A 121,896-nucleotide genomic window follows, 5' to 3' on the forward strand; every position below is an offset into this window, starting at 1 on the left:
AAATTCTTGAGCTCTAAATTTTCATGCTTATGATGCAATAAACCCAGCGTCCGTACTTGGATATAATAACATTCCAAGTCCATTAAACTGAGATCTGATTTCAGTACTCACAAAATGGTGCTTACATCATTCTCACATCCACTTGTAGCTGTGAATTAGGAATATCTCCCTATGAATAAAAGTATATAAGTATGATGATATTCCTAATACCAAGGTTCAAAATATCGATACACTTGATATGCCGGTAGGGGTGTATTGGGTGAATCAGTACTGTTTTTTTTTTTATTTCTAAAACTGATTCAGGGGGGGCGGTTTGGGGCCCCTCCACCCCCTGAAACCGGTCAAACCCTCGATACATCCACTATAGGAGCATATCAGAGGGGTCCCGAAACAATACATATCGGCCAATATGGGCCAATACGTATCGATACTTTGAACCTTGTCCAATACACAATTGCAAGTGACTGTGAGAACATATGAACACAAGACTGAATGAGTTCCATTAAATGTACAAGGTGCCAATCAGCTAGTTCGTAAGGTCTCGTGGAGACTTGGGACCAAATCCCTTCTACACCTGAGTTGGGTGATGGGGTACCTCCGTTGTATGGGAGCTCCTCATAAAGTGTGCTTCACACTGACCTCACAGCCACACCCCACCTTGTATTGAGAACATCTCCCCATATATATATATCCACATCACCATACCTCTCCTTGCTTCAAACCTCCTTCCTAATTTTCTATTTTTTTGAATTTTTTATTTCTTTAGTTCCACATAATTACCCATTAAACCAATAAGTAAATCAGCATATTGCTTAACTATTTCTAACAACCAAAAAGAAAGAGGGATTTGTTTTTCTAATGTTTAGCCAAATAGCACCACTTTCCCCCACTTCCTCCTAAATTGTCTCTAATTCCTATTTTAACTCCTATCTATCTCTTAAATTATCTCTAATTTAGTAGAGAGATTCTCTCCTAAACTATCTCTAGTTATTATTTATTCTCTACCCCACATTTTATTTATATCTATCTAAACAAAGTTTCAATTAAAAAAATTCAGAACTATTTAAATGTTATAACGAAATTATAAACTAAATTTAAAATATTTATTCAAAACACAAAAAAATTAATAGATTTAATAATATTCATATTATTAATAATTCAATATTTTTACAAAATCCACTATGAAATTATGTAGTAACAATATAAATTATAATTTTATGAATTATTCAATTTAAATGTTATTTAAATAATAAAAATTTAACATTAAAAAATCAAACATTATTTAAATATTTCAATAACTAAAAATCTTAAATAAAAAACATTAAAAATAGATAAATAATATAACAAAATGTTTAATATTACATAATAACATTAAAATAAATAAAATTCAAATAATGAAAATTTTTTAATCTATATATATATATATATATATATATATATATAATTAAAATTGGTATGTCCACGTCACCATACCTCTCCTTTCTTCAAACCCCCCTTCCTAGAGATTCTCTACTAAATTATCTTTAATTCCTATTTATCCTCTACCCCACTTTTTATATATATTTATCTAAAGAAAGTTTCAATTAAAAAAATTCAAAACTAATTAAATGTCATAACGAAATTATATACTAAATTTAAAATTCTATTTAAAACACAATAAATTAATAGATTTGATAATATTCACATTATTAATAATTCAATATTTTTACAAAATCCATCATGAAATTATTTAGTAACAATATAAATTATAATTTTATGAACTATTCAATTTAAGTGTTATTCAAATAATAAAATTAAAAATTAAAAATAACACATTATTTAAATATTTCAATAACTAAAAATCTTAAACAACAAACATTAAAAATAGCTAAATAATATAACAAAATATTTAATATTATGTAAGAACAATAAAATAAATAAAATTCAAATAATGAAACATTTTAAATAGTTTACATATTATTTAAATATTTAAATAACAAAATATTTAACATGACAAATTTTTCAACAGTGGAAATAATAAATTCAAAAAAAAATCTTCAAAGTAGAAAAATAATTATAATAGAATTCATAACATTCATATTAATAATAATTTAATATTTTACAAAATTAATAACGAATTATGTAATAATAGTACAATTATAATTTTATGGATTATTAAATTCAATAAATAATTAATATTTTAAGAATTTAAATAACAATATTGTTTCAATAACTAAATAATATTGCAAATAAATAATTTCATTTATATCAATTAATAATTATAGAAAATAACAATCAAAAAAATTATATTTATTAGTAATAATTTTACAATAATAGTGTATATTCATTATATATTTATATATACTATAATTAATATTTATTTTATTTTCAATAATTATGTATTTTCTTTTTATAAATGTGCTTTCAATAATTATTTATAAATCTATTTTTTTTATTATTTAATAGAAATTTATCAATAATTATTGCAGATTAAACAACTATTATTTAACTTTTGAAATTTAATTTATCGTATTTTTTTATAAATTTAATTTTAGTAATTATATATTTTTTTATAATTTATGGATCAATACTTATTAGAGATTAAACTATTATTTGAGATTACACTATTTATTAACTAATTTAGTATATTTTTAGTATTTATTATATTTTTATAATTATTATTTTTTTATTACATATCTATTATATTTTCATTATAAAATTATTTCCAATGATTGTGTAAGTTTGCTATAAATTTTCAATAATTATTGGAGATTAAACTATTGTTATTTATTAGAGATTAGATTATAAATTTAGTTGAAATTATGAGTGTTCAATGATTGGTTCAAATTCAGTTGTAGGTTGTTTCACCAACCAAATTGATCTGGTCAATTCTGCAGTCTGTCACTCGAAACCAATTGACCATTAGTGAAAACCCACTAACTCGGGTTGTATCAATTTGAGTCTATTTTTGGTTTAGTTTGTTTGTTCAAAAGATTTAAACTTAAAAAATAACTTTAAATTACAATGATATTATTAAAAAATAAATTACAAAAATTAAATCTATGATATAAAATATTTTAGACTAAGAAATATGTGAAATTTTCTACTTTCCCATATTAAAAAATTAAATTTAAAATATAAAATATTAAAATATATTTATTAAACCAAAGCCGATCTAAAATACTAGAAAACCAACCAACTCGGGTTGAGTTTGATCAGATTGTTTATTAAAAAGTTAAAATATAAAAGATTTATATACTCTTATGTATTTCTATTCTTTAACTTTCTCTTAACAAAGCCCCTACATCGCACGGGTCCTCATCACCATGCCTCTCTTTGATCCATTATCCCCACCTTGCATTCTCTTTGACTTTCTCTCCTCTCCCCTTCCCACCACTCCCATTAAGCCATGTCACCCAACTACCTAAAAATATTCCTACAATCTCTCTCCTAAGGTATCTAATTTAAACCAATAGGAAAGTATCATGTTGCCCCACTCCCTAATCAATTCCTAAACTGCATCCCCCCTAATCTATATCCACTCTCCCTCATTTAAAATATTCATAATAATTAATAAATAGTTAAATATGGTTAATATTTAATCACATCCATATTCAATGAGTATTAAATATTGTTATTACCAAAAGTTAATAAATACAGTTAGTAAATTACCAAAAATTAAATATTCTTATTAGTACGACTAGTAAATTACCAAAAATTAATAAATATTGTTATTAATTAACTCATTAACAACAGTTTATAGAAATTGAAAACTCTTTAACTAATTTCTATAAAATTGAGAATTATATTTAACAATTATCAAAAAGTATAAAATTTTAGTTATTGTTATTATTATAATTAATAACCAAATACAAATGGGGGAACAAAATATTATAATATTAGAAAATGAAATTATTAATTAATTTATATTGAAAAATAAAAGATAAACTAGTGTAATTTTGTTAGTAAACTACCAAATAAAAATATATATTTAATAATAGTTAAAAATTTTTCAATAAATCCCTATAGTTACACAAATGCAATAAAATTTTCATAAAATAACATTTTTGAAAATAAAAGATATAAAGTATTTGAAAGTTTATTTAAAATGCATTAAATAATTATAAAAAAATTATTAGAATATTTTGGAAATTTTAAGAAAATTTATTACATTTGATAGATTATGGAAAACCATTGAAAAATTATGTAATTTTCATTGAAAATGATTGAAAATTATTAAAGATAAATGACTATGGGAAATGGAAAACTATAATTTGAACAAATAATCACACAAATTATTAAGATAAATAAGTATAATATTGGAAAAAGAAAATTATTGGTTAGTTTATAATAGAAATTATAAGATAAATTAGTATAATTCTGTAAATAACCATTTAAAATAAAATAAATTATTTAATAAATAAATAAATAAATTTGAATAAATTTTCAAAATTACACAAGTACAATAAATTTTCATAAAATTACTTTTTTGAATATTAAAGACAATTTAGTGTACTTTTAGAATTTTACCATGTGGTTGATACTCAATATATCATTTTGATCATTTCTATCATTAAATTGAATATTGGGTTGACGGGGATAGTGTTTTTAAAACTGGATCAAACCAGATGGTTAGAGTAGAAAAAATAGGAACAAGACACCGTTTCACCTCAAAACCACTTTTTGTCCAAAAACCGTTTATTTAGTTAGCAAACCGCTGACCTGGGCGGTCGAACCGTCAACCTTGACAATAGTTTTGGCCTTTTTTTCTTTTTTTTTTTATCAAAGGAGGTCATCCGTTCAAACCGATCAGTCAAACCGTTCGACCCCAGAACGGTTCCCTATCCGGTCTAACCGTGGGTGCCTTGCCTTGAGCTTGGCTTGGTGTGCGGCATGGCCTGGCCCAAGGCCCGACCCATGGACTAGCCCGACCCATGGCACAGCACGAGCCCGTGCGGGTTCGGGCCATGGGTCATGCCAAACCGACCCCCAAATTATCCTAGAGAAGGGAGGCACGGCCCGGGACACCTCGTGAGCCAGTACGACATGACTCGCACTTTGCGCGGGGCACATGTGGGTCGTGTTGTGCCGACCCAACACGACCTAATTTACACCTCTACTTGAACCTGCCCAGTACTGGGGACGGGGCAGGGAAATTCGAGGATTCTCCATCCTTGATGAGGAGTATGATGCCTTTCCCCTAAACATACCCTACATTGAGGAGTGGTTACCTTGCCCTAAACCCACATAACACTGGGGACAAGGTAGGGATGGAATAGAGTGTGTTGATTATGGGGCAAGGAAAGGGATGAGATGCCTTGCCCGAACCCACCCTATTGTCATTTCTATATACTTGTTAATTATTAGTAGAATTAATAAAAATATTAACTTTTATAATTATTTTTATTTGTTTAAAGTTAATCAAAATTTCATTTAAAAATAATAAAAAGAATAAAAATTATTAATAAAATTAAACTTATTAAAAATATTTATTTATATTTAATTAACAATAATCATTTTTTATTAATCAACATTAAATAAAAATAAAATTATTAAATAAAGCGCTCTCCCTGAAACAGATTCGGACTCCCGTTGATACCTCAGTATGCCCAGCTCACCACCACTTCTTCTTGGGTGTATGTATGAATACTATCCGGTGGGCTAGTTCATCTTCACGTGGAAATAACCGGTGGGCCAGTGGGGCCCGGTGTTGGATCAAAGCTATGCACCTTTAATAGGATTTGAACAACCAGTCAACCACTTGCCAGGTTCTGGTTTCTACTTCCAACGCGTTCGGACAAATCCCTACAGCGCGACCTCTCTGGACTCTGGCTCTTTCTTGAGTTCTAAATGGACCGTCCAGACCACAGGACAATTCCACCAATGTTTTTTCCCGAGTCCTGGCTACCGCCTACCGCAGTATCGCCAATCGGTTGGACATAATACCGCTGCTGCACGAGTGCATGCTACGGCAAGCGATAAATAGCATTGCAATTCATATAAAAAATAGAAAAGGATAAATTTCTTAAATTACCTTTACCATTTTATATGGTGTTTGAAGTGTGGCGCTTATGGAAATTGATTTTTAAGAAAAATGCTCATGTTTTTATCACTAGTTTTTTATAAAAAAATATTTCTGTTATGAATAATATTATAATGTTTGATAAGGTAATTTTCATCACTGTTTTTTATGTATGTATTAACAGGTAAATATCACGTAGAATATATATCAGTCAATCATTAAAAGAAATGGTTCACGGATGTTAATAAGGTCCTAATTTTTGAGACATACCCTATTTTTTAATAATTGATTGAAATATATATAGGTGTTTATTGAAGTGCATATGAATCCCATGTGGCATCGTTTTTCTGAAAAACGGCTACCATTCGAAACATCCTTAAGTTCTTTTAATAATTGTCAAAAACCTTTTTTCGTTAACGTCCGCTAAAGATAGATGAAAAGACTACTTTATCCATTACAGTTCTTCAAATTTTTAAAATAAAAGAGAAAAAGGGAGGAGAGAGATTATAGATCGAAAAAGGAAGGGAGTGTGTATCAAAGGTGCAACCATCGCTGGTGGACGGTAGAACAGCTTCTTCCCTCCATTATATTACTCTATATTTTCTCTCTCTTGTGCTTATTTGAAAACAGAGCAGACTGGTCTGATTTATATAGAGTGACAAGTGATGAGAGACAGTAGTGGTGTTTTTTGTTTTATTATTTATTTTTCCAATTATTGCAGACTATAGTGTTTCTCTTGAACTTCCCCTCTTCCCTCTCCCAATAATTATGTTCCCCGGTGCCGTAGGAGAACCGCCGGAACTGTAGAGATCGGATGCGTGGGCGAGGTCATCAAACTCGAACACCTTTTGACGACCGGTTCTTCCTCATTTGCAAAGGCCAGGAGTGACCTGTTCTTCCTCAACTCGAATTCCATGATGGGTGTAGTAGCAGGGTTCGACAACAGAGGTCGAAACCTGAGGGGATGGGTACACCGAGAAGCTGAGCTTGGATTTCTTGCCATAATCAACTAAGAGTAGATGACAGTGGATTCAAGATTCAAGAACACAGCAGGGGAATGTGCTTCGCCGGCCTATCTCGCCGAAAAACGTGTTGAAGGCATCATCTCCCCCCAACGGTATATTCGACTTTCTCGCGAAGAGATGGAGCGGCTTCAGATCTGTTTTCGGTTGTGTTGGCTGAAATGGACCATCAAAGGTTGTGATCAAGGTAATGCCCAAGTGATCTTTGCGTTGATCAGGTCGGAACAGCTCTTGGCTTCCGCGGCGAATTCAAAATAAAACCCACAACAAGAATGAAAAGAAAAGGTGATTAACAAAAATAACCTTTCTTCACTCTTTCATATCGTCCGAAAATCACATCCCTCCTTCTCTATAAAAGCTTCTGAGTGCGAGGTTGTTTCATGGGGTTACCCAAGTACCCACTCCATGCCCCCGAACAGTGTTTTTCTTCCTGACCCTGTGATCGAAATCCTGGCTATAAAAGTCTAATACCCTTTCGACCTTTTCCCTCTTCATTGCTTCATTGCTTTTCTGCCGTGTTCGTTACCAACATATTCTCGCCAGGAAAGCCACTATGTCCACTTTACGTGTCGATATAGTATGTTCCGACTCAACCATGGCCACCCGCGCGGCAACGGCACTGGCATGTATTTTCTGACTCAACCAGGATCTGATTTCACTACCCATCATTTTTTCCGAGATTACGGCATGTTTTTGTGCCATTTACGCATTTGTGCCCAGATTTAGTCCCCTTTAAATCGAAGGTTTTAGGCAGGACCACCTGAGTTACGGTTCTGTTTCTTCGAGAATAAGGTGGATTCCGGTGGCGGGGAGGAAGACAGATATAGAGATGGAGTGGATTTAGATAAGAGGGTATTTTAAGAATTTTAAAAAAATATATATTAATTATGTGGCATTAATGTGACGGAAAGAAGGGTATTCTAAGATAATTGTCAAAAAAATTCAAAATATTTAAAAATAATATATAAACAGTAAAGATAAAACTAGTTTATTAGCTAAACTATAAAGATAATTTTAAAAAATGTAAATTTTTTTAAACTATTCTTATAATTTAGTTAACTGTTTAAAAATTGACTAATACTATCCTATTATTTCTTATTTCTGTTCTGACAATCTACCCGTTAGTATTTAGTCAAAACCTGTACACACGTGATACCACGTCACATTTAAATTTTTTTAAAATCCAATATTACCCTCATCCTCTTCCTCTCGACCTAACACCCCCTTCCCTCCTCCGACCTCTCTCTTCCCTTTATCTTCCTCCGACCATCTCCGTCAACACAAAATCGGTTCACAAATCAACATTCTTATCAAGATCAACCCTCCATTGAGCTCCCGAGCTAACAAACTCTCCCCTCTCTCTCTCTTTCTCTTTCTCTCTTTTCACCTCCTTCGCCCAACGAAGCCACCATCGCCATCTAGGGTTTTTGAACTTCACTAACCAGAGTCTTAAGGGCCAAAGAGCCACGGTTCACCGTAGAACTGATAATAACGAAGACAGTCTTCCTGTGATTGTCATCACCATCCATTTCTAGGGTTTTCGCAGGGCTTCGTAGAGGATATTATTGTCAATTGAGTAGAAGGAAGAAGCCAAAGGGAACGCAGAACCCGAAGCGGGTCAAGACCAAGAAGACCAATTGCTAGGCAGCATTCTCTTGACCTTCCGATTTGCCTTCTTTAGCCAATTTCAGAAGGGGCGCCACTCCACCTTCATCGATTATGAGCTTATATCTATCGTTGTCGCGGACGAGCGATACGAGAGAGGTGGCCGCATCAGATCTATCATCAAGAGATCCCGTGTAGAGGGTAACGATCTGTTCCCATATAAGTAGAGGATGGGTTCGTTAGCAGCGATCGAAAGAAGGCCGAGATACTCGTCGTCACGGTCATCTGCGGAAGCAGAGATGTGGAGGAGCCAAGATACATCGTCAATGGAATTTTCGAGCTGAGAGGACATTTTCTTGAAGGCAGCAGCGGGAATAACGGTGAAGACGCACTTCATGAGCCCATTATGAGACGAGTGAGAGAGCAAGAGTTAGGGAGACGGAGAGCAGAAAAAGAGACGGATCTCTGGGTTTCGAATGGCTTCGAGGAACCAGAACAAACCCCCTCTACCCAACGCTACTTCTTGAAGTCCTTCTAATGTAAGGTTTTATTTGCCTCCCTCCGTGTAATTTTCCTTGTTCTCTCTCTCTCGTCCCCTGCCTCTTTGCATCAACGAACCGCCGCCGCAACTCTTAGCAGCGGTGGCATCTTTGGTTCTTACAAAATTTGGTTTTACTACACCTGGTCGAGCCGAAGTTCCGTTTGCTGGTTTGGACATCATTCTCCTATTCATACTCAATCGAACGGGCATGCATCACCGGCAGCTGCAGCGAGCAGATATCGGTGGCCATTGGCGGCCACCCAGCCATTGTGAGTAAATCCGCACATAAGGAATAAAAAAGTAACTTTGTCCTTTGAGTTAAAGGGTAAAACGGACATTTTAAACTTTTTGTTCATGTTTAACGATACCGATCATACTTAGACAATTGTAAAAACAATACGGATTGCGTCAGTCAATTTTCAAATAACAAAAGTATAGTTAATCAATCAACTAAACATAATTTAAAAAATTTATCTTTTAAAAATTTGTCCAACAGAAAAAGTTCAAATACCAACAGCACGAGGTGCCACTGCTTTCTCCATATGGTACAATCATAAGATTGCTTTCACATCAGATTACTATTTGATTTAAGCAAGTTTGGGAGTACTTATTTAAAATATAAGTGTTTATTCTAAAGCGGTGAAAACATACTTATTTCAAATAGAGAGAATATTAGATATTTTCGAAATGATGTGGTGAATTAAGATAGGCGAAAAATGAAATAAACTCTTACTTTCTGAATGGATTTCTCAAATAAACTTCGAGAAGTAAGTAAATATTCAGATTTATTTTTCAAATACCAATAAATGATTATTGATGTGGTCTCGACTCAAAATAAATGATTATTGGAATATATACGAATTTTTAAACATTCCCAAACTTGGCACCAGCATTTTAGGCATTTAGCCCACCGTTTTATCTTTTGTTTTGTAAGAAACAGGAGAAGCTGAAGGCGGCTGAACACAGGAAATTAGGAAAATCTCTCCCTCGCTCGCTCGCTCCCGCCTACATAAATACCACGACACTGGTTAATTTCTAGCAATTAACCGTTCAATTCCATAATACGAAATGGGTATTTCTTGGATCATACTCTTCTTTGGGATTATCTTCTTGGTTTGCAGCAGCTTCGCCGAGGTTGTAACCATCGATGTCCACGCGGCTAAGGATCTCCTCCGTTCTGGCCACCACCGCTATCTAGACGTCAGGTTGGTTGCTGGGAACGCCCTTTTCTCTTCTCGTCTTCCTTGACGAAGCTGTTCGATATTTCTACAGATTTTCTTTTTTTCTTTTCTGGTCTTTCTCCTTCTCTTTTTCAATGCTGAGGGTTTCGTTGTTCGTATTAACAGGACAACGGAAGAGTTCAACAATGCTCATGTGGATGTGGAGAATCCTTTGAACATTCCTTATATGTTATTCACCGCTGAAGGTACCTTCGTTTTGTTTTTCATGGTTAATTCTTTTTTTCCTGTTTTTCTTTGATTTTGTCTGAAAATGAATTTCATTTTATTTTGCTGATCCAAATGCAGGCAGAGTAAAAAACCCTCATTTTGTGGAGCAGGTTTTGGCAGCTTGCAGTAAGGATGATCATCTCGTTGTGGTAATCCCCTTTCTCTTTTATTGGTTTATATCTGGGATCAATTCCAAACTCTGTCTCATAATAATCCAGTGGAATCAATTCCAGACTCTGTCTCATAATAATCAAGTGTCTAATAAGCATCGGGGTCCAGTGATACTGAAGTTTAGCAAATTTTCCAGTTTGGAATTAGAAAAGATACATTGAAACAAGAAAGTTTAAACCACGAATTTGTTTTATAAAGCAAAGAGGAATGTAAAAAATTGTTAGACGAAATGGGAATTCCATTCTCATTTCTGCTGGAATGACATTTCCCAATTGAGGTAATGGTCATTCACTCCCCTTCCCTCTCATTTCAGCTTATTCCAATTCTGATTTCTATTTCTGAACCAAACACACTATAAAAATAGGCCATTGCGATCCAACTTCAAGGGACTGTGAATCAAACAGACCCATAGTTTATTATATAGTTTATTAATGGCATCATCCGGTTGAATCTGTGAAGGGATGTCTAAGTGGGGTGCGGTCACTTCATGCGTCAACTGAACTTATCAAAGCTGTAAGTTGATTATTTCTTTTCTTGTTGTTCTTGTGAACAAGTTTATTTTGTTTTTCCATACCAATGGGTGCATTTATTTACAATATTATAGAGATAGAAGAAATCATGTGCTCTGTCCAATGCAGGATTTCAAGCATGTCAGCAACATGGGAGGGGGTTATACTGCATGGGTTGAGAAGGGGTTTGCTGTGAAAAAACCCAAAGATGAGCTGTGACGATGGTATCAATAAGGTGATACTTTCATTTGTTCAGGCGGGTAGTCACAACTTAGAAGTCTTGTTGTTTTATGTACTAATCTACTGTTGGTGCAAACTCATTTGTATAGCGATAAATTCAACAAGAGAAGTTATTTAGCAAAATGCAGCTGCCATTTCTCAATTTTTCTTAGGTCCCTTTCGTAGTAAGTTACTTACCCTAGTAAATGCAATTACCTGGGTAAGTATTTCCTGGGAAACACTTATCCGTGTAAGTGTATTTACCATGTTCTTTTATTTTCCAGGTAAATAAGGCAATGATCATTTTAGCCATAAGAATACATTATTAGAAGGGGTAGTTTTTTTCGATCAAGTATTGACAACTTCCCCCCAAAGTGAGAAAGCTATTTACCCACATAAATATGAAAAAAGAAGATGAGATTCTTGGTCAATGGGAACCAAAATCCCATTGACCAACTTTCCCAAAAATGCCCCATTGGTTACAATTTATGCTTACAAGATGCCACTTATGAATTCCTAGAACCATGCCTTTCTAAAACCCCATCTGATTTTCTAACTGAACAGGCCTTCCTTGATATGATAGAATTCTTTAGACCTAAAGTATATGGACATTCTTTAACATTGGCCCACCAGTTCTTAATAGTTAAAATTGCTCAGTTAGATGGTGGCCTTGAGCTTTAGCTTAGATGTGAAAATTTACAAAAGAAGGAATTAGCTTCTTATACAGCTGATTCTTTCTCATCTTTTTCTTCTTCTTTTTTTAAATTTGGTAAGGATAAAGCTGCTTCTATGGTCACTGATAAAAAGAAAGAGAAAGCATCAAGAGAAGGAATTAGCTTCTTATACAGCTGATTCTTTCTCATCTTTTTCTTCTTTTTTTTTTTAAATTTGGTAAGGATAAAGCTGCTTCTATGGTCACTGATAAAAAGAAAGAGAAAGCATCAAGAGAAAAAGAGTGTTGGAGCCTGGATGTGCATTTGCGTACACAAAGATGGCAATGGCTATTGGTTGATGTGATCAAACAATTGAGCCCCCCATATAGAGGGAACCTTATAGTCTTTGTTTTTTTGCCTCTCTCTCTCTAAGGATAACATTGATGGAAACATAATTTGATTCTTTTAGAAACAACCTTTAACGCATGCATTTTTAAGGTCTGCCTATTTTAACCATAAATAATTAGTCTCAAATAACAATTGTATAATTTATATTGATAAATCCAAAACATTTTCAGATATAAAACAATGATGCCAAACACAATCTTAATTCTTGAAGGATGAGACAGGATTAACAAATCCATCACCATTGGCATTTTCTGTTTTCAATCCCAGGTGATGGGCCAGACAAGCCCAAACATAAATCAGTCTATTTATAAAAGAGTGAATTCCCCCTTTTTTTCTGGAATTTTCATTGGACGTTTTCTACCCTTTTTTTTCTTTAAGCACACAGTGGGTATAAAAAGAGCATATATGTCCTTTACTCTCACTTTGGAAATTGCCCACTCATAACTGTTCAGAAACTACCCACTTACAAGTTATAACCGTTTAGAAACTGATTATGAATTATAAATAGTTTTGTTTTAGAATTACTGCCACGTGCAAATGAATGTACACGTTTATTAGTAGTTATAAATAGCTGAATGACAACTATCTTTATTTGAAGATTTGAAATAGTGACCTTTTATCTTGGAATGAAATGGTGTCACAAAATTGTGGACTTAAATAAATGCATACCTTTACTCATATTAAAAAAACTAGCGAAAAGTAGAGACAAATCCAACTCCAACAACGATCACCAAGATAATGATTTAAACCGATGTCATTTTTCAAGTTGCCATTTTCTTGAGAAAACGATGTTGCATTGATATATAAAACGACATTTTTTTTGTTTGTGATCATTGCTACCATCTAGGCATTTTTCAATGCCACACACACCAATAAACCATTGCTAGCAATGGTATACAAATGAGATAACTCCAAAACTGCATTTTTCCTTATTTCCAAGATGTGGTTTAAAAAATATTTAAAAAAAAAACACCCAATCATGCAATGCTACACCTTATTGTTTTGGTTAGTATATTAGGTAGTATAAAAACAAAGGTTCATGTAGAACTTTTCAATGAATAACTTGATTGTGTAGGAGCAATTGATGGAATACACACTAGCAACATGTTCATTTGGTTTAAAATCTACTTATGCCTTGCCTAGATGGGAAAGTGTAGCATCAAATTCTTGTATGTTGAGGTCTGCTCTCACTAGAGAATACAAACTTGAGGTGCCTTAAGGTAGTAAACCAAATCAATTAGCTTTTACCATTTTTGTTATAGGCAATGTTGTTAAAAGAGTTTATCAATAGGTAAATTTTACCTTGTGGATGTAGGGTTCACATTGAAAGCTGGTTTCATTGCGCCATATAAAAACACCTGATATCATTTAAAAGAATGGGGTTCATGCCAACTTGAAACTGCTAAGGAGCTATTTAATCTTCGTCATTCTTCATTAAGAAATGTGATTGGATGAATATTTGAGAGTGTTAAAGTAGCGGTTTCCTATCCTTGTGCTTATGCAACATTATTCATTTGAAACACAAGTTAAGATTACACATGCTTGTTGTATCTTACACAACTACATGATGGGTGTGAATCCATATGACTTTATTATGAGGCAATACGATCAAAAAGCAGGAAATAGAGGATTATAAGAAGTTAATGAAGATGGTGTTGAACCCGAGGAAGAGGATGATAAGAGACAATTAAGAAGACCTTCACATCGTTTAAGTATGAATGAGGCAATGAGACAAGGAACTCGCTTAAGAGAAAAATACAAATAAAAATGTGGAGGATTACAAATTACAATGCTCTTGAAATAGGCGTTAATTTCATTTTCGTGATTTAAAAATGATATTATGTAAACAATGACAACTGTCACATTATCTTTGTTTACATTTGTTAGAAAATCATTTTTTTTGTCTATTATATTATGCTTATTACATGTTTATTATGTCTTAGATATGGAAAGACAGGAACCAAGAAGTCAGAAGCCTAACATGATTTGGACCCTAGAAATGGACAATTGTCTAATTGAGGCACTTGTCCAACAAGTACATATTGGGAACAAATTTGATAAGAGTTTCAAGGGCCCTGCTTATAAAGTTGAAAGTAAAGCAATTGGTTCTAAATTTGGGGTCGATTGTAGTATTGATCATATTAAGAATCGCTCGAAGACTATAAAAAAAATTGCCACATTAAAAGTTATTCTTAATCAAAGTGGCTTTAGTTGGAATGATCAAACATGTACAATAGATGTTGAACCTAAAGTTTGGAATTCTTATGTTAAGGTATGTGATTTTAACTAATGCTTGGATTATGTTTCTTTTGTTATTATTGTATAATGTGATGAACTGACTTCTTTTTTCATAGTCTCATCTGGAGGCAAGATAATATTGTAGGAAAAAAATTGATAACTACAATGATTTGGCATTTGTTTGTGGAAATGATTAAGTTACCAGGGGTGGAGCTTTTTCTACAAAGGAATTGAACCGACGTGAAGCAACTTCAACCTCTATAACTCATGGTAGGGGTGAGTATTCGGTTTTTTCGGTTCAAAACCAAACTGAAAAAACCAAAATTTCAAAAACCGATTTAGTTATAGAACAAACCGAATCGAAATCGAAATGCTTGAAAACCGAATAAATCGAACTGATTTTTTTTTGTTATTTCAGTTAAAATCGAAATATTTTGTTTTGTTATTTAATAAACACCTTTCGATAAATATAGTATTTGGGCAATTAAACGTGTCCTAGAAATCAAACAAAAAATGATTAAAATATAGTATCTGGAAAGATCTAAGTTTGGAATCTTTCTTTTTATCAAGTATCAACCATTTTGTATGCTTAAAATGGAATCCATCCTCCTATAGTCCTACAAAAAATTATTCATCTGCTCTTTTAAGCAATCCAAATTACACACTTGTCAACCTGGACCCTATCCCTAAGTCCCTGACCAAGTGACCAATGTTAAATAGTAACAGAAGAACCATTTCAAATTACTGGGGTGCCCCACCAATCTCAAAAAAAGTGAGAGAAGATAGATACTGTCATACCAGATAGAGATGGATCTACTATGATTTCTCTCTCTATATATATATATTAAAGACTAGAGAACGTCGATTAGGCTTGAAACACAAGCAATTGTTGCACGGTGGCATATACAAAAGAAGAGAATGGGAAAAGAATTAACATAAAAAGTGGGAGCAACTGAGAAAGGAAGTAGACCATTGGGGAGTGGGGACCAATCAACTCCACTATGGACTCTAGAGTCTATATTCTCTAATGGCAAGAGGAAAAGCATCTAATTTAACTTCTATAGACTATAGTACGTCTTTTAAGATGCATATGCATTATGAATGTTGTAAAAAGAAAGATCATAGAAAATGAGAAATTGACACGCTTCTTTTGTTTGGCAATCCAAAATGAAGAGGGTCCAATCCAACAAGCTTTTTTTTCTTTTTTTGAAACTATTAAAAGTAACACGAGAAGAATGCATTCACTCATTGTGAATGCAGATGCATAGAACGACACCCCAATCCCCATATGCATTGCCATAAAAAATTTTTCCTTGTGAATTGTAATGCATCATGGGGTGAGAGATACAATTTTTCCACTTCCTTTGGAGTCCATCCAGGGTATTAATGACTTCATTGACAACTTCCCAACAAAATACTTTCATACCTTCATACTTGCTGGCCATTATTCACTATGTTTCTCAATTTCTGATACTTTCATTGATTGCAACATATATGTACCATATGTGGGATAGTGTTTTTCATCTCCATGTGCCACATGTTATGGTCACACCAACCGGCAGCGCACTTCGGGTGCAGTCATAAGCAGCAACACGCACAGCTGGCCATACAGCAGTAGGCACCGCCTGGCAGCACGTAGCACGCACCGCACGGCAGCAGCATCGCACGACAGTAGCAATAGGGCGGGGCCCACATGATAGCTCATCAGGCCAAGCCCACACTTATCTTACCACATTAGCTCTGCCCACCAACTCACCGCCAGCTTACCTTATCCCTTATCCCTTATCTTATCTTATCCTTATCTTATTTTATCTTCTTAAGTAAGAGTTATGAGCTTTAGTTTGAGTAGAAAATTAGGAGTTTTAGTTGAATTGGATTACCCTAGCCTAGCCGAATCCAATAAGGAATTCCCTTCTGTAATCTCCTATTTAAGGAGCTACGAATTGAAGTAAAGCATTCAGTTTTTGCAGCTAAGAAAGAGAGATCCTACGTGCGGGCCCATAACATTTTGGTATCGGAGCCAAATGACACGGGCGATATGGAACAACTATCATTCAATGTCAACGAACTGGAACATAGGCTAGCAGAAATCAGCACGGAGGTTCGTGAAGTCAAGGAAGATGTCCGGGAGATGCGACGCCTACTGGAAGCATTCCTCTCCAACAAGGAAAGGAGTTCTGTGGGAATCGCCAACACAAACAGTCACCGTCCGAGCTTGGCAGAGGCATCCAGCGAACAACAGATCGCTGCCCCTACAGCCGCAGTTATTCCCAAGGATCAGCGCGCGGAGGATGAAACTGTAAAGTCTCCTCCTTTGGCCGGGGACAATGTCACGAACATTATATTGGTACCTGCAGAATGCGCTCCTTGGTCGAAGACAGGTGGCTTGGCGATGTTGCTGGGGCTTTACTGAAGGCCTTGGCTCGGTGTGGACATAGAGTTATGGTTGCGGACCATAGTATGGTAACTATGCAGAAATCCAAGAAACAGGAGTGCGTAAGAGATGTAAGGTGGATGGGCAGGATATGAAGGTAACTTTCTCTCAAGCTTATATTGATGGCATGGATTTTGTATTCATGGACAGCCCTATGTTTCGCAATATTGAGGAAAATATATATGGGGGAGATCGAGAGGATATTTTAAAACACATGGTTTTCTTCGGTAAGGCTGCTCTTGAGGTTCCCTTCTGTATGTATACCCGGTGCATTCCTGTGATCCACGACATAGCACATCGGGGCCGTGGTCCAGTACGTGATTTTTGTTGTGTGGATCTTCCACAAAATTACTTCAAACTATATGACCCAGGAGGTGGGGAACACTTCAATGTCCTTGCGGCTGGCCTAAGTGCAGCAGATCGTGTAGTCATGTAAGTCATGGTTACACCTGGGAACTGGAAACTAAAGAAGGGGGTTGGGGTCTGCATCAAATAATCCAGCTTTATGCACTGAGCTACGGGGCAGCCCCTGTTTTTGGTGGACTGAGAGATAGTGTGTAGCCGTTTGATCCATTGGCAGAGTTCCAAGCCCCGTATCCGAAATTCGAGCTTGAGGACAAGCTCGTTGTCCAGGAGAGGTGTAATGTTATGGTCACACCAACCGGCAGCGCACTGCGGCGCAGTCATAGGTAGCAGCACGCACAACAGTAGGCACCGCCTGGTAGCATCGCCCGACAGCGCGCAGCGTGCAGCGCTTGGCAGCACGCAGTATGCAACACACACCACACGGCAGCATGCACCGCCCGACAGCGCGCAACACTAGGCAGCAGCACCGCGAGGCGCGCGCACCGCACGACAACAGCAGTAGGGTGGGGCCCACATGACAACTCATCAGGACAGGCCCACACTTATCTTACCACATCAGCTCTACCTGCCAACTCACCGCCAGCTTACCTTATCCCTTATCCCTTATCTTATCTTATCTTATCTTATCTTCTTAAGTAAGAGTTATGAGCTTTAGTTTGAGTAGGAAATTAGGAGTTTTAGTTGAGTTGGATTACCCAAGCCTAGCCGAATCCAACAAGAAATTCCCTTCTGTAATCTCCTATTTAAGGAGCTACGAATTGAAGTAAAGCATTCAGTTTTCATAGTCAAGAAAGAGAGAGGAGAGTTCGGGTTGGACAAATCACCCATGCGATTGCCACCATAGGATTTGTACGCAAGAACAAGGGAAGACAGGAGTCTCTCCCGATGGACCGACCCGTGACGAGATTCTACGCGCGGGCCCATAACACCACACACTTTGCATACTATGCTTCATTAAGAAGTAAGGAGAGGAATAAAGACTGTATAAACTAATTTCACTACATCTAGCATTCTAATGTTTTGGTAACATGAAAAAAGAAGTATTTGTGGTAAGTTCAAGTGTTCAACAAAAAAAAGGTTAAGAGAGCTTAAAATAACAACATAATAGGTTTCCAAAACTTCAACCACTAGGTCCACTAGGTCCACTACAGCATTTCCAATTTTCCACAAAGACTTTGCCTCCCACTTGCTATATCTATTTGAAAGAAAAGCCACTTGTTAGAAAATTAAGGTGAGTAAATACAAAATAGTCCAACATACAATATAAGCATGGACATTAAAAACTTACCTAAGATGCCAAGAATAAGCATAGGAATGAATTTAATAATCAAATATCAACCACTATTCTTTGCTCCGATGCACTCTTTGGTAAATCCAAAAGGGAAGAAAAAAATGTATCAATTAATCATTTATGAAGATTAAACAAATATCAATTTATCATTAGAAATGACATATGAAACTTAAATAAAAAAAGAGTATTACCATTTTCAAATTTGTTAATCTCTTCTAAATCTTCTTCAACATTAATTGCATGTATCGATGACCAAATCCAATCTCGAGTACATATGAGTGCTTCTGCTATCTTAGGTGTCAAAGAGCTCCTAGATGCATCAAGCACTCGTCCTCCAGTGCTAAAAGTGAACTCATAAGCAACTTTAGAAATGAGAACTGTTAATACACCACGAGCCATCTGTGAAAGTATAGGGAATCTGGGACTGTTAACTTTCCACCATCTTAAAAATATCAAAGTCATCATTACCTTGTCCATGTTTAGTATCTTCATTCAAATATCTATCCAACTCTGATTTAGCATCTCCCCCTCTACTTACTGACTTGTACTTCTTAAATCGAGACATCGTCAATATCTTCTTTGCTTGTGATTGTTGGGGTTGCTCACTCTCTATTTCACTTGAAATTGAACATTTGACATTTTCAATAGTTTGTCCACTTCCACTTTGAGGTGCAAACATACTCTTATATTCATTATACAACTCATATAAGGCTTCCCTGACTCTTTTTGCAAATTCTTGACCCTTGGCACCTTGATAAGTTTCATTAAGTACAAACTCCACATACTCTAATTTGTGCCGAGGGTCTAATACAACTGCAATATAGATCAATTTATTCATCTTTTCAATGTTTCCCCAATACTTATCGTACTTTCCTTTCATCCTCTCTGCTATCTCCCTTAAATTTTTGTCCTCACTGTTTACCCATTCTTGCAAAAGGCACTTAACTGCATTAATTTCATGAACAAAGTTGTTTGATGTGACATACAAGGAGCCTAAAACCCGTACTATGAGGTCATAAAAATATTGTAAAAATAGCACTAGCCTCCTAACATTCTCTCAATCAAAACAAGTAGGAATCCCATCCTCCATCTCAAGTTCACTTCTAAAATGATAATCATGATCCTCAAACCTCTCAAAGACTCTTTCAAACTTTTGAGCTGCATCCAACATTAGGTATGTCGAATTCCATCTAGTACTAACATCTAAATACAACAAACTCTTACTTTGAATCTTTTCAACCTTAACAAATTCTTTAAATTTTTGTAACCTAGCCAAAGATTGCCTCACCTATCTCACAGCCTCTCGAGCACAACTAATAGATTTACCCATTTCTTTCAAGCCATCATTCACAACTAGATTTATAATGTGTGCAATGCACCTCATATGAAGCAATTTCCCATCTAGAATACAAGTTTCCCAATTAGAAATTTTCCTTTTCAGGTATGTAAAACATCATTGGAACTTGCATTGTCAACTGTAACAGTAAAGACTTTATCAATCCCCCACCCAATCAAACATTTTTCCACCGCTTTACCAATGGCCTCTCCTCTATGACTAGAAATTGGACAAAAGTTAAGAACATTTTTAATCAATTTCCAATCATTATCAATAAAGTGGGCCGTTAGACACATGTAGTTGATTTTTTGCAAAGAAGACAATGTGTTTGTAGTAAGACAAATCCTTTAGCATGATTTTTTTACGAATTTCTTTAACTCCAATTTCTCATCTAGGTACAATTGGTAATAATCTCTGGCAATAGTCCACCTAGATGGAATCCGAAACCTAGGACAAGAAAGTATCATAAACTTTTTAAAGCCCTCACCATCCACAAAGTTGAATGGAATCTCATCAACAATGAGCATCTCAGCTAAGCCCTTTCTAATGGCCTCTTGGCCAAACTTCCAACAACTAAGGGAACTCATCTTCTCAGTGTTTTCACCCTCCCCCTCTCTTGAGGTTGATTTCATATTTATCTATGATTGTTTTGCCTCTAAGTTATAGGGGTTTTTCTTACATATGTTCATGTGGTTCCTTAATGAGCCTGTCCCATTTCTCTTAGGGTCATAACAAAATTCTCTATCAAAGTAGTTGCACTTACCTTTAATTCATCATTATCTGAGATATATTTTGAAAAGTGGTCCCATACTTCTTATCTTGGCTTCATCGCTTTTCTTTTTCCTTTAGCAACTACATTCATCGAATCCATTCGGTCTCCAATTTGTTGTGACATCTAAAATCACAATTCATAAAGGATAAGATATATCATATATGTTAAAACTAACAAACAAATGGAATAAAATACTTGAACATCTACGATCATAATTCACTTAAGAAACAAAAAGAGAATCCAATTCCCAATCCCTATCAAGATAAAAACAACAATTTAAAAACGAAAACTATGCAGATTGCAGCCACAAAGTGGAAGAAATAAAAAATAATAATTTAAAATGTAATAAAAATGAGAAGTTTTTTTCACTCTCTTTGATATCTTTTATTTTATTTTCTTGTGAAAAGGTGTAGAATGTACTCAAAGTAGATGAAAGAAATAGAGAAATCCAAATTGGATTTCCAACTAGGCAGTCATGCATGGCTGCAAATAGATGGAATCATGGAATATTGAAATTGAATTCAAATGGGTATAATTCATTAATTCAGAGAAATCCGAATTGGATTTCTAACATATACATAACAAAACATGGATTCAAAATTTCAAATTCCATTTATTGTTTATGTATCCAAATTCATGTTTCTGAATTTTGATTCCATTAATTATTATTTGATTTAAAACTTAACAAATCTATATAAATCTACACAATTATTATTTGATTTAACTTAGATTATGGCTAGGTTGGTATTGGAATTCAGCTTAAACGAATCATGTTCAAATTTGAATAAGATTAAACTCCAATCCAAGTATCCAACCACTCATTTATTTGCTGGCAATGTACATGTACAACATAAATACAACAAACAGTAGCAGTGAAGGAAAACCTTGAAAAGAACAGTACAACAAACAATACAATTTGGAATCTAATTTGGCTTGATTTAAACCTCAATTACGTAATACTAATAGACCAGGTTGCTTCTTTCCTTTATTTTTCTTTGTGGTTTGAAAATTGGGTGGACCAATGCTCGACTAATTAATAAATAATAAGGTTGAGAAGTGATTTTATCCCAAACAACTATTATTTCATGGATTGTTTAGAAAGGTAGGAACAATCGAACAAATTTGTCTTTGAAAACATCTTGCTTGATCCATGAACTTCCATTATTCTATGCAATAGGTACTGACCGGAAGGAGATAAGGAAAAGTTATGCAATAGGTTGTGTCTTGGTTGTTTGTTTATTTTGGATAGTGTGGTCACTGTGGTGTAATAATGAGGAGTGAGGAAGATCCAAAGATGCACTGAAACTGATGCTGTGATGTAGAGCCTGGAGTGCAGACAAGGAAAAGTCAAGGGCCCATTGCAAAGTGAAGACAAGGACTGAAGGAACTCAGGAAGTGCATAACCGAGAGTCTTCATGTCTTCTCAGACTCTCAATCAGTCTGTGATTGTGTTCTATCAAAAACAGAGAAGAAGAAGAAGAAGAAGAAGAAGTCGAGACTTGAAGGAGGCTGGGACTGGGACTCTGGTCTCTCATCTCTGGACTTTTGGAGAAAAAAGAAGAAGAAGAAGAAGAAGAAGAAGTTAGTTTTGGAGTTACCTGGCACCCGCCGGAGAGCCGGTGAAAAAGAAGAACCGAACTGGTGAATGGTGATCTCTAATCTGGTCTTCTGTTCTGTGCCTGTGTGGTGTCTAGTGTCTAGTGTCTACTGTGGTCTCTACTAGACTGCTATGGAGTTTGGAGTCGAGTCTCTATAGTCTGTACTTTGTAAGCTGACTCTAGTGTTGTGGAAGGCAGAAGACGAAGAGTCAAAGGAAGTTTAGACTCTCAAGTCTTTCCTGTTTTAGCGTTTTGTTTTCCACTTTACCAGTCCACTACATTCGTAACTAATACAAAATCAATTATGATTGTTTAGAACTTTAGATTTTACTTTAGAAAGTAGAAACTTTTAAACTTCTAGTTTTAGTCTTAAGTCTTTTACGTTAAGCCTTAATAAGGAAATTTGGATATAGCCAATTAGCTAAATATATGATACGTCTCAAGTCTTGCTCTTGTCTTATAAGTATAAATAATATTAGTAATATATAATTATAAAATTAATTCGGTTAACTGATTTAGTAAACATGCTAATCGAAACCAACCGAACAACCGAATAAACCAAACCGATTCAATCGAAACCGAAATTTCGGTTCGGTTTTTCGATTTTAACCAAATTGTGCTCACCCCTAATTCATGGTACTGATAGTCAGGTTTCCACACCCTCAGATGACATTGATGATGAAATTGGAGACTCTTCACTACGAGCAGGAGCAATAGATCTATCATTGCCATCAAAAGGAAAAGGGAAAAGGAAATTGGAAATTAAAGAAAAACTTGGAGAGGTTGCAGAAAATTTGGTAAAACTTGCAAAGGCTGTTGAATGTGGATATGACTTGTTCGATAGAGATACTCTCTTCCGATATGTTATGAGCTTGGAGGGAATATCTACATCATTTTTGTTAAAGGCATTTAATTTTTAATCAGAGGGCCGGTTTCATGCCTTGACATTTTATGTGATTATGCCAGAATTGAGGAAGGATTGGTTGATCATGAAGTTAGGAGACCTGCTTTGATGTTAGCATTCCATAATTGATATGGGCCTATCAATTATGGAATTCTAACCCTTTACCTCCATCACCGTTTTGATGTTAACCTCTTTAGGTGATGGAGGGTTCCAATCTTTTACCTTATAATTTGACATGATAATTTTGGTAAACTTTTTTTAATGGTTTGAACTATGTTTTATGGGCATTTTATTTGATTGACTAGGCATGATAATTTTGATATACTTCTATATAATATATATTGATATGCATTTTCTTGTCCTTTTGGAATTGATATTAGTTGAATAAATGGCAACATATGAGCATATATTTCATGATTATTAATTTTTCATCTATTTTCCTTGTCTCACCAAACAAGGAAAAAATAATTTTCCTTACCTTTTCCATTGGTTAACCAAACAATGGATAGGGAAAATTTTTCTCTTCTCTTCCCTTCTTTTCCTTTCCCTTCCCTTCCTTTCCTTCAAACCAAACACAGCCTTAAAGAGTGCCTTGTGGCACCCCTTTGAGTGTAGGTAGAACCTCGTGCAAATTTGGTAGATCATAAGATTCCACTTTGTCAATCCAAATATGTGATTAATTAATTGAAAAACAACAACAATAACACTAATTCATTTGAAAAATCAAAACCCAGTACAAAAATTAAAAATCATCTTATTATCAAGCTCAAGACATGCAAAATCCATCTCCTCCATTTGTGACAACTAGCAACCAGAACTGTGACAAGGGGGTATCTGGTTTAATGGCCTTTTATACTTGTGTTTGAAGTATAAATGGTGTTTCAATTCAAAACACTTTTGGTTGAAACACCAATTATACTCAACATAGGACTCTACAGTCTTTTTTTCTTTTTTGGATAATAGTAACAAAGTCTGGTTATTTAGGGTCTTTTGAATTTATACAAAGAGTATAGGGTCCCTTGGACCATGATTTTACATTTTATCAAATCTATGTCTTTAAGGAATATTGAGACCTAAAATGAATTGTTTAGAGACTTTTAACATGGGTTGACTTGTCAGACCAACAAGTAAGGGTCCAACCCAAGCTCAAACCGGTCCAGCCTGCAATTTTACACAAGCTAGGCTTAGATTTTTGGTCCTCGGGTTAGGCCTGGGCCCAATAGATTGGGCATTTTAATTTTTCAGGTTGGGCTTGGGTCTATCCCTTAGGTAGTTCAAACTTGGCCCGATTATATACATGTATATATGCATATAGACACATACTTGTATACATACATACATATATATATATATATATATATATATATATATATATATAATTTTTTAATAAACAATACACATATACATATATATACATTGGATAGTTCAGGCCCAAGTCCAACCCAGTACATCAAATTTCAGTGTAGGCCAGGGATCAATTGGATAGTTTAGCTTGATCTTAGGCCCAGGCTGCACTTAGGCTTTAGACACAAATTTTAGGGTTAGGCCTGGGTTTAGTTAAAACCCATCCCAGCCTGCCCGATTTGCACTCCTACAAACAAGGATAGAGGTAAAGAATTGATACACCAAAGTTGTTGGAGATTAATTAAGGTGTGTAGTCAAGGTTAAGATAAAAAATTCTTACGTTCTTGGCATATCACTTGTAAGGAGGCATTTGACATATTCCACCATGACGATGTTCTCCAATTTTCATACCCCCCACCCCCCTCCCCAAAAATAAAAAATAAAAAATCGTAAAGATATCACTGCAATTTGGATAATATGAACAAATGGATTTATTGAAAATGATCATTGCTCTATTGGGTTCGGTTCTATACTTCTCCTAGTTCACTTGTCTTCAATTGTTTCATCCAAATCTCAACCATCAGAATAGCCTCTTATGATCATCACTCAACCTCAACCATTCAAATGATCTAACAAAATTGAATGTGGATTTAGTCCTCACACAGATCGGTCTTACAATCCTTCAGTTGTGGATTGGGAACAGCTTCCCATAAATGAAAATATACAAGTATGGAAATATTCTCAATACACAGCTATAAAGTATTGTGAATACTGTGTGACCACTAAATCCCAAGTCAACAAAATTCCATTACTACAAATATTATTATCATTCTTAGATTTATTTATTTACTTTTGTCTCCACCATTTGCAACCCTCCGTCACCTAATGAGGCTCCTCCACCTTCATCCTTGTCTTATTTTTCACCTTTCACTCTATATCACCCGTGAATGTTGAGATAAATGAATGGGGGAAGAAGGATGTAATTAAAAATGAACTCATTTAAAACATATGGGAGTAAAATAACTCCAATATGTGACAAAATGATTGAAAATTCAAGAACTGGAAAATCCCTTAGGCTGTGTTTGGTTGCAGTGAAATTTTATTTGCATTAGTACAAATGCATAGAAGTGCAAATGTAGGAAACATAAATTTTTGTTTAATTTTGTTTTGAATTTTACTTTATTCTGTTCTCTGTCTTAATTTACTTTATTTATACTGCAATTAAACAAAATAAGCTAAAATTTGAAAAAAAAAGTCAAAACATTCAAACCGTTGGAACCAAACACAGCCTCATCTAAAATATCTATTCTTGGGGTTAAAAGAGCTCGGGGCAAATATAAAAAGAGATGGGTTGAAGAATAATAAGAAATAATTTAAGACTTCATGATTCAATGTAGCTGACGCCATATTTGTTGGGATAGGGCTTTAGTGGCTACCCTTGGAATGTGCAAGTTACAATACAAGGGTAAAAATATGAAAAAGCATTTAAATCTAAAGCTTTTTCTACGTTTATTTTTATTGTTATCGTCCTTCTTTAAAATCCTTGGCTTTGTGAATACATTTAAAAATTAAAATATTTAAACAACTGTCATTAAAAACATTGACATTGCATTATAATTTTTTATTATTTAGGGCTTGGATATGAAGCCATGCAAGTATTGGTATAAAATAGTAATAGTGACATGGTTTATAGAGGAGGAAAATCAATGCTGCCGAGTGCTTTGACTAAGAATTTTTTATAAATATTGAGATTACAAATTCGAGGGCTATTCCACCAAATACAATTTCTATCAAAATAATTAGGTCCTTTTGGTTTACAGTTGGAATTGGAATGGTTCATTCCCATAGTTTATTTAATTCAGATATGAATGAGAATGGGAATTGGAATCAGTAGAAATAGGATTTCATTCCCAAGAGAGGGGCAGGGAATGTCATTCCAACAGGAATGAGAATAGAATTCCGATTTCAGTAATCCACCCAACCAAACAGTTGGAATTGGAATAACCTATTCTGATTTTGATTCCAAACTCCTAGGAATATATTTATACACAACTGTGTTGAAACATTTTTGGGCTTGGGCACACAAAATTTGATTTATCCAAAAGTTATACTTTCAAATCAAAATGGAAGGTTGTGATTGAGGGAGTCCGCAATATTATTTACATAGATAATATTAAAATGGATGATCATTGATTATCCTTTGCAAAAAAAATAAAGGTCTTTCCAAAATATTCTTAATTCAACCATTGCAATAATTAAACAAATAAATCACATGAGAAATCTTGCCTTTGAATATCAACTGATTGTTATTATTTTTATGATTGATTGGATATCGACTGTGGGGAGCTCATTTGAAGTTTTAAACTCATAAATATAAAGGAGAATGACAGTTTAACCTAGGGTTAGAATTTGTAGAATCAAAATACTATTAGAGTAGGTGTCAGCTCAAAATTGATGCCAATTCATAGGCAGGGGTTGATGCATATAACATAAATTGTTGATATTTTGAATATTTATAACTCTGCATTGAAAATAAAAAATCTGCATTAAACTTATCCTGTACTTTTTCATAAATATAAACTGATTGATTATCCCTTTTATCATTGAGATGAATATATACAAGGTTTTTCTGTATTATGATTTTATAGTATCATAGTCAAACCCTGTTAAACGTTATTGAAAGTTGAATTCTAAAGTGAGAAGTGAAATTATTTAAATAAACAGGGGTGCTAGTGTCACATATTTTCATATTTATAAAATATCCAAAATATCCCTTTATTTGTACGTAGCATGCAATCTTTTATTTATTTTTAAATACTCAAATTACCCTTTTAAAAAATGATTATTCTTTAAATAGACCTGCAAGAACAAAAGCTTATTGATCAATTAATAAAGGACCTTACCAAAAAAAATCAATTAATAAAGGAGAGAAGTTAGCAAAAACCCCGATACGTGCCAAAACAATGGGGGTAAATAGGTAATTGGGTCATTTTCTTTCGTCGTTAATCTGCTTAACATGTTAAAGACTGGGGGTTATTTGAAACTTTTTATAGTTCAGGTACTAAAGCGACATACCCGCTTAAATCAGGGGGTTTTTGAGTTTACCCAAAATATTAGATATACACACCTCAGGCAATGGAGAGGAAGAACAGAGGGTGAGAGACAGAGGAATCAAAAGAAGAGAAGCAGTAGGAGAGGAAAGGATAGGGAACCGATATTGAGAAAATGGTGAAGCAGATATTAAAATTTCTGCATTATTGTTTCTGTTTGTCTGTTAATAATTTGAGGATTTTTCGCCTGAGGGAACACAGAAATCAAACCCTAAATCTAATACAAAACGATGATCTTGTACAACCTTTTGTTTCGGACTCGTCATGGTATTTTAAAGGAGAGAGGATGTTTTTTCGAAAATTTGATCGAAAGGCATAAGATGTATCGATTTTACTAGCTTGTTTTTTCTTTTTTTGTTTCCATATGTTCTCAGGTGTTTTTTTCGTGCATCCCGAACTGGTTTTTGCTTCTTATTTTGGAAAGTTTGCTTCTTTTATGATTTAAGGTTTTGTTTAAACATTCATTTTTTGCTTTGTTCCTTGTTCATACGGTAGTGTCATTGTTGTTAGTGGAAGTTTGTAGTATTTTTGAGCTGAGTTCAGTTTATAACTTTCTGCTACCTGTATTGCAGGTCTCTCTTCCTCACTGCTGATATTTTTCTTTCAATGCAACTCTATTATATGCCGGTAATCTGTCTAAATTGAAAATTTCCTTACGATTGTTGAGTAGTTTTTTACTTTTTCATTTGTCTGTTTACTTAGGTTGTTTTTACTCTGAATTTCTGCTGAACTTCCTCTGCCTTTTTTTTTTTTTTTTAAATTTCCTTTTTTGTTCATCTATTTATTGTGGTCTCCAGCAGTTTTGGAAATACATATTCTATATATTGGAATGGCATCAATTAGAAACAACTAATCAGAAAATACGTTCATATACTTTTGCACCAGTAAGGCTTTGTGATATTAGCTAGGAAAGGAAAAGAATATTTTTTGGTCTATATTCTCCTTAAGGAAATTGTAGCATTGAGAGGGAAATTTTAAAGCAACTAAAAACCTTTTTGCACCCGCCTTCTCAACAATGATAAACAAGGTCAAGAAAAAAAGTATATATCCTTACTAATAAAAATATAGAGTATCTACTTGCCCATTGTTTGGAGTCTTAATGGTTAACTGGAGTTATGATGGACTTGGTGAATAAGGACTGAAGAATCCTTCTATATGCTTTTATGGAAGATAAACTTTTGCAGCAGATTGGTTAGAAAAAGACTTTATAATATCCATTTATAAAAAAAAAAGACTTTATAATATCCAACCCGTATAAGCATAATACATCTCATGTACATTAAGATAAAGATGATTGAGCTATTGAGACTTGAGAGACCAAAAATAAAGGTATCCTGGTTATGGGCACTTTGAGTTTCTAACTTCCTATTATGAACATTATCCAGAAACTTCCAAAATATTGTGGTTTTGGATAGGTCTTTTAGTGGCTCTTATTTGGTTGTTGATGTGTGAGTAGCAGACCATTTATTCAAGGTTCAAAGTTTCATCACATATCGGGGTGTATTGGCTGATGCCTATTGTATCAGTGGGTCAACGATATACCAAATATATCTTTTGGGGGCTTGATCTATTTCAGGGAGTAAGCAGGCCTAAGACCTACCCCTCTGGCCTATTTTTGAAAAAAAAAGATAAAAACATAAGAAGAGTGTGGTACAAAGTACTGATACACCCCTTCTGCTGTATTGGGGTGTATCAATACTTTGAACCTTGCATTTATTGTCAATTTTTCATCTAGGTTTTCTGAAAGCCAATTTTTGTATTAATGCTTGAAACACTACACTCATGAAATGCAGAACTGCCAATTTCAATTGATAGGCCTAAGCCTAACAGGATTATGTTACTGAATTGAGAATTTGGGTGATATAGCTAATTTTTGTGACATGTCATACAGTTAGTGCACCTTCAACTTGCCATCCTCATCAACCTTTTATTTATTTATTTATGCTTTGTTAGTAGGAAAGGGACAAGGTCACAAGGGTGGTAGGTTTGAGTCGGTTGACTATAAGGGTGTCTTGCATATGGTTATTTTGAACCCATTAGTGAGTGTCTCTACATTTTACTTGGTGCGATGGTAAAATGTTGGGCTGACAAGTATGATGACAAGGGTTCAAGTATGACTGTATGAGTGTGATGCCTTGATGAAAAAACTACTAGAGGTTAGGGAGTGTCTCAAATTCAAGATCCATGCTGCATTAGATCAATTTTTGGATGCAGAGAAATCTTAACATGAATGCTGTTCTAATCTCTAAGTTTTCAGTTGTCTTTGGATTGGTGATGATAATTGAGTTTCACAAGGCCCAGTTATTTAAAAGGGCGTGCCTAAGCACAATTTAGGGTATGTGCCTTGCCTAGGTCCTAGGTGCAGCACTTTCAAAAGGTGTGTGCCTGGTGCGCCTTGTGCTTCAGCCCAGACGCGCACACCTTTTGAAAATCAATGCATCTTTTCTGTTTTTTTTTTTTGTGCTTAACAGTTGGGACCAGAGCTGAGAGAACCCCATAGTTGCTAATGTTGCTCATTCATTCATCCTAATAAAAGATATATTTTTAAAAGACACATGAAGTTATAAAGCCTTTTTCTTACAGGGATTTAGAATTTAAGACTCTGATATGGACTTGTTTGGGCTTGCCTTGAGGGGCTTGGTACAAAGGCAGCTCATAGAATCAGGAATGCATAATGTTTAATATCACATTGTCTATTTGAAGTAATGCAATTAGGAAAAAAATAAAGAGATTAAATGCTTGAATATGTTTTATATGTTATGCTTGATCTTATTTTTAAATTTTCATTTTAAATATTTTTTACATCATGTATATTAATTTGAGATAATAGATTTTTTAAAACATTCATTTTAAAGTTTAAGTTTATATTTTTAATTAATAATGTGTTTAATATTTTTAATATTTGCATTTTTTTAATTTTTAGCTTTTTTTGTGCCTTGCTTCGAAAAGGCACATGCCTTGTCTTGTGCCTTGCACATCGGGTGCAAAATGGTCCTTGTGCTTATTAAAACACTGACAAGGCCCTGCATAGAGCAAAGTCACCGTGTAGCTATGATGCAGGAGCTGAAGAGTCAAAATTGGAATTTATGGAATTTTGTATTTTTGGACAGTAGGGGTATTTTTGTCATTTTGCAATTTTCTGTGGGGTCCAATAGTAGGGTTTGATTGTCTAGTTATAGTTTGTTTATGTTTAAAATTTCAGAGTGACATCTCTTAGGAAATTGGAGATGGGAGAGTTCGTGGAGATAGGCCATTGGAGAAAAACTTTGAAGATTGAAGCTAAGGAGCTCCTATTCGAGGAACAGAGATTAAAAGGTCAGCTGAGCTTGAAAATCAGGAAGCAAAGAAAGGGATGGTGCTGTTAAAAGGATTGGGGGTGATTGAAGGGTTCAAGGAGTTTGTGGAAGGTGCAAGTAACAAGGGCAAACAAAATAGCTGGAAAGAGTTTCTCTCAGAAACTGGAAGAAGATTTGTAGTAGATTGTGAGAGAAATTCTAAAGGCTTTTTCATATCTTTGACAGAATTTTTTGGCAAGGGTAGGAAGTAAATGGTATGTTTCCCAGAGGGAAGGAAAAGTCAGGGCTGGAAGGAAGTTCATGGGGTATTATGTGAACTGCTGCAATGGTTGGGTGCTAAAAGAGAAGGAAATTTAACAGAAAAAAGGATGATAAACAGTTCTACTAGCCAGGAGTGCAATAATAAGCAAGAGGCTCTTATAGTGACAGCTGGAGCAGGTAAACTCAGGATGGGAGCAAATCTAGAGAGAGAAGATTGGGAAAGTAAACTGATAGTTAAAGCATCAGCTTAGATTGTAGATTGGAGGAAAGTCGCAGATTTGTTAACAGCAAGCTTGAAGTTGAAGAGTACGTTTATCTTAACCCCCTTTGAAAAAGATAAGGCTCTGCTGGACTTGCTTTAGAGTAGAAGCTGAGGCTTTAAATATCCAAGCTGAACTTGGGAATTTCACAATATCAAGATGGTGTCCAGGGTCAAACTCCAAAGATTTCTTTGTTGAAGATGGGGTGCTGGTGCGAATCTTAGGCCTACCTTTTCACTTGTGGAAGCAAGAAACTGCTGAAGCCATTGCTCTGATGTGTGGAGGATCACTAGGAGGTGTTTTTTGGGAAGACCTCTACTCAACTTCCATTTTAATAAATGAAGTAAAACCTGAGGAGATGTTGAAGAAGGATCTAGAAGATGTGTTGCTAAGGGAAGAAACTTGTTGGAGACAAAAATCAAGGCATCAATGGATTAAGGAAGGAGATGGGAATACCAAATTTTTCCATGATTTGGCAAGTGGACATCGAAGGAGAAACTTTATAGCCAAACTGGAAGTAGAAGGGAAGGCAATTACAGACCAAGAGGAGATAACTAGAACCTTTGTAAACCATTTCAAAAATTTGTTTGGAAGACCTTTGGATGAAAGGCTACCTTTGGAAGGATTGGATTGGCCAAGGTTAGGCAATGAAAAAGCTTGCTGGTTGGGAAGAGGCTTTGAAGAAGAGAAGATTAAAAGGGCAGTGTTCTCAATGAATAGGTCTAAGGTGCCGGGCCTAGATGGTTTTACAATGGCTTTTTATCAAGATTGTTGGGAGATCCTAAAAGAAGATCTTTGCGAGGTGTTCAGAGAATTTTGCAGACAATCATGTAGTAAGTCCAGGAATAAATGCTACTTTTTTGGCCTTAGTCCCGAAGAAGGTTGATGCTATCCTCCCTAAGGATTTTAGACACATAAGCTTGGTGACCAGTATCTACAAAATTCCAAGGTTTAAAATGTTGATGTTGATGGAAATGTCGCTTACCAAAATATAGGACATATGTTGGAAATGTCAAGGGGAAATATTATAAAAATTAGAGACATTGTGGAAATATTATGAAACATGTGGAAATATGCAATGATATTTTGTAAAATGATAAAAAAGCATTAATACATATTTCTAGACTATTATCTTATTCCCAACCATTATATAAAGCTAAGAAACTAAGATTAATAACAAATTAGTAAATGACGATTTACTGATTTATTATGCATTTTGATGTTTTCACAAGGTTATCTGATATTTTCTTTTCTTATTTTTAATCCTGATTTATTATAAATTCTAATATATTTATTTCACACTAATAAATAGAAATACACTTATTCTGATTTTTTAAATATTAAAGTTATAATACATTATGTTTTATTATAAATTTAATAAACCGATTCTCCTTTTTGTAGTATTAAGATTATGATAAATTCTGATTTCTTATAAAACTTAATGAATTTATTGTGATTTTTAATACTAAATTTATAATAAATTATGATTTAGTATAAAGTTTAATAAATTTATTCTGATTTTTTATATTAAATTTAGAATATGATTTATTATAAAATTTAATAAAGTTTTCTGATTTTAATAAATATTTTAAAAATTCTAACTAGTTAATATTTTATTACTTGAAAAATATTTTATGTTTTATATTATAAAGTAATTAATTTATTCTTTCGTTTTTATTTTTTTGTTAATTATTTTTTATAAATATTTTATTTGAAATATTAAATAGAAATTGTTAATGGAATAATTTATATTAATATACTGTATTATATTAATATAATATACTAATATATTATATTATTAATGTACATTAGTCGACATCTTGTCGACATAATAGGAAAAACTGTCCTTTTTTTTGGTTATTTGGACCGATTTGGTTGACATTTCCGAAATATAGGAAATGTTGACTGAAATAATGTAATTTTTATATTACCACCCATTGTCATGTTGGTGAGCCTCGACATCGACACATGTCGGGCAACATTAGTGAATTGTCGTGACATTTAAACCATGCAAAATCCTAGCTAAGGTGTTGTCCCTAAGGATTAAAGAGGTCTTTCCTTCCCTAATCAGCAAATACCGAGGGGCTTTTGTGCAAGGGAGACAAATTATAGACCAAATCCTAATAGCTTATGAATGCCTGGGAGAAATGAGGAGATCCAATAAGAAGGGCTTTGTTTGCAAGCCTGATCTAGAAAAAGGCCTATGATTTGGTGGATTAGCAATTGCTCCTAAAAGTCTTGAGGCAGTGTGGGTTTGGAGAAAGGTGGTGTAAATGGATTTTTGGCTGTGTGAGCTCCAATTACTTCTCTATCTTGATTACTGGAGTGGTAAAGGATTTTTTCCCTGCTTGTAGGGGTCTAAGGCAAGGGGATCCTCTCTCACCATTCCTTTTCACCTTGTTAGCTGATGTGTTGAGTAGAATAATCTCAAAGGCTGATATGGAGAATTTAGTAAATGGTTGGAAAATAGGCAGGGCTAGAGTGTCAGTCACCCATCTTCAATTTGCAGATGACCTATTAGTTTTCAGTGAAGGAGGGAACCTTGAGCAGGTAAGGAATCTAAAGACGTTGGTGAAAAGGTTTGAAAGTATGTCCAACTTGAGAGTTAGCCTTGAAAAGAGTGTTGTGGCAGGGGTAAATTTGGATGATAGAGAGTTGGAGGCAATTGGAAGGTGTTTAGAGTGTTCTATAGCTTCTTGGCCTTTGACTTACCTAGGTCTTCCGTTAAGGGAAAACCCTAGGGAGAGTAGTTTCTGGTGTCCGGTCCTAGAGAAGTTTGAGAAGAGATTAGCCTCTTGGGAGAAAAATTATATTTCTTTTGGGGGTAGGATTACCCTGATTAGAGCCACCTTGGCTAACCTACCTACTTATTTTCTGTCAATCTTTAAGATTCCCTCTAGGGAAGCTAAGAAGCTAGAAAAGTTGATGAGGGACTTCCTTTGGAAACCGGGAGAAAGTAGGAAGGATCACCTGGTGAAGTGGAAGGTGGCATGCAGAAGTAAAGAAGAGGGAGGTCTAGGACTAGGGAACTTGTTGCAAAAGAATATGGCATTATTGGGGAAATGGCTATGGAGATGGCCATTAGAGAGAGAAAGATTGTGGTATGAGGTGATAGGAAGTATTCATGGCCACTCAGAGAATGGATGGGATGCTAGGGGTTTCTCCCGGGCAACTTTGGCAACACCTTGGAAAGCTATCCACATTGTTCTCCCTCAACTCAGCAATTTTCTCAGGTATGATGTGTGTACTGGTAATTTAGTTTTGTTTTGGGAAGATGCTTGGGTTGAAGAGGTTCCATTGAAGGACCTCTTTCCATCCTTATTCTCTATCTCTCTGTATAAGAAAGAGCTTGTTTCTTCTTTTTGTTCCTCTTTGGAATCTCCTTTAACTCCAGTCTGGGACTTTGGGTTCTGAAGAGGTCTATAAGGGATGAGGAAATTGCGAGTCTAATTGGCTTATTGAATTCTCTTGAAAAAGTGTGTTTGGATCCCATGGAACCAGATAAAAGGTTTTGGACTCTCGTGCCCTCAGGGAATTTTTCTTGTGCTTCTTTTTTCAAGGCCTTGTGTCATCCTCTATATTCTCTTAAGGAGGCTTTCTGTAAGCCTGCTCCCCCTAAGGTCTTGGCTTTCTGTTGGGATGTGTTTCATGGGAAAGTAAATTCCTTGGATAATCTACAAAGAGATTGGCTCTTCTTGATTTTTGGATGCAGGTGGAATAGGCCAGCAGATGTAAGCAAGCTTTTTGACCCTTCTACCTTTGTTTGGCGCCATCGAAGAGGAAGGATAATGTGGGGGGTTGCAAGAGCAGCTTTGCTTTGGACAATGTGGGAAGAAAGAAATGCCAAAATATTCCAAGAGAAGGTGCAAAGCCAATAAGATTTGAAGGAATGTATCCTATACAGGGCTATAGTGTGGTTAAAATCTTTGGATTTATTTCGGTAGTTCTCTTTTAATGACATGTGGAGGCATTGGGTAGAAGTGGGAAACAGTTCCTCTCTAAAGACAAAGATGCACATGAGCCTAGTACCCCCACCTAAACGTTTCATGAAGCTAAATTTTGATGGTAGTAATTTGGGCAATCCAGGTCTTTCTTGGATGGGAGGGGTTATTAGGAATGTAAGTGGTTCTGTAATTTTTTTGTTTTTTGGTCCTTTAGGTGAAGAGGACTCTATGAGGGCAGAACTATTAGCTGCACTACAAGGGGTACAATTTGTTGTACAACTGGAAGTGGAGTAGCTACTAATAGTAGAGGTGTAAACTAGGCCATGCCGGGCTGGCACGTCACGACTTGCAGGTGGCCCGCATGTGTCGTGCTGGTCCGCGGGCCATGCCGCCCTCCCCGATGAAAAATTTGGGGGTTGGCCTGGCACGGCCCAGGCCCATGTGGACCTGTGCCATGCTGTGGGCTTGGACCGGACCGGGCTGCATGTCGGGCCGTGTTGGGTTGGGCCGTAAGACGGGCCTTGGGCCTGGGCCGAACTGGACTAGACTGATTTTTTGACTTTTTTTGTTTTTTTTTAATGAAAATTTTGATTTCTTTTCTATGTAACAGTGTAAAGCTAAAATATTTAACTTTCCTTTGAGCTTTGGCCTTTGAGAACTATTTGAAAAATTAAGAAATGAGAAACCTGACACATAAATGAAAAAAAATACTTAACAAAATAAGAATCAAGAATGATGGAATAACAAATTGGAAGAAAAATAGGAATTTTATTTCTTTTAAATTTGAAAGATACAAATTACAAAGCATACAATGGTTGGATACTTGGATGAATAAAATATGAAAATGGAATAAATTAATAAAATATAAAAAATACAATATAGTTACAAATTGAAAATTGAAAATTACATTGTTAAAAAAATAGCAAATAAATTAAATAAAATTAAAACAAAATTTACAATAGTTTGAAAAAAAATTCTATACAGCTAGTCAACTATTGTTCATGAATCATGACTTTCATCATCTGTTTCAGGTGAAATATCTGGTGTATGTAGTATCATGCCCTCCTTTGTCTTGTAATCTATCTTCTGCATCTAGCCAATCTTTAAAGCAGATGCACATCTCTATACTTTCATCATTCATGCAACTTCTCTTGTCGTCCAACACCCTGGTACCTGCACCAAAACAAGACTCCGATGGAATTGTAGACACTAGAAGGGTTAGTAGATCACGTGCCATGGCGGCGAGAACTGGATAATTTTTTGAATGTTCACTCCACCAGGCTAAAATATCAAAGTTATTTGTTCCCTCACCTAAAATAGAAAAATTTGCTTGTAAATAAAAATTAAGTTCAATAAATGAACTTGTTGTAGAAGTAGCAGATTTCTGCCGTCTACTTATTAAATAAAACAATTTTTCTCTTCTACTACTGGGCTCAAGATCAGAAGTAGAAGATCTGAAGATGTTAGATGCTATACAAATTGTAAGATTATTTCCTACTGCTTCAGATAATCAGATTCATATATATAAATTGTACATTTCAAATAACAAATTATCAATTTCTTCTTTTTTACTTCCAATTTCAATATTCATATTTTCACAATATGTTTCAAGTAAAATATCTAAACCATCTTTCCTAATCCTAGGATCTAATGTTGTAGCTAAGCAATAAAGGGGAGAAATGTTCTCCCAATATTTTTTAAATTTATTTTCCATTATTTCAACAATTCATTTTAATTGTGGGTTATTTCTTCTTCATTCTCATGTGTGAGAAAATGTCTGCTCAAATGGCCAGTACCACCCTTGCTACAATAGCTAAAGTCTTTTTTACTTTTTTGTCAAACTACTCTTTTCCTCTTCCCCTCAACATCCTCTATTTTAAATATTTTCCAAACCGGGCTACTAAACTTGGGGAATTGGTTTTGGGAAGAATTGACTATTTGTTTAAATTCTAAAAAAATAAAATTAACTTAGTTGGACTTACCTGGATTGCTGGTTTAGAATCCCAACTTGATTTCAATGGTTAAAGCCTTTCAACATTCAAGCCTCCCAAATTGCTAACTTGAGATACTTGAGCTGGTTGAGCAAGGCAGCAAGCCTTCTTCTTGTTGAAACTTCAATAAAGTTGAGAATTGGAGAATCAGACAATCAGCCAATCAGACTATCAAAATTCACTCAAATTGTAGAGAATGTATGAGAGAGAGAGAGAGAAGAGATTAAGAGAATTGTTGAATGTTGAATTGGTGTGATGAGAAGAATAGTAGAGGATAGGGCTATTTATAGGAATTAAAAATAATTTAATTGCCCAAAATACCCTAAAAACTAGCTGTTTTTTAGTTGTTGGGAGGGGTATTTTGGTCATTGTAAAGTTACTTATAACTTTACCCAAAAAGCCCCTAAACTAGTTGTTATATAGTTGTTGGGGGGCATTTGTGTCTTTTTTCTCCCCTTCATTAGCATAATACATAAATACCCCCCTATACTATTAATGGGGTCTTTATGTAACCCCCCCCCCAAAAAAAAAAAAAAAAAAGATGAAATTAGTCGTTGGGGGGGAGGGGCACCGGGCCAGACGACTAATTTTCGGATGGGCTGAGCGCGACTCGCTATGGGCCTTGCGGACCGTGCCATGCCGTGCCAGTCCATGGACTACGAACCCCCGGCCTAGCATGGCACAGACCATCGTGCCAAGCCTGGCATGGCCCGTGGGCTGACGTGCTGAGCTGGTCCAAATTCATGTCGGGCCATGCCGAGTCGTAGGTGGCAAGACTTGATTTACACCTAGTGGTGGCAACGAGCCGAGCTTTTCACGAGCTGCTCGAGCTCGATTCGTGAAAAGATCAGCTCAGCTTGATTTCAACCGAGCTCGAGCCCAATTTATGGGCTCGATTAATAAACGAGCCGAGCTCAAGCCTGATAGAGCTTGGCTCACGAGGCTCGCGAACCGAGCTCGAATATATATATATATATATTTATATATAATAAAAATATTATAATTCTTAGGTTTTTAAATATCAAATAAAAAATATTTTATATATATAATTTTTTATTTTTATAAATTATTTTTCCTCGAATTGAGCTCGATCCGAGCCGAGCTCGAGCTTATGAGTTTTTGACTCGAGTCGAGCTCAAGCTCAATATTCTAGCTCGAATTGAGCTCAAGCCTTATACAACCTTGGCGAGCCGAGCTCGAGCCTCATACTATTCGGCTCGGCTCGAATCCACCCCTATTTACACCTCTAAATAGAAGGTGATTCTCAGGTGGTTACAAAAACCAGAGACTACAGTTTGGTGCTTCAAAAATGAACTTAAAAGATTCAAATGCTTGACGAGGAATTTGGATGTTAGAATACAATGGGTAGGGAAATCTGCCAATGCTATGGCTGATTGTTTAGCCAAGCAAGGGCTAATAGGGAAAATCTGTATTGGGCTCAATTGTAATCCTTTTTAGTTCTTGATGGGTTGGAGAGGTTGCAGATCGTACCTCTCCAATTGTTTTCTATTATCAGTGGTTTATTAATAAATTCTTCATTTATCAAAAAAAAAAAAAAATCAGGGTCATTGCATAAGTAGGATTAGAGTTATTGAGTCTTCTTTGAATTGAAATAGGATATGACAACTTAGTTTGAGTCCTACTAGGATTATCGAGTCTAACAGTTTGACTCCTAGGATTATTATGAGTTTAGAGTATAAATATGTATGGACGTTTTACACAAAGGCAATGAATTATGTTGAGTTTTCTTCAGCTTATGCTAGCTATGGTGAGTGATTCCCATGCCCTAGAGTGATTCTAGGCATCCTGTGAGTAATTCCAGGTACTGTCTCTCATCTCTCTCCCTAATCTCTCTTATTCCTTTAAGAAGCCATTACTGCCATCAACAGCTATAAAATTCTGATCCAAGAAGACCATTCAACATTCTCTAAGGACTAGAACTGAGCTTGTCCTACATCAAATTGTCTTGATAAAAAAAAAAAAAACTCAAAGCTATCGCTTCAGTTCTGAACACAAGCATGTCATTTGATCTTGGACTGCTTTGAATATGAACTCATAAGCTGTTATGAGTTGGGGGCTCACCTAAGAATTGGATGGCCAAGTCAACTACCTATGTTTCAGTCTTCAGCACCAATTGCAATTTAGATAATTATAGAGTTTGTTTTGTTTCTAGACATTGAACCTGATGATTTTTTAAAAAGGCAATAATTTCCAGGTGGACCTGGTTGATCTTATGATGCATGAGAACGTTTCTTCTAAGCTAAACATTGAAGTTGCTATTCCCAACTAATTTTCTTGGCCTATCATCTTTTGACATTTACATCTTGTGTACGGTTTCTTTTCCTGACCTCAAATTGTAGTCAGTAATATTTTTCAATTGATTCTAATAACTCTTGTTTTTCTATCAAATTTACAATATGTGGACTACATAATTTATGTTTAATACTTATTTGATGTTCACGGGTTCTGGAATTGTACTATTTGCAGAAAATGATATGATATAAATGCCAACACACTGCAAAGTGGGATGATGGCTGTTGATGCTTGTATCAAACCAAAATTTTTTGATGATGGGGATGATGATGAGGGGCCTATCATTTTTAAAAGGAACAATGCATCATCTAAGAAAAACCAACTAAACAAAGTGTTAAAGAAGGTATCATCTCAAAAGCGTGATGGATCATCAGGGAAGTGTGTCTCTGATTCGTTTTTTCCAAATGGTCAAAACTCAAGCTTGCAAAAGGGTAAGGCAGTTCAATCTTCAAAGGCATCAACAGGGAAGTCAACTGAAACAAGTTCAAAGGCATCGACTTCAATAACTGATAAGTTAAAATGTTCTCCACAAAAGAATTCATCTATTGATAATATGGAGAAGCAATTGAAGAAACCTTGCAATGAGCCATATACAAATTCTGTTGATTCAGATGATGATAAGCCATTGAGCATTAGACTTCCAACTTCTGCATCACTATTAAAGTGCAAGTCATCACCTGTTTCAAAGGGTCTCAGTTCACCTGTTGCTAGTTCATCACAATCAGAAAAGACAAACGTCACCAATAAGAAATCTTCTGAAGATTCAGAAGATGAGCTACCATTGTCATTGAAGTTGAAGTTGAAGCCAAGTGTGGGGCCATCTGGTAAGAAGTTCTATGACTCTGGTGAAGAGAAACCTTTAGTTTCCAAGCTCCAGCAAAATGGTTCCAGCAAGAGAGATAATGAGCCTTTGAAGTCCCCCAAAAATTTGAACAAGAGGCCTCTGAGTGATGCCAATTCATCTGGTCAGTCATTAGTTAAAAAGCTGAAAGTTTCAGAGGTGTCTGTTCCTACCAAATTTAAGCAAACATCTATAAAATCGGAGCCAAAAGAAGAAGATGAAGATGATATTCCTATTTCTCAGAGATTGAAGAAGTCGGCTTCTTCGGGTGATAAATCATTATCCTTGAAGAAAACCACAAAAGTTGTTTCTTCCTCATTCAAGAAAACAACCAATAAGTTGAAGAAGGCTGCAAAGAACTCTAAATATTCCAAGTCAACAAACATGCCACCTAGCTCTGGTGAAGGGCAAAAGTGGACTACCTTGGAACACAATGGTGTCATCTTCCCTCCTCTGTACAAGCCACATGGGGTTAAGATGCTCTATAATGGGAAACCTGTAGATTTGACTCCTGAACAGGAAGAGGTGAGGCTCATGATTCTCCCCCATTTCTCAATCTTTGTGTGTTCCTTGGTGATATTAGTAGTGTTTTTGTTTTTGAATATTCAAATGTTGTCATATCTACAAACTGGTACATATCTTCTTTTGATCACTCATCTTTGATTTCTGACAACTTTCATGTGCAGGTTGCAACAATGTTTGCAGTTATGAAAGACACAGATTATGCAACCAAACCGAGATTTATAGAGAATTTCATGAATGATTGGAGAACAATACTTGGAAAAAACCATGTAATTAAGAAATTTGAGCTCTGTGATTTCACACCTATTTATGAATGGCATCAGAGGGAAAAAGAGAAGAAGAAGCAAATGAGTGCTGAGGTAAGTTTGCCCTACTTCTTTCACTTGGTGGAATGATATGTGAAATTTAGTTGATTTGTTGATTATAAAACTGTTTATTATGTGGAATTTGTATTTTTTTTATATGTGGAATTTGTATTAGTGTCTTAATTTTGTTTAGTGTGCTTTGCATGATGTTATTGAATAACCATTTTGATTTAAGCTTATCTCTTAATGTGCCTGGCATAATCCATGGCGGCAAGTTACAAGTTGCATGCATGATTTCAAGAAATCAGGGAAAAAGGGAGTGGTGTGCAAGTTGGATCTAGAAAAAGCTTATGATTTGGTAGATTGGTCCTTTTTGCTAGAGGTGATGATTAATTTTGGTTTTGGAGATGGATGATGCAAATGGGTGATGGATGTGTTAGGACTTGTCATTACTCTATTTTGGTTAATGGGACAGTGGTGGATTTCTTCTCGGCATTGAGAGGAATAAGACAAGGAGACCCCCTCTCTCTTTTTTTGTTTACCCTGGTTGTAGAAGTTTTGGGGAATTTGATCTCTAGTGCAGACTCTAGGAGCTTAGCAAGAGGATGGAGAACAAGCAGAGAGGACATACCACTCACTCACTTGTAGATTGCAACTGATAGAATACTCTTCTGTGAAGGAGAGGATTTGAATTGGATCAGGAATCTAAAACTTGTAATACAACTTTTTGAGCAAATGTCAAATTTAAAAGTGACCTTTGAGAAAAGTTGTATAGCAGGAATCAATATGGGAGAAGGGGAAATATTTGAATTTGTAGGCATTCTGGAATGTTCAATATCTAATTGGCCTTTAAATTACTAGGTCTGCCCTTAGGAGACAATCCTCAGAAAGGTAGCTGTTGGATACCCATTGTGGAGAGATTTGAAAAGAAACTTGCCTCATGGAAGAAAACTTGTTTATCTCTTGGAGGAAGAATCACCCTAATTAAGTCTACGCTAGCTAACTTACTTGTTTATTATTTGTTTGTCTTTAAGGTTCCAATAGGGGTGGCCAGCAAGTTGGAAAAACTAATGAGAGATTGTCTTTGGGATCCCGAGGAGAAGAAAAAGGTACCACTGGGTTGGGTGGGAGATGGTGAGTAGGAGTGTTGGTGTAAAAATTTTAATAAATTCTCATGCAACATAATTTACTCAATCAAGTGATTGAGTTTTTATTATTTTGGATAAGGCCCATTCAAGGAATCATACGGATTGTTCCCCTTAATTACATCTTTACAAAAAAGTAGAGAACACCTTTTGATTCTGACTTGGAGAAATGAATGCATAGAACAAAACAAAAGAACAATAGGGTACTTAAAAAAAACTTTTCATTTGCTTTTCTTTTACATCAAGTGTACAAGAATGAGAAGAAAGAAAAAGAAGATACAATTGAGAAACTATACAACAATACATTTCTTTTTTCTTTTTAATACAAAGAAAATTTCCTTCTTACTCATTTTCTTCACAATAAGCTGTAATCAATCAGATGAAATTCTGATTGTAGACAACCTTAATCCTTGGATTTTTGCATACAAAAAGGGAACCGTAGTCAATCAAACTGGATATTTGATTGTAGACGATTTTCATCCCTCTGCACTTCATTTTCAATTGAAGGGAACCATAATCAGCCTTCAAGAATTATGCTGTAGATGGTTTAATCCCTAACTTTGTCTTGAAAAAGGGACCATAATCAACCAAGTAGAGGCACCTGGTTGTTGATGGTTTATTTCCCTCTACTCTTCATTTTCCTTTGAAGGGAACCATAATCAGCCTTCGAGAATTAGATTGTAGATGGTTTAATCCCCAACTTTGTCTTGAAAGAGGGACCATAATCAACCAAGTAGAGGCACTTGGTTGTAGATGGTTTATTTTCCTCTATTTCCTTTCTCTAAAGTAAAAATAGAAGAGAGAGAAAGAAGGATAATAGTAGAAGACAAATAGGAAGTATTCACAGAGAGGACTTTCCTTTTTCTACCTGTATTAGTGAGATTTTTCCTTCCTTGCCTTCCCTTCTCTCCTTATCTTTGCTTTTCTTAAGAATCTCTTGTGAAAATTCTCTCTGAAGAGTCTGTCTCTAGCTTCCCCTTAAGGAGCTTAAATAGGGAGTGGGATAGTTATGTAACTACCTCCTCCTAGGTGAAGGACACCTGTCCCTTGTACTTAAAGAGAGGAAACTCCCACATGGGATACTTTTTTCAAGTATGTTCACTTTGTTTTTACTATAGCTTTTTCTAGTACTGATGATTTTTTAATCAGGGATTAGAGGGATCAGTTTCACATCTGATCTCATAAAAGAGATCAAACTTAGAAAGAAGAAAATCTGATCTCATAAACTTAGAAAAAGCTCAATGACTGATATCATAAGAGAGATTATATCAAAATATTTGACTACAGAAATCAGTCTAAGGAGATTTTCTTTTATTTGAAAATCATTTTAATTTTTCAAGTAGACCTAATTAGAGACTTCCTTGGTCTTAGGCTGATATGTTCTCAATGAAATTTTGATCTCATAATGAGGGACGGATTTAGAGGTTGCCTTTGATCTCATGAGGAGATCATATCAACATGTTTGAAGATTGGATTGATCTCATAAAGAAATCAGTTTCAAAAGAAAAAAAAAACATTGCTCTCATAAAATCATTTTGATCTCATAAGGAGATTAGGTCAAGTTGACCTCATTGAAGATTATCTTGATTTCATAAAGAGATTAGGTCAAGTTGACCTTATTGAAGACTACCTTGATTTCATAAAGAGATTAGGTCAAGTTGACCTCATTGAAGATTATTTTGATCTCTTAAAGAGATTAGGTCAGTTTGACCTTGTTGACGATTATTTTGATCCCCTTTATAGAAGAACATTTCAATAAATTTCAGGCTTTTAATCTCATACAGAGATCAATTTAAGATTTGAACTTTTTATTATGACTATGGGAATGATTTGGACCTCATAAAGAGGGAATAACAGATATCAATTTTTATAGAGTTTAACTACTTGGTGATGGTTCTGATTGTCCATCAGAGATTAATTTCAGATTTTAGGATTTTGATGAAAAGGCAACTTTTGGTCCAAAAAAATGTTAGAAAATTGTTTGGTTTGATCTCTTCCCTTTTTTTAGATGGATATCCTTCAACCAAATGTTTCTCATGGGAGAGATGCTAATGATCAGCCTCAATGAGTTCCTGCTCTTAATGAGAAAGCCCCAAATGACGAAGGGAATGAAGTGTTGGATCTAATTTCCTTAGGTCAATGTTTGCTTGTAATTTTGTATCTCCTGAAGAGAACCTATTCCTTGTTTGAATACCTCCTAAGGAAAAGCGACTTTCCACTTGGACTCCTAAAGAACATACTTCCTCTGGTACTTTAAAGACTACCAAGGAAAAATCTGGTACAATAGAAATATCCACTGTCATTAGTGGCAATTTAGATATGCTGCTATTGGAAAAGGTTGATCCTAGTCTTAATGCTATAACTAGGGTGAATTGGAATGAGAGCAAAAGGCCCTACTTTGCATGGTATGCTGGCACGAGGTATGAGATGGGGTGACTTTCACTTTTTTGGTTGTGCCTCTTTTTTGCCATTGTTACATGAATGGACTAAAGTTATTTTGGACAAACACATAGTTTTCAAGGCGCCAAGGCAAGGCTAGGTGTCGCCTAGTGATGGATTTTTTTTTAAGTAAAAAAGCACATATCCTAGGTAGTTCCCTAGGTTCCATAACCATCTTTCCTTAATAACTATCCATAATTTTCACAAGAAAATTATAAACTTCATGTTTAAGTCTAGGAAATCAACATATTTATGAGAAGAAACTGAAGAAAGAAAAGAAAATTCAAAGAATATGGGGACTGAACCCCTATTTTTGTTATAGGAAAAGAATAAAAGAAGAAGAAGAAGAAGAAGAAGAAGAAGAAGAAGAAGAAGAAATGTGTTGATTAGGCAAAACTTTAAGTTTTTCCCTTACTTATTGGTTCAGATTCTGAAGTCTTTGAGGGTTCAATACAGCAGTTAGCAATTCTTCGTGTTGATTAAACCCTAACAAATAAGAAAATAAGAAAAAGAAATGAGTTTATAAACACAAAAAATGAATATTTTTGTTTAAGGATGTCTATTTTATAATTATAATCTCAAAAAAGTAACAATATAAAAGTATTTTATAAGGCAATATACAAAACTGGGTACAGAGCAAAAGGAAACCGAAAATACCAGAGATAGTGTTCGGCAATGATCTGGGTACAGAGCAAAGGGAAAACTAGCAAAACCCAAAATTTAATAGATGCGGTGGTAAAGGTAAGGAGAAAGTGCAGGAACCAGACTTGGAATTTGAAGAGAGTTCCAGCGAGGACGAATCAGACTTGAGTGAATACTCAAGCTTGGGCAGTATAGATCCAACAGTGCGGATTGATATGAACGAAGCAGAGAGTTTCAACACTGAAGAACTGTTCTTGGGAGAAGAAAAGGAAAAGTCGACCAATACAAAAGAAACAAAGGAATTTGGGCGGGCAGTACATGCAGTCGAAGTTGAGCAGATGACACCTTCCCCTGAATTAGAGATACTACCTCCTGTGTTCCAGCAAGAACAGGATGCACAGGAAGTGAGACAAGAGGAAACTTTGAAGATGAGTATGGAGGCAATAGAGAAGGGTGCATTTGAAAAGGTTTTAGGTACAACCAGAATTGTTAATAATCCCACTCCCACTCAACACAGGCAAATTTCAGGGGCTGATTCTGATTTTCTGGGCTCCAAACAGGACTTCCCAACCACACTTGTCTTCGTTCCTCATCCAATGTTTCCAAGTAAGTCTGTCCTTTCAGTTTTGGCTACTGATATGTGTGCTTTTCTTGAAACAGGTACACCACCTAACCAGCCTGATTGGTTAAGGAGAGAGGGTGTTGATGGGACTGTGAGATTAGAAGAGGGAGAGGTAGAAGATAGAAGGGGGAGGGAAGAGGAAGTGGAAAGGATTTGGGGCCTAATAAGTGAGCTTCCTGAGGACAGGAAAAAAAAAGAAGAGACAAGTCAGGAGGGTGTGCAAGAAAAGGGTTACCCAATCTTAAGGGAGAATACAAAAGATAAAGGAATTCAGAAGACAAAGAAGCTTTCTAGAAAGAGTGAAGAAAAAAATGAAAAAGCGGAAGAGGAAAAGTAGGGAGGAAAAATAAAAAGAGGGTGATATCGAATTTAGTGTGAGAGGAGATAGACAGAAGCAACAAAAGTAGGGAGGAAAAATAAAAAGAGGGTTCAATTTAAGAAGTGAAAACATGAAATTAATTAGTTGGAATGTGAGAGGTTTGGGAAGTGTAAGGAAAAGGAGTGTGATAAAAGACCTAATAAAAAGAGAGGGTCCTGATGTGGTAATGCTGCAAGAGACCAAATTAACAGAATTGGATTGAAGGGTGATCAGTAGTTTGTGGAGAGCAAGAGGAATAAGATGGGTTGAGGCTCCATCTTGGGGGGCTTCACGGGGTATAGTGATTTTCCGGAAGGATGAAGTGCTTGAAGCAATGGAAGAATTGATAGGTAGGTATACTGTATCAGTAAAATTCAAGAGTGTGGAGGATGGATTCAATTGGGTGTTAACTAATGTCTATGTGGGAGGAACTGTATGCACTTTGGGGTTTGTGGGGAGGTGCTTGGTGTTTGGGAGGGGACTTCAATGTAATAAGATTTTCCAATGAAACTTCTTAGCCCAATCAATCTATCACCACTAGTATGAGGGAATTTAATGAATTCATAGACTTGTGTGAATTGAAGGAGATCTCCCTATTGCAATCCAATTTCACTTGGTCCATTTTTTCAGGAAAACCCACTATGCTCAAAGCTGGATAGATTTCTGTTCAATAGAGGATGGGAAAATCATTGGGTAGGCTTGGTTTCCAGGGGCATTGCCTAGAGTCACCTTAGATCACCACCCCATTAGATTAGGAACGGAAATCTTCTTACATGGCCCTGCTCCTTTCAAATTTGAAAACATGTGGTTGATGCATCCATATTTTATTTGGAAAGTGGAGGATTGGTGGAAGGAGGAACTAAGGCTATGTTTGGTTTGAAGGAAAATGTAGGGAAAGGAAGAGAAAAGTAAGGAAACCTTTACAAATCTTGTATAGGTTTCCTTACTTTTCCCTTCTTTTCCTTACGTTTTCCTTCAAACCAAACATAGCCTAAAGAGGAATAAGGTGGGAAGGAATCAAATTCCATAAGAAATTGCAAAAATTAAAATCTAAAATAAAGGAGTGGAATAGGGATCATTTTGGAAGGTTAGAAGAAAGGAAACAGACTCTAATTTCCCAGATTGAAGAGTTGGACAATGTGGAAATTGAGAGAAATCTCCGTGCGGAAGAGAGGGATTTAAGATGGAAATCAGAAAAAGAATTGGAAGAAGTCCTTAAGAGAGAGGAAATATCTTGGAGACAAAAATCAAGACAAAAATGGATAAAGGAAGGGGATGGGAATACCTAATTCTTTCATGCGATCGCAAATGGAAGAAAGCGCTAAAACTTTGTGGCTAGGCTGGAAATCAATGGAGAGCTAATATCAAATCAAGATGAAATTGCCAGAATCTTTGTGGACCACTTTAAATCCCTTTACGGGAGACCTCTGGAGCATAGGTTAAGCTTATTAGAAGGTTTGGAGTGGCCTTTACTAGATAAGGAGGCAACAAATTGGCTAGAAAGAGATTTTGAGGAAGAAGAAATAAGAAAGGCAGTGTTCTCCATGAATAGGTCTAAAACATCGGGCCCAGATGGATTCACAATGGCTTTCTATCAGGATTGTTGGGAAGTGCTGAAAGATGATTTAATGGAAGTTTTTAAGGAATTCTCAAATACACATATTGTTAGCCCTGGAGTTAATGCAACTTTCTTGGCCTGATTCCAAAGAAAGGTGATGCTAGCCATCCAAAGGATTTCCAACCCATTAGTCTAGTGACTAGTGTTTACAAGATAATTGCTAAAGTCCTATCATTGAGGATCAAAGTAATTCTCCCCTCCCTCATCAGTCAGTATTAAGGAGCTTTTGTTCAAGGGAGACAAATAGTTGATCAAATTCTAATAGTTAATGAATGTGTAGAGGAGATGAAGAGATCTAGGAAGGAAGGTTTTGTGTGCAAATTGGACTTAGAAAAGGCCTATGATATGGTTGATTGGGGCTTTTTGAAAGAAGTTCTTTATCAACCAGGGTTAGGGGAGAGATGGTGCAATTGGATGCTTGGGTGTGTACAATCTTGTCATTTTTCTATCCTTGTTAATGGAGTGGTAAAAGACTTCTTCCCAGCTTGCAGAGGGTTAAGGGAAGGTGATCCTCTATAACCCTTCCTTTTTACTTTAGTGGCAGATGTCTTCAATAGACTTCTCTCTAAGGCAGACAAAGAAGATGATTTTAGTGGTTGGAGAGTGGGTAGAGACAATGTCCCACTTACTCATCTCCAATTTGCAGGTGATATCATTATTTTTTGTGAAGGAGGAGACATTACGAAAGTTGGGAGATTGAAAAATCTAGTCAAGAAGTTTGAAAAAGTGTCAAACATGAAAATCAACATGGACAAGAGTTGCACAACAGGGATTAATTTGGAGGGGATGGTCCTACACAGGATAGAAGATTGCTTAGAATCATATCACCCCATGGCCTCTGACCTACCTAGGGCTTCCCCTAGGTGCAAACCCGAAGGAAGTAGGTTTTGGAACCCATTTATAGAAAGATGTAAAAGGAGATTGGCTGCTTGGAAGAGAAGTTACATCTCTTTGGGAGGTAGGATCCCATTGATAAAATCAACTCTGGCTAACCTACCCATCTACTTTCTCTTGGTCTTTAGGATTCCACCAAGAGAAGAAAAGAAATTAGAAAAAATTCTAAGGGATTTCCTTTGGGAGCCGGGAGAGACTAGAAAGGACCACTTAATAAAATGGGAGGTTGTGTGTAAAAGAAAGGAAGAAGGTGGTTTAGGTCTAGGGAATGTAAGGAAGAAGAATACTGCTCTGTTAGGAAAATGGTTATGGAGATGGCCTCTTGAGAGAGAAAACTTGTGGGTTGAAGTAGTGGCAAGTATACATGGTAGATTGGAATGGTTTGGACGTTGGTGTATCGCGTAGGGCTACCTTGGCATACCTTGGAAAGCAATTCATAGCCTCCTCCCTCAGTTTCTCAGGTACATCAGGTATGGTGTTGGCTCAAGGAATTTAATTCGTTTCTAGGAAGACACTTGGTTTGGTGACCGGCCTTTAAAGGAGGCTTTTCCCTCTTTGTATTCTATTTCGTTGTATAAAAGTAAGGTCATTTCAATTTTTTTGGTTCTTCCTTCTTTGCCTTTGAGTCTTAATTGGGATCTCGGATTTTGTAGGGGTTTGAGGGATGAGGAAGCAACTTGTCTGTCAGAGCTTCTCATTCTCCTTGATAGTGTTTACTTGGAGCTTTGTTGTCCAGATAGAAGAATTTGGTTCCCAAGCTCTAAAGGTTCCTTTTCTTGTGCCTCCTTTTTTAAAGCTCTTTGTCGGTTCTCTTCCTCTCTGTCCTTTCCTTGGGAAGTGTAGGTTCCGGTGATTCCCCCTAAAATTCAAGCTTTCTATTGGGAAGTGGCTCTTGGGAAAATTAGCACTCTGGATTATTTGCAAAAGAAGAGGCATTTTCTGTGTATTTCCCCGAATTGGTGCACTCTATGCAAATCTGATGGTGAATCTTGTTACCATTTACTAATTTCCCGTTCTTTTGCTATAGATATATGGGATTGGTTTTTCTCTTTGTTTGGGTGCAGGTGGAATATGCCAACGGGGATAAAAATGCTGTTTGACCCATCTACCTTTGTGTTACCGAAGAAGAGGGGAAGAGTAATGTGGAGGTACACTAGAGCAGTAGTGGTGTGGACCTTGTGGGAAGAGAGAAATGCTAGAATCTTCCAAGAGAAAGGAGCAAACAACAAATTCTGGAGTGTGTAATGACTAGGGTTATACACCGGCTACAAATGGTGGAACTATTCAAAAATTTCACATTTGATGATATTTGGAGGAATTGGTCTTTAGTGGCTTCTAGCTCAATGCAGAAGGTTATGGCAAGGTTGGCTTGGGCTCCTCCCATTGAAGGATTTTTGAAATTAAACTTCGACGGGAGTAGTCAAGGCAACCCATGCCCAATTAGAATAGGAGGGGTCATCAGAGACAAGGAAGGAAACTTAAGAGCACTCTTCTCAGGACCAGTGGGGAATGGAGACTCCTTAAAGGCAGAATTGTACGCAGCCCTACAAGGTGTACAGATTGCAAGAGAGTTAGGATTGGAAAATTTGGTGATAGAAGGGGACTCCAAGGTGGTGGTGGGTTGGCTAAAAAACCCAGATTCAGTGATTTGGGTTTACAGAAATGAATTGAAGAAATTCAAAAGGTTAACTCAGCAGATGGAGGTAACTATACAGTGGGTGGGAAGGGAGGCAAATGCTTTTGCTGATTCTCTAGCTAAACAAGGGGTAACTAGGGAACAGTTGTACTGGGCCCAATTGTAACTTTATGATTCTTCTGTATCAATGAGTGAGGCTGCACCTCACGCCTCATATTGGGATGCTTGTAACGAACTATTTATCATTCACTTCTAATGAAATCAATTGAATTTTATCTATAAAACAAAACATATACAAAACTGCATGGCGACTGGGCGAGGCGAAAGGGCGCCTTGTCGCCTAGGTGTTGCCTGGCAACTATGGACAAACATAAAGAAGTTCTAAAACACGCTGAAATATATGGAGCCATTGGTGTTTCTAGATACACCTATAATCGCTCTCCCAAAATTTGGTGTGCTTTTTGTGAATTATGGTGTCCTGCAATTAACACTTTGCATACTCTCTTTGGAGAATTGGGGATTTCACTTTGGGATATGAAAATGATATGTGGTTTACCAATCCTAGGTATTCCTCATGAAGAGTACCTTCCATGTAATGACGAATTGAGAAAATATCCTATTGCAGCTGAACTCTTACAACTTTACTCTCAACTATGTGAACATTACGGATTAGAGGCCATTTCCTATTCACTCTAGATAGAACACTTTTATAAAGGTGACATGGTTTATGGAGTTGTGAGTGAACCCAAGAAAAATACGAGGAAAAGTGTTGGACAAAAGAATGTTGGGCGTAAAAAATACAATTCTTCTGAGAAACAACTTTTACCATTACGAGCCTCAAGAGATGGTATGTTAGCAGCCTATATATATCTTTGTGGCTGAGCTGTTTTGTGTTTCCTCATAGAAAGATGCATTGTTAGGCCAGAGACATTTTATATGACTTCTTTAATGGCTTCTGGTTCTAAAGTTACCATTGCTCTTGTAGCACTGGGATACATTTACTATGCCTTGAGATTAATGGCTACATGCCTAGGTGGCCCAGGCAATGCTAAAGTTCATTTTGCCATGCATTATGTGATTGTATGGTTAGGAGAATATTTTCCAAATCTCACTGGGAGGCGTCCTAGTAGCGAGTATCCCCGTTCTTACCCTCGCATGTGTCGCTATAGTAGCATGGGTTGCCGGATCTTTAATGCTTTGGCTGCAAGAATGTTTTTTCGGTGTGGGGAAAATTTCTGTTTTTACTCTTTCAATAGTGGGTTGGAGTGAGATACAGAGTATGTAGATACTCGTAAGACAAAACCAAGAGAACTTGAGTTTTTGATGTGTATACGTTCTTGTATACTTTCGGTACGGGTGAGTAAAGAAATTGCTTTAGAGACATATTACCCCAATAGGTTTACTCGGTTTTTAGGATATGACCAGAGCGTCCTTTGTAATATGCTATCTTTCAACATTGTGGATCGGTCAGGTCACACTCTTGCTGACTTGGGACAGACTTGGATGCGTTTTCTATCTCGAGGCTCAGGGCTTGTTTTATAATCCCACAAAAGAACCATTCTATATGTACCACTTCTGCATATGTCAAATGGTGGAGTAGAAATACTCACATTTATTTTGACCATTCAATGAAACACATTGTTTCAACTATTTGTCCGCAAAAATCAACTCATCCACGTAGTGAAGTTGTTCTTGGTCCTTTAAAGGATGTCTCTACTTATCTTATTGATGGAGCGACAACTTCTAAACCTCTCACCAAGGAAGTTGGTTCTAGTTCTAAGAGGATACTAGATCATTCAGAAGAAGACTCAAATATTTATTTTAAGCGAGCTCGATATCCACATCCCTCAACTGATGAGGTAGAGGAGGATCCTTTTAATCTCGAGAATTTTCCCAATGATTTTCCCCTGGTAGGATTGTTTTGTTTTGAAATTTGCTGTCATTCTTTTTTTTGTTTGTTATGTGTTTACATACTTATCTGTTTATTATTTGTTTCTTCTTTGTTTTAGGAAGAGAATGCATATGAAGGTCAAGACTTTCTCAGCATGCTTGGCCCTATATTATAGAGCGAGGATGAACAACTCACACTTTGTAGAGGATACTTCTTTACAAGAATGACAAATCCTAGTAATTTGATAGACCAGCTTGACCCTTCTGGTGGTATAATGGTGGTTGGTGGTGCTTCTGATAAATTACCTTCTTTGGAAGGTAGTGGGAAGAATGTTGAATTTGAAACTAGCCATATGCAAGAAGCCTCATGTATCTATGATGAGTTACCTTTCTTAGAAGGTAATGAGAAGAATGTCGAGGCTGGAAATGTTTTGCTTGTTGATGATAATTTACCTACCTCAGAAGGTAGTGAGGACTGTATTGGTGTTCCTACTGTTACCTTTCTTGGGAATATGGTGTCTTGTATGATGAAGTTTGTGAATCACAACTTCCAAGAAATTTTGGAAATTGTAAACAACTCCTCCCCCAGGGAATTGATCCTTAAGAGTAAGGAGATCCATAACAACCTTTCTGTACTTCAATCAATGGCTCTAGCACCCGATCTTCAGATAAGGGTGGAGAAATTCTGTCATGTTGTGAGCAAAGTTTTATCTACGGCTAAAGACCTTCGCTCCCGACAAGCTGAAATTGCAAAAGGTTCATACATAGATGAACTCAAATACCAAGAAGCTGTTTCTTGTTATAAGAAATGCATTGACCGCATCGATGCTATTCATGAGAGGTAGGCTGACATGGTTGTGAACTGTTCTGAGATAGCTTTAAGAATGATTGATTTGTCTGCTGAGCTCAAGGAAGCTGAATGCCATGTCACTAATATAAGACATCAACTTGTTGAAGAACAACAAAAGATAGAGGCCTTGAAAGCAGAGAAATCTTTGCGGAATGTAAAGAGCGAGAAGTTCAATTGAAGGCTCTCAAGTTGGAAGTTGGAGAGGAACAAATGAAAGCCCACGAGGCTCGTGTGGGAAGTTATGAGAATTTACTTAGTTCATATGAGCAAAGGCACCAACTCTTTAAAGATATTTGAAATGTGTTGATTTGTTCATACATTCTTTAGAAACTTTTATAATAACATTTAATATTCAAAAGAATACATGTTTTACATTATTGTTGTGGCTAGACTTATATATTAGTCTGCCTATGTACCCATTTAGGGATCAAGCCAACGCAGTTGATGTGCCGCTCCAACAATTTAACCACATGATAGCAAATTAGTGGGGCACTTTAGCAGTTTTACCACGTACTGATACCATTGGTGATTTATCTAAGCAGTTTAGCCACGTGTAGACATGGTGGTTTTACTCATCAGTTTAACCACATAAGAGGCATCGATGGGCCTTCATTTAAGCCTTCTTTTTGTTTAAGCGTAAAAGCGCTTAATGAATTTACCATTTACACAATGGTATTTTACTTGTCCTTCAGAGTCAGAGAGTTCATATGCTCCTTTTGAGAAGACTTTAGTGACTGACTACATATGGACCCTCTCATTTGGGTTCAATTTTTTCTGAAGTTTTCCTTGTGAATATGATAGGCCTTTTGACATTTAGGACTAAATCTCCTACTACAAATGACCGATATCTCACCCGTTTATTAAAGGTGCCTGTAACTTGGGCTTGGTAGACTTCAAGTCTTTGTTGAGCTATGAGTCTCTTCTCATCAAGAGCTTCAAGTTCAGTAAGCCTTATCTTTACATTTTCTTCCGGATGTATGAGTTGTGTTGCAATCCTTAAAGAGGCAATTGAACTTCTAGAGGAAGAACAACTTCTGCTCCAAATACGAAACTATAAGGTGTGCATCTAGTGGCTGTCCGCACTGTTGTTCGATATGCCCAAAGTGCTTCAGGGAGGCGTTCATGCCAATCCCTTTTATTCTTCGATACCATTATCTTAAGTATTTTGCAAAGAATTTTGTTGAAAGCTTTTGCTTGTCCATTTGACGAGGGGTTATAAGCTATGTATTTAACATGCTGGAATTTATATTTCTCAGCTAACTTTATCATGGCCTTGTACTTAAAGTATGAGGCATTATCCGATATAATTTTGGATTGAATTCCTTATCTATATATGATATGGTTTTGAATGAAGTTGGTAACATCTATTGCCCTAACTTCTTTTAATGGATTTGCCTCTGCTCACTTGGAAAAATGATGTGGCAACCAAAATATATGAATGTAACTTAGAAGATGGTTGTTTAAAAGGACCGATGACATCTATGCCCCAAGCCTCAAATGGCCATGATAATGTTGTAGGGTGAAGAGGCATGGGCGGTTGATGTATAAAATCGCCATGAAGTTGACATACTTTGCAAGTAGAAGCAAATTGTATTGCATCTTGAATCATTGTAGGCTAATAATAACCTAACCTTTTTAATTAGCCTGTAGCTTTTGGTCTAGCTTGATGAGTTCCACGTGTGCTTGAATGGACTTCATACAATGCATTTCTTGCTTCTTCATTAGATAGACATCTTAACAAGATTCCATCAAAGGATCTTCTATATAAGGTGTCGTCGAAATAAGTGAAACATGGGGCCCGTCAACGTATATTGATTCTTTTCTTTGGATTTGTAGGTAATCTCCCATACTATAAATAATCAATAATGGGTTGCCTCCAATCTGTTTCTTCTTCGCTAGGGTACACTGTGACCATGTTAACATTGATAGCTTTTGGTAACATACCCCTTAGATTTTGGCAGTTAAAATAATTCCTTAAGATGCAGATAGCATCTAAGATGATAGTGGGTCAAAAACTCTTTCATTTATGGGGGGGAAGAACATGTCTCTCACTGATTGTAATCTGAAGTTGTCTTTGTTCAGGTAAACTAAGAGACGTGACCAAGTTAGCTAAGACGCCTTATCATTTTCTAACCATGAAATGTGACTCACTTGTATGCTGCTGAATGGAAATATTATCTCTCTAGCTCTGTTAAAGTAAGGATTAAACTTAACTTTTTAACCCCATACAATTCATTTAACTGGTTAACCACCAATTGAGAATCTCCAAAGACTTGTAAATATTTAATATTCATCTCCCGAGCCATTTCTAAACCAATAATGACTGCTTCATACTCGGTTGTATTGTTTGAGCATAATGATGTGAGGGAGAAAGAATATGGAATTAAGTCTCCTGTGGGACTAATGAAAAAATCCTTGCTCCTGCGCCTTTCAATGTTGTTTGGCACAAGATGAGTTGCTAAGAACTCAGCTAAAGCTTGTCCTTTTATTGCTTTCAAAGGAACATATTTTATCTCAAATTTAGATAAGATAAGTGACCATTTTGCCACTCTACCCGTTAGAACTAGCAAAGAGAGCAAATATGAGGGGATAAGCTTTAGAAATTAAGGTAACTGGATGTGCAAGCAAATACTATTGTAACTTTTGAACAAAAAATACTAAAGCTAAGCACATCTTTTCAATTGAAGAATAATTGTGTTCAGCTCCAACTAAGGTTCTACTCAGATGATAAAGGGCATTCTCTCTTCCTTTATCATTATTTTGAGCTAATAATGCCCCTAGAGAATTTGGTGAAGCTGAAATATATAATATTAATAGCTTTCCTTTTATTGGTGCGGCAAGCATTGGTAGGCTTAACAAATAATTTTTTATGCTTTGGAAAGCATTTTGACATGCTTCATCCCATATAAAAGGTGTATCCTTATCAACTTAGAGAAATGTTGGCATCTACGAGACAAGTTGGAGATGAATCTCCTTATATAAGCAAGTCTCCCTTGTAAGTTGCGTAATTCTCACAAATTTCGTGGAGGCATTTCTAAGATTGCCTTAATTTTTATAGGGTCAATTTCAATCCCTCGATGTCGGACAATAAACCCATGGAATTTCCCTGAAGTTACCCCAAATGCACAAGACTTCAGAATGTGCAAGGTGCAAAGGAATGGGTAAATCGGGAGAACCAGAAGAAGAGCAGGAATACACCAAGGGGGGAACCAGGGGTAGAGAGGAAAGATTACCATGTTGACCAAAGGGCAGAAATGCTTTCCAACCAACTCAGGGAGATAGATATTTACCAACCTTTGGAGCAAGAAAAGGAGGCTAGAAACAATCCTATTCCAACCTTCCAGTCAAACCCAGGTAACCAAGCGAGTTCAGTTTGTGCTACAATGTGTTTTCTGTGTCCTTGGTTCCAGATTCCATTCCCGTTCCAAGTCTTGCAGCCCATTCATATGCAGCCAACCAAGGTGGTGGGTCTTCTAAGCTTATGGAGAGGGGAATGAAGAACAGTTGGGAGGTGTGGGAAGGAAGGTATAGGAATGAGAAAGTGTGGGAAATTATTGAAAGTCTTTAGTGAAGCGGAAGAAAATATGACATGGAGGAAAGATAGAGAGGAGAGAAGAGGGGAGGGATCAATGGAGAGGAGTGAAGGAAAGGAGGGCAGTTTTGGAGGGGAATATGTAGAGAGGACAGTGATGGAGGAATATAATAAAGAGGACCTGATAGCAAAATTTGTGGGGAAGTTGGGATGTAGGATGGAGGATTTGAATGTGCTGAAAGGAGGCCTACAAAAGAGGGAGAAGGACATTAAAATAAAGAAGAGAAAATTGAGTTGTTAGAATGTTCGAGTCAGGGGTATTTTGGTCATTCTGGTGTATCTTATTGAAAGTGAAATGTTTATTTTATCTGAGTTTAAGTTATGTGTTCCATCTTCTATGAGGGACAAAATTGTCTTTCTTGTAACTCAAGTTTTTCATAAAGAAAAGTCAAGTGGGTCGGCTAGGAGAGTGACTTTTGCACATCCTCTCTTCTAGTCTGGCCGAACACTCTTCTCTCTTCTTCTTCTCTTTCTTCTTTCTTCTTCTTCATCACTTGGAGTGATGCTGTTCTTACATCTTGTTTTTTGATAAATCGGATGCCCATGTCAATCCCCTTTCTCCGTGTTGTTCCCCACTTTGTCTCCCTTTCTTCTCACCCCAAGAGTCTTTGGCCGTGTTTGTTTTGTTCAGCACTTGGGGCCTGGAGTAGACAAGCTAGATGCTCGGGCTACGAAGTATATTTTTCTTGGCTACTCAAGGACTCAGAAAGGGTACAAGTGTTATAACCCTAAGTTTCATAAATCGTTTGCGTGCCCTGATGCCACCTTCTTTGATTCAGTTCCTTTTTTCTCCGATGCCGGGGTCTCTTCTTCTCCCTCTGTGGTTCCTCTTCCTGTTCCGGTTGTGGATCCCCTTCCCATAGCTCCCACTCCTACCGCAGATGCACATCATATGCCGATTACTACAGAGAGGGCGCCAATTACTCAAGTGTATACTCGCAAAAGTGCTTCGGCTCCTCCTCCACTTCAGCACCCGTCGACAGATCCTGCTACTGCTCCTTCTCCCTCAGATCTTCATCTCCTTCAGATCTTCATCTCCCTATTGCTTTGCGGAAAGGTAAACATACTTGTACTTCTCATCCCATTTCAGACTATGTTTCCACTGCTCACCTTTCTGCTTCTCATTGCAAGTTTATATCATTACTCTCATCGGTTCCCATTCCCAAGACTGTACAGGAAGCCCTTGCCTCTCCACGGTGGCGGCAAGCCATGGAAGAAGAACTCTCTGCTCTACAACATAATCATACGTGGGAACTCACCACCCTTCCTCCTGGTAAGCACATTGTTGGGTGTAAATGGGTCTATACAGTGAAGCATCTTCCTGATGGCAGCATGGAACGATTGAAGGCACGGTTAGTGGCCAAGGGCTATTCTCAGTTATATGGTGTGGACTATATGGAGACATTCTCTCCTGTGGCTAAAATTGGTTCAGTTCGGGTGTTGATCTCATTGGCTACTATGTATGATTGGCCTCTTTTACAACTTGACATAAAAAATGCCTTCCTACATGGTGATCTTGTTGAGGAGGTGTATATGTAGCAACCACAGGGTTTGTTGCTCAGGGGGAGGCTGGTAAGGTGTGCAGGCTCAAAAGGCAATCTATTGATTGAAACAATCTCCTCGTGCATGGTTCGGCAGGTTCAGTGAAGTGGTGAAGGCCTTTGGGATGAAACAATGTCCGGTTGATCATTCCGTGTTTAGCTATAACTCAAAAGATGGAAAAATCTTGCTAGTCGTGTATGTGGATGATATTGTCATAATTGGAAGTGACAGCAATGAAATTGACAGGCTGAAAAAATTCTTACAGGACCACTTCAATACGAAAGATTTGGGGAAGCTAAAGTATTTCTTAGGAATAGAAGTTGCGAGGTCAAAACAGGGGATCAACCTATGTCAGAGGAAATATGTTCTTGATCTACTTGAAGAAACAAGGTTGTTAGGTGCTAAACCAACAGAGACTCCTATGGAACTCAATGCCAAGTTAAGTGTGGATGCAGGTGAAGAGTTTGATGATCCTGGAAGATACAGAAGGTTGGTGGAAAAGTTGAACTACCTGACCATTACCCGACCAAATATATCATTTGTTGTGAGTGTGGTGAGTCAGTTTATGCAACATCCTCGGGTTCCTCACTGGGAAGCTGTTCTGAGAATTGTTAGGTACCTAAAGGGTGCTCCAGGTCGTGGTTTGTTATACAAAAAAGGAGGACCTCTTGAGCTAGTAGGGTACACAGATGCTGATTGGGCTGGCTCTATATCAGACAGGAGGTCAACCACAGGGTATTGTACCTTCCTGGGTGGCAATCTTGTAACTTGGAAGAGCAAGAAGCAAATAGTGGTGGCAAGAAGTAGTGCGGAAGCAGAGTACAGGGCTATGGCCCATACCACATGTGAACTAGTATGGCCGAAGAACCTAATACAGGAGATGGGTTTCTCAATTGACAAACCCATGAAATTATACTGTGATAACCAAGCTGTTGTTCACATCTTATCCAACCCTGCCTTCCATGAAAGAACTAAACATATTGAGGTGGATTGTCACTTTGTGAGAGAGAAAGTGATAAGTGGGATAATAACTACATCTCATGTGAGCTTAGGAAATCAGTGGGCAAATATCTTCACAAAAGGATTGTCTCGGGGAAGAATAGATTACATTTGTAACAAGCTGGGACCATATGATATATACTCTCCAGCTTGAGGGGGAGTGTTAGAATGCTCGAGTCAGGGGTATTTTGGTCATTCTGGTGTATTTTATTGAAAGTGAAATGTCTATTGTATCTGAGCTTAAGTTATGTGTCCCATCTTTTATGAGGGACAAAATTGTCTTTCTTGTAACTCAAGTTTTTCATGAATAAAAGTCAAGTGGGTCGGCTAGGAGAGTGACTTTTGAACATCCTTTCTTCTAGTCTGGCCGAACACTCTTCTCCTCTCCTTCTTCTTTCTCTTTTCTTTCTTCTTTCTTCTTCTCTACTTTGACCTAGAAACAACTAGGGTTTATTCACATGAGTGAAGTTGAGAGATTGAAAGGAGATGTGGAGGGTGACAAGAAATTCGGGGTAAAGGAGATGGAAGGAAAGGGGGGAAGTAATGGTTAGGTGAAGAAGGGATCGAAGGAAGAAGTGAGCATGAAGATACTTAGTTGGAATGTGAGGGGAATAAGAAGTGCGAGAAAAAAAGCGATGATCAAAGAGGTAATAAAGAGGTTTGACCCAGACATTGTACTATTATAGGAGTTCAAAAGAATGAAGTTTGATAATAGATGGGCAAGGAGTGTGTGGAAAGCCAAGGGGATTATTTGGGTGGTTGCTTCCTCGTGGGGTGCTTCAGGTGGGATAGTGACATTGTGGAAGAGGGATGTGGTGGAAGGCTTGGAGGAACTGATTGGAAAATACTCAGTTTCCATGAAGTTTAAGCAGCAAGAGGATGGATATGTATGGGTGCTCACAAATTTTTATGGACCAAATGACTACAAAGAGAGAAAGGAGAATTGTGGGAAGAACTGGCTGATGTTAGAGGGCTATGGGATGGGCCTTGGTGTGTGGGTGGGGACTTCAATGTGATCAGATTCACGGAGGAAACCAATAATAATTATCAGAGGGTGACAACTAGCATGAGGAAGTTTAATAGGTTTGTGGATGCTTTGAACTCAAAGAGATACCTCTAGCCCATAAGACATTTACTTGGTCAAATCTCCAATCTAGTCCCATTTGCTTCAAGCTGGATAGGTTTTTGTTTTCTTTGGATTGGGAAGAACATTGGGGGAGCTTAACATCTAGAGCTCTTCCTAGAGTGACCTCTGATCATTGGCCAATAGTGATATGCAAGGAGGAAAGGAGTGAAGGTCTTGCCCCTTTTAGATTTGAAAATATATGGTTGCTCCATCCTAGGTTTACCAAAAGACTAAGGAAGTGGTGGAATGAGTGTAATCCAATGGTGGAATGGGTGAGGATGAGGTCTCATAAGAAACTACAATATTCGAAAGCAAAGATCAAGGAGTGGAATCATTTGGAGTTTGGAAGGTTAGAAGAAAGAAAGAGAGCTCTGATGTACCAACTTGAGAGCCTTGACTCTAAAGAAGAAGGGGGAGATTTTGGAGAGGCAAACAAGGAACAAAGAAGAGGTTTGAGAAAACAGCTAGAGGATTGCCTACATAAGGAGGAAATAAGCTCGAGGCAAAAATCTCGATGTAAATGGTTGCAAGAGGGAGATAGAAATACCAGGTTTTTTCACTCTTTGGCAATTGGAAGGAGAAGGAGAAATTTTATTTCCAAATTGGAAGTGGATGGAGTTGAGTTAATACAACAAGAGGAGATAGTTGGGGCTTTTGTAGAACACTTTAAATCCATTCTAAGAAGGCCTGTAAGTAGAGGGGTGTGGGTAGAAGGATTGGACTGGCCAGATGTACGAGGGATAATAGGAGAAGGATGGAAAGAAGGTTTGATTTGGAAGAGATTAAGGAGTCTGTGCTTTCTATGGATAGAACAAAATCTCCAAGGTCGTATGGGTTCACAATGGCTTTTTATCAAGACTGTTGGGATATCTTGAAAGATGACCTTCTGTTGGTGTTTGAGGAGTTCTATAGGAGAGGAGTTATTAGCCCAGGTGTGAATTCAACTTTCATAGCTTTGGTTCCAAAACAGAACGATGCATTCCATCCAAAGGATTTCAAGCCAATCAGTTTGGTAAATAGCTTGTACAAGATTATTGCAAAGGTATTGTCTTTGAGACTGAAGGAAGTATTGCCAGACATAATTGCACCAAATCAAGGAGCTTTTGTGAGTGGAAGACAGATTACTGATCAAATCCTAATTGCTAATGAGAGTGGAGAATTTCAGGAAGGAGAGAAAGAAGGGAGTGGTTTGTAAATTGGATTTGGAAAAGGCTTATGACTTGGTGGGTTGGGAATTTTTGAGGAAAGTTATGACCAAGTTTGGTTTTGGGGCTAGATGGTGCAAATGGATTATGGGGTGACCCCCTATGGGACAGTGGTAGATTTCTTTCCAGCCAATAGGGGTATAAGACATGGAGACCCCCTATCTCCCTTCTTGTTCACACTAATTGTTGATGTTCTGGGGAAATTGATTCAAAGAGCAAACTCTAGGGGCCTAATTGGATGCTAGAGAGTTGGAAGGGAGGAAACCCCCTCACCCACTTATAGTTTGCTGATGATACGATTCTGTTCTGTGAAGGAGGTAATATGAGGTTCATCAGGAACATGAAATTGGTGATACAACTCTTTGAACAAATTTCAAATTTGAAGGTGAACTTTGGGAAAAGTTGTGTAGTGGGTGTGAATTTGGAGGAGGGAGAGATTAGGGAGAGTGTAAAAGTGCTAGGGTGTGAAGTCTTAGGTTGGCCATTGAATTATCTAGGGTTGCCATTAGGTGATAATCCCAAGAGAGAGAGCTTCTGGAACCTAGTGGTGGAAAGATTTGAAAAGAGGCTTGTCTCTTGGAAAAAGAATTACCTTTGTCTTGGTGGGAGGACTACATTGATTAAGACCACTCTAGCAAACTTACCCATTTATTTCCTGTTAGTGTTCAAAATCCCAACAAAGGTTTCTAGTAGATTGGAGAAGATGATGAGAGATTTCCTTTGGGAGCCGGGAGAGGAGAAGAGGGATCATAGGGTGAGTTGGGAGGTGGTGACCAGGAGTAAAAATTGTGGTGGTTCGGGGATTGGGAACATTAGAAAAAGGAATATGGTCCTTCTGGGGAAGTGGTTGTGGAGGTTCCCATTGGAGCAGGAGAAACTATGGGCTAGAATAGTGGCAAGCATACATGGGCTGGAGCAAAATGGATGGGATGCTGGAATCTGAGCAAGGACTACAAGTGCTTCACCTTGGAAAGCCATTCATGATTTGTTACTAGTATTCTCCCCTCTTATCAGGTATGATTTGAATTCAGGTAACACCATAAAATTTTGGGAACAAACTTGGGTGGGGAATGCCCCCCTTAAGGACCAGTTTCCTTCTTTGTATGCCCTATCTGATTTTGAAAATGAGCCAGTTTCTTCTTTCATTACCCCTTCCTCTTCCAATTTTGAGTTTGGGTGGAATTTGGGTCTAAGAAGGGCTGTGAGGGACTTAGACCTCGACAATATTTCGAGCCTCCTTGAACTTCTTGATAATATTTTCTTAGACCCTACTAAGGTGGACTCTAGAATTTGGACCCCCACACCCACTGGTTCATTTTCTTGTGCTTCTTTCTTCAAAGTCTTATGCCAGTCTAGCAGTCCTGTAACCTCCCTTTCCCTGTTTATGAGGTTTGGTGCAGACCAATTCCTCCTAGGGTTGGTAGTTTTTGCTGGGAAGCCTATCTGGAAAGATTCAACACTGATGATCTACTCCAAAAGAAGAGACCTAATACTTGTTTGTCACCTCACTGGTGTGTTCTCTGCAAAGCTGATGGGGAGACTGGTTTTCACCTACTGGTGTTTTTCCAATTCGCAAAGTTAATTTGGAAGTGGGTTGTTCCCTCTTTGGGTGTAATCGGAACCCTCCATCAAACTTGCAAAGTCTTTTCTCCCCTTCTTTTTTCAGGTGGCGTAAGAAAAGGGGAAGGACTATGTGGAGGGAACTGAGGGCTGCAGTATGCTGGTCATTATGGGAAGAATGAAATTCCAGGATCTTCTTAGAAGTAGAGAGAGGTGCTGAAGAACTGAGGGCTCTATTCCATATAAGGGTTGTACAGTGGCTGAAGTCCCTAGAGCTATTCACAGATTATACAGTGAATGGCATGTTGAGGAAGTGGGGTGAGATTGCAAACTGTACCCAGATCAAAACAGTAATGAGTGTGTCTTGGACCCCCCCCCCCCCCCCCCCCCCCACCTGTTGGATTCTTAAAACTAAACTTTGATGGGAGTAGTAGGGGGAACCTTGGACACTCAGGGATTGGGGGTGTTTTTAGGGATGAGAATGTGGTTGCCTTGTTCTCAGGCCCAATTGGTGTAGGTGACTCCCTCAGAGCTGAGATCTATGCAGTGTTGGAAGGAGTCCAGAAAGCTAGGGAGATGAATATCAGAAAACTCATAATTGAAGGGGACTTGGAGGTGGTGGTAGGGTGGCTGAACAAAGACAACAGTGGCTTATGGAATTACAGCAATGTGAGGAGGAAATTTAAGTGGCTGGTGCGAGAGATGGAAGTTAAGATTGTTTGGGTGAAAAGATCAGCTAATTCTTTTGCTGATGGATTAGCTAAACAAGGGGTGGAGAGGGAATCAATGTTTTGGGCTCAGATGTAATTTTATTGTTTCTCTTTTTTCTTTTCTTGGGGGTTTTGTAATTATTCATTTATTGAATTAATGAATTTGTTATTGATCCAAAAAAAAAAAGCCTAGTTTATGGTTGCTTTGGTTTGTGGCTTTAGTTGGTCTCTTTGTTTGGGCTTTTGGATTTTTTTTTATCGCCTTGAGTTTTGGAGGTTGTTTTTTTCTCTCTTGAGGGCCTTGGTCTCTTCCCCCTTTCTTGTACTCTCTTTTTTTCCTTTTTAATAAATTTTTATTTTTTATTACCAAAAAAAAATGCTGTCATGCTCTTTTTATTTGTTGACCCAATAGTCATTGTTCATGCAGGAAAAGAAGGCATTGAAAGAAGAGAAGCTAAAACAAGAGGAGAAGTACATGTGGGCTATTGTTGATGGCGTTAAAGAAAAGGTGTCACTCAAATTTGGTTACATATTATGTTTTATGGATTAAATGTCCCTTTGTTAACTGCTTTTAAAAGAAAACTTAAACTGCATTATTCATTATTACTTGATGCTAGTTGATCTAAAGTGTTAAGATTCATTTTGGATTTGAAAGCATATTTAAGCATATGTAGCTCATAATTAATTAATTTTGTTGGTTCGTTGGTGATTTTTTTGATCCATCATTGGTAGGACAATGATGATTTTGATCAGTATTTTGTGTTGTCTGGAGGATTTGGTTGTGATCAAATCCTAATTAGCCAATGAACATGTAGAGGAAATGAAGATATCTAGAAAGGGAGGCCTTGTTTGCAAATTGGACTTCAAAAATGCCTATGACTTGGTGGATTGGACCTTGTTAGAGGTGCTGCAATTGCATGGGTTTGGGAAGAGATAGTGCAATTAGGTCTTTGGTTGTATTTGGCCTTGTCATTTTTTTGTCCTTGTTAATGGAGTGGTAAAATATATTTATCAAATAAAAAATGGAGTGGTGAAAGATTTCTTCCCAACTTATAGAGGGTTTAGACAAGGTGATTCTTTGTCACCTTTCCTTTTTACTTTAGTGGTGGGTGTTTTTAGTAGACTTCTCTCTAGAGCTGATAGGGAAGACGAGTTTAGGGGTTGGAGAATGGACAGAAACAATGTTCCAATCAATCACCTCCAATTTGCAGGTGATATCATAGTTTTTTGTGGAAGAGTTAACAAGAGGGCAAGGAATTTAAATGAACTAATTAAGAAGTTTGAAAGGATTTCAAATCTGAAAATCGATTTAGACAAGAGTTGCATAGCAAGGATCAATATGGAGGAGAGTGCCTTAAATTTGGTAGCGGGTTGCTTAGAGTGTCCTGTCATCCCTTGGCCTTTCACCTATTTGGGTCTTCCCCTAGGTGCCGACCCTAAGGAAAGTAGATTTTAGAATCCAATTGTATAAAGATGTGAGAGGAGATTGGTTGCATGGAAAATGAATTATATCTTGTTGGGCAGTAGGATTACCCTAATAAGATCAATCTTGGCTAACTACCAATTTACTTTCTCTTTGTTTTTTGAATTCCACCAAGGGAAGCACAGAAATTAGAAAAGGTCATAAGGGAAAGGCTAGAAAAGATCACTTAATCAAATTGGAGATTGTGTGTAGAAGCAAGGAAGAAGGTGGGTTGGGTATTGAGAGTGTGAGCGAAAAGAATATAGCTTTCTTAGGGAAGTGGTTATGGAGATGTCCATTAGAAAGGGAAAGCTTGTGGCACGAGGTGGTGGATAGTATTCATGGAAAGTTGGAGGGTGGTTGGGATGCCGGTGTATCATTGGGCCACTCTGGCAACACCTTGGAAAGCAATCCATAGTATCCTTCCTCGTACTCTATTTTCTTGTACAAAAATGAGGTAGTCTCAAAATTTCTAATCCCTCCTAGATTTCCTTTGTGTCATAATTGGGACTTTAGTATTCAAAGGGGATTGAGGGATGAGGAATCCACATCTATGATACAGCGATAGAGCTTTTGCTTCTTCTTGATAGAGTTTGTTTAGAGCCTTTTAAACAGGGTAGAAGAGTTTGGTGCTCAAGTTCTAAAGGTATTTTTTCTTGTGCCTCTTTTTTTAATGCCTTTTTCAGTCCCCTAATCCATAATCTTTCTTTTTTTTTTTTTTATAAATAGCTAATCCTTAACCTTTTACCTTCAAGGAAGTTTAGTGTCAGCCTGTTCCCCTTCAAATTAGTGCTGTGTTTGAAAGTGTTCTATCTTATATGGGAAAATAAACACCCTGGATCATTTGCAAAAGAAGAGACCTCTTTTGTATATTTCCCTGAATGTTGTAAATCAGATGGTGAGTCTTGTTACTACTTACTAATATCCTGTTCCTTTGTTGCAGATATTTGGAATTGGTTTTTCTCTTTAATTGGGTGCAAGTGGAACTTGCCAACGGAGATTAAGATGTTGTTTGATTCATCTACTTTTGTATGACCGAAGAGAAGGGGAAGAATAATGTGGAGGTTCACTAGGGCAGCAGTTATTTGAACTTCATGGGAAGAAAGAAATGCTAGAACCGTCCAAGAGGAGAGAAGCAAGCAACAAGTTATGGATTATGTAATGACAAGGGTTATACATTGGATTTTAGCTTCTGATTTATATCAACAATTCTCCTTTGATGATATCTGGAGGACCAAGGAATTAGTATTCAGTGACTTCTAGTGCAATGCAGAAGGATAAAATATACTTGAATTGTGTACCTCCTATTGAAGGTTTTTCGAAATTAAATTTTGATGGGAGTAGCCAAGGTAACCCAGGGGTCATAAGAGATAAGGAAGGGAAGTAGTACTTTGCTTAGGACCAGTGGTTATTGGGACTCTTTAAGAGCTGAACTGTATGCGGTACTACAAGGTGTTAAGATTGCAAAAGAGATGAGCTTGGATAATTTGGTATTTGAAGGGGACTCTAAGGTGGTAGTGGGCTAGGTTAAAGATTCGGATTCAGTGATATGGTGTTATAGGGGCAAAATGAAGAAGTTCAAATTGGTTAACAAGAAATATGACTCTGGTTATACAATGGGTGGGGAGGGCGGCCAATGCATTGGCTGATTCTTTAGCTAAGCAGGGGGTACTTAGGGATCAGTTGTACTGGGCTCAATGTAATTTGTGTTGTTCTTTCTTTTAGGCCTTGTTCACGTCTTGGTAAATGACTTACTTGGGTAAATGCACCTACTTTTCCATAGGATAGCCAACTGACACTTCTAAACTGTGGCACTGGCCTTGTTCAAGTGTGGTTGTGTCATATGGAACAAAGCTTTTAGGATTTCTAAAGAAAGGAAGAGGGGGCAACTTGAAAATAGGATTGGAAGGCATTTTGAAAAGACAACCTCTTAATCTTTTCTACACTTTCTGAGATATTAATATGTATTCATACTTGCATCAAGAAAAGTATATGTTTATATATACATATTTGTTATGTATACATGCATTGGTTTTATTTATATTTTTGTTAAGTAATAATAAAGTTTTATTAGTCAAGAAGCAGAATCAAGAGAGATACACAATCAGCATATCCCAACCAGAGGCACAAGGTGCAGCCTCAAGCAGTGTTTTAAAAGCGCGAGGCGCAAGGCGAGGCACACACCTTTCTGAAGCAAGGCACAAAAATACAAAATAAAAAAATTCTAAAAAAATAAAAAATAAACATAATATTAATAAAAATATAAACTTAAATTTTAAAATTAATGTTTTAAAAACCTATTATCTAAAATTAAAATACATAAACATAACATGTAAAGTGTTTTCAAATGAAAAATTAAAAATATAATCAATCATATAAAACATTTTCAAGCATGTAAAACCCACAATCTCTTTTTTTCCTCAATTTCATTACTTCAAATAGCTAATGTGATGTAAAACATATCACATTCCTGATTCTACGAGCTGCCTTTGTGCCACGACCCTTGAGGCAAGCCCAAACAAGTCCATGTTAGGGTCTTAATTCTTAATTGTCACACAAAAAGTAATGATTATATAATTTTAGTTGCCTTTTAAGAAGATATTTTATTAAGATGAATGAATGAATGAACAACATTAGCAAATAGGGGGTTCTCGGAGCACACTTGGGCTGAGGCATAAGGCGCATCAGGTGCACGCCTAGGTGCACCAGGCGTGCGCCTTTTGAAAGTGCTGCGCCTAGGACCTGGGAGAGGCGCCTACCCTAAAATGCGCATCGCCTATGCACCTAGGCACACCTCAGGTGTGGCTTTTAAATCACTGGTCTAAAGAATATAAAACAGATTACAATTGAGCCCAATACAGATGACCCCTATTCCCCCCTTAGCTAGATAGTCTGCTATCTCATTTGTTGATCTCCTTTCCCATTGAATACTTACATCCATATGGCTAGCTAGCCATTTAAATCTCTTGATCCTGTACTGTATACCGTATCTGGATCCTTCAACCAACCTATTACTAGCTTTAAATCCTCCTTAATGGCTAATCTGTCAAAGTTCAAATCTCTTGCAATCTGTACCTCTTGTAATGCTTCTTGGAACTCAGCATTAATGTAGCCTCCTATCCCTGCTGGACCCAAGAATAAGGCAATAAAGTGTCCTTTGAAACAGATAAAAGAAAGGAAACATGATTTATACATGAAACCACTTACCTTACTGTTATTTTGTTTTACTTGCTGATCTTCTCTTCTTTTTTACTTTTCCATTGCTTTTGATCTTTTGTTTTGTAGGACAATTAAAGATCTTTTTGTTACTATTTGTAACTCTTATTGTTGTGGGGGCAGGGGTAATAGTTCCCTTTTTTACGTTGTTTTAGAACTCTTAAAATGTTGGTGTGGGTGAGAGTAATGGTTCGTAACATCGATATTGATGAACGTTTCTCCATGTAGGGTTGGAAAAAATTCAGAGATATTTCACTAATTCCTCTAAGATATTTTGAAAGTTTTAAAAATCAAGAAAGTTCTCTAGAAATATTAAATTAGTTAATAAACCTTCAAGAGATCATTAGAAGAAATATAATTGCACGTTTAAGGCTCAAAACATCATAACAAAAAATTGTATAAATCAAATGGGAAAAAATAATGAAGCGATTGTAATAGGTATGTTTCTCTTTTTCTCCCTTTTGGTCTTTAGCCATCTTTTGTTCATGTCAATTGCTTTCCATTTTAACTTCTGTTTTTATTGTTACTATATGTTTTGGTTAGATTGAGAATACTCTCTTTTGTAGTTCTATGCATTTTTCTTTTTCTTTTGAATTATTGTAACTTAGTAAGTCAATCACATCAAAGTAGTAAGCCAATTATCCAATCATTAATTCTCTGCTGTTTCTTTTAGGAAAATATTTTTAGAAAATTATGATGATTTTAATGAAATACTGAAAAGGTTTTAATAATATACTAAAATTTTAAACTTTAAATATAGAGTTTATCTATGATATCTCAAATATCACTGACATATTGGCAAAATATCGGGGATATTGGAAAAAAAGATTCTTGGAAGATTTCATATCGCCCCTAGCAAATGGGGATATATCAGGGATATTTCACTAAATACCGTCAATATCGTGAAGCATGGGTGACACCACACTGACTTTCAGTTCTCAATTCTTCTCTATTTTCCTTATATTTTCTTCATCTACGACCGACAACATGGTACCAGAATATTATTTGTCATAGGGCTGATTGAACACATTCTTATCCTTGTTTTCTTTCAAATGTGAGATCCCAAGAGAAAACTCTACATTGATGGATTGGTTGAACAGGAGAAACATTTTTATTTTATTCTTTCTTCGTCTTATGAACAAAAGATGAAATGTTTTGGTGGCTGATTCATTTGATGGTGGCATAAAGGGTGTTGAAGAATTTCCATGATGTTGGTTGATGTTTTTTCCAAGGTCAATTGTGATGTATAAGTGATATAGTTGCATTTTGCCTATGTGGAAGATGGAGAAAGTGATAAGAATTACTTGTCCTATTATAAAGGTAGCTTTTTGAAACCAAAAATATTTCTGGTCATATAAAATCTATTTGTTTAATCAGCTGGTACAGGCATTGTGTAGCCTGTGGAGGCTACAGGTCAGAATTCTCTTTCTTGGTTCACGAGAACCTATTTGTTGAAGTGACAGTAGTATGGCTGTCTGTGATTGCACCATTTTTGTTGGGTGAACTGGTTGTGTGGACTATTTGTGTCCCTTCCACCTAGTCTTTTGAAATTGTGGATATATTTTTGGTAGGAGTTGGTTTGGTGATCACTTGCCAATGAGCCATGGCTACAGATTGTTTGTTCTGTAGCTACAGTAGTTCGAACCAAAAGAAGAAGACAGTCGAACTTGGTAGGCTAAACCCTACCCTTTGACCATAATATGGATTAGGGGTTTAATTAAGTACAAAGATAAGCTGTCCCCACTTAAGTATGGGACAAGAAGTCTAATTAGAACTGCCACATAAGCACATAAAGTGACGGGAAAAGACTAATCTACCCCTCATTCGGCTAACTCTAACACTCCCCCTCAAGCTGGAGAATATATGTCATATAATCCCAGCTTGTTACATATATAGCTCACTCTCCTTGAGTTTAAACCTTTTGTAAACAAATCTGCCCACTAATCACCTAAGCCCACATGTTATGTGCTTATCTCTCCAGTAAGGACTTTCTGTGAATTAGTATGGTTGAGAAACCTCCTACAAGAAATTAGATTCACAATGGATAGACCTATGAGATTATACTATGATAATCAAGCTACAATTCGCATCTCATCTAATCTTGTTTTTCATGAGAGAACAAAGCACATAGATTGCCTCCAAGGAATGTGCAGTAACATGTAGTAGATCTTCTATCCGACATTGAGTCTGCCCAATCTGCATCTGTATACCCAATTACCTCAAGTTTTCCTCCTGGTTTGTACAATAACCCACGGCTTGGAGCTCCCTTTAGGTACTTTACAATTCTAAGAACTGCATCCCAGCGAGGTATCTGAGGGTTCTACATAAATTGGCTCACCACACTGACTGCAAAGGAGATGTCTGGTCTTGTGATAGTCAAATAGTTAAGCTTCCCCACTAACTGTCTGTATCTTCCAGGATCATCAAATATTTCCCTTGTATCACTGCTCATCCAGTAGATCAAAAACATATTTTCTTTGGCACAGATTTACACGTTGTTTTGATTTGGCAACTTCTATACCCAAGAAATACTTCAACTTCCCAAGGTCTTTTGTTTGAAAATGGTTTTGCAAAAAGACCTTTAGTTTATCAATCCCCAATTTGTCACTGCCAGTTATGACAATATCATCCACATAGATCACTAATAAAATATTTCCGGCTTCTGAATCATAGCTGAACACTGAGTGGTCAACCTGACATTGTTTCATTCCAAAATTCTTCACCACTTCACTAAACTTCCCAAACCAAGCACGAGGCGATTGTTTCAACCCATAAATTGCCTTTTTCAGTTTGCACACCTTACCATCCTCTCCTTGAGCAACAAACCCAGGTAGTTGCTCCATATATACCTCCTCCATAAGGTCACCATGAAGGAAGGCATTTTTAATGTCAAGTTGAAACAAGGGCCAATCATACATAACTGCCAGGGAAATTAAGACACGGACGAAGCCAATCTGTTGCTTATGTTGTTTGTTCATTCATTGCGATAAAGTATCTTCTTAAAAGGCAATGAAAGTTGTGAAGTCATTATTTTTTATGTGAGAAATAAGAATTTTAGACCCCAACATAGACTTGTTCGGGCTTGCCTCGAGAGGCATGCTACAAAGGCGATTCATAGAATCAAGAATGCAATATGTTTTACATCACGTTAACTACTTGAAGCAATGCAATTAAGGAAAAAAAGAGATTGTGGGTTTTACATGATTGAAAATGCTTTATATGTTTTCTTTTATTTTTAAATTTTCATTTGAATACACTTTACATGTTATGTTTATGTATTTTAATTTTAGATAATAGGTTTTTTAAATCATTTATTTTAAATTTTAAGTTTGTATTTTTATTAACATTATGTTTTAATATTTTTTAATTTTTTTGCATTTTTAAAAATTTTTGGGCATTTTTTTGGAATTTTCTGACTTTTTTTTTTAGCCTTTTTTTTTTGTAATTTTGCATCTTTCTTAAAAAGGCGCATGCCTTGCCTTGTGCCTCAGGCGCAAATTGGCCCTTGCGCTTGTTTTGCGCCTTGCGCTTTTAAAACACTACATTCGGCTAACTCTAACACAGATGATTCAGCTACTTCTAATATTTCTGGGATTCATTCCTTTGCTGGTGGTAATGTTGAAGACATGCATTTTTTACATGCTATTACCCATTTGGATTGTTTGAATTCCTTAAACGGTCCAAGGTTGTCAAATTTTTAGTTTGTGGAAGAGGAAACTTGGATACTTGACTGGTAAGAGAAAGGAGTGTCTAGAAGAAAGGCTTGCTTATGAAAAGTGGGTGCAAGAGGTATAATGTAAGACTGGTGGTCAAAGGATTTACCTAGATGTATGGAGCTAACTACATCAAGATTTTGATGCTAAGATGACCATAAAAAGATTTTGTATCTCTAATAGCAGATTTTTTATGGCCAATTTACCTATTAGATAGTGAAAATGCATTTTTGAATTAAGATCTGAATGAAGAGGTGCATATGATACAAGTACAACTACCAAGATTTCAGCTTCAAGGTAGTGAAGGAAACATTTACTGCTTGAAAAAATCACAGCATGGGTTAAAATAGTCTCTAAGTGGTAGTTTGACAGGTTTAACAAGTTAATTTAGTGGGCGGGGTATGGACAATACTGGTTTGATCACATATAGCCTTTAAAAAAAGTTTGATCCCACATTATTTATTAAGAGGGAAGGTCACATTGCAGCCTTGATGGCATATTTTGATGTGTCATTACATGGAACTAGGAACCTGACCCTTAGCTGTTGAAGGAATTCTTGGCTTTGTAGTTTGAAGTGAAAGATATGGGTCCATTAAAGTATTTTCTAGGGGTTGAAGTTGCCAGGTCACACGAAGGAATCTTTGTTTAATAAAGTGCATTCTAGATCTTCAGGATAAGTGGAAGTTGGGGTCCAAACCTACAGGCACAACTAGTTATTGAAAAAAAAAACTACAGGCACTACTATGGATCTCAATAAAAGACTCGGAGAAAATAACTGGGATTTGGGTCTTAGAAGGAGTGTAGGGATTCGGAATTGAATGATGTTTTGGATTTGATTCTTGTCCTTGATGGGGTCTTTTTTGGACCCTTCCATTTCTGATAGACTTATCTGGACCCCTTCCTCATATGGTGTTTTTCTTGTGCTTCCTTCTTCAAGGCCTTGATTCAACCAGATGATAGTTTGGGCTCTCCTTTTCCTGTAAAAGAGGTTTGGAGCAACTCCATCCCTTCAAGAATTGGGTGCTTTTGTTAGGTCTTTTTGGAAAGAATAAATATTTGTGATCTCCTTAAAAAAAAAAGACCCAACTGATGTTTATCCCCTCATTGGTGTCTTATGTGTAAGGCCTAATGGAGAAACTTACTTTCACTTTTAATCTCCGACCTAGTTGCTACTTCTATTTGGGAATGGTTCTTCTATTTGTTTGGGTGTAGGTGGATTCCCCTGTCTAGTGTGCAAAGTTTGTTTTCGTCTACCTTCTTTAGGTTGTCTGGAAAAGGGGAAAAGTGTTGTGGAAGTGTGTAAGGGCTGCGTTAAGCTGCTTTATTTAGGAGGAGAGGAACTCAAGAATCTTTTCAGATGAAGAAAGAAGCAAAGAGGCAATTATAGAGACTATTATGGTTAGAGTGTTCCATTGGATGAAGTCCTTGGAGATGTTTGTTGACTTTTCTTCTAATGATATTTTTTTTTTGAAAAATTGGAAGGAAGTGGCAAATCAGAGTGTCATAAGGTCATTGCTAGCCCCCTTTGGGTTCCTCTTAGTCAGAGTTTTCCAACCTGACTAGGAAACTATCAAGCAACCCTGAAACTTCCTTCCAGCCTTGACCCTTTCTCCTTCAGGGAAACATACCATCTGCTTCCTTCCTTCCCCAAAGCATTCCAGAAGTGCAATAAAAGATCTTTCAGCCTTTTTCCTGTATTCCATTTCTTACCTTCTCCCATTTGAACGAAAGCCCTTATGGTTTGGTTGCTTACCTTTGGAGCTTGTTGCTTCCAGGAAATCCTTCAGCCAATCTATCACTTAAAGACCTACTAGCCTTCTTAGCTTCCCTGATCTTCATGCTCAGTAGCCCTTTGATCTTCATCTCCTCAAGAAGGAAGTCTTTAGCTTCAACCTTTAGAACTTTCTTACATCTTGATGCTTCTATGAAACTTTCTTCCATCTTTAGCTTCAATAGAATAGTTTTTGACATGCAAATGGCTTAAGAAGTCTAATTGAAAATGAGGATATTACCTACTTTGTATTCTCCCCTTGGAATTGTTAGACAGTTTTTGTATGCCCTTAGCTTCAATCTGATTTGATGTACTTTTGTTATTTAGTGGAAATAAATAAGGTGCATGTTTGATTCATGTTGTTTGGTTTAATTCTGTGTAAAACCCTAAAACTGGACATTTATAGAGACTCGTGTTAGTTTTAAATGTTCACAGCCGTTGGATAAGTTTGGGGAGATTTATCCTGCCAAGGCTGATGCTAATGTGCCACCAAGTGTTGGGATGGCCTGTCTCAGCCATCAGGGTAAGACCCGAGGCACATGCAGTATGGGATTACTTGAATCCTTGAACCGGACCAGATTTCCAGTCTTGCCCTGGACCTTGGAGATAGATGGGCAAAACTGGAAAGTTACACCTAACCCCTAGACTCGATTATGACACTTCACTAGGTGTTGGATCAGGCTGCCTTTGATATGCCAATCAGTGAGATCCTTAGCGGGGATCAAAACCTGGGTATGTTGGGGCAGTTTGAGAATTCATCTGAGTGGATGATCATAGTGACAGAATCAGCCACTTTGTCGGACAAAGGGTAATGATCGGGAATGCACTCTCTCTAATGGAAACCAAACTACCGGCAGTTGATTTCAATCGTTGGAATTTTGTTTTGCAAAATTAATATATTTATATATATATATATATGTACGGTTTCGAATTGTTTGCAAATGGTTTTAATTCCCGGGATCCATGTGAGAGGAGAGTGCGGCACTGTTCCTTGCAGCCGAGGGAGAGGTCCTCTCTTGTCGGGCGGTGCTTGATCATTAAGGGCTGAGAGGTTAAGTGTAAGACCATTGAGGATAATACCTGATGGGCTAATCTTGCACCTGCCCACAGTCCCTGGGTTTTTATAAGATGGCTTGGCCCAGGGACCACTTAATGTAAGTGTTGGGCCCATAGGGTCCATATGATGGACTCAAGGGGTTCATTGAGTTTTTCAGTGAATTCGGCTGGGCCGAACCCATGTGGATGGTGTGTAGATCAATGCTTGGGTCCCACGCCATACAAAGAAGCCCAACTGGGCAGCAGATTGGAAAGTAATTAGACACTGAACACTTAATGGGCTAGAAGCCCATTTCGAGGTGGGCTGATATGATCACCCATCCTTGGGGCGAATCTGAGATTAATGTTAGTAAAAGGATTGGGCCTTTTGCCTTATCCACTCTTGGAGACCAAATTCAAATTAGATTTGAATCTGGTAACCTCCTGATAAGATCAGGAGTAAGCTAACTTTATCTGTAGATAGGATTAAGATTATCCCCTATCCAAATACTGATTTGGATTGGGATAACTCCTAATTAGGAGGATTCTTAATCAAGAAGAAAGGAGAAGAAACCCTAACCAAGAGAGAGAAATATCAGATTTCGAACCACCTTGAAGAGATATAGGATATCTCCTGCGAATTGAGATAGGATCTCATTCATACTCCAGAAAAGAAAAAGGCAGTTCAGCCTTTTCGCCTTTAGGGTTCTCCTCCTGCCGCCGCCATCTGTTTTTTGCAAGATTAGATCTTTGCAGAAAAAGAAAGTCTAGAAATCTGTTCTTGACATTAGTCTTGCAACAAAGACTAAAAGGATTCAGTGTTTAGTGTTTCCAGAGGATTCTTGTGAAGGATCCAGTGTGTAGGACGCACCCTGCTGGTTTTGTTCCATCCACAGCTGTGTCATCTTCAGCAGGAACGGATCTTGGAGCATTCTTTGGGCGTGAACACCAACTTTGGGAGATACTGCTTCTCTGGATCAGGTATATTCCTCCCATTTATCTTTTGGTACAGATCTGGTTTGATTATGGTTCAAGTAGGATCCTTGAATATTGTATTCTAAATTTAGGGAATATGATTCCCAGTTGGGAGAAGGTAGGAAATTTTTGAAATTCGCCCACCCATTTCGCAACCTTTATGGCGTCCATTAGATGGATCCTACCCTTCTTTCAGGAATAACTTTGCAATCCTTACAAATTATTCATCAAAAGAATAATGTCTTTTAATATTATTTTAAAACACCAATTATCAAAAAAATATTGTTTTAAAACACTGAAGTGTCGAGGGTGTAGAATCTGAGAAACCTAATTTCACTTTTTGAGAGTGCTTCCAATTTGAACATCAATTTTGATGACTGTGTGGTGGGGCTAAAGCTGGAATGGAGGGAGATGAAGTCTATTGCTGCCTGCTTAGAGTGCACCATTTTTGAGTGGCCCTTGACTTACTTAGGACTTCCCCTAGGTGCTAACCCTAAGGAGAGTTGTTTCTGGAGCCTAGCGATGGAAATGCTTGAAAAAAGATTGATGGCTTGGTGAAAGAACTAATCGTTGGGAGGGGTTACATTAATTAGGGCCACACTTGCCAATCTTCCTATTTACTTTCTATCCATCTTTAGGATACTTTCTAGGGTAGCTGAGAGGTTAGAAAGTTTGATAAGGGACTTCTTATGGGAGCCAGGGGAAGAGAAAAAGGATCACTTGATTAAATGGGAGGTAGTGGGTCGTTGTAAGGAAGAAAGGGGATTAGGGTTAGGGAACATAGTTAATAGGAATGAAGCTCTTTTAGGTAAATGGCCTTGGAAGTGGCCTTTGGAAAAGGGAAAGGCTGTGGCATGAAGTGGTGGCGAGTATCCATGGCTGTTCCGAAACTGGATGGGATGCTGGGGTATCTTGACGGGCTTGACTCACTACACCTTGGAAGGCTGTCTCTAGCATTCTTCCTAAATTCCCCCAGTCTCTAAGGCATGATGTTTGCTCAGGTAATTCTGTTCTTGTTCCCTCCATTCTATTTCCCTTTATAAGAAGGAGCCTGTTTCTAGGTTTCTTTCTTCCCCAATACTCCCTTTGCCTCTAACTTGGGATTTTGGCTTTTGTAGAGGTTTAAGGGTTGATGAATTTGCTTTTGTTTCAGAACTTTTACTTCTATTGGATTCTGCTTGCTTGGACCCCCTTAAACCTTGGGAGATGTATAAGAGCAGCTATGGTAATTCATGTGAAGATGTATTAGAGCAGCTATGGTATGAACTATTTGGGAGGAATGGAATGCTAGGATACTCCAAGAAAAAGAAAGAAGTCTCGAGGAAGTTAAGGAGTTCATCTTGACAAGGACCATCCTTTGGTTGAAAACTTCAGACTTGTTTGTGGATTACTCCTGTGGTGATATTTGGAGGAGTTGGGCAGCGGTGGCATCCATAGTCCCCAAGAAGACCAGAATACAAGCAAGGTGGACTCCTCCTCCAGAAGGGGTTATAAAGCTGAATTTTGATGGTAGTAGTCAAGGTAACCCAGGGCCCTTGGGTATAAGAGGGATTTTGAGGGATAAGGGAAGAAGCATTATCTCTTTATTCTCAGGGTTCAGTGGGAGTTAGAGACTCAACAAGGTTTGAAATACTAGCAGCTGTACAAGGCCTACAGATTGCCAACCTACTTGGAGTGGAGAATTTGTTATTTGAAAGAGATTCCAACGTGATAGTGGTTTGGCTGTTGAATCTGGACAGTGTTATCTGGGGCTACAGAGATCTTTTGAAAAAAAAAAGGTAAAATGACTCACAAGAAATATGTCAGTCAGTTTCCAGTGCGTTAGCAGATAAGCAAATGCCTTGGCAGACTCTCTGGCTAAACAAGGGGCTTCTCGGGTTTCTTTGTATTGGGCTAACTTATAGTTTTGTTTACTGATAAGAGTTGGGTTTGTACTCATCCCAATGGGGAGGTAGCATCTCGTGCCTCCTACAAGGCTGATTGTACTCTCCTTTTTTCCTTTTAATAAAATTGATTACTCATTCATCAAAAGAAATATTGTTTTAAAACACTGTTAATAAAACATTGGTGTGGATTCTGCCACACACTTTTGGCTATAAATTCTGTTCTCTCTTCTTTCTTCTTCTCTTCATCTATGACAAATAATAATTACATATGGCCTAATATCCTGTACTGCACCTACTTTTAGCATTCACACATATAAATCCCCAATATTCAAGTTGGACTATGGGGATTTACTTTTACATTTTTTTTTCTTTTGTTAAGCCTCAACATTCTCATTAAAAACTTGGCCTTCAATGTTAGTGTGTGTTTCATTTCTCTGTTGCTTGCATGATTCTGAAAATATTCCATTTTCATGAACTGTATCTAGATGATACAAGGAAGTTGTATCTTGTATATTTGTGATTAAAAAAGTAATTATGACATCATATCCCTCTTTTCTTGCCTATTCTATGCTTCTCTCAGACAAGCTTTTTAATAGGAGGCAAGAAAATGGATTTCTTTAGTTGTGTCCCTATCTTTTTTGATTGATTAAAACATAAAGCAAATCTTATATATAAAAGGAGGATGATAAGGCATCCCACCTAGAGAACTGCTATACATAGATATGTTATTCACTAAGAACAAAAAAACCTACTATACTTGACTTAGTGGCACATTTATTCTTCCAACTTAGAACTAAAGTTGGATTAGTTCTTGTCCTTGAAGGCTTGAAATCTTTAAGATTTGGTAAATTGTCATGTTAAAAGAAAAAATGGACAAACTTAAAGGATGCCCAACAAACTCCTCAGTCCTGTATCTCATATCCGTCAGTCCACCTTCTGATTGATATGATCCACCACCATCACTTACTCCATCTTTCTAAACAGCCTGCTAGTTTTTAACAAACTCTTGATCATCTCTATACCATCCACTTCAATTTAGTCTTCTTGACTCCCTATCTGGAATATTGAAGTATGAATCTCCTTCTTTTTCTCACTTTATTGTCTGGACATCAAGGGTTGGCCTCGAATGATTTTGTGGTGGCATTATAAATGTTTATAATGCAAACCTAAAAAGCATTCAGTTAGAACCAGTAGCCACTTTAATCCTTTCCTGCTAGTATGAACACTGTCCAGTATCTTCCAATCCCTTTGGTCTCTGACACCCTAGTAAATTTCCTTTTGTCAATATTGTTTTCTTTCAAGCACCAGGTTTTGCTTGTTTTCCTATTTGGATTGCAGTAGACTATTGTGCCAACCACCAGGGCCTTAGAAGCCCTATCGTAGAAATATGAAATATCTCCACTGTGGAATCAAGCCTAGTTCAATGTAGATGAATTTGGAGAACCCTTCGAAGAACTTTACTTTTTTGTTTAACTTCATCATGCTATGAATCTAATATCTGGCAAAATGAGACTTATTCTCTTAATGTCCAGACATGCATGTAATGTCTTTGTATTTCATTGGTATTTATGCACTTGCTAAATTATGTTTCTTTTTTAATTTTCTTAATGTCCCTTGTTTGATGATGCATGCTGACTTCCCTCATTCATTATCTTAATCTCAGGTTGGAAATTTCAGAGTTGAACCGCCTGGGCTATTTCGTGGCAGGGGAGAGCACCCAAAGGTGTCTTGTTTTGTCATCATTTTTTTTATGTATTTTATGTCATCATGTTGTCTGTAATACTTACTGTAAATTCTAGATAATCTAGAATGCTATCTTCCATGGATTGGTTGGATATTTGATGGTTAGAGCCTGGGTTCCTGAAGTATTTGTACTACTTATCGGCTTCTTTGTTGTGAACCTCTATTGACTTCAATGGTTTTCAGATGGGAAAGCTGAAAAAACGCATACATCCAAGTGATATCACTATAAATATCGGAAAGGGTGCTCCAATTCCTGAATGTCCAATTCCTGGTGAAAGGTTCTCTAATGTCAATTTTCATGACAATGTTTCTTTTTTATGTGAATAGAAATAGAGTTGCCATGTTGAAACTTTTCTAGGACTTTGCAGATGGAAAGAAGTAAGGCATGATAACACTGTTACGTGGTTAGCATTTTGGAATGATCCAATCAATCCAAAAGAATTCAAATATGTCTTCTTGGCAGCTAGCAGTTCCTTGAAGGGGCAAAGTGACAAGGAGAAGTATGAGAAAGCAAGATTACTGAAGGTGAAGTCTCATGCACATTTGTTTACTATTTCTTGATGAATGTTCCATTATCATAACAAACAAGTCCATTGTATTTACCTTGGGCAACTGGTAGCTGTAACCTATGATTTGGATTCAGGATTACATTAAAGACATCAGAGCAAATTACACCAGAGATTTTGTGAGCAAAGACATCACCAAGCGGCAAATAGCTGTTGCCACTTATCTTATTGATAAGCTTGCTCTAAGGGCAGGCAATGAGAAGGTAAGTAGTGAAGGTGCTTTTGTTAGCTTTAGTATTTTTATACTTCTATTTGTAGGGACTCAATTCATTGCTCCTTTTTCCAATGATTGGATTCATATGTCATTTGCTTTGCTTCAATTTTAGCATTTTATGTTATACATTGGGTAAAAACAAAAGAGGATTGTTCCTTGTTCTATATGGATAACATGCTTTGCGGGTGGAATGTGATGGCAGCTACTTCTAGAAGGCATAGTCTGTTTGGGCTCCACTGTCGCATATCAAACTGAAATTTGATTGGTGCAATTTGGGTGATATAGAATTGTCAAGGGTTGGAAGATTCAATTAGAGATCATGGGGGTAAAATTTCTATAGGTGTACTAAGATCTGGTGGGAACAGGAAACTCAACCAGAGCAGAAACTTTAGCTTTATTACTAAGGACTGAGATTTGCTAGATTTGTTGTCTCTTGGGACTTGCTTGTTGAATGTTGAGTGAAGGTTTGAATGCAATCACTAGTTAGTTGAAAGAAATGGCTATCATACCTTGACAGTTAAAACACTCAATAGAGAAGCTATATACTTCGCATCCATCACTGCTGTGGCCTCCTCCTAGATTATGTGGTGCACAAACTCGTTAACTAACTCCCTAGTAAAGGAGGGAGTCTGTAGAGAAAATCTAATGTAGTTATCATACCCATTACACTTAAGTTGACGTTTCTGCATGATGGTTGTATTTGACTGGGGGAGTAGTAGGGTGATCATTGGCTGGGGAGGGCCAGGTTCAGGCTGGGTTTAGCACCTATTATAAGGGAAATATCCTAGGCTCAGGCTTGGCCTGGCATGGCCCCTGGACCTAAATTATAAGCCTGGGCCAAGATCTGTGTGGCATCTGTCTGGGAAGGGTGGGCATTGGGCCTATGGGATGATTCCAACTCAAAAGTCTGACACTCTATTGGTAGCTTCAGAGTTATGGACTGATTCCAGCCCAGTTAATTATTATGACTCTAATTGTTCATAGTATCCGTGATGAAGACGAACTTGAATGGCCCAGTTGGTTGATTTTACAGATGATGTATTATTATTAGGTTGAGGATGAAAGTCTGAAACTGATTCAGCTGTTGTGATTTTTTATTATTTACCTCATAGAGTATGAATCTACTCTTTGTCAAGTTGGTCCTAAGGCATCCCTTGCAATGAGGTGGCACAGGGTTCAAACTTGTGGACTATGGTTAAGCTCTCCACATTGTGTCATTGGGTCCAGTTTGCACCCTATTGCTAAGTTTGCCTTAGTTGGGCAAATGTCAATAAGTTCCAACTTAAAAATTTGACTCCTCTATAGGTATCCTCAGAGTTATAAACTGATTAACCCATTTAATTATCATAACCTTAATCTTCATAGAATTCGTTGCAAAGATATATACTACTATTAAAAGTGTGAATGATAGTGTGGAACTTTAAATGGTTGACTAAAATACTCCAATTTTTGAATTTAGTCCCTCTCTAATTGTAAGGACAGAAATTTAATTTGAAAAACCACTTTTCTCCTCATTCAAATCACTCTCATGAGTCTTATATTTAAGGTATTAATTCCCATTAACATTTATTTAATCCTTTCTTCACTAGAATGCCCCTATTTATGAATTTGGTTCCTCTTTTATTGTGAGGACACAAAATGTAATTTGAACTACTACATTTCTCCTCATTCAATTCCCTCTTGTTAAGTCTTATATTTAGGGAATTAACTCCCATTATTTCATTGAATCCTATATTAATTAACCATATTAAAGAAAAGAGTCATTTACTAAAACACCCCTATCGTTTTATGGATTTACTAAAACTTATTCTATAGTTTGCATTTTACTAAAACACCCCTATAGTTTGCAACAATTTACTTAATCAACCTTCCATTAGATGACAGTTTTGACACTAATGTCCATGTGAATAAATTTAATCAAAAGAAAATAAAATTGAAAATACCATTTTTGCCCCTAATAAGACACAGGAAACCACTCTATTTGGCTCTATTTGGTCAATTTTGTTTTCTGTATGAAGAAGTGTTAGGGGTACTTTTGGAATAAACAATCATGGTTCCATGCCCTTGAACAATTTCCACTCAGTTTAGGTGATCATGTTACTATTTTCAGATAGTAAAACAAACACTTCTTAGTGAAAGGTGGATTAGGTAAATAGGTTGCAAACTACAGGGAAAGTTTTAGTAGAATGAAAACTATAGTGTAGGTTTAATTAAATTTGTGAAACTATAGGGGGTGCTCTAGTAAATGACCCTAAAGAAAAATAAGTGTGACAAAGAATAATTGTTTTTATTGATGATAGTGATAAAATACAAATTTAAAACCAACCCAAAAAATGGAGTTATTCTCCTGCTCAGTGGTGAGTCAACAATTCAACTTATTATTAAATAACAATAATAATGATGATAATTAAAAAAGATAAAAACATACAAAAGTATAAAAAATACAAAAAAACATTGTAGAAAACATTTGGGCCATCTCTAATATTGTATATTCATCATATTAAACAAAAATAAGTGTGACAAATAAGAATAATTTTTAAAGACAGAAATGTAAAAAAAAAGTGTAGAAAATTTTGGAGACATTATTTACTACCATCATCATAAAAAATTGCCACGTGAAAGCACGTGCAGTCATGCACACTTACTAGTAAACTTAAATAGCCCAACTAGGTGTTTTAACTGAATATATGTTATTATTAGGTTGAGGATGAAACTAATTCATTTGTTTTGTTTGTTTACTATCTACCTCATAGACTACCAATCTGCTTGTAGTCAAATTGTTTGCAAGTCATCCCTTGCAATGAGGAGGCATGGGTTCAAACTTATGGTTATATGGTTAAGCGCTATACATTGTACGTAGAGTCCAATGTGCACTCTATCGGTAAGTTCGCCTTAATATGGCAAAGGTCCATAATTTCCATCCCAAAAGTCTGGCACCTCTAGTGGTAGTTTCACAGTAATGTGGTGATTCCAGTCGAACTAATTATTAGAACTTCCAATGTTCACATTATCCGTCACAAAGATAAAATTATGCAGCACTATACATTGTACAATGAGTCCAGTATGCACTCTATCGGTAAGTTCACCTTAATGTGGAAAAGGTCCATAATTTCCATCCCAAAAGTCTGGCACCTCTAGTAGTAGTTACACAGTTATGTGCTGATTCCAATCGAATAAACTATTAGAACTTTCAATGCTCATATTATCTGTCACAAAGATAAAATTGTGCAGCCCAGCTGGGTGATTTAACTGAAGATCTGTTATTGTTAGATCAAGGATAAAACTTATTCTTATTTTCCATTTTTTTATTAGTTACCTCATAGAATATTAATCTACTTGTTGTCAAGTTGGTCAATGGGCACCCCTTGCAATGAGTAGGCACAGGTTGAAACTTGTGGATATATGGTTAAGCTCTCTACATTGTGTGACTTGTTCTGGTGTGCACCCTATCGGTTACATGACTACATTGCCTTATTCAAGCAAAGGTCCATATTTCCAATTTAAAAGTTTGACACTTATTTCAGTAGCCTTATGGGCTAAACCTAGCTGACCTAATTATTATAAGCCTCATTGTTCATAGTATTTGTGTCTATGATAAACTTAAATAGCCTAATTGGTTGATTTAAATTAATAGTTGGTATGCTAATCTCATGTCGAGGATGAAACATATTCATCTATTGTGATTTTTTAATATTTAGCTAACAATGTATCAATCTACTTGTACTCAAGTTGATTGTAAGGCACCACTTACAATGAGGAGGCACAAATTGAAAATTATGGATATATGGTTAAACTCTCTATATTGTGCCAGTGGATTTGGTGTGCATCCTATAGGCAACTTTACCTTAATCAGGCAAAGGTCCATATTTTCCAATTCTAAAGTCTGACATTTCTATTGGTATCTTCCATAGTTATGCATAGTTGTCAAGGTGACACCTAGGTGGTTGCCTAGGCAATAAGGTGCTCATGGAGGGTTGTTTCACATTGCCAAGATATTTTTTCTTTACATGGTGCTCTTGGATACTTTTATATTTTTAACTTTTCGAGAAAAATCATCCACAAAGGTAACAAAATATCGAAATCCAGTCTTAGACATAATAGGACAAGGTCCCCAAACATCTGAATGTACTAACTCAAAAGCATGACTAGCCCTTTTATTGACTCGAGAAACAGACGATAGACGATGATGTTTTGCAAACTGACAAGACTCACAATCTAAAGAAGATATCATGAAACTGAGGAGATAACTTCTTTAACAAAGGTAAAGATGGATGCCTCAATCGACAATGAGCTTCAAAAGGAGATAAAGTACTGGAACAGGCAATGGTCAGAGGTTCCTGGGTATCCAAAATGTACAGACCTCCTGATTCTCGTCCTTTACCAATAATCCTCTTCGTCATAAGATCCTGAAACAGACAATGATCAGGAAAGAATGAGATACAATAGTTAAGAGTACGAGTGAGTTTGCTAACAGATACCAAATTAAAAGAAAATTTTGTTTAACTCAATACAGATGACAAAGAAAGTGTTGGTGTGGGATTGATAGTGCCAGAACCAAGGACAGAAGAAATAGAACCATCTGCTAAGGTGACTAAAGAAGGAAAAGTGTGTGATTGGAAAGTGGAAAAGAGACTAGGATTACCTGTCATATGATCTGTTGCACCAGAATCAATGACCCACTGAGAGGAAGAAGAAAGAAGACATGTATTGGTTTTACTTGACTCAGCAAGGGCAGTGATGGACTGAGAGGAGTTCTTTAATGCCTCTTGATACTGGGTAAATTTCGCATACTCATCTGCAGAAATTGTAATGGTCTGATTTGACAATGGATGAGGAGAATCACTCGTAGTTACAACATGAGCTGACTGAGACCCAGAAGACTTATGGTTTTTCTTTAGCAATTTCTGGCAAGTCCTTTTAGTGTGTCCTAGTTCATGACAATAGTAGCAAACTACTCCCCCTGTGGCCTGAGTTCCAGCATTCCAACCACTATTACTGCCACCTCTACTACTATTCTGAGAACGAGACCGGCCAGTTGATCCACTATTCTGACTGACAAGTGCACTAGGTTGTTGTATAGGTGAGGTATGGAAACCAGTATCTGTACGAAGGGCCCTAGTAAAGACCTCTTTTAAAGAGGTAATCTCAGGATTAGACAAAATCTGTGACTTAGCACCATCAAATTGAGGATTAAGGCCAGCCGGAAAACTCATAATAGTCATCTGTTCACGTTGAGTCTGCTGAACTTTGATATCAGTACTGAAAGGTAACAAGGCGTTCAATTCTTCGTAAGTGCGCTTGAAATTCATGAAATAGGTCTGAAGAGACTGATCCTGTTGTTCAGCCCGATAAAATGTCTTGCAAACATCAAAAATACGGGAAATATTTTCTTTACCAGAGAACAGAAAAGCCAAATATTCCATTAGTTCTTTTACAAACTCACAGTGAGAGACATGACCGATGTACTCATTCTCAATAGAATTGCGGATTTGCAAAAACAATTGAGCGTCAATCCTTGGCCATTCAGTGCGGGTCTCATCAGTAGGAGGGTCCTTAGTCAGATGGTTGTCCATAGAAATACTCCGTAAATACAAACGAACTGTCTTACTCCAGTCTAAATAATTAGTTCCGTTTAGTTTTTGTTCAGTGATCTTAGACAGAATGGGGATAACACTAGGCATAGCCAAGTTCTTTTGTTCAACCGCCATCATAAACACAGGAAAATAAACTTTTAATCAACTAGCAAAGCCAATAAAACAGAGTCGGCAGCAGATGCAACACCCAAACAGCAAGAAACCACAACTGGCAGCACCGAAATATCAACTGTATAAAAAGAACAGAGAAAAAAGACTTTCTTGATGGGCAAACAAACACCACAGGAGTAACACCGAGGCTGCTGTGCTACTCTCCGACCTGTTGCAGACTTGAAAGCCCTCTCCCGATCGAAGTGAAGAAGAGATGGGTGAAAGTGGGTAGGTCAATCTGGGATTCCGCTTCCACTGGTAGGGGCGGTGAGATGCAGATGTCACTCGGAATGGGTGACCTAGAGATCGCAGCTGCTGCTCACTTGGGCAACGTAAAGAATTCAAAGCTGCTCACTTGGGCAGCAGAGGGAAGAAAACCAGAAATTAGTTTCAGACTGGAATTGGTGTCTCCAGCTCTGATACCATGTGATAAAACAAGAATTAGAAGAAATTGATGTCTTTCTATTGAGAAAGTAGTACAAATATATACAACCTTGTAGATACTAAAAAGGAAGAAAATCATACAGCATTGCAAATACAAAAAAGGAAGAAAATCATACAGCCTTGCAGATACAAAAAAGGAAGAAAATCATACAGCCTTGTAGATACTAAAATAGGAAGAAAATCAAAGAAAGAATAATTCCTATAATCAAGCTATTCCTAATTGGGCTAATACTACATATTTACAGCCTATAATTTCGTAACAAAAGTCTTATGCCAATCATTTGTCTTATCTTGCGTGGTACAAAGTTACTTGTTTGGCAAAGGTATTCTGTATTTTCCCTTTTTATTTTACAAATTATACAGGGTTGCTATCATTACTAATCATAAAACATGCCTTACTCAGGATGATGATGAGGCTGATACAGTTGGCTGCTGTACACTGAAGGTGGAAAATGTTGAGTTAGTCCCTCCAAACAAGTTACAAGTGAGGATTGATCTATTCCTGATCTTTCCCTTATTGATTCCTGGTATCTATTCAATTTAGTACTGGAAATGATGTTTGGTGGTGCTTTTGTTGTTTTCTTTTCCTTTTGTCATCATCCAGTTTGACTTCCTTGGTAAAGATTCCATTAGATATTTCAACACTGTTGAAGTTGAACTTGCTGTGTATAAAGCAATTGGACAATTTAAGAATGGTAAGTGGCTATTTCTACTGGACCTTCTTATCTAGTTGGTGATATATATATATATATATATATTCTGATCAAGAACAAACAAATGTTATTAATTGCTAATAAAAAAAAATGCTGTATGAATAGGAATTTGCCAGCACACTCCTAATTCTGGGCTAGTTACAGCTACCCACCCTTTCCAATTTTTTTCCATTCTTTCAATTTTACAGGACTACTATTGGGTGGTCTTGGTGTCCATTTTTAGCTGACTCCCAACTCCCTAGCCATCTCTTTTCTCTAATTGCATGTCTATAATTCCAGGGTTCCATGTTATGATTAATGTTCCTTGTTATCTTTTACAGGAAAAGAAGATGGGGAGGATCTTTTTGACAGCTTGGATACCAGTAAACTGAATGCTCATTTGAAGGAACTCATGCCTGGTCTTACAGCTAAAGTTTTTCGTACATACAATGCATCAATCACTTTGGATGAGATGGTAAGAGAAATAAATATTCCTGATTCAGAACCCTGAAAATGGTTTTATCATATAATGTTTATATATTCCTTATTACATAGAACTTAAGTCATTTCATTTATTTGGAAGTAATTAGTTATGGTTAAATTAACCATGGCTAAAAGTATCTATAATCAAAATGTCAATAATAAAAAGTGACTGTTCATAATGATAATAACACAACAATTAGCTTAAAGATATAAATGGATTCTTTCTTTCAGGAACTCATTTTTAACCATTGTTTTGTGGTTGTCCCTTGTCTCTTTGTTTTGAGGATGATATTATCTCTTTTATCTTCTCCTTTTTCCTTCTATGAGAATCTCTTTGTATTATTGATCAAATACTAGCAACAAGCACATCTAATGCATGAAAATAATGAAAGAAGAAAAATAATAAATAATTAGTTACAGTTACAGTTAGACAAATGAATGATTAGTTTTTCTTTTTTTAATCAGCAACACGGGAAAGATTTCATCGATTAGAAGAAAAAATGGTTACAGCAAGAAGTTGTCAAACCCAGCTTTAAAAGGCTGAACCAAAGCCAAATTACAATTGAGCCCAAAACAGATATGTTCTTTGTACCCCTTACTTAGCTAAGCTATCTGTGAAGCTGTTGGCAGTTCTCCTCACCCATCTCACTCATATTGACATGTCCTTAGAGAGCCATTTAAATTTTCTGAATTCATTTATCAACTTCCATGTCACCCCTTCACCCTTCTGCAGCCATTTTATCACAGTTTTCGAGTTTCCCCCAATAATCAGTCTGCTAATACCCAGCTCTTTTGCTTTTTCAACCCCATATACTGCAGCCAGAAATTCTGACCTTGCTACATCACCCTGTCCCACTGGACCGGAGTATAGAGCAATGATGTTTCCATCTATATCTCTAATGACCCCCCCCCAAAGCCTGAGGACCACACAACTCCCATCAAAGTTCAGCTTCTTCCAGCCATCTATTGGGTGAGACCAAGTCTCAACAGATTTCTGCCTTGTAGATGAAGAGGCGGCAATAACTGAAAGAATGGTAGGATCCATCTAATGGACGCCATGAAGGGTGCGGAATGGGTGGGCGAATTTCAAAAAAATTTCCTACCTTCTTCCAGCTGGGAGTCATATTCCCTAAATTTAGAATACATTATTCAAGGATTCTACTTGAACCATAACCAAACCAGATCTGAACAAAAGGAAACAGGAAGGATTATACCTGATCCGGAGAAACAATATCTCCCAAAGTTGGTGTTCACGCCCAAAGAAGAAACCAAGATCCGCTCCTACTGAAGATGACACAGCTGTGGATGGAACGAAACCAGCAGGGTGTGTCCTACACACTGGATTCTTCGCAAGAATCCTCTGGAAACCTTGAACACCGAATCTTTTGGTCTTTCTTGCAAGACTGTTGTCAAGAACAGATTTCTTGACTTCCTGTTGCTGCAAAGATCCAATCTTCCAACAGGGAATGGCGGCTACTGGAGGAGGAGAAATCCAGGGACGAAGAGGGCAGAACTGTCTCTTCTCTCTGGAGTTTGTGAGAGATCAAATCTCAATTCACAGGAGGTGTCTCTTGCATACAAACCCTAGTTCGAAATCTGATATTTCTCTCAGGGTTTTTCTCCTCTTTCTTTTTGATTAAGAAACCTCCCAATATTTTGGGAGTTATCCCAATCCAAATCAGTATTTGGATAGGGGATAATCTTAATCCTATTTGCAGATTAAGTTAGTTAACTCTTGATCTTATCAGGAGGTTACCAGATTCAAATCTAATTTGAATTTGGTCTCTTAGAGTGGATAAGGTTAAAGACTCAATCCTTTTACTAACATTAATCTCAGATTCGCCCCATGAACAGGTGATCATATCAGTCCAGATCGAAATGGGCTTTTGGCCCATTAAGTGTTCAGTGTTTAACCAGTTTCCAATCTGCTGCCCAGTTGGGCTTCTTTGTATGGCATGGGACCCAAGCATTGATCTACACACCAGCCACATGGGTTCGGCCCAGCCTTTATTACAAGGCCCAACCGAATTCACTAAAAGACTCAGTGACCCCCTTGAGCCCATCACATGGACCCTATGGGCCCAACACTTACATTAAGTGGTCCCTGGGCCAAGCCATCTTATAAAAACCCAGGGACTGTGGGCAGGTGCAAGATTAGCCCATCAGGTATTATCCTAAATGGTCTTACACTTAACCTCTCAGCCCTTAATGATCAAGCATTGCCCGACAAGAGAAGACCTCTCTCTCGGCTGCAAGGAATAGTGCCGCACTCTCCACTCACATGGATCCCGGGAATTAAAACCTTTTGCAAATCTTTTGAAACCATACATAATATATATATATATATATATATTAATTTTACAAAACGAAATTCCAACGATTGAAATCAACTGCCGGCAGTTTGGTTTCCATCAGAGAGAGTGCATTCCCAATCATTACCATTGTCCGACAAAGGGGCTGATCCTGTCACTATGACCACTCACTCAGATGAATTCTCAGACTGCCCTAACATGTCCAGGTTTTGACCTCCACTAAGGATCTCACTGATTGACACATCAAAGACAGCCCGATCCGACACCTAGTGATGTGTCATAATCGAGTTTAGGGGTCAGGTGCAACTTTCCAGTTTTGCCCATCTGTCTCCAAGGTCTAGGGCAATACTGGAAATCTGGTCCGGTTCAAGGGTTCAAGCAATCTCATACTGCATGTGCCTTGGGTCTTACCCTGATGGCCGAAACAAGCCATCCCAACACTTGGTGGCACATCAGTATCAGCCTTGGCAGGATAAATCTCCCCAAACTTATCCAATGGCTGTGAACATTTAAAACTAACACAAGTTTCTATAAGTGTCCAGTTTTAGGGTCTTACACAGAATTATACCAAACAACATGAATCAAACATGCACTTTAATTTATTTCCACTAAATAACAAAAGTACATCAAATCCGATTGAAGCTAAGGGCATACAAGACTGTCTAACAATAACACCTCAAGCCCTAATGAAATCTTCAACCTTAAAAATCTGAGAACAACTTCATGCTTTTTGCCCAGTGTGCCACTCTCAAAGTTATTGTTTGAATCAATGCTTCCTTGCTTTTTTCTCTTCCTTCAAATATTCTTGCATTTATTTCCTCCCAAACAGTCCACAATAGTGCTGCTCTAGTACACACCTTCACAGGACCCTACCCCTCCTTATAGTGCAACTAATGCCGGTAGGGCTAAATAAGCCATCCAACCTATCAAGAGAAGACCACATGCAACCAAAGGAAAGCAAACCAATTCCAAATAAAGCTAACAAAAGAGCAGGAGATTAGAAGATGAAATGCAGTCTCACCATTCAACTTACATTGGACACACCAATTAGGGGACAAACACCAATTTGGTCTTTTTCTTTGAACTAGATCATAGGAATTAATACAACCATGAAACACTTCCCAACAGAAAGCACTCACTTTAAGGGGAATGGAAGAGTACCGAATTTCCTTGATTGGGAAAGGAGAAGAGGAGGTAGGTACCAAAGAGTGTAAGAAGGATTTACAAGAAAACACCCATTGGAATTAGGGCCCTAAACCTTAGAATCCAATCCATCTTCTCCCAAGAACACTGAATTCAGCAAGTTCAACAATTCAGACACACTAGCAAGTTTAGACTCTCTAAGGTACCTGTTAAAGCCAAAGTTCCAATTCAGCCCTGAGGGATGAGAGTGCTGACTTAAGAATTCAGAAATAGGCCTACCCTTGAACCTTGAAATATCATAAGAGATTTGAGTCTTGGGCACCCTCCAATGACCTCCAAGAATCAGGCGACACAAGCTGAAGCTTCCAGCCCTAGAACACTCTCATGTAGTCGGCTGGACTACACCCACATGAGAGCCCAAGCCAAGTTCAGGCCTGCTCTGATACCAAGAAGAAAAACAGTCCTAGAGAGTGTGGGACTATTTAGAATAGATGCAGAAATCAAAAGAAATCGAAAAGAACAGCAGAAAATACTTCTTCAGTAGAAGGTGAAGAAGGAGATGGTGGCAATAAGGGTTTAGAGTATGAGAGTTTCGAACCTTACTCTCCCTCTAACACCCTAACACTATTTTATTAAGTTAAATTTGAATAATTACAAGGAGGCCCTTTGTTGGGCAAGAAATTACAAAGCACATAACATAGAAAGGATGGGCCCAGAATAAGGCCCATTACAGAAAGGAACATAAACAGTAAGAAAGGATAAACAACCTATGGGCCATTCGGCCCATCTTCTCTACAGAAACTAAGTGGTTTCTATCTCAGTTTTTTGACTCTCTTGGATTGATTATAGCCTATTTCACTCGTTTTTGGATCAAGTTTTACTTCAGTTTAGTTCCTTTAAACTTTAGTTGAACCCTATTTTGCGTTGCTTTCTTGCTAAAATGGCTTCAGACAAAGGTGATATCATTCCTGTGAAGATGAATGGACAGAACTATGGGATGTGGAAGTTCCACTTCGACTTTTATGTTGAAGGAAAGGGTTTAGAAGGATATCTAACTGGAACGGTCACCAAACCAGCTAAGATCGAGGCCAAGGCTTTACAACAATGGAAGTTGGATAATGGTAAATTTGTTTCTTGGATTTTGAGTTCTATTGATTATCATATATTTGTACCTATGAGGAGAATGGAAACAGCATATGAGATGTACATGTATCTAGAAAAAGTTTATCAATAGTCCAACGTATCTAAACAATATCAGATAGAACCAAAAATATTTTCTTACAGCCAAAGAGATAGGAGGATATAGGAGTACTATTCTAGTTTTCTTGATTTATGGGCTGAATATGAGATTGTTCACATTGAACCCTCGGATCCAGTAGAGTGTGTGAAATATCTTTAGAAGCACTTTGAGAAGAGAAAGGTGACTCAGTTCTTGATGAAACTTAGACCTGAATATGAGATAATCAAGTCCAACATTCTGAGTAGGGGAACACTTCCAGATATGGATTCTGTTTTAGGGGAACTTTTGAGAGAAGAGACTAGACTTCTCACTGCAGTCGGGTTTGATGGGAAGATGGCTGAAGTTGGGGCTGAAACAGCCTTTGTTGCTCATGGGGGTAAGAAGCCAACCTACAAGGACTTCTCCAAAACCCGGTGCTATGAGTGTAAGGGTTTTGGACATATTGCATCTCACTGTAAGAAGAAGAATGTGTGTACCTATTGCAGGCAACATGGTCACATCATTCCAGATTGTCTAGTCCGACCAGCTAAGGGCTCTCAGAAAAAGACTCAGCCCCAGGCCTATCAGGCAACAGATGGACAAGCAACAGGCACTGTATCTACAAGGGTGAGTCTTCAATTAAAGGTGATTCAACAAGTGTTATGGATGAAGAAAGGGTTCGGCAACTAGTATCTTCTACCATTTCCTCTCCTTTCTCTGCTATTGGTTTGTCTGGTAAGTTCTATGCATATTGTTCTTCCCCTTCACATGCTTGGATTATAGATTTAGGTGCCACCAACCATATGATAGGAGCCTATCTCAATCACCCAATCCCTTCCACTAAAACTCACCATAAACATATTATTATTGCTAATGGTGAAAAGTTAGACATCATTGGTAGTAATGATCTAACCCTTCAACTGTCACCAACCAGATCCTTCCCTCTCCAAAACCCTCTTACTACCCAACCTTACTACTAATCTGATTTCTATTGGCCAACTTGTTGATGAGGGAAATGTTCTCACCTTTTCTCATGATGGTTGCTTGATACAGGATCGGTACACTGGGAAGGTGAAAGGGAAAGGGTGTAGGCTGGGCTGTCTGTTTGCGTTGGAGTTTGAGAAATCTCAATCAGGGGCATCCTCAGCTTTACTTAGTTCTTCTTTGTCTGATTCTCTATTGAGTTATAGAAATAATGTTTGGGATTTATGGCATAAACGATTGGGTCATCCATATTCCAAAAAATTTAAATTTTTGTTTGATTCTAGTTTGATTAAGAATAAAATTCCTCCTGTTCATACTTTTGATGTTTCTTGCACTACGTGTTGTTTGAGTAAAAATCATGTTTTACCATTTCTTCATACATCTGAACATGTCACTAAACCTTTTGAGATAATGCATAGTGGTGGTCTGCTTCTATTACTTCACAATTGGGTATAGATATTTTGTATTATTTATAGATGATTGTACCAGATATACTTGGATTTATTTTCTGCAACACAAATCAAAAGTCTTTGGTGCATTTAAATTGTTTCATACTATGGTGCAAAACCGATTCAACTACAATGTGACTATCCTCCGCTCAGATTCAGGGGGAGAATATAGAGATGGAGACTTCCTGGCATACTTGAGGAGTTATGGAATTCAGTCTCAGCGCAGTTGCCCAGACACTCCACAACAGAATGGTGTGGCTGAACGGAAGAATGGACATATTCTCAGTGTTGTGCGGACATTACTACAAGAGCCTCATATTCCAACTTCATCGATTAGGGGAGGGCAATCTTAGAAACCACAGCAACCGACCACACACGACCTAACTAGAGGCATAGAAACCTCCAAGGGAAGAGGGCGATCACTCCTTTTCAGCCCTTTCTCTTATCTTCAGTCGAATGCAGAAAAAAAGGAGAAACCCTAGATAGAGTGCGTAGAGAATAGAAATCTAGGCAGATTCAATCAGCTCTGATACCATGTTATGATTCGGCCTGCCTTAGAATTCTGTCTGTTTGAGATCGGTTAGGTAGAAAGAGGTAGAAAGGTGGAAGAAAGAGAGAAAGAGAGAAGGGGAAATTCTGGTTCGAACTGGAAGTCTCAACATAACCTTCTCCCAGTCGGCCAGAAAAAACTTATATTATTAAAACATGACTGAAAAGACCTATGTGCCCTTAATTAAGTTATGAGCACTGGTTCCAACACAACATTACAGATCAGCAACATTAATCTAGGTATAAAGATAGAAATACCCCTACGCTAACACTCCCCCTCAAGCTGGTGAGTATATATCATATACTCCCAGCTTATTACATATGTAGTCCACTCTTCCCCGACTCAAGCCTTTTGTAAATAAGTCAGCCCACTGATTTCTTGTATTAACATGTGTAGTGTCTAGTTCTCTATTCAACACCTTCTCCCTCACAAAGTGGCAGTCAACTTTAATGTGCTTGGTTCTTTCATGAAACACCGGATTAGAGGAAATATGAACTGTAGCCTGATTATCACAATAGAGCTTCATTGGAGTGTTGATGTTGTACCCTACTTCCTGTAGAAAGTTCCTTAGCCACACTAGTTCACAAGCGGTGTGTGCCATAGCCCTATATTCTGCTTCTACACTACTTGCCACAACCGTCTACTTCTTACTTTTCCATGTCACCAGGTTAGCTCCCAGGAAAGTGCAATAGCCTATAGTAGACCTATCAAACATAGAACCAGCCCAGTCAGCATCAGAATACCCTTCTATTTCAAGTTTTCCGCCACTCTTGTATATCAGACCACGACCCGAAGCCCCTTTTAGATACTTCACAATTCTCAGAACTGCATTCCAATGAGGAATCAGAGGTTTTTGCATGAACTGGCTTACCACACTAACCGCAAATGAGATGTCTGGTCTAGTAATGGTTAGGTAGTTCAGTTTTCCCACAACTCGGCAGTATCTACCAGGGTCTTCAAACACTTCACCCATTATCACTGCTTAGCTTGGTATTTGTGTCCATGGGTGTTTCAGCTGGTTTGGCACCCAACAAGCCTGTTTCTTCCAGCAAATCAAGCACATATTTTCTCTAGCACAGGTTAATACCATACTTGGATCTTGCTACCTCTATCCCCAAGAAGTATTTCAGCTTACCAAGATCCTTTGTCTGAAAATGATCCTGCAGATAAGTCTTCAGCCTATCAATACCCATGTTATTATTTCCAGTAATAACAATATCATCTACATACACCACCAACAGTATTTTTCCTCCCTGAGAGTCATGACTAAATACAGAATGGTCAACTTCGCACTGTTTCATACCAAACTTCTTTACCACCTCGCTGAACCTACCAAACCATGCTCGAGGAGACTGTTTAAGCCCATATATAGCCTTCCTTAGTCTGCACACCTTACCATCCTCCCTCTGAGCAACAAACCCCGGAGGTTGCTCCATGTAGACCTCCTCGAGTAAGTCACCATGCAAAAAGGCATTCTTGATATCAAGCTGATATAGTGGCCACTCATACATGGCTGCAAGAGAGATGACAACACGAACTAACCCTATCTTAGCAACCGGTGAGGTCTCTGTGTAGTCAATACCATAGGTTTGGGAGTACCCTTTTGCAACCAATCGCGCTTTCAGGCGTTCAACACTACCATCAGGCAGATACTTAACCGTATAAACCCATTTACAACCAATAGTTTGCTTCCCAGGAGGAAGAAGTATGATTATGATGAAGGGCAGAGAGTTCTTCTTCCATGGCTCGGCACCACCCTGGAGAGGCAAGGGCTTCCTGGACATCCTTAGGGACAACAACTGATGATAACAATGTGACAAACTGGCGATGGGAAGCGGAAAGGTGAGTAAGTGAAACATAATTAGAAATAGGATGAAGGGTGCAAGTGCGTTTACCTTTCCGCAAAGCAATGGGGAGGTCAAGCTCAGATGCTGAGTGTGGGTCTGGTGCCAGATCCATCGACGGAGATGTAGCCGGAAGAGTAGTAGCTGGTACGCGTGGGCGATGTGTATACACATGACGGATAGGTGGGCGTTCAACAGGTGGTGGCACCAGAGGCAAGGGTTTGGTCACGGCTGGAACCAAGGGAAGAGGGTCGACAACGGGAAGTGGAAGAGGAGGAGGTTATGAGGAGGAAGAAGCATCACCGGACCCCAAAAAGAACAGAGTAGACTCAAAGAAGGTGACATCAGCACACACAAAGGACCGTCGAGAACTACGATGGTAACACCTATACCCTTTATGGGTCCGAGAATAGCCAAGGAAGATGCACTTAAGAGAACGGGCATCGAACTTGTCATTCCCAGGACCTAGATTATGGACGAAGCAGACACACCCAAATACCCTCGGTGTAAGAGGAAACGGAGACAAAGCGGGAAACAAGACCTGAAACGGAGAATGACCATCAAGGATGAATGTGGGCATCCGATTAATCAGAAAGCACGAGGTAAGCACTGCATCACTTCAAAAGGGTTTGGGAACATGCATGTGATGCATGAGGGATCTTGTTGTTTCTAGGAGATGGCGATTCTTTCTCTCAGCCACCTCGTTTTGTTGTGGGGTGTAGGTACATGAGGTCTGATGTATAATGCCGTGTTGGTCCAGGTATTCCTGAAATGATGAGGATAAATATTCACGGCCATTATCAGAACGGAAAATTTTGATGTGGGTACCAAATTGGTTACGAATCTCAGCATAAAATTTCTGAAAAATGGTAAACGATTCACTTCTTTCTTTCATTAGATAGAGCCACGTCATCCTTGAAAAATCATCTACAAAAATGACAAAATATCTGTATCCATTATATGACATCACTTTATAAGGACCCCAAACATCTGAATGAATTAAAGAAAAAAGACTCGACACACAATTATTAACCCTAGAACTAAAGGGAATACGATGGTGTTTCCCAAACTGACACGACTCACAATCCAAAACAGAAAGCTAACTCAAGGACGGAACCAAAGACTTCAAGACTTTTAGTGACGGATGACCAAATCGGCAGTGCCACTGGAGAGGAGAAAGGGATGACTGGAGAGCTGTTAAAGTTCTACAACCACCACCATCAAGATATTACAGTCCACCAGCTTCATGCCCTCCACCAATCTTCATCCCCGTCTTGAGATCCTGAAAAACACACACAGAATGATAAAAGGTAATGGAGCAATTAAGTGATTTGGTCAGCTTACTGACAGACATAAGATTAAAAGGCAATTTAGGAACATACAAAACTGAGGAGAGGGATACAGGATCTAGGTCAACATTACCAACACCACAAATTGAGGATGTGGAACCATCAGCAAGGGTGACAAATTGTGATGTTGAGCAATGAGATAAGGAAGAAAACGCACCTGGAGGCTCTAGAGTCAATGATCTAGGGATTGGGTGTGGATGCCAGACAAGCCATACCTGAGTGAGCGAAAGTCGCCGTGTTCTGCTGTGATTGGATAAACCTCTCATATTCATCACGGGGAACACTCATCATCTCCTTCACGGGACCATCTGTGGGTGTAGGAGGTATCTGATCAAATGAATGATTCTCCTTTCTAAAGCTGGAGCTTGAGTCACTGGTCACGGCATGATTGACCCAGGTTGAGGGTGGACCATGTAGATCATAACAATAGTAAATGGTATGTCCATCCATACTACAATGAGTGCACTTCCTCGGGCCTGAGCCACAGGCTCCCCCTGAATCTTTGCCCCCTATACGACCACCACCACGATTATAAGTAGGCCCACCATTGCCACTTCAGCCATACACAGAACCACTACCACCACCACGGCCAGACTAAGCTCCCCTAGCTCCACCTCTAGTACCACGGTCTCTCGATACAGCAAAGGCATATCTATCTGAGATATTAGAGTTCTCAGTAGATCCGATAGAAATCCTCCGGAGTTGAGCAAATACCTCTTCTAAGGAGGGAAGAGCCGATCCTCCTAATATTTGAGCCTGTACTGGTTCATATTCAGACTTCAGTCCCACAAAAAATCTAGTCACATCAAGTTGTTCTCTCTATTGCTGTTGAATCTTGACATCAGAAGTGAGAGAGTGATAGACGTTCAACTCATTACGTATGTTTCTCATGTTGGCATAGTACTCCTCAAGACTCTGATTGCCCTGTTGCAGGTTAAAGTACTCTTGATACAGCTGATACACTCTGGTTGTATTGTCTTGACCCGAATACAATTTCTTCGCATGGTCCCACACATCTTTGGCAGTGTCAAGAAACATGAAGTTTACACAAATCCTGGGTTCCATACTATTCCACAACCATGTGATGATCTGAGTATCCTCTTGCTCCCAGTCTTCATACTCGTGAGAGTTAGTGGAGGGTTTCTCCTCTCTTATGTGTTTTACTTTCTTCTTTGCCTTCAAAAAGACTTCGACGGATTTAGCCCAAGGCACATAATTCTCTCCATTTAGTTTAATGGAGGTCATCTGAACATTCAGGTAGTCTGTAGGCACCATCACACTAGGTTTACAATCATTGTTATCTCCCATTATATTATCACCGATTCTGCACACTTGCTGAATTCTATTACCACTAAATTCTGCACACTGCACACAACTAGATCACACCTGTCACACTGGTTTCAGCACTTGTTGTTGCTGAAAAGTGTGCTCTTTACACCACAAACCCTACTCCTACGACTACCTGAAATCTCACCACTATATGATTATGACTCTTCCTTCGAAATACACAAAAACCAGCATAAACCCTAGCACATTATTGTCTGAAACCCTAGCATATGGTCTGAAACACACTTCCTATTTGATCCATAACAGATATCATGCACTGAGATCTCTTACCTTATCACTGAAGTAACAACCACACGAGTAGGAAATCAGTCCACACACATCAGCCACTGCACCACACAGATCGGCCCTCTATTCATCATCGATTAGGGGAGGGCGATCTTAGAAACCACAGCAACCGACCACACACGACCTGACTAGAGGCATAGAAACCTCCAAGGGAAGAGGGTGATCACTCCTTTTCAGCCCTTTCCCTTATCTCCAGTCGAATGCAGAAAAAAAGGAGAAACCCTAAATAGGGTGCACAGAGAATAGAAATCTAGGCAGACAGAAATCTAAGCAGATTCAATCAGCTCTGATACCATGTTATGATTCGGCCTGCCTTAGAATTCTATCTGTCTGAGATCGGTTAGGTAGAAAGAGGTAGAATGGTGGAAGAAAGAGAGAAAGAGAGAAGGGGAAATTCTGGTTCGAACTTGAAGTCTCAACATAACCTTTTCCCAGTCGGCCAGACAAAACTTATATTATTAAAACTGATTGAAAAGACATATGTGCCCTTAATTAATTTAGGAGCACTGGTTCCAACACAACATTACAAATCAGCAACATTAATCTAGGTATAAAGACAGAAATACCCCTACGCTAACATTGATTAAACCCTAACATAAGAAAATAATAAAAAGAAATTAGTAGATGGACACACAAAATGAATATTTTAATTTAATAATGTCTATTTTATAATTATAACCTCAAAAAATTAAGAATATAGAAGTTTTTTATAACACACTATAGAAAACTGCTTGGCGATTAGGCGAGGTGAGACCCCAAGGGCACCTTGTTGCCTAGGCGTCACCTTGACAACTATGGGAGGAATGAGTGAAGAAGATTTTGTTGACATTAGGAAGGTGGGGAAGATGGAGGAAAGAACACAGGTGAGTCTAGTAGGCAGGGTGGTGCGAAAGGAAATGGAAGCAGAGAATCTAGAGAAGTGGGCTGTGTTAGAATGGGGAAATGAGAAGTGATTGGGGTGAGAAGCTTAAATGCAGGATTTTTGTTGTTTATGTTACAATAGGAAGCATGCAGAACTGGTTCTGGAAACAGAGAAATCAAAAAGAAGAGAATTAGATTTGAGGTTGGACTGGTGGTTCTTGGCAGCTGGAGAGTTAAAAAACTATAGAAGCAAGTGTTTGGTGTGGATCGAAGTAGTAGGCATCTCATTGCATGCTTGGAGCGTCTTGACCTTTGAAGAAATCGACAACTATTGCGGCAGATTCCTAAGGTTTGATGACAAAAATAGAGCATGGGAGAAGCTCAATCTAGCAAGGATACTAGTCGAAGTGAAAGATGCCACAACAATTCCATATAAGTTAATTATTTGAATTTGAAGGGGAGTGGTATGAGCTGAGAATAATAGTGGCAGGAGTGGATATAACATTTTCAAAGGAGGAAGAGGATACAAAGGTGAGTAGCAGAGTGGATTCGAAATTGTTGCGGAAAAACACAAGAAAACAGATTCGAATGGCACCCAAATTAAAAGTAAAAGTAGAGATAAAGAGAAACAAGCACAAAAGCACACAGATTTATGTGGTTCGGCTTATAGCCTACGTCCATGGGCGAAGGAGGAATAGAAATCCACTATGAAGTTGTCAATGAAGAAAAAATACAGAGTTGTGCCCTCACAGAAAAACCCTAAGCCCCAAATACACCCAATGTCTCACTCGTCTCTTACAAGACAAAGACTCTATTTACAAGAGAGAAAACCCCCAAAATAGTTAACTCTTTGTATTCGGTTCAAACCTATAAGATGAATATGGAGCAGATATTCATCTCCACAAACCACTATGAAATTTTGCCTTCGAGTTTTTCTCAAATTAATCCGGAGTGGATTCATGAAGCGGGTTGCCACAAAGAATTCAAGGCACAAACATAACAGAAATGACTTGTGTGATCTTTCCTGAGAAAGAGAGATGAGAGAGAGAGAGAGAAGAGAAGAGAGAGGTTTGATTGAGAACCAAAAGACACGGGTTGGTCGGCTACCAACTTGTTATTTATATTCTCTTAAAAATAATAAGATCAATAATTACAAGAATGCCCCTGGCGGCAATTCACAATAGTGAACAAATAACAAAAAAAACAAAAAGAAAACTAGCTGACAGCACCTAGGTTGACTAGGTTGACAACATACTAACAGCAAACCAATAAATAAGTTTCACAACACTCCCCCTCAAGTTGGGCTGTATATGTCTATCATGCCCAACTTGTCACACAACTCATTGTGCCGTGAGTAAGGAAGTCTTTTTGTGAGGACATCAGCAAGTTGTTCCTTGGAGTTGACATAAGGGATGCAAATTTCCCTTTTTTCTTATTTTTCCCATATGAAGTGTTTGTCCACTTCAATGTGCTTGGTCCTATCATGTAGGACAGGATTGTTGGCAATGTTAATAGCTGCCTTGTTGTCACAGTAAAGAGACATAGGATTATAAACAGCAACTACAAGCTCCCCTAGAAGAGTTTTTAGCCAAAGAACTTCAGCCACTCCATGTGCCATAGCTCTATACTCCGCTTCAGCACTTGAGCTTGCTACCACACTTTGTTTCTTGCTTTTCCAGGTCACTAGGTTTCCTCCCACAAATGTGCAATACCCACTTGTGGACTTTCTGTCATCCACAGCACCTGCCCAATCAGCATCTTGATATGACCCAAAAATTTGACACGCAGTTCACAGACACAGTAGAAACCAAACCACTAGTACATCAACAAGGAACTGATATTCATTCAGAAGAAAAGAAGATCACTTACAGTAGGTCGGTTCTTCGAGAGACCATCGGCTCTCCCAAGCACTCTCAGAATTCTGTACTCAACAAAAGTCTGACTCCTCCATCCCCTCAAAGCCCCTTCTTATACACATCTTATAGCATAACTGCCTTCCATAATAAATGCCCAGCTGGCCAACTTATAAATGCCCCACACTCTTGTTATTCCCAACTAACAAGCTATAAATGCTACTCTTCTTATTCCCATCTGACAAGCTATAAATGCTACTCTTCTTATTCCCAACTGGCAGTTTATAAATGCTACAAAACTCTCCTTATTCCCTCCAGCCACAAGTTCCCCCATGTTCAATTATTTCACCCCTTGGCCGAAAGCTGACCTTTCCCCTTCCTGGCATATGTAAAATTAATTGGGGGTCTATCATTACCCGCCGCCCAAAGTCTAACCTTGTCCTCGAGGTTGAAATGAGGAAATTGGTCGCGAAGTAAGTCAAAAGGCTCCCATGAATCTTCAAAATCAGGCAGGTCCTGCCAATGGATAAGCACTTCCGAACCAGTAACTCCAAGCATAGTGGATGGACGCACCCCTCGAACGGCCGCAAGTTCCACTAGCATTTTCATATCAGCTAACAGAGTGGAAGGAATCACAGGAGAAGAGATATGATTGCCAATTGCCTTCTTGAGTTGCGAGACATGAAAAACAGGATGAATCCTTGCCTCTGGAGGAAGTTGAAGTTTATAAGCGACAGCGCCAATTCTTTCCACAATAGCAAATGGTCCATAAAATCGAGGGGCAAGCTTTTCATTGGCTCGGCGAGCTAGAGACTGCTAGCGATAAGGTCGCACTCGCACATATACCAAATCTCCAACCTCAAAATTAACATCACAGTGGTTCACATCAGCCGAGTCTTTCATCTTTTGGTGTGCACGGTGTAGATGAGCACGCAGCTCCCTAAGTATAGCATCTCGCTGAAGGAGAACAGCTTCAACATCAGCATTAGCCGTAGAGCCAAGCTCATAGCAGATTAATGGAGGAGGATCGCATCCATAAACCACCTTGAAAGGTGTCATGCCAGCAGCAGTGTGAAAAGAGGTATTATAGTTGTATTCTGCCCACGATATCCAAGAAGACCAGCGGGAGGGGGAATCAGTCGCAAAGCACCTCAAATAAGTCTCCAAACAGCGATTAACCACCTCCAACTGTCCATCTGTCCGAGGATGGTAAGCTGAACTACGACGCAATTCTGAACCCTGCAGGGTAAAAAGCTCGCGCCAGAAGAAGCTCATAAAGACTTTATCACGATCAGATACAATCGAGCGGGGAATGCCATGTAAACGGACTATGTTGTGTAGGAAGGCCTGAGCAACCGTGAGCTGAGAAAGGATGACTGAGAGGGATAAAATGGGCATACTTGGAGAGACGATCGACCACCACCATAATTGTGTCAAACCCCTTTGACTTAGGAAGAGCCTCAATAAAGTCCATAGAAATATCCTCCCAGATCTGTTCAGGTACGGGTAAAGGTTGTAAAAGGCCAGCGGGGGACATGGCTTCATATTTATTGCGTTGACACACATCACAGGCCTCCACAAACTCCTGCACAGAACGCTTGATCCCCCGCCAGTAAAATTCAGCTGCTATTCGCCTATATGTCCGGCAGATATCCGCGTGACCTCTCACAACTCCTGAATGAAACTCTTTCAGTAAGAGGGGAATAAATGGGGAAGAAGCCGACAGAACCAATTTACCATGATAACGTAGGTGTTCTCCAACTAAAGAATAGGCGGGATAGGACGCTGGATCATGCTGTATGGCATGCTTGATGGGGGCCAAGAAAGGATCAGCATCAACTTGCTCCTTAAGGTCATCAAAATCAAGGAAAATAGGGATTGTAAGAGAGTTTAAGTGCATTTCAGCAGGAACTCTGGATAGGGCGTCAGCCACGGTATTATCAGCACCCGGTTTGTACTAAATCTCAAAGTCATAATTCATGAGCTTAAGAAGCCACTTATGATGCTCACCTTCGACAATCCGCTGCACCAACAGGTACTTGAGACTACGCTGGTCGGTCCGAACAATAAAGCATCTTCCAAGAAGATAGGGGTGCCATTTTTTAATGGCAAAGACAATGGCCATTAATTCCTGCTCGTAGACAAATTTTGACTATGCAGACAGGCTAAGCTTGTGGCCATAAAAAGCTATAGGCCGATTATTCTGCATTAATACCGCCCCGAGATCTACACCGGATGCATTATCAAGAAGGGCTGGGAAAAATCTGGAAGGGCCAACACAAGTACAGTCGTCATAGCCAGTTTCAACTCCTGAAATGCATTCCATGAGAAAGCATCCTTTTTAAGCTGCTGCGTCAATGGCCTATAAGTCCTAGAAAACCGCGAAGAGCTTTAAGTGAAGATGGTTGTGGCTAGTCAACAATGGCCTGGATTTTAGAAGGATCGGCAGAAACACCAGTCGCGCTAATAATATGACCCAGGTACTCAATGCTAGGCTTAGCAAAGATACATTTCTTTGAGTTGGCAAAGAGACGGTGAGCGCGCAATACAGAGAGGACTTGTCGAAGGTGATCCAAATGGGCAGCTTTGGAAGCACTGTAAACCAGAATATCATCCAAAAATACCAGCATAAAGCGACGGAGGAAATCATGGAATACCGTATTCATTAATGATTGGAAGGTCAAGGGCGCATTGGTGAGACCGAAGGGCATGACAAGGAATTCGTAATGGCCCCTGTGGGTGCGAAATGCAATCTTGGGAATGTCCTCACTGCGGACCCGAATCTGGTGGTAGCCCGATTTAAGATCAATTTTGCTGAAAATAGAAGCACCATGGAGCTCATCGAGAAGTTCTTTGATAACCAGAATGGGGAATTTATCCAGAACCGTAGCACGGTTAAGGGCTCTGTAATCCACACAAAAATGCCAACTTCCGTCTTTCTTCTTGACTAAAAGGATCAGGCTCGAGTAGGGACTTGTACTCGGCTGAATAATACCCGCAACCAGCATCTCAGAGACAAGGCGTTCAATTTCATCTTTCTGGAATTGAGGATATCTGTAAAGACGAACAGAGATAGGAGAAGTGCCCTCCTGCAAGACATAGCATGTTCTGTAGCCCGTTTAGGGGGTAAGCCCGTAGGCATGTCAAAAACATCCATGAACTCATCTAGTAAAGCGGAGATTGGCAGGGATGTAGGCAAGACAGGGTTCAACGGAGAATCCACTATCTACAATTGTTTTAATTCTAACAAAACCCCTTGTCCCTCATGTTGTAAGTTACACATCATAGCATGCAAAGATACCTGAGAAGAACAGAGAGAAGGGTCACCCTGCGACTTTACCCGGACACCTCCCAAATTGAGCTTCATAGACATGTTGCCCCAATTCATCACTGAGTCCCCGAGGGATGCTAACCAAGGAAAACCAAGAATGACATCCGTAGAACCCAACTTTAAGGGAAAGAAATCAGCAATGACATCCAATTCGGGTAAGTTGAGGCAAACTTGACGGCAGATTCCGGAAGTTCTCACCTCATCACCATTTCCCATATGAACTCCAAATTCGTGTGTAGGGGTGCGGGGTAATTTCAGTTCTTCCACTAAGGTTTCGGAGATAAAGTTGTGGGATGCACCCGAGTCTACCAATATGACCACCTCACGCGACAAAATGCGTCCACGCACCTTAAGGGAATTTGTCGCACACAACCCAACAAGAGACGAAAAACAAAGTGCGGCTGATTCTGGAGCCAGAGAAATTTCAGTGTCCCCGGAAGTGCAGTCCCAATTAGACGCATCAGAAGCAATTTTCTCCACATCATCTTGAACCCATAAAACCTGAAGTGATTTCTGAGCACAACGATGTCCCGGGCTGTATTTCTCGTCGCAACAGAAGCATAGACCCTTCGCACGTTTCTACTGCATCTCTTTGTCAGACATCTTTTTCAAAGCAGGAGGTGGGGCCTTAATAATAGGGGCTGATGAAGGAGGAGGGATTGCGGCACGTGCAAGTCAGGTGACAGCAGAAGTAGTCACTTGCGAAATCAGTGAGTTAAAGTGGGTTCAAGAGAGGGATGTTGCGGGCCCACGAGAAAATGAACTTGATTGATAGGCCTATAAGGCCTAATTCTTTTCCTCAATTTTCTGGGCTGCAACCATTTTTCTAATCAGCCCAACGGGTTCCATCTATCGGAGTTCGGTCTGGATATCGGGGCGCAACCCATTCACAAAGGCTGCTTCAAGGACTGATTCTAGTAGGTCACGTAAGGGGGCAGAAAGCACCTCGAAATGGCGATGATATTCCTTGACAGTAGTGGATTGACGTAATGATAGAAGCTGCTCCTGCAAGTTTCCCTCCTGAGTTGATCAAAAACGTTCAAGGAGGAGTTCCTTGAATTCTGCCCAACTACGAAAAGGTCGCCTACCATCCTCCCAATAATACCAAGCCAATGCATCACCCTCTAAACAGACCACTGCCGCCCACAGACGTTCCACCAGAAGCAAGCCATTAATCTCAAAATAGCACTCTGCGCGAAAAAGCCACCCGTCTGGATTTTTCCCATAAAAAATGGGCAACTCCAACTACGTAAGCCATCCATCTCCAAACGAAGTCCAGAATGCAGAGAAGACAGGCATTCTTCGAAACCCTCCACCTGCGATGCCACTTCCTTAGCTGTCACCATGGCCGAGGAAAGACATGCTCTGATACCGCTGATATGACCCAGAAATTTGACACGCAGTTCACAGACTCACAGCAGAAACCAAACCACTAGTACATCAACAGGGAACTGATATTCATTCAGAAGAAAAGAAGATCACCTACAGTAAGTTGGTTCTTCGAGAGACTGCCGGCTCTCCCAAGCACTCTCAGAATTCTGTACTCAACAAAAGTCTGACTCCTCCATCCCCCAAAGCCCCTTCTTATACACATCTTACAGCATAACCGCCTTCCATAATAAATGCCCAGCTGGCTAATTTATAAATGCCCCACACTCTTCTTATTCCCAACTGACAAGCTATAAATGCTATTCTTCTTATTCCCAACTAACAAGCTATAAATGCTACTCTTCTTATTCCCAACTAACAGGCTATAAATGCTACAAAACTCTCCTTATTCCCTCCAGCCATAAGTTTCCCCATGTTCAATTATTTCCCCCCTTGGCCGAAAGTTGACATTTCCCCTTCTTGGCATACGTAAAATTAATTGGGGGCCTATCACATCTATAAAGACTTCCACCTTTAGATGATTATGCTTACTGAATAGTAGACTTGTTCTTGGATACTTTTTTAAGTATCTAAGAACTCTCTCTGCTGCCTCCAAATGAGGTTTTTTAGGAGAGTGCATGAATTGGCTCAGGACACCAACTGAATAAGCAATGTCTGGACGAGTCATGGATAAATAAATTAACTTTCCCACTAACCTTTGGAACTGTTTTACATCTTTCAGAGGTTCACCATCACAATTACCCAATTTATGATCAGCATCCATAGGAGTATCTGCTAGTCTTGCACCTAACTTGCCTGTGTCTTGTAACAGATCAAGAGTGTACTTCCTTTGAGAAATGAAGATACCCCTTTTAGAGTTGGCAACTTCAATTCCAAGAAAATACATTGGAGGACCTAGATCTTTCACTTCAAATTTTGATGCAAGGAATTGTTTCAACTATTGTATTTCTGAACTTCAATTTCCTGTGATGATGATATCATCCACATACACTATCAAAACAGCAACCTGTTCCTGACATCTCTTCACAAAGAGTGTGTGATTAGACTGACATTGCTTGAACCCTACTTGCTGAACTGCCATATGAAACTTACTGAACCAAGCCCAAGGAGATTGTTTCAAACCATAGAAAGACTTTCTTAGCTTACACACCTTATTCTCACTTACCTTGGCATAGAATCCCGAGGGTTGAACTATGTACACCTCCTCCTCTAGGTCACCATTTAAAAAGGCATTCTTAATGTCTAGTTGATGCAATTCCCAATCAAGATTAGCAGCTAATGATAGAAGAACTCGAATTGAGCTCATCTTAGCTACTGGAGCAAATGTCTCATCATAGTCAACTCCATACACTTGAGTGTACCCCTTGGCTACTAATCTTCCTTTATACCTTTCAACTGTCCCGTCCGCCTTGTCAAGATTAGCAGCTAATGATAGAAGAACTCGAATTGAGTTCATCTTAGCTACTGGAGCAAATGCCTCATCATAGTCAACTCCATACACTTGAGTGTACCCCTTGGCTACTAATCTCTTTATACCTTTCAACTGTCTCGTCCGCCTTGTGTTTAACTTTAAACACCCACTTACATCCCACTAGGTCTTTCCCCCTTGAAAGATCCACCAGTTCCCAAGTTTGATTTTTATGGAGGGCATTAATCTCCTCCTTCATAGCATTTGTCCATTTAGGGTATTTTAAGGCTTCTACAACATTTTTGGGTACAGGGATACAATCAACTGCAGATAGGAAGGCTTGGTATGAGGGGGAAATGTGATCATAGGAAACATATTGGGTGATGGGGTGTTTGGTAGTGCATGACCTGACTCTCTTTCTTTGAGCAATAGGAATGTCAAGGTCATCCACAGTAGGAGCAGGGGTGTCAATAGGTATAGCAGGGTTTGGACTTACCTCCTGGGAGTTGACAGCGTCGGATGCTCAGTGTTTGGTAGTTCCACATCTCTGTCACATTGCTGATCTCTATAGTGTGTACATTGGAAGACATGAAAGGGGGCCAAGTTCGGAATAGAAGGAAGAGAGACTTGGTGGACTTGAACCTACTTCTCCTCTTCCACACTACTCTCTCCCTAAGGAGAAGCAGGGAAGAACGGTTTAGACTCAAAGAAGGACACATCCATAGAGACAAAAAGATTTATGACTAACGGGATTAAAGCACCGATACCCCTTTTGAGATGAAGGATACCCAAAAAGATACAAGGAATGGACCGAGGGTCTAACTTTCCCCGAGACGGAGACAAATCATGGACAAAAGCACGACAACCAAAGACTCTCATGGGAATGGAAAATAAAGGGGACTGAGGGAACAACAACTGATGAGGGGCCATGTAGTTCAGCACTCTGGAGGGCATGCGGTTGATGACATGAGCAACTGCAAGTATAGTATCCATCCAAAACCTTTTCGGAACATTCATGCGTAACATCATTCCTCGAGCTACCTCAAGAAGGTGCCTGTTTTTTCTTTCGGCAACCCCACAGTGCTCTTGCGCATGAGGTCTTATGAATAGACCCATGGGAGGCAAAGAACTCATTAAGCTCACTGTGGAAGTATTCCTTGGCATTATCTGATTGGAAGATCTGTATTTCAACATGGAACTGTGTAAACACCATCCGCTGGAAGTCTTGCACAATCTTTGGAACTTCATCTCTGCTACGCATCGGGAATACCCATGTATAGCGGGAGAAATCATCGATCAAATTGATAAAGTACTTATACCCGCCCTCAGAGATTATAGTAGTAGACGCACATACATCAGAACACACAATATGAAAAGGAAAACTGGATCTTTTATTAATTGAATGAAAAGTTGTTCTACATTATTTGCTCAACTGACATGTTTGACACTGAAAATCGGACACTGAACATGACTTAAATAAAAACGGAAACAAAGAGTGCACTATTTCAAAAGAAACATGACCTAACCGGCTATGCCACAAAAAAAAAAATTGACTCTTATTTGACTAACTATATGACTCCGAGGACGACACCGAGAGACCAGCTTTGTTGTCGAGAATATAGAGACCATCCATTAGGCTTCCTCTACCAATCATCCTCCCAGAAGTTAGATCCTGAAAAACACATGAAACCAGGAAAAAAGGTTACACTACAGTTTAAAGAGTTTGTGATGCTATTGATTGAAAGCAAATTTATAGGAAGTTGGGGAACATGTAACACACTATTTAGGTTAAGGCCATGGGGAAGGGATATTGATCCTTGGCCTGCAATGGAGGAGAATGATCCATCTGCAAGCCTCACTTTATCCCTTCCTAACAAAAGGCTATAAGTCTGAAATTAATTTAGCTTACCGGTCATGTGGTTAGAGGCCCCTGAGTCAATGATCCAAGGGGAATCAGTGGTAGTGGTGACATGGAATGCAGAAGCTGCATTACCTAATATAGATGCAAATGAAGTAGGAGTACCAGTTACTGAACTATCCATCTGTCGCAAAGCCCTGCCATATGACTCCAAGTGATCTCTGAAGGAATTCATGATATCTTCCTTGGGGTCAGAACTAGTAAAGTGGTCCCAGGCAGTACCAGCAACCTGAGTATCTTGGGTTGCCACATGTGCTGCATTATGTGCTGTATTCGGCTTCTTCTGACCTTGCAGTTTACCCTGTTCTTGGTTCTTCACTGCCCACTTGGGCTTCCCGTGAATTTCCCAACATGTGTCATGTGTATGTCGCGAGCGCCAACAGTGGGTACAAAACAACTTGTCTTTATCATCAGCCTTCTTGGAGTCACTTTTGTTCCCCATATTGTTATTACCCATTGCAGCCAAAGCTACCTGTTGCTCCCCCTCAGTTGTAACCATCACACTCTGCCTACTTTCTTCAGATTGAACAAGGGCATATACCTCTTGAATCAAAGGCAACTCTTTGCTTCCTAAGATCTGAACTCTCATGGGTTCATAAGCAGAGTTCAGTCCCAACAAGAAAACAAACACCCGCTGCTAAGAAACCAGCTTCTTATAGGCCTTAGCATCATCATCATGTTTTCACTCTATAGCCTGATAGTGATCCAATTCTTTCCATATGAAAGTAAGGGCCGAATAATAGGCAAAAAAACTATGGTTTCCCTGTTTACAGGTTGAGGATTCAGCTTGCAACTGGTAAATTTTGGCATAATGCCTTTGCTCAAAATAGGTGGTTTTGGCCCATTCCCAAATCTCACTAGCGGTGTCTGCCCTCATAAAATTCTTCTTCACCTCAGGTTCCATGGCTGCAAGGAGCCAAGACATCACCATACTGTTTTCTTGGTCCCACCTATCATGTTCAGCTGTCTCACATTTGGGTTCTTTCACTCTGCCATTTATGTAACCAGCTTTTCCCCTTGCTGTTACATAAAGTTTCACACTTTTAGCCCACTCCAAGTAGTTCAGGCTATTTAAAGGGGTAATTGGCATGGGAAACATCATGTTTTCACCCCCCATACCGTCTGTACTACGAGTTGGTGTAACTCCAGATGATGCTGAATCATAGTTTGCCATTGAGAAAAAAGGGTCACAAATATACCAAACCATAAACAGAATGCTAAACTCCCAAGAATTTTCACTTCCGGAAAGAGAAAAAATACTGCTAAAAACAGTCCAGCAATAGTTCGGCCCTTAGAATAGCCCAGTAATCAGTCCAACAACTAGTCTACTAACAGTCTACTAAAACCAGTCTATTAACAGCAATAGTTCGGCCTCAAGGAGTCATTAACAAGACCTACTAACAGTTCGACAACAGCACATGATTAAAAAAATAAAGAAACACATACCCCTGTCCAGCATGGAGATGTAAACCTCAAAACCACGGCCTTCACAGCTCTTCACAGCATAGACCACAGAGAAAAAAAGGGGACAGATACATACCCCTGTCCAGCACTTGTACGAAGGTGCAAGAGATCAAGAGAAAGAACCCAGAAATTATTTTTCACAGCATCGGAAAATCCAGAAAATACTTTTCACAACAGCGAAATAAGAGAGGAGGGTCATTCCAGCATCCCCTCTTCTATTAAGGTTTCCTTGGTGTTACGACCAAGGAAGAACCCAAAGAACAACAGCTGCAAGAACTTTCATCAGTCCAAGAATTATTGGTCTTCCACGTCCAAGAGATCAAGAGAAAGAGAAAAAGAGAGAGAGAGGACTGAGATTCAGATGAGAAAAAAAAATTTCGAGCCCCAGAATTATTGCTCTGATACCATGTGATCTTTCCTGAGAGAGAGAGACGAGAGAGAGAGAGAGAGAGGTTCGATTGAGAACCAAAAGACATGGGCTGGCCGGCTACCAGCTTGTTATTTATATTCTCTTAAAAAAAATAAGATCAGTAATTACAAGAATGCCCTTGGCGGCAATTCATAATAATGAACAAATAACAAAAAAAAAAAAGAAAACTAGCTGACAGCACCTAGGTTGACTAGGCTGACAGCATACTAACAGCAAACCAATAAATAAGTTTCACAACAACTTGCAAAGGAGTTGGTGAAGAACGATTCGGAGAGTCGTTAGGTTGCAGATCAGAAGGAAAGGCAGAAGGGGATGGGAAGCTGTAGTGTCACTTGGAAAGGGGAGAAGATGAAAAGGTAGAGTCATTTGTGGGTTAAGTGGGTCAATTGGAAGAAGACAGATGGCAGGTGAGGCAAAGAGTTTGATGGAAGGCCAATGGACAAATGAAGGGGTGGGGAAGAAATAGGTGATAGGAGGTAGTTTTAAGCATAAGGAAGGGAGTGAGGACCACCTGTTTGAGAAATTAACTAAAGTTTTCAAGAAAAGAAACTGGACCAAAAGGTCTTGCGTGGTCAGGGTATTTTTGGAAAAGGGGTTCCATTTCGAAGGGGGTGGGTTTTCAGTCTCTCAGAAGCAAGGTTCAAAGTATCGACACATACCGGCCCGTAACGACCAATATGTATCATGCCGATGGCTTCCCAATACGCCCCTCCAGGGGTTGTATCAGGTCAGACCATGGTTCAAAGGGTAGCTGGGACTTAAACCGACCCCTCTGAATCGGTTTTGAAAAAATAAATAAATAAAACATAAAAAAATCATTGATACAGGCCGATACAGCCTATGCCGATACTTTGGACCTTGCTCAGAAGAACTCGAAGAAAAGAAACCAAACCCGGAGATGGTTGGATTTGGGTCGTGACAAGGAAGAAGAACGGCAGGAGAGTTAGAATCTCAGAAGGGGGGAAGAAGGATGCTCCACCTGATTCAGTTAAAAGGGTTGGGAAGCAGTCTGAAGGCATTGTCATCATTGAAGAGTTGACTCCAAGAGGGGAAAGGAGCAGAGAACTTAGATAAGTGACTTTTTCTTCGAGCCAGCAAGTTTCAGCAGATAGAGTTCATATTAATCCCACATATGAGGAAAGGAAGAGATTTCAAGAGGAAGATGAAGATGATGTTGGTGATAATGTGAACAAGGAACGGGGGATAAATGAAGCATCAGTTGGATCGAAACCTTTGATAATGTGAACAAGGAACGGGGGACAAATGAAGTATCGGTTGGATCGAAACCTTTGGAATCATAGTGCAGCAACACCAACAATGAGATAGGTTTAGGCTATTATCTCTTCTTCATCTTCTCCCTCTTCTCCATCTTCTCATTCCGGGCAGAAAAATAGTGAGAAGGAAAGGGACACTTTGGTAGATGGTTTCAAAGTCACGGATGAAGGAGCTAGAAGCTTGAAGAGGAAAAAAGTTGGGGTCGATCAACATAGGCTATACGACAGGAAGAGAAGAAAGTTGGAGTCAGTAACTTCAGGGCTTGAGGTTGAAAGGAGAGAAACAAAGGTTCAGGGGGAGAGTGAAGAGGTTGCAGGGGAGGGAGAAGAGGAGAGAGAAGGGGCCAAAACTAAAAAGAACACTGAGGAAGATAGCAGTCATAGCACTAAGAAGAGAAAAGTGACTATTAACTATTTTGGTGGATAGACAGGTGGAGGTTGGAAAGTCTTTGAGCCTTTTCTTCTTGGGAGGGAAGGGGTAGTGAGGAAGGCAATTTAACAATTTGAGAAAAGTAGAAGAGAAGAACAAAGCAAAAAGAATCTCTTAGGGGAAGGTGAAGCATGGGAGGAAGGAGAAGGGGGGGGAGAGGAATAATTGATGAAGAATAGAGGGAGAATGCTAAAGCTTAAAGGGAGTTTCTGTGGAGTTTAAAGTTGAAGTTGGAGCTAGTATCTTGGATGATTAAGGGCCTGAGAGATGAAAGAAGAATGGTTATAAGGAATGTTCTGAGAAAACACAATCTAGAGGTAGTGATGTTGCAAGAGACGAAGCTGGAGCCTATTGAGCTGAGATTGAAGAATGAATTTTAGTGGTATCAGGAGATTGGTTATCATCTAGGATTCAAGGGTCCTTAGAAAGACCAGAGTGAAGTCGGGAGTGTTTTCAACTTTAATTTGCTCCCAATTGGAGGAAAGGGAGTGGAGGTGGGGGTTTACAAATATGTAGGGCCAAATGAAGGAGTGATGGTGGAATTTTTTTAGACTGTCTTTATCAGATTTTAATCAAGTTTTCAAGTGGTCTCTGGGGATAAGCTTGGAAGTGAAAGGGTTTCATATGTGTAATTTGGATAGTTTGTTTTTTATTTGTATTTGAGATTGTTCTGTTATAGTAGCTGGCATGTGGGTGTTGCATACCTGGATAGGATATTATATTTTTATTTTTTATGAAATTTTGTTTTATTCTTACTATAAAAAAAAAGGTTGAGATTTTAGGGAAAATAATTAAGTGTTAATGGTAAGGGATTTTGGTGGAGGGAGATTTATGTATGGGATTTGAAGGAGATTGAGATATAATTCACAAGAGAAAGAGTTTGTGGAAAATAACTAGGAAGCATTTAAATGGCTTAAAAGGGTAAGTTACTTCTGGCTTTCCTTTTTTCTCTATTTTCCTTTTGGAATTCCAATTTAAGATTCATCATCATCATCATCATATAAGCCTTGTCCCAACTATTAAGAGTCAGCTACATGAGTCTTATTTTGCCATTCCATTCTGTTCAGTGCCATATTCATTGTCAAGTTATGATCTCTTAAATCATTTCTTGCTACTTCTACCCAAGTCCTTTTGAGTGTACCCCTAGCTCTTGTAACAGATCACTTCTTCTAAGATCTAACTGCTGCTGTAGATGGTCTTCTATGCATATGACCAAACCACCTTGGTCTACTTTCTCTCATTTTATCACCTATTGCAGCTACTTCTAGGTTCCTTTGTATGGTTTCATTTCAAGCCCTATTCATTTTTGTTTTGCCGATTATTTATCTAAGAATACACATTTCTCTGAAACTCATTTTTGGACATGTTATTTCTTAACTGTCCAACACTTTGCTCCATACAACAAAGTTGGCGCTACAACTGTTTTATACAATTTTTCTTTTTAACTTTAATGATATTCACCAATCACAGAAGACTTCATATGTACCCCCTCCATTTTGACCATCCTACTCTAATTGTATGAGGGACATCCTCCTCAATCTCAACTTTGTTATGAATTGTTAAATCAAAGTAATGAAAAAGGTCTTATCAAGTTATCTTTGGTCTCAAATCCTAAGTGTATCCTGGTTTGCGCTCCTATTATTATTAAATTGTTTTTGAGGGAAAGGTAAAGTGTTGTATTGTATTCAAATTATTATTATGAAATTTACATTGCGTATATTCTATTGTAGTCATACTTATTTTAAAACATTTTGTTTCAAATGTACTTGTCCATAAACCTAATTTTACATTTAATCCTTTGTTAGTTTCATCATTTAATACTGTCATCAACAAATTCCAAGCACCATGGGACCTCTTGTTAAATGTGTTTAATCAATTCATATATGTCTGGTGCAAATAAATAAGGACTTAAATGAAAACTCATTGTAACTGCAATATCTGATGTCTCTACCATGTGTTCTAGTGTTGGTTTTTGCACCCTCATCATCATCAGTCTTTTTCCAACCATATAGGATCAGCAACATGAATCCTGTTTCTCCTTTCCATTCTGTTTAATGCCACATCCATTCTACCCCATCCTTTCCTTCAACTTGCAACAGATCACTTATTCTTACAGGTGCTGTTAGTGGTCTTCTATGCACGTGACTAACCATCTTATGGTATACCGGAGAAGTACAAATGTCCTTTCTGCATCTTCCTACACATCCTTAATTAGCTCCAAATACCTATTTGGGACTCCTCTCTTTTCTAGAATCCATCATATTACTTATCTAGGGACTATCATATGCATTCTCTAAAATCAATGAAAACCATATTAAGATCTTACTTCTTCTCTCTAAACTTTTCTATCAATCATCTTAATAGAAAGATAGCTTCCATGGTTGATCTTATTGGCATATACCCAAATTGGTTGTCTAATATGCTTGTTACATGTTGTAACCTTTGTTCAATCATTGTCTCAAAGATTCGTATTGTGGCTCATGACTTAATTCCTTGATAATTATTACATCTTTGTATATTACCTTGTTTTTAAATATAGACACCATAGTTTTCTTTCTCCACTCATCCAACATCTTTGTTTTCATTATCTTATTAAATGGTTTAGCTAGTCATAATAAGCTATCTCTCCCATAGCTTTGCACACTTCTATTGGGATACTGTTTGAGCTAAACGTTTTTCCCTTGTTCATCTTGTTTAGCGCGTCTTTCACTTTGGTAATTCTAATCTTAGGAAGGTGTATATTTTTTTCAGTACTATTAGAGTTACTAATCCCTCTTCCACCCCCACCCTCTACATGTTCTTCACTTCTATTGGGATACTGTTTGAGCTTAATGTGTTTCCCTTTTTCATCTTGCTTAGCGTTTCTTTCACTTTGGTAACTCTAATCATAGGAAGGTGTATGTTATTTTCAGTACTATTAGAGTTACTAATCCCTCTTCCACCTACACCCTTTACATGTTCTTCATTTGATTACTTTTCAAAATAGTTTTTCAATGTTGTCAAAGCAACGCCTAGGTGGGCACTTAGGCAACAAATCGCCCTTGGAGGCTCACCTTGCCTAATCACCATTCACCAAGCAGCTTTGTATACTGTGCTATAAAATAATTATATATTTTTTATTTTTAAGATTATAATTATAAAATAGACATTATTAAACTAAAATATTTGTTTTGTGTGTTTATATACTAATTTCTTTTTATTATTTTCTTATTTGTTTGGGTTTAATGAACACACACATTGCTAACTGCTGTATTGAACCCTCAAAAGACTTCAAAACCTGAACCAATAAGTAAGGAAGAAATTAAAATTTTGTCTAATCAACACATTTTCTTCTTCCACATCATCATCATCATCTTCTTCTTCCACCTTTTCTTTTCTTCTTTTCCTATAATGAAAATAGGGGTGGTTCAGCCCCCATATTTTTTGAATTTTCTTTTCTTTCTTCCTTTTCTTCTCATGAATATGTTGATTTTCTATACTTCAACATGAAGTTTATACTTTTCTTAATGGAAATTATGGATAAGCACCCCCCCTGTTGCCTAGCCTCGCCTTGGTGCCTTGAAAACTGTGTTTCCATCTCTTCTTGATTCCCTGACCTTTTTATCAAGACTCTTTGATCTTCCTCTTTAGTCTTTAATGCATCTAACATGATTTAAATCTTTTCTTTTTCTAATTTTTCATAGTTTATAAACTCCATTTTCTCCCTCTATAATGCCTGCTCTATGATGTTCATCATATGACTTATATTTAACCATACTTTGTTTTTAACTTCATTTCTTATGGTTTTATATTTTTCCAAGTTTTCTACATTTTTTTGTCCTTTTACAAGTTTTCTACATTTCATTGAATATTTGTTTTATTAAAAATCAAACAAGACTGATGTTTGTTTTATATAGAGGGTAACCATTACAAATGAAGAACGTTAGATTACTGGCAGAAGAGGGTCCTGCAGGAGATAATCTTCATTTAGTGTGGTTTATCATCCTAAGTTTTCCTTTTTTGGGGTTTGATGTCCATTTAATTAGGTATTTTTATCATCACAACTGCTGTTGATTCCTCTAAGTTCTCTTTTGATTTATGACAGTTGAACAGAGAGAGTAAGGGTGGTGATGTTGCAGAAAAAATTGCTGTGTATCAACATGCAAACAAAGAGGTTTTATTTTTATTTTTTATTTTTTTGTTGCCAATAGAATAAAGCTCTTTTCCTTTACATGATTAGAAGTCCAATTTTTGGTTTGTTTCAACACTTTCTTTTTCCTTTCTATGATATTTCAGGTTGCAATTATATGTAACCATCAACGTAGTGTGTCAAAATCCCACAGTGCACAAATGAATAGGTTGGATGATAAGATCAAGGAACTAAAGGTACCTCTTAGCTTTTCTATTTCTTTTAATTTTTTTGTGCATGTGAAACCTGGTGTCCATGAGTTTAAAACATAAGGGTTGGACGAACTCAATATGCATGAATGAAGTAGGGTAGGAATATCATTGGAGCTACGTGACCCCTTTTTTAATTCTTTGGATATTGTGATACCTTCGTAATGCTGGAAGCCTCATGATTAAATAGCAATTCATTAAAAGTTAATTCTGGCTAAAATGAGGTTGTTTTCATGTTCTGACTTCTGAGTAGGATGCATTGGACGAACTCAAAACAGATTTGGCTAGAGCAAAGAAAGGGAAGCCCCCTTTGAAGGGTGCTGATGAGAAGCCTAAGAGGAACTTAACCCCTGAAGCGTAATAGAACTGATGCCCTTGCTTGATCCCAGTATGTCTTTTATGTCACAACTATTGCATTGTAAATTCATTGTGTCATTTGCAGGTTAGAGAAGAAGATTTCTCAGGCAAATGCTAAGATTGAGAAAATGGAACGGGACAAACAGATCAAAGAGGATCTTAAGACTGTAGCATTGGGTACGTCAAAAATAAACTATCTTGATCCAAGGATATCAGTGGCATGGTGCAAACGCCATGAAGTTCCTATTGAGAAGGTAGGAATTATTTTGTGATTCTGTCTGTGTAAAACGAAATAACAATGAAGTTATTAAAGTTAGGACTAGAAACTAGGAAGGTGCTTTGGATTGTAGCTGTTAGGTTAGGAACTGGTTGTCTTTGCTCTTTTCTACTTATTCCCCTTATTCTCTGCAGATATTCAACAAATCTCTTCTGGCAAAGTTTGCTTGGGCAATGGACGTTGATCCTGACTTCAGATTCTGATGTTTCGATACTTGTTGCCCCAGATTTTTCCAGGACAGCCCACACTTTTACCATTGAGTTGTTCACAATTGTCTTTTTTTTCTTTTATCTATATATTTGTACTCATGTTGTATGTGGCATATTTTACCTGTGGGTGTGATTTGCCCCGCCCCCCCCCCCCCCCCCCCCCCTCCTCCCTTCTTACGGGGCGACGAGAAAAGCCAAGGCAAAAGTTGTCTGTTGAAATTTGTCATTTCAACTGTGTATTACCATCCTTAGAGATGTGCCATGGACACTGATTTACTGAAGACGTTTGAACACAGCAAACCTTTGTTTGCCTGTTGAAATCTACCCTTGTTTAAAGTTAACATTATCATCATTTCATTTCTGATACTTACACCTTCCATGAACTCATTTATCATCATCTCACAGGAACAATGTCGACTAGGGCTTAATCATTGAGAAATCTCTACTCGCTTTCGCTTTTCCCTTCATTTTCTCCTTCAATTTAGAAATTACGAAGGTAAGATGCAAGACTTTTCTCAGCACTGTAATGTAATGGAACCAGGTCGAGCTGTTGCCACGTATATATGACTAATGAGAATTGAGAACAATGAAAAAGGGATTTTTATAATGTCAATCCTGCCATCGATGAAAAAGCACAAAGAACTAGCAAATATATCTTCATCATCATTATTAGCTAAGCCATATATGGGTTATACATAAATCCTGCTTTGTCATTCCTTTCTATTAATGCCATATTTGTTGTATTAAATCAATTTGCAATTATATATACATGATATGCAAGTTTCAACCCAATTGATGTATTTTTAAATGGGATTAGAGGGTTGGTTGGGTTATGGGGAGAGGTTCTTCGCTCTTGAGCAAAAGACTCAAGCCTCTTGAGAAGTTTCATTGGGCCACGTCCCCTTTTATGCCATATCAGCTTAATAACCGACATTGAGACAATTTGACAAACGCCGTTAAGATTCCTTACTTGCCTATTCCGTTCATTCAAAATAAATTACAATAAAAGATTTAAACCTCTCTGGAACTCAATCTCCGTAGGAAGCAAAAAAAAAGCATGGTTTTCAAAATTGGACCGGATCAGTTGGATCGGAAAATTGGGAACCGGTCACCTGACTGGTTCTGTTTTCCCCTAAAATTATTGATTTTGGTCAGTAAACCGCTGAACCGGCTGATTAACCGTTCAAACCATTTGAACGGTTTTGATCGTTTTCCAAATTTTTAAAATTTTTAATTTTTGTCAGAATGGGCAGGTTGAACGGTTGGACTGTTCGAACCGGTAACTGGACCCTGACCGGTTTGATCACCGGTTTGTTTTTAAAGACCATGCAAAAAAAGACCGCTTTTCTCATTTCCGGCAAACCAATTCTGTGAAAGAGTGAACTCCATCTCAGAGTTGCTTTTTTTTACTATTTTTTAAAGTATTTTCTCACCCATGAAAAAAGTTGGAAAATCTAACTTGGAATCTATGTCCCTTCATTTTTTTCTTTTGTTAATTACTTATTCTTACCAAACCAAGAACTGATTCTCCATACCAATCTCCAGTTCTGAAAATTAAAACTTGTTAAAATACCTTTCCAGATGTATTGATTAATTTTCTTTAATCAAGTAATTTTAAACTATTGATTAATTTTCTTCTTTAATAGCCAATGGTGGAGCTCATTGTAGCTTTGTCGACCCATGTAAAAAGCCTAACTTCCCTGGGGAAGTTCTAAATTGAATATCAGTTTCAGTTTCATTTTTATCTTCTTGGTCTTGGACCATTATTGTTAAATGAGCAATGACGATTTTAGTTCTGTTCAGCTGGGTGATTTGAGTTTCAGGATGGGGAAATAGTGAGAAACACCACTAGTGTGCTTTACCTTTGAAATAATGGGTTTATGTGTTTGTTTCGCTGGAGATGAGAAGAACGACCATGCTTTAGTTCCTTCTGAGATTATTTTCAAAGAAGGGTTGCGGCAAAGAACGAAAAGAGATAATTTTAACTGTAATTATTTTGAACTTGGACGGGATAGATAAGTGAAAAACCCTAACCACATTTTGTAAATTATCCCAATGTCAATCATTGAACTGACTAATTTGGCATGGCATAAGAGGGAACGTGGTCCAATGAAATGCGTCTTTAGGATGCTCTAGTCTTTTGCTCAAGGAGCTAACTGCTAAGTAAAACTCGCTTATGGGTTGGCTATACATTGGTTAATTTATTTGACAGACACGTTCTAGTTTCTTCATCCACTCCAGCCATCACTTCTGGTCTTTCTAGATTTGCAAATGTCTTCTCTTCCTAATTTGTAGGGGTGATCATAAAAAATTGAAAAACCGAAAAAAGCGAAGCAAACCGATTGGATAAAGTCGAAAAAT

General features: G+C 37.9%; 2 protein-coding genes across 5 annotated transcripts; both read left to right on the forward strand.

The window, feature by feature from the left end:
- The first annotated feature begins 6,456 nt into the window (after positions 1-6,456).
- Positions 6,457-11,660, forward strand: LOC148849273 (thiosulfate sulfurtransferase 18-like). 4 transcript variants are annotated; one of them, XM_088951170.1, is made up of 7 exons: positions 6,457-6,563; positions 6,789-9,438; positions 10,104-10,374; positions 10,516-10,595; positions 10,696-10,766; positions 11,248-11,301; positions 11,427-11,660. In XM_088951170.1, exons 3-7 carry the CDS (start codon positions 10,238-10,240, stop codon positions 11,514-11,516), a joined length of 432 nt encoding a protein of 143 aa, XP_088807296.1. In that variant the 5' UTR covers positions 6,457-6,563; positions 6,789-9,438; positions 10,104-10,237; the 3' UTR covers positions 11,517-11,660. The 4 variants fall into 4 exon arrangements, with proteins under 4 accessions (XP_088807296.1, XP_088807298.1, XP_088807299.1 ...); XM_088951172.1 differs by lacking the exon at positions 6,457-6,563 and having other exon boundaries at positions 8,183-9,438; positions 10,110-10,374; XM_088951173.1 differs by lacking the exons at positions 6,457-6,563; positions 6,789-9,438 and adding an exon at positions 9,859-9,936.
- Positions 11,661-27,950: 16,290 nt separating this feature from the next.
- LOC148849274 (DNA topoisomerase 1 alpha-like) lies at positions 27,951-119,905 on the forward strand. The gene is made up of 17 exons (XM_088948288.1): positions 27,951-28,088; positions 28,543-28,597; positions 40,210-41,401; positions 41,563-41,757; positions 64,959-65,039; positions 80,253-80,312; positions 80,516-80,610; positions 80,701-80,857; positions 80,976-81,101; positions 87,704-87,784; positions 87,905-87,995; positions 88,334-88,467; positions 118,400-118,468; positions 118,591-118,680; positions 118,946-119,049; positions 119,135-119,303; positions 119,461-119,905. The coding sequence occupies exons 3-17, from the start codon at positions 40,250-40,252 to the stop codon at positions 119,527-119,529; spliced, it is 2,673 nt and encodes an 890-aa protein (XP_088804414.1). The 5' UTR covers positions 27,951-28,088; positions 28,543-28,597; positions 40,210-40,249; the 3' UTR covers positions 119,530-119,905.
- The last annotated feature ends 1,991 nt before the right edge of the window (positions 119,906-121,896 follow it).

This window comes from Nelumbo lutea, chromosome 6 (genome assembly GCF_056320005.1).
Source record: "Nelumbo lutea isolate HS-2025 chromosome 6, American lotus-T2T, whole genome shotgun sequence".
Taxonomy (NCBI): domain Eukaryota; kingdom Viridiplantae; phylum Streptophyta; class Magnoliopsida; order Proteales; family Nelumbonaceae; genus Nelumbo; species Nelumbo lutea.

What these genes read in the sequence shown, in the direction of transcription:
- LOC148849273 (XM_088951170.1), top strand. Translation starts at nt 10,238, where the DNA reads ATGGGTATTTCTTGGATCATACTCTTCTTTGGGATTATCTTCTTGGTT. An exon ending in CACCGCTATCTAGACGTCAG is followed by an intron (nt 10,375 to 10,515) that starts GTTGGTTGCTGG and finishes TCGTATTAACAG; the next exon opens with GACAACGGAAGAGTTCAACA. An exon ending in AGGATGATCATCTCGTTGTG is followed by an intron (nt 10,767 to 11,247) that starts GTAATCCCCTTT and finishes GAATCTGTGAAG; the next exon opens with GGATGTCTAAGTGGGGTGCG.
- LOC148849274 (XM_088948288.1), top strand. Translation starts at nt 40,250, where the DNA reads ATGATGGCTGTTGATGCTTGTATCAAACCAAAATTTTTTGATGATGGG. An exon ending in TGACTCCTGAACAGGAAGAG is followed by an intron (nt 41,402 to 41,562) that starts GTGAGGCTCATG and finishes TTTCATGTGCAG; the next exon opens with GTTGCAACAATGTTTGCAGT. An exon ending in CAATCACTTTGGATGAGATG is followed by an intron (nt 88,468 to 118,399) that starts GTAAGAGAAATA and finishes GATTTATGACAG; the next exon opens with TTGAACAGAGAGAGTAAGGG.